General features: G+C 42.0%; 2 protein-coding genes across 8 annotated transcripts; both read right to left on the minus strand.

Moving 5' to 3' along the window:
- Positions 1 to 12,007: 12,007 nt before the first annotated feature.
- On the minus strand, positions 12,008 to 36,459 carry CASP10 (caspase 10). 2 transcript variants are annotated; one of them, XM_060152345.1, is made up of 9 exons: positions 36,113 to 36,459; positions 34,652 to 34,745; positions 28,852 to 28,987; positions 24,914 to 25,023; positions 18,973 to 19,009; positions 17,106 to 17,182; positions 16,165 to 16,273; positions 14,587 to 15,079; positions 12,008 to 12,342 (listed from the first exon to the last, which is right to left on the minus strand). In XM_060152345.1, the coding sequence occupies exons 1-9, from the start codon at positions 36,457 to 36,459 to the stop codon at positions 12,189 to 12,191; spliced, it is 1,557 nt and encodes a 518-aa protein (XP_060008328.1). In that variant the 3' UTR covers positions 12,008 to 12,188. The 2 variants fall into 2 exon arrangements, with proteins under 2 accessions (XP_060008328.1, XP_060008329.1); XM_060152346.1 differs by lacking the exons at positions 24,914 to 25,023; positions 28,852 to 28,987.
- Positions 36,460 to 45,901: 9,442 nt separating this feature from the next.
- CFLAR (CASP8 and FADD like apoptosis regulator) lies at positions 45,902 to 101,449 on the minus strand. 6 transcript variants are annotated; one of them, XR_009541098.1, is made up of 11 exons: positions 100,930 to 101,449; positions 85,678 to 86,089; positions 83,455 to 83,560; positions 81,758 to 81,893; positions 80,813 to 80,898; positions 77,774 to 77,831; positions 74,822 to 74,871; positions 74,059 to 74,140; positions 57,939 to 58,449; positions 55,463 to 55,701; positions 45,902 to 49,534 (listed from the first exon to the last, which is right to left on the minus strand). XR_009541098.1 is itself a non-coding variant. In XM_060152340.1 (11 exons), exons 2-11 carry the CDS (start codon positions 86,037 to 86,039, stop codon positions 49,065 to 49,067), a joined length of 1,512 nt encoding a protein of 503 aa, XP_060008323.1. In that variant the 5' UTR covers positions 86,040 to 86,089; positions 100,930 to 101,449; the 3' UTR covers positions 45,902 to 49,064. The 6 variants fall into 6 exon arrangements, 5 of the variants coding, with proteins under 5 accessions (XP_060008323.1, XP_060008324.1, XP_060008327.1 ...); XM_060152340.1 differs by having other exon boundaries at positions 45,902 to 49,104; positions 55,621 to 55,701; XM_060152341.1 differs by having other exon boundaries at positions 55,621 to 55,701.
- Between the last annotated feature and the right edge of the window lie 25,068 nt (positions 101,450 to 126,517).

A 126,517-nucleotide genomic window follows, 5' to 3' on the forward strand; every position in this document is an offset into this window, starting at 1 on the left:
GCTATGCCATTATATATGCCATATATACCATTTCGTTTACAGAAGCAGGGTCAGTATACCATGCCAGAGTCAATCAATGTATTGCCTCTCAGCTCAAATCTCCTCTTCTTAGTCTGGCGTGGTGACACTGTAGCTACATCGTGTAAAATATCTCTTTTGCCAGCTAGCACACTCTTAGGCTTTGTAGGTAGAGGGCACTGGAGGACCAAGGTGAGCGAGAGCGGAGGGAGAGATTTCTCTTCCTGGCTGGGGCTGCTCCTCCTGGGGCCCGCTGCCGAGAACTGTATCAGCCCCGGTGGGCAGCCCCCTGCTCACCAGCCCCGCTTGCCGACTGCAGACGAGCTCTGGCCCGTGATCCCCCTCGGGAACTTCTCTATCGTCTGTGGGCTCAGCCACATCTTCAACCAGTTCTTTTTTTTTTTTTTTTGCCCCTCAGCATGCAGGATCTTAGTCCCCCTACCAGGGATCAAACCCATGGCCCCTACAGTGGAAGCATGGAGTCTTAACCCCTGGACTGCCAGGGAAGTCCCTTCTTTTACCAGTTCTGATTCCCAAACTTGGGGTCTTGGGGAGAAGTCTTCCAAACTTCTTCCTTCCTTGGGTACTCGTCCTCAGCTCTAGAGATATTTTACCTTGAGCAGTTAACCTTATTTAACTGGTTAATCATTCTTCCAATTAAATTTTCCCTTTCAAATGAAATTACAGATGTGGTTTCCATCTCTGACTGGACTCTAATATATATATATATATATATATATAGTATATATATTCAGTTAGGGGTTATACTACATATTATAGCTTCCTTTCTTTTTGCTTATCAAGATATAATGGGCATCATTCCAGGTCTGTACATAAAATCCTAATTCATTCTTTTAATTCATGCCTAGTACATCATCATATACTTGTAAAATTTACTTAGCTATTCCTCTATGTAAGGAATAGTTTTCATTTTGGGTAGTTTGTGGGTAGTTTCCAATTTGGGCTATTATACAGGGTGCTGTACTGAACATGTGTTTTTTGAACATGACTGTTTCTGGGAAAATTCCTGGAAGAGGAATGAATTGCTCTGTCGTAGAATTGTACAATTAAATTTTTGAAAGATATGGTGAAATTGATTTCCCTAAAAGGCTGCACCAATTTATATTTCCAACACATAAAAGTGCCCATTTCCTTACACCCTTTCCAATCTTTTTTTTTCTTTAACTTTTATTAATCTGAGGGGTAGTATCTCATTGTTTTAGTTCATTTTGTGCAATTACTAGGGAGATAGAACTTTTCATAACTTTATTGTTCATTTTTATTTCTTCTATGAAATACTTGTTCATATGCTTTATTCATTTTGCAGTTGAACTTTTTTTTCATGATAACGATACAGGTGAATTTTTAATAATGAAAAAGAAAATACTGCCAAAATATCTCATTGATAAATCAAATCTGTAGATAGAATTTTAACTTAAACATAAAACTATTATTTTGGCTGTAGCTAGTTTAGAACTTGTGATCATGGAGAAAGATGTTAACAAAAGTATACTTCTGCCTGGTAAATCTTTCTTAACACAACCACATAGATTGGCAGGATTCCAGCCTTTAATCACATGCGGTTGAACTTTTTGTCACTTTCTTTCTGATTCATAGAAATTCCTCCTCAGTTCATTCCTAAAAGTATGTTTAGTTTTACAAATTTTATTAGAGACCTTCATCCTTAGTTACTTAAATAGCAAATATTTTCTCCTCATTTATTGCATGTCTTTTTTTATTGTGGTAAAATATATGTAACATAAAATTTGCCATTTAAACCATTTTTAAATGTACAGTTCAGTGGCATTAAGTACATTAACACTGTTGTGCAACCACGCACTGTCCATCTCCAAACTTTTTCATCTTCCCAAACTTCATTGCCCATCTTTTTTTTTTTTTCCTTTGGAGAAAACTGTTTTTTATTGGAGTATAGCTGCTTTACAATGTTGTATTAGTTTCTGCTGTACAAGGAAGTGAATCAGTTGTATGTATACATATATCCCCTCCCTCTTGGACCTCCCTCCCATCCTGCCCATCTAGGTCATCACAGAGCACCAAGCTGAGCTCTCTGTTCTAGACCACATGTTCCCACTAGCTATCTGTTTTACACATGGTAGTGTATTTATGTCAAATCTAGTCTCCCAATTCATCCCACCCTCCCCCTTCCCCCATGTCCACACTTCTGTTCTCTATATCTGCATCCCTATTCCTGCCCTGGAAATAGGTTCGTCTGTACTATTTTTCTAGATTCCACATACATGTGTTAATATATGATATTTGTTTTTCTCTTTCTGACTTGCTTCACTTTGTATGACAGACTCTAGGGCCATCCATATCTCTACAAATGACCCAATTTCATTCCTTTTTATAGCTGAGTAATATTCCATTGTATATATGTACCACATCTTCTTTATCCATTCATCTGTAGGTGTTCTGTAGGAGTTGTTCCACATGTAGATGTATTTCTGATGTATTTGTGGGGAGGAAGGTGATCTCCGCATCTTACTCTTTCGCCATCTTGAAGCTCCTCCCATTGCCCATCTTTTAATGCAGTCTTCGTGTCTTTGATTATAAGAAGTTTTAGGGCTTCCCTGGTGGCGCAGTTGTTGAGAATCTGCCTGCTAATGCAGGGGACATAGGTTCGAGCCCTGGTCTGGGAGGATCCCACATGCCGCGGAGCAACTAGGCCTGTGTGCCACAACTACTGAGCCTGTGCGTCTAGAGCCGTGCTCCACAACAAGAGAGGCCGCAATAGTGAGAGGCCCATGCACCGAGATGAAGAGTGGCTCCCACCGTATGCTAACACATATATATGGAATGTAAGAAAACAAAACGTCATGAAGAACCTAGGGGTAAGACAGGAATAAAGACACAGACCTACTAGAGAATGGACTTGAGGATATGGGGACGGGGAAGGGTAAGCTGTGACAAAGTGAAGAAAGTGGCATGGACATATATACACTACTAAACGTAAAATAGATAGCTAGTGGGAAGCAGCCACATAGCACAGGGAGATCAGCTTGGTGCTTTGTGACCGCCTGGAGGGGTGGGATAGGGAGGGTGGGAGGGAGGGAGACGCAAGAGGGAAGAGATATGGGAACATATGTATAACTGATTCACTTTGTTATAAAGCAGAAACTAACACACCATTGTAAAGCAATTATACTCCAATAAAGATGTAAAAAAAAAAAAAAAAAGAGTGGCCCCCGCTTGCCACAACTGGAGAAAGCCCTCGCACAGAAACAAAGACCCAACACAGCAAAAATAAATAAATAAAATAAAATTTAAAAAAAGTTTTATATTTTTATGAAGTCAAATGTATCAATCTTTTCATTTATGATTTCTGGCTTTTATGTTTTGCTTAGTGAAACTTTCTCTGATTTTTTATTTCCTATATTTCTTTTAATACCTTTATACTTTTGTGTTAACATTTATATCCTTAGAATTTTTGTGTTTGTGTGCATGGTCTGAGGTAGACATTTAATTTTGTTTCCTTGCAGGAGGAGAGCCAGTTGTCCTAAGACAATTTTTTAAATTTACCCATTCTTTTTTGATTACTTTGTTATTTCACTTTTGCCCCACCCATCCCCCAAAATACATATATATATATATATATATATATATATATATATATATATACCTTTCTTCTCTCCCCAGTCAGATTATAATTTCCTAGAGGGCAGGGACATTTCTTGCATCCATAGGTCTTCTAACTGCCTGATACATGGCAGAGCTTAGTACATGTTGGATGGTGGTGTGGCTGAGAGGGAAGCTGAATGAGAACTAGCCCATTTTAAGTACAGCAAAGCATCAGGTGTCAGAACTCAGAACTAGGAATAAATAAGAGCTGTTTCCCCAATTTTCATGAATGGATGTGTTTGTGGTTTATGTTCATTCTGACTTATCCCTTGGTGCAAAGCACTGCCTTAGGTTGGAGTATAGGAAACAAAGGATAAATAAGATCTGATTTCTGCCCTTACGAAATTTGCAATCCCTATAGGGGGCTACTTAAATCATAAACAGGATGGAATAGTCAGAGTACAAAAAAAAAAAAAGGATACATATACCCCAATGTCCATTGCAGCACTGTTTACAATAGCCAAGACATGGAAGCAACCTAAATGTCCACTGTCAGAGGAATGGATAAAGAAGATGTGGTACATATATACAAGAATATTACTTAGCCATTAAAAAGAATGGAATAACGCCATTTGCAGCAACATGGATGGACTTAGAAATTGTCATACTGAGTGAAGTAAGTCAGACAGAGAAAGAGAAATGTTGTGGAATCCAAAAAGAAATGACACAAACTTATTTACAAAACAGAAACAGACTCACAGACTTAGAGAATGAGCTTATGGTTACCAGGGGGGAAGGGTGGGGGGAGGGATAGTTACGGAGTTTGGGATGGACATGTAAAGACTCCTATATTTAAAATGGATAACCGACAAGGACCTACTGTGTAGCACAGGGAACTCTGCTCAACATTCTGTAACAACCTAAATGGGAAAAGAATTTGAAAAAGAATAGATACATGGATATGTATAACTGAATCACTTTGCTGTATACCTGAAGCCAACACATTGTTAATCAACTATACTCTAATATAAAATAAAAAGTTAAAAAATGTCTTATTTGCCCTTTCAAAGAAAAAAAGATCAGAGCGACCTATATGTTCTGATATAGAACAGCCTCTGAGATATGTTCAATTAGAAAACCAAGGTACAGAAGAGTCTGCTAACATTTGGGAGGCAAGGAAATGAGGGAAGGACACAGACACACGCTTCTATAAGAATAAAACGTCTCAGAAAGAATATTCAAAATATTGGAAACAGTAATTACCTCTGTGGAAGGAACTGGGGGCTTGCGGGACAGGGGTCAGTGTGAAGTTTACTTTTTCCTGTGTATCCTTCTGTAGTGTTTAAATTGTTTACTACTTGTTTGTATCATATTTTTCAAATAAAGAAAATAGGAATTTCTAAAAGATGTTGATGGTGAAAGGAAAGAGATGAGCACATATACACATGTAACAAAAGTAGGAACAATAAGAGAGAGTGTAGAGGGGTGATACGTTGAGAATTCTAAACTCTGTGGTTCCAAAATAGAACAGTGGTGCTTGCGGCAAGGGGTCAGGCTGTCATCTTGCTTCAGGGCACGGTGCCTCTCAGGTACCGTGGACTCCGGACAAGACTATTAAATGCTGCCCTGCCTGTGCACAGAGTGTCTGGTGTCAGAGCCAGGGTGGAGCTGGGAGGGGAGGTTGTTGAGATCTGAGAGCCTGTTCAGTGCCCTCACATGTGTTCTCTTCCAGCCGCGGAATTATTTTCATTGTCCTTCCCAGAAACTGCAACTTCCTACTGAACACGAAGAGCAAAAAGGGGGAAATGGATTTATTTCTCGCAGGGACCTTGGACCTAAGGAGGCAGTGCCGGAGCCTGAGGAGGAGTTGAATCAGCCTAACTCTTCTACCAGACAGCTGTGCTTCCAATTACTGGCAGAATGAATCATGTTTCTTGTAAGTAATAAAACTGCCCGTTTTCATTCTATCTTTAAGCTGGGCGACGTCCATTTCTCACAGGCCTGAAACTGTGGATTATATTGGCTTGTCCTAGACATTTCATGGTGATAACTCGAGTGGAGAGGTCAGACTCCCATCTCCAGGAACTGAGACAGGGTGCAAATTACCTTTTGTAGGCTTCTGTCCCTCAGGGAATATTTTCACAAGGGCAGTGTGGTGAAGACAGGAAGCTCAGGATTGTGGACTTGGAGCTCAACTAAATAGAGTTCAAGTCTGGTCCTTCCCACTTTCTAGCAGTGTGACCTTGTTCATTGCTTAGCATCTATGAGCCTTGATTTTCTTATCTGTAAAATGGGAACACCTCTCTGTCACTCTCACCGAGTCGTCATTTCCAGCCTCAGCACGTGGCTAGACCCAAGGGCTGGAGTTACTAATTTGGCAGCACAAGGAGCCTCTAGCCAAAACCAACTAACTGTCTCCTGGCATGGTGGCCAGAGCTGGGGTGTGAGTGGGGAAGGGCATGAGTGGGGAAAGGGTGGGGGTGGTGAAGAGTCTTTCAAGTGGTGAAATAAGCAGCAATGTAGGGATCAGATGTAGTATTGAGCTTCTTTTTTTTTTAATAAATTTATTTATTTATTTTTGTCTGCGTTCTGTCTTCGTTGCTGCATGCGGGCTTTCTCTAGTTGTGGTGAGCGGGGGCTACTCTTCGTTGTGGTGCGCAGGCTTCTCATTGCGGTGGCTTCGCTTGTTGCGGAGCACAAGCTCTAGGTGCACGGGCTTCAGTAGCTGTGGCATGCAGGCTCAGTAGCTGTGGCTCACAGGCCCTAGAGCACAGGCTCAGTAGTTGTGATGCACGGGCTTAGCTGCTCCACAGCATGTGGGATCTTCCCCGACCAGGGCTCAAACCCATGTCGCCTGCATTGGCAGGCGGATTCTTAACCACGGAAGCCCCATGGGCTTTCTCTAGTTGCGGCAAGTTGGGCGGCTACTCTTTGTTGTGGTGCACGAGCTTCTCATTGTGGTGGCTTCTCTTGTTGCGGAGCACGGGCTCTAGGGAGAGCGGCCTACAGTAGTTGTAGCACACGGGCTCAGTAGTTGTGGCTCGCGGGCTCTAGAGTGCAGGCTCAGTAGTTGTGGCACACGGGCTTAGTTGCTCCGCGGCATGTGGGATCTTCCTGGACTGGGGTTCGAACCCATGTCCCCTGCATTGGCAGGTGGATTCTTAACCACTGTGCCACCAGGGAAGTCCCAAGCAGAACAGTTTATTGGCTATTTGTATTCGTACATGTGATTTATAGGCCTCAGATTTTCCTGTTTCCCAGGCCATGCAAATATTGGACAGACCTGAGGATGGGAAGACAAAATGACGTGGGGTCAAGAGGAACACAGGGGGTGATGTCAGTCCTCCTCACAGATCTCCTCCCACCTTCTGAAATCCCCCTGTGCTCCCCACCCTGCCCCTCCCCACTGCTACCCCCAGCAGCTTGCCAGCTGGGAGGGTCCCCCACCTGGGGCAGCTCTTAGCCAAGGATGGGGTGCTGAGGGAAGAAGAAAGCCTCGCTCCCTGGCCTCTGGTAGAGGGGTTCCAAGGAAGATTTTTTTTTAATTAATTAATTTATTTGTTTTTATTTTTGGCTGTGCTGGGTCGTCCTTGCTGCGCGTGGGCTTTCTCTAGTTGCGGGGAGCGGGGCCTACTATTCATTGCGGTGCACGGGCTTCTCATTGCAGTGGCTTCTCTTGTTGTGGCGCACGGGCTCTAGAGCTCAGGCTCAGTAGTTGTGGCGCACAGGCTTAGTTGCTCTGCGGCATGTGAGATCTTCCCGGACCAGGGCTCGAACCCGTGTCCCCTGCATTGGCAGGCGGATTCTTAACCACTGTGCCACCAGGGAAGCCCCTCCATGGATGATTTTGCTGCAGAGATAGCATTGGTGTGGCCTCAGCCTTGCCTGTCTCCTCCCTTCCCCTGTCCTGCTTCCTACTCCCTGCTGGTTTCTCCCCAGAGCACTCCTGAACAAATCACTGGCACAAGAACCTCCTCTCAGAGTTTGCTTCTGAGCATCTGATGGAAGATAGGCTTTGGAGGGTTTCAGTTTTGTTTTGTTTTCTGTTTTGAAGGAAGGAGAAATTACAGCGTGTTTTGTATGCTCAGGGGGATGACATGGGAGAGAGGGGAAGGATAACAGAGAAGAAAGGAGATAGAGGGAGGGCTGTGCAGGTGACATCTTTGAGTAAGCAGGATGGCATGTTTCCTGCACAAGGCACTGACTCTTCGGAGTAACACGGGCAGCTCACCCACTGTTGATGGGAGAGAAACCAGTGAATGAGGGTTAAGGTGCCTGTGGGTGGGGAGACTTGGTGATGGAAGGTGGAAGTCTCTTCTGATCACTTTGCTTAGAGAAATGAGTGAGACAGACCATCAAATGAAAGTGAGGGGTGTGGAGGATCACAGTGGTCTGAGCAGACAAAAGAAGGTTTAAAATAGTCTGAGAAAGCAAAAGGGTGACAGAACTAGGGAAATGTCACACAATTTCCAGGAAACACTGAACACCTATTTGAGGTTTGTGGTCATCGGCTTCAAGTGAGCCCAGCCTGCAACATTGAGGTTTTACACCAGCCCTAACCAAGAATTCCAGTACAAACGTGGAGGAAGCAGACATATACGATTAACCAGTCTGGATTCTAGGACCGAAGGAAAGGCAAGGGTGTTGAGGGTTGGGGCAAGAGAGTGAGTTTAATGATGACACACGGACTCTAGCTGGGTAAAGAGGGAGTAAGGGAGTGAGGGGGTGATGCTGACATTGGAAAGATGGCAGATAGGGTCAGTGGACTGACTAGAGGCCCCTGTGGCTCTGAAGACAGCTGAAGGGAGGGTCCTAGAGGAAGTGAGATGTAATTGTAGGAGGTGGTTGTCAGAGAGGGGCACACTTGAAGCTGAGACTCGGGTAGAAGTACAGATATTGGTAATGACAAAGCGTACTGGATTCGTGACTGAGCGGACATGGAGGTTGGGCTCACTTAAAGGGGGTGGGGTAGATCAGGGATAAATGCAGAGTGAAATAATGCGAAAGTGTATGCCAAAATAGAATTATAAGCGAATGAACTCTTCTTCTTTGTGTGTTCTTGTATTTCCTAATCTATGCTACATTTAAAAGTGCAATGTAAAGTTCATCACTTTCTGTGGGCACCTGGATGTGAGCACAGAAGTTATGTGGCGGTACTCAAATACGAGGTGGTCATACGGAAGAGAAGGGCACTTGTATTAATTTTTAAAGATTACCCCCACAAGGAATGACAACATTTAAAAATGACAACATTTAAAAATGAAGGGCACTTGTATTAATTTTTAAAGATTACCCCCACAAGGAATGACAACATTTAAAAATGACAACATTTAAAAATGAAGGTGGAGGACTCTCAGACCCTGAAGATAAATCCACAAAAACCTAAGGGCCCAAGAATTTCAGGTTGAGAACTGGACTCTGTCACTCAGAAAGTATCCGACCTGGAAAACTTTGTTAATCCGATATGGCACACAAGTCGTCTATAAAATGAGGTCAACGTCTACTCGGTTCACCTCAGCGGAGACTTGATCACTGATCTTCGGCTGCCACTCAGCCTATTCACTGTTGTGTTAAACTGATCAGTCTGGTCTGATTGGTCAGTAACCACAATGTACTAGTTGCGTATATGTTTAAATTACCTGAGTACTGAGGGAGTAATTATATTGCTAAGGGAAATGCCACGATATCAAACCTGCCCACCACCACGGTGAGTCCCTGAAGCAGATGCCAGTAGGATGCTATAGTGACTAATAGTCCTAATAATGCTATACACCGGTACTATCATTATTAAATAACTAATAGTTGCATAATACTCTATCAAAAGTTTTCATGGGCTTCCCTGGTGGCGCAGTGGTTGGGGGTCCGCCTGCCGATGTAGGAGATACGGGTTCGTGCCCTGGTCCGGGAGGATCCCGCGTGCCGCGGAGCGGCTGGGCCCGGTGAGCCATGGCCGCTGAGCCTGCGCGTCCGGAGCCTGTGCTCTGCAGTGGGAGAGGCCACAACAGTGAGAGGCCCGCGTAACACAAAAAAAAAAAAAAAAAAAAGAAAAAAAAGTTTTCATGTCTTTCATTTTGTTTGGTAGAAGCCAAACTTTTGAGCAATAAAGAGAAAAGAAAAGAAAAAATGAACTACAGCTCTTGTAGATTGAACAAAACTAAGCAAAATATACAGAAAGCTTATTCCATCTGCCATTTCCATCACAAATGTCTGGACAGACAACGGCTGTAGGCACTGCCAAATGGTTGTAATCAGTCACTTCCTTTTGTCTCTGGACTCTACATTCACACACACACACACAAATACAGACAAGGGCCAATTGTGTGTATGCTCCATTTAGGAAAAATAAGCCCAGAACGATTGCACTCCTGCTGTCTGTATAGACCCATGACTCACAGGCGTACATGTCTAGTGATTCCTCACATGCTTGCTGGAGGCCTCTGTAAAGAAAGTTCATGGCAAGTTTCCTGATTCTAGAGTTTAACCCTGCACAAGCACTAAGTTCCAGTGAAACAGAAATATAAAATAGACCACAGGCCCAGGACTGCAACATCAAGCCCCACATATTTCTGACGCAGGAGAATTCATCACCTGTGTTGCCCAGCCGGACTCAGAACCAAGAGCTGGCCTGGTTGTTCCTCAGTCAGAGAATATCAGCGGCTGTTGCTACTGTTGATTTGAAGCTAAAAGTCAGCAGGAATTAGATGCAAAGGAACTCAAACTCTGCTACTTCCATTAAGGTTACTACCAGAATGCTGCTACCATGGGCCTTGTAGGCACCACGCCACAATTAGATTTAAACCTTAATCCTCCCAACAGATAATACTTCTCTGCTTTACAGATAAGGCTCAAAAAACTAGCTTGACTTAGTGTCTCAGAGCAAGGAAATCACAGCATACAACAGAAACCCGAGGCTTCTCTCTCCAGACCCTTTGTGCTTTCCTTTGTACCAAATCATCCTTCAACTAGCAAAGGACTGTTCAATGGCCAAAAGCTGTGTATATCCAATGGGACAAAGACGGTACCCCCCCCCCGCTGTTAGCTTTGACTTGTAAGAACAATGATTTTGGAAGATCATCCTGGCATATATATGAGATTTGTTTCCTTGGTCAATCTACATTCAAATCCATGTAATTACCAGCTACATTATAACAAGGTTCTTATGAATATTTCTCATTGCAAATTTGCCAGACATTAATCTGACTTTCATAAAAATAATTATAAAATCAAGCATCACTGAGTTATTTTTTCTTCATTCTCTGACATCTTTCATGAGCACCTACATATCCAAGAAATGTTCCTAAAGTCCTGTTATGACCCATGACATTCCAGTTCAGTTAAGTGGGAAATAAAATCCTGTAAATGATAGCTGGCTGGACGTTGTAGCAAATCACTCTGTCTCCTTGGGCTTTAGTTTCTTCACCTATAAATGAAGTCATTAACCACAGGACTTTCAATCTCCCTCCTTCCAGGAACTAACATTTAATTCCTTCCAAGAATTAAAAATCCCTCTTGAAATTAAAAAAAAAAAGTTCAGTACATAGGAGTGTTGACAAACTTAATTTTTAAAGTATCAAGGCTTCCATACAGAGCCTCCCCCTCCAGAAGGCATAGCCAGACACTGCCTGGCCAGAGAGAGCAACAAGCCCTGTGAAAATCTTCAGTCCCTGAGGCCGCCTCTCTCTTCATCACTTTGGGTCAGAGGAGCAGAGCATGTTAGAGCTAAGGCAGGGGCTGTTGACTACGGTCAGCTGCCAACCCTGAGGACTCTGACCAAGAGAGATGCTGTGTGCAGGTTTAGTCCTGATTCAAGCCTCACCTGAAGCCACTCTCCACGTTCATGTGTTTTCAGGTGAAAGAAGCAACCAATTTTCTTTTTTGCTTTAGTTAGTGTGAGGTGGGTGTTCTGTCAGCGATGTCTGAAAGGTCGTGACCAACATGGAATTTAATAGAAGGTTGTAAAGTTTGTGCTCCCAGAGCAGCTGAACGTGTCTGTCTTCACGCTGAGCTGTCATCTTCCGAGAGCCAACCCTGTTCCCAGCCCAAGAGAAACATTGCCTGCAGAAACACCTTCCTTACACTAAAGCAGGAAATGGGTGTGGCATAGATCAAATTTTAGGGGAGAACAAGGAGAAGGTCATTGAACCATGATCACGTCATTATCAAGTGTCCAAAACAAGACCATGCAGAGGGGACACAGAATTTTAACCAGGGGTGAGCATATACAGAAGGGAAATCTAAGCGCAGTCAGGGCCACGAACAGTGGTTCTGAGCTAAAAGGAACCTTAAAATACACCAGGTCCCACCTTTTACTTCACAGATGCACAAGCCGAGGCTAATCACCTTTATCTCGGGGTGCACAACTGAATTCAAGACTACAGTCCAAGGCTTCAACAAAGAAAGTTTTCTACCATTTAGACTTATCCAAAAAAAACAAACAGATTTTATTGTGTCAGAAAATAGGGCATGTTCTTCTACTAGAAAGACAGGCGGAGGCCAGCTCACTACCTGTCACTGATTTCTATGACGGGTGGGAGGTTGGAAGCAATGCCCAAAGGGTTCTTTCAAGTTTAAGCGTCGATCAAAACTTTCTACTATAGTAAAAGTTCTTCCTGTGGCACAGGGAATACTACTTTTTTACGTAGTGTGAAAGCAGGCTGAGGCATCTGTTTTTTTGTTCCGTGTCTGTCCGCTTGTCGACTCACATCATCGTTGACAGCAGTGAGAATGGATAAGATATCTTCCCGTCTGCAGGCAGAAAAGAAAATATATTTTCAACCAGGAGATAGAAATCACATACCAGGTCTTAGAAAACAGATTTTAAAATACGTGGCTTCTTCCCAGTCTAGCATGCCAAGATTCTAACTGGAATTTTACCAAATATAAAGAAACATTTTTTCTGAAATTAAAAAAGAAATGCTAAATTATATAAAATTTTTCAATTCTACAGTCAGTATTTAAGAACAACATAATAATAATCACACCTTGAATTTTAATGCACTTAGTCCACAAAGACATTTTGCATATAATTATTTTTCTGTGTTCTTCCTTGAAGCTGGTAGGTAGGTAGGTAGATAGATAGATAGAGAGATTGATAGAATAGGAGGTGATAGAAATACACATAGAGAGAGCCTACTATTAATAACACCCTCTTTATTCTAGGTTTTGGGAGGGATAAAGGGCAAACATGACACAATTCCTGAACTTAAACACTTAGAATACAGACATGAAACATGTACCAAGGATAGCATAGAGACAAACTCCATAATACAAGGCAGAATGTGATCAACACCGCATGAAAAGTAGGTCAAAGTTCCCCTGCAAATTCTGAGGAGAAGACAGTGCCTCTGGCTGGGAGAAGAAGAGAAGACTCCATAGAGGAGGCAGCATTTGATCCAGGGCTTGTGGGCATTTACCAGAATGTTCTGGGGGTGGGCAATACATATCACTGGAAGCAAGGCATAGGCTCTGGAGACAGAACTCAAGTTTGAATCATGCCTTCATGACTGGTTCTCAGCACCTGCATCCTGCATCACACTAGCTGTTCTCTCTGTCCCCAGATCTCCCTGTGGCTGACTCTTCATTCAGTCTTACTTGAAATATCGCCTCTACCAGGAAGCCTTCTTAGGTAGCTCCCTGCTCCACACTCTATATCGTTATCCTGTTTTGCTTTTCATAGCAGGTATTACTTCCCAAAATTATCTCACTAATTCATATGTTCATTTACTTACATTTTTATTATCTGTCTTCCTGTCACTAAACGGTAAGTCCCATGGAGAAGAAATTTTGTCTCTCTTGCTCACAACAATACCCCGAACCCCCAGCTCAGTACCCAGTACAGTAGGCACATAGCAGGCCCTTGATAAATAGTGCATTTTCCCTGATGCCATAGGAATTGGTCTTTGATGGAGAGGTTGGTAAAGAAGAAGGAAAAGCCAAGGTGACTCAAGGCTCCCATCCTGGTTCCCAATCCTGAATTCCCAGAATTGGAACCGTTCCTAGCAATGGGGATTCAGGAGTAGGAACCCCTGGAGAGGGCTAAGAAGATGAATTCAGGACTGTGCATACTGAATGTGAGGCCCAAAGGCAACAGAGGCGTGGGATGTCTAGCAGGCTGTGAGAAATGCATGGGACTGACCCGAAGAATGAGGTTGACTCAACCCAGCACTCACTGGTCCAGCAAATGCTTATCAACCTCAACAATGTATCAGGTACTATGTCGGGTGCCGAGGATATAAGGTTAAGTGAAACATCTCTGCCTTTCAGAAACTCAGAGATGGCAATTTGGGACATGTTTTCATGGAGTTGCCAGTGGCCGCCAGGTATAGCTAAAGCTGCCAAAAGGGGCTATAGAGAGACAGCAAAGGAGAGGGGCTGGGGCAGAACCTTGGTGAATGCCCATTTCCATTGTGCCAGGTAAAGAGCATGTGACAGAGACAGAAGGAAAGTTGTCAGAGCAGTGGCAGGAAACCGCGGGTATTATAATGCCAAAGGCAGCACACGGACATCCAGTAAATGTAAGTGATTGATACTAAATAAAGGAAGAAACGAATAAAAGGCCTCCCTGCCTACACTGATGCTGTTCCCTCTCCCCAGAATGTCTTTCACCCTGATTATTCACCTAACATCTATTTGGCATCTCTAGAAGCTTCCCCTGATCCTCCAAATCTGGGTGAGGTGCTAGTTCTATATGTTCCCATAACACGTATGCTTTACAATGTATATTTACCATAGGGAATGATCTTCCCCATATACGTGTCTGTCTTTCCAGATTGTGTGCAACTTGAGGACAGGGACTGTGTCTTTTGTTAAATTCTGTATCTTCCTTTCCAGTTACGTGCCAGTGCTCAATACAGGTGTGCTGGCTGGATGGATGGATGGATGAATGGACGCATGGATGGAGGCATGGGTGGGTGGATAGATGGATGAACAGGTAGGTGGATAGATGAATGAATGCATAGGTAGGTGAATGGAACAACTCAAAACTCTCACCTTGGGACCAAGTCCTTCAGATGATTATACAGAGATTGGATATACCAGCTACCTTCCTCCACGTGCCGAAAGGACACGTAGCCGGGGACAGTGGCCAGGCCAAGAAGGAAATCCGCCTCAACGGGAACACTGTCTTGAAGGGAAGGGGGCACGTGCTCAGGATTTACTGCATCTGCTTCAATGGATACGGAAGGTTGTATTTCTTCACCTTGACAGGCCTGGATGAAAAAGAGTTTGGGTTTGTGAGCCAGAGCAGGACACTGCTGAGCCGTGAAGTGAGACATGATCTGCCGGATGGGAATGAGGTTCCCATCAGAAGAGTAGACGGCTCCAAATTTCCCATGGGTCAGAACACAGAACACAAAGCAGTCTCCATCAGCATGGCCTGGATGAGTCTGAAAATACTGCAGAACCTGCTCTAGGTGGTCTTTAGTCACATTGACATAAATATGCACGCTGAACCCAAGCCACTGAAACACGCGCCTCAGGCACTCTGTGAAAAAGGAGAGAAAGGGGAAATACTGAAATGGAGGGAAATAAAACAAAACGGATGCTAGTAGTTATAAAAATCTGCATAGCAAACAGGCTGAAGCTTTGGATGTTTTTTCTACTTTCAACAATAAAATTTTACAATTCACCTGACTTTTTATAGTAGCCACAGTGCTATCACAATGATCCTGTGAGTCAGCAGAGGGCAGAATTTTATCCTATTTCACAGATGAGGAAGCTGAGGTCCCAAGAATCTCCCACATGATCACAAACCTGGTTAGTGGTGGAGGCACAACTCTAACCCAGGTTGTCTCATCTGACCCAGGTGCTCTCTCCCAACCAGAGTCGTAAATGGTCAGGGACTCTGGTCACTCTTTAAGCAGGTCAGTGACCCCAGGAGCTATGGTGTGAAAGTCTGTGTTCCCCCTCAACCCCCAAGGTGAAGGTATTAGGAAGTGGAGCCTTTGGGAGGTGCTTAGGTCATCAGGGTGGAACCCATTAAGAAGACCCCAAAGAGCAATCTTGCCCTGGCCGCTGAAAAAGGTTACAGAGAGAAGACGGCCATCTGGGAAGTGGGCTCTCACCGGATACCGAAATGCCAGAGCCTTGATCTTGGACTTCCCAGTCTCCAGAACTGTGAGAAATAAATGTTTGCTGTTTAAAAGGCATCTAATGGTATTAGATGCCATCGGATGGACTAAGACACCAGGAATATACAGGAAGCTTAGAAACATTTCTGATATCATCCTTATATTTACATGGAAGATAAAAACTACAGAAAGAGGGCTTCTCTGGTGGCGCAGTGGTTAAGAGTCTGCCTGCCGATGCAGGGGACACGGGTTCGTGCCCCGGTCCGGGAAGATCCCACATGCCGCGGAGCGGCTGGGCCCGTGAGCCATGGCCGCTGAGCCTGCGTGTCAGGAGCCTGTGCTCCGCAGCGGGAGAGGCCACAACAGTGAGAGGCCCGCGTACCGCAAAAAAAAAAAAAAAAAAACCCAAACGAAAAAAAACTACAGAAAGAAAATGTGAAAATAAAAAGTGATTTTAAGATTTCTAACTTGCATTTCATGCACTTCCAGACTTTCTTACCAGCATCTTTATTGGTCCCTGGTCTTTTTGACAGTGAGGTAAAACTGTGATTATTGACAACAACACAATACCCTCTGTGTTTCCGATCCATCCTGTACACAGCTGTCTCCTTGAAAGAAGAAGAGATAGGAACCACTTATTAGGGAATGCTCATTTTAAGGGTTTAATGTTTCTAACCAACCACTCCGTTTTTCAGTACCAAAGGCAGAGAGTTCTCCAGACCCTGGTCCTGATCTGGAATTAACGATTAATTCCAAGGTAGAATGCCAGGTCCTCATTAAAATTCAAACTTCACCTGTCTTGCCTTCAGAATGTGAATTCGCAGTGTTAAATAATAAAATATGTATTTTTAACTTTGGCAAACCCAGGGTTTATGCAAAAGCATCTTTCTTGTTGGATTAGCAAAGTGAAGAAAGTATAGGTAAGGATCTAACAAGACAACAAAAATATCAAATGGTAATTTGTTTATTAAAATGGTAGGATTCTGGAGTGATCTGATTCCTCCAAAAACTGAGAAATCTCTTTTGTAGAGATCACAGTGTGAATTTTAAAATATGTGCAATTGTTTTTGAAGATTACTGTAAATAGCATTTGATTACAAATTAGCTGAGTTGGCTTCAGCAGGGCCTCTCTGTGGCTACAATGATCTCCTGAAAACATGGTACAGCTTTGATCCAAGCAGAAAAGAAGTGGCTTCAGTCGATGAAAAAGAAATTCCCCTCTCTGCATATTTCAAAGGATATGCATGACTGAAAGGGCGATAACATCACCTCCATAGGCAAAGGTCAACACACTGCTGATTATTACAGAAAAAGGCGAAAAGAACAGAGACAATCACACAGAGACAGGAAGAAGAACCAAGGTAGAAACAAAAATCTGAGCCCACAGAGTCCTTAAGGGCTGGACCCTAGTTGGAGAAGACCTGAGGAAACAGTGCAAACCTTTGTGCTGGTTTCAGAAGTTAGAGTGTCAACAGATGCTCCCAACATCTCCACGGAGACCGGGGTTGCTCTGTCACCTAGAAAGACAAGTACTCAGACTCTTCACATATCTTTCCCCAAACACTTAGATTTCCTTACAGAGGATGGGTTGGAATCAGCTCAAGTGTTTCTGGTTAGAAGTTTGGTTGGGTTGAGTCAACATTTATCTGTCACTGGGTAGAGAGAGGCTGGGCAGACACCAAAAAGAAAGAGCGGGGTGGTGGGGGGCGGGGGGGGGGGGAAGGCCCAGCGACCCAATTTGGGCAGAGCAAAAATCACCACAGCCCTGGGATCAATTTAGTCATGGCTTTGGCATTGGCTGCGGAGTGCACTGCTTTGAAGTGCACCTGCAAACTCTCTGGTTCCTCCGGATAAGAATCCTTCGTGGAGAGAGGAAGCCAAAGATGAGTTGTCAGATGACAGTAAAGGGAAAATGTGACTTGAAGCTTTTCTTCTCCCACACACGCCTGGCAAGTTTTCAGTAGAATCCGGAAGCTCTGCCCTTGTCTGTGAGGCCTGAGTTAGCTATTAACACGGTTAAGGGTCAGTCCTGGGCACTCAGCTCAGGCTGAGTAAGTCCAGGATCCTCCAGACCAGAGAACCTACCAAATGGGACCCCCGCTGCAGTCCTCCCGCGCACCTGTAAATTCTCCCTCCACACGGGAGAAGGTAACTCTCCAGCAAAGACAGGTCTCAACTTTGAAACGGCAGAACTGCAGCACTGAAGGAAACCTGCTTGTTTTTCAGAAGTGAAACCACTGCCTGAGCTCTTGTAGCTGCAAGGGGTTAGAGCCAGGTCCTCAGAGGATGTGCTCTGGAGTCAGACCGCCAGTTTCAAATCCCAGCTGCACTCCATTCTAGCTGCGTGACCTTCAGCAAAGCACCAGACCTCTTGGGTCTCAGTTTCCTCATCATTAAATGGGAATAACAGTGGTACCTATCTCCAGGTGACTGGATTATTAAAGGAGATAAGTCCTAGGAAGGTCTTAGGACAGTGGCTGGCACATGACAAGAGCTCAGTAACAATAATTTGCATCCACATCATATCATGCAGCCTCCCAGATAGGCAGAAAGACAAAAGTCCCTAGGAAAGTGGGGTGTATTGGACTCTGAAGTTTAAATTTCCAGGAAAAAAAGAAATGAGGAATGGACACATCACAGAGAGAACACCAGAACCCTGATTGTTGGTAAGCAGTTTAGCCCAGTGGTTTTTCAAGGTCATGGTTTCTGGGCAAGGATTCAGAGCATTAAACACACTGTTGCCAAGTCCCTCCCTCTGACCGCCTCTTTCCTTCTGAAAAATACAAGCAGCATCTGGAGCCATACTATTCTACAGTCTACATTCTGCAGCTGCTGGCCTGAGGGCTTCTGCCCGCCAAGGGCTCCGTCCCTCCCCACAGAGGGTGACCTCATTCTGAAGGGTGGAGGGAGACCAGCTCTGCATTCCCCAGATGCTGGTAGGCTAGGCTTTCCAAGTAGAAACCACCCAGCCCTCGACATCCGCCCCCATGGAAAAGCCTGGTATAATCCACGCATTCAGTGGCTTGCCCTGAATTAGAACAAGAACTGAATTCTCCACTAACGTGTAAGCCTTCTCCCAAGTCACCCCAAATTGCTTGGTATGTATCAAATATATCTATTACTGGCGTACTGATCCAAGTTATAAAAAGTGTGTTAGAGGGAATTCCCTGCCTGTCCAGTGGTTAGGACTCAGCACTTTCACTGCGGGGGAACCCAGATTCAATCCCTGGTCAGGGAACTAAGATCCTGCAAGCCACGCAGCGTGGCAAAAAAAAAAAAAAAAAAAAAGTGTATTAGAAACACCTACCATTACTCTGTGCATGCTCATCTCGCCAGGACACCTCCTGTTGAGGCAAGAGGAAATTCATGAATTGCAGGAAATTCACACAGTTAGGGTAAGGGCTGAAAATCTAGGCTTGATTCAGAGAAGAAAAAATACCTGATCCCCAGCCATAGAAAAAGTCACTAGCAGGGAACAAGAAAAGAATCAACTTCGTCCTTCCAAACGGGAAGGTTCATAGAGACACAGCGGCAAAAGCATATGACACATACACAAAGATATTTATTCATTGCAACATTATTTGGAATAACTGAAGACTGGAAATAACCCTAATGTTGACCAACAGGGAGTGGTCGAAAGAACAACGGTTCATCACACAGTGTGGCAGAAGGCGGAAGACCATCTCCCCAGGAGATACTGTGACATGAAAGAAGTGATGTGAAGATCGGTATTTAGTGTGCTCCCTCTTTCATAAAAAAGGAGAGATATGAGTGGGTTTTTTCAATAGGATAAAACAAAAAACTAATAAAAATGGTAAACTATGGGGGGAGGAGAAGCAAGGCAGGGATGCAATGCAGACTTCTCTGAGTGTACTCAATAGTTTTTCCTTTTAGTTTTATAAAATTAAATACAAAATTGAAGCACAGTTTAGGGCCCTTGTGTTTTCTGCAGCCACTCCCCATCCACTCCACTCCCACTACCCCCAGCCCTTAGCCTGCAGCTGAAAGCCCCAAAGGGAACATGACCACGACGTTTTGGGGAAGGACTGACTCTGCCACTGGCTGTGTGGTGGGAAGTACCAGGACATCTGTTTGACGTGACAGGCAAGTCACCCCCAAGTCACTGGGGGCGCCTCCCTGGTGGAGCCCACCAGGCTTCTGACTGCAGGAGGGCAAGGCAGACCGGAACTGCACTGCCTGACTCCCAAGCTGCCTGTGAGACACAGAAGTCGTTTCTAAGAGGTGTGGCTCAGCCTTAATCTCTGAAGTGCTGCCGTTCCGGGCTCTGAGGGAACAAAGGCAAAGAAGTTTAGTTTCACTTTCCAGAAGACTTCCTGCCTTTCTTTCTGCAAGACACATTTCCCTTTCTTCTGCACCCTAGAGTCCTCCTCAAGAGCATCCAAGGGCCAGGCAGGCTGTTTTCTGGGTTTGCACAGTTGGTTTTGAAAGCAGCTGAGTGAATTTTCTGGGATTAAGGGCATCACAGATACAGCAGTGGGCTCAGCCCAGGCATCTCCAGGCCCCAGGTTTCTTTGGTTTGTCTCTTCCCTTGTGCTGATAAAATCAGCCAGAAAAAGGACTGGGAATAAGCTTTAGGGTCTGTCTGGCTCTCTTTGTCTGAGAATGTTGCATCCTCTGTTGATACCTCCCAAGTAGCTGTGTCAGAGAGGAATGAATGAATGAATGACCCATTGCCTGGCCACACTTGGTCTTCTTTCCAGTTTTTCCAGAGGGGTCCAGTAAGGCCTTAAAGAACAGCTGTTGTTATGTCTCCTCGTTAGAGGGCATGCATGCCTTTAAGAAAAGGCTAGGACACACTAAGAAATATTGATTTGGTTTTTAAACAAATTAGAGGATGCTGCTTGGAATGCAGTTTCTTTTTGTTTTGTTTTGTTTTACAACCTAACTGTCCATCGACAGATGAATGGACAAAAAAATGGAGTATATATTTGTACAAAGGAATATCATTCAGCCCCAAGAAAGAAGGAAATCCTTTGCCATTTGCAAAAACGTGGATGAACCTGGCAGATGTTAGGCCAAGTGAAATAATCCAGACACAGAAAGAAAAAAATGTATGCTCTCACATGTGGAATCTAAACTAGTTGAACTCACAGGGTAGGATGGGGTTGTCAGAGGTTTGGTGGGGTGGAGGGGTGCAGGTGAAAAAGTGGGGAGATATTGGTCAAAGCGTACAAAGCTTAGGTATACGGGATGAATAAGTTCTGGGGATCTAATGTACAACATGGTGACTGTAGTTAACATAGTGTATTGTATACTTGACACTTGCTAAGAGGGTGGATCTTTTTTTGTTTTTTAACTTCTTTATTGGAGTGAAATACAGTTTTGATAAAAGAAATTTTCACATATTGAGGAAGAGGGAAGTCATCCTGGCTTATCCATGAGTTAACTTGAATTTTATGCTAACTACAACAGCCCGTTTGTGGCCCATCAAGCATACACTGTACATCTGCTTTAATTATTAAAGAAAAGGGTGCACTGACCAGAAGTAAAAAATGCCCATAGTTATAAAGATTAAATGCCTCCCTTCCTGGGACACCAATGCTGGTCCTCCTTTGATGATAAGACCATACCGACTTAGGTGCCAAGGCCATACCGACTTGCTGTGTACGCGCTGATCTCTTTTTGCTTTTGTTTTTGAAACCTTGAAGGAAGGTTTCTCCGACTTTTTTGATGTTCTTTGCTCTGACAAGACATAAAACTGCTGAAAACCATGTTTCTCTGGAACAGTTCCTCAGAGTTATCTGAGAAACTGTCTTCCAGGCTATAGTCCTCAGTTTGGATCAAATAAAACCCTTTTCTATTCCTGTTGTAGACTGTTTATTGATTTGTTGTTGTTGTTGTCAATAGTTTCTTCTCATTAAATGCAATTGTTGGCAGTACTCTTTTATATAAGAAAACCTTTCAGGTACATATGAAACATGAGATAATTTACCAAGTTTTAGTTTATCTGTCACTTCATGGAGAGACTCGTGGCCTAGATAACTTTTAAGACACCTTTCAACGCTGAGAACCTATAAGCATGTGTGTAACGTGAGGTTCTGTCCTCCAAAGCCTCCTGCACTCCCAGCACCACCACGGCTATTCTCCGTCTTCATCTGGCCATGACCAGAATCACCCAACAGCAACAAAACAGCAGCACTTCAGAGGTTAAGGCTGAGCCACACGCCTTAGAAACTACTCAGGTTCTAGGAGGCAAAGGGGAAACTCCTGTGTGTGTGTGTGCGCGCACGTGTGCGTGTGTGCGTGCGCGCGCGTGTGTGTGTGTGCGCGCATGTGTGTTTTCCACTTGCAAATCAGTCTCTGAGCACAAAACCAGGTAAAAATGTGGGCAAGGGACGGAATTAAGCTGAGTAGGCAAAACAACTTTTGAGGGAGAAAAGAGAACTCCTGCTTACAGTAAAATGCTGAGTGGTAACAAATGTGGAGAGAATACTGGAGTTTGAAAATCATTGCTTTTCAATCATGCAAGAATCATCAATGGATGCTCAATCTAAGGTGACATTTTAATTCATTTCAAGGGAAAAAATAGTAACTTCATAAAATTAACTATATAGTGAAGAAATCAGACAACATCTGGACCAAATAATCAAAATGTAAATCATGAATAGGGAGCCAATGAACACCACATGCCTGCAGATGGGATGCCCTGAGAAAGATATGGTGTCATTGATGTAATATTCTGGCCAGAATACACAGCTTGAATCTAATCATGAGGTAACACCACTCACACACACACACGCACACAAACACACACACACACACACACACACGCACACACAAAGAGGAAAATTCTATTTTTTTAATAAAAGGTGGTGGTGGTGGTGACTATATTCTTCAAAAGTGTCCATGTCATAAAACAGGAAGAAAGTTGTGGAGATGAAAAGATTTAAGGAGACTAAAGAGACATGACAACTAAATGCAATATATGATCCTAGACTGAATTATGTACTGGAGGGAAAAAAGCTATAGAACTTGTAAAAGTTATTATTGGGTTAATAGATAAAATTGAAATATGGACCACTGACTTGGTGAAACTTTTATATAATTTAATTTAACTGTACTATAATCTGTAAAACAATATCCTTATTATTATGAAATATACACTGAAGTATTTAGGGGTAAAGAGCCATAATGTATGCAACTTACTCTTAAAAAGTTCAGAAAAAATTATGTGTGTGAGTATACAAATAAAGAGAGAGCACACAAATGATAAAGCAAATGGGACAAAAGAGACAACAGGTAGGTGAATCTGGGCAAACAAATTTTGTATTATTCACATTTTTTTCAACTTTTCTATAAGATTAAACATACTTCCAAATTTTAAAATTATAACTGTAAATATATGACACCATGAAAATAGTAAAGAAGCTATGAAAGAATTTTTTAAGAATTAAAAAATAAACTTCCAGGGTGGGAGGGAGATGCAAGAGGGAGGGTATATGGAGATATATATATACATATAGTTGATTCACTCTGTTGTATAGCAGAAACTAGCACAACATTGTAAAGCAATTATACTCCAATAAAGATGTTTAAAAAATAAATAAAAATAAAAACTTCCAAAACAGCCCAATTAAAAAATGGGCGAAGGACTTGAATAAACATTTCTCCAAAGAAGATATACAAATAGCCAACAAGCACATGAAAAGATCAACATCACTAATCATTAGGGAAATGCAAGTCAAAACTACAATGAAATACCACCTCACAGCCATTAGGTTGGCTACTATCAAAAACCAAGAAAATAACAAATGTTAGCAAGGGTGTAGAGAACCCTTGTGCTTTGTTTGTGAAAATGCAAAATGATGCAGGAAAACAGTATGGTGGTTTCTCAAAAAATGAAATATAGGGAATTCCCTGGCAGTCCAGTGGTTAGGACTCAGCACTTTCACTGCCCAGGCCCAGGTTGAAACCCTGGTCGGGGAACTAAGATCCTTCAAGCTCCGAGGCACTGCCAAAAAAAAAGAAAGAAAGAAAAAAGAAAAGAAATATAGAATGATATATGATCCAGCAATTCCACTTCTGGGTACCCCAAAAGAATTGAAAGCAGAGTCTCAAAGAGATATTTGTACACCCATGTTCATAAGCAGTATTATTCACAATAGGGAAAAGGTAGAAGTTATTCAAGTGTCCATCCATGGATGAATGGATAAACAAGGTGTGGTATATACACACACTGGAATATTACTGAGCCTTAAAAATGAAGAAAAGTCTGACATGGATGAACCTTGAGGACATTATGCTAAGTGAAATAAGCCAGTCACAAAAAGACAAATACTGTATGCTTCCACTTATATGAGGTACCCAGAATGGTCAAATTCATAGACAGGAACTAGAATGGTGTGTGCCAGGGGCTGGTGGGAGGGGGAATGGGGAGTTAGTGTTTAACGGATATAGTTTCAGTTTTCAAGATGAAATGAGTTCTGGAAATTGTTTACACAACAATGTGACTGTACTTAACAATACTAAACTGTACACTTAAAAATGGCTAACATGGTACATTTTATGTTATTTGTATTTTACAACTTTAAAAAAAATTTTTGTATGGTTAAGATGGTCAATTTTATGTTATGTGTATTTTACCACAATTAGAAACCAAAAACAAAAAATTCCAGGGACAACCTAACTTCATTGATGCTGACAGACGTCAGCAAAATAGAACTGCCAAGCAAGATGGGAATAAACATAAATCCCAGGGAAGAATGTCATGTGTCTTCCAAGAATCATGATCATGTTGTGAAGAATGGATTGCAAATTCTCCCAGTGTTTCCCCCTCTACCTACCCTACCTTTGCTGGGTACTACAGGAATCCAGTTCTTGTCCTCTGGGACCCAGTGCAAAGTAAAACTGTGAGGCCCCTTGTTCACACATTATCAAGAATTTCAAAATAATGACAGCTGAGCATTCAAAAAGTATGGGCCCTGTGCGATTGAACAGGCTGTACGCCCATGAAGCCGTCCGTGATCGAATCCCACAGATAAGAACAGAACCATTTCAAAGCAACCCAGTGGTGTACTGGAGTCAGCTCTAAACAGCTAGTGAGAGCCAATCATTAGATTTTCAGAAATTCTGCAATACAGTTAATATCAAGTTGGTAACTTGAAATCAGCCATGGTAGGAGTATTTACAACAAATGCTACAAATCATTCTCTCTCTCTCTCTCTCTCTCTCTCTCATTTGCAGTGAAGCTGGTGGTTACACATTTACCAACACACCAATGAACCTACCGGCAAGGCTCCAAGCAATTGGTTAATGTCCGAGCGGCAAAATAGTTCTTCCTCTCCTTGATGCAATGACTCAGTTTCCTTGGCTACAGGAGGTGCCCCTACCTGGGAGGCTGGGAATAGAATCAGATAGAAAAACAAAACAATCACCTTCTGACTAGTGGCAATCCGAAATAACCCATCATCATAAGAAATTATGTTACAGGGACCTGTAGATTTGTAGTGGCATTTGCTTAAAGAGGCCTACATGTAGATACCGAGAAAAATGTGAATTTATAAATTATTTTTATCATTATATTTTCATTCCTTATATTATGGTATTTTGTTCCTTACTATTTCTATTATTTTTGTAAGTTAATTAGTTCCTTAAAATTACTGTATACTTTACTAAATACCATTTCAGAGCTTATGGTGCTCAGTGTGTCAGGTAACTACCAAATAAAGATTACAAAAACGTTACCTCAAGAAATAAAACCAGAACTCAGACTGTAATAGCAAAAAGAAAATGAAAGAAAGAAGCAAAAGAAGGTAGGAAAAGAAGGAAAGGAAAAGAAAAACCATTTAAAAATGTTGATTAAATACATGTTATATACATAAAATATGTCTCTATGGAACCATTAATAAAAATAAGCTGTATCTGTGTTATATACATGGGAAAATGCCAGATATATTAGGTGGGAAAAAAGCAAGTTATGGAATATGATTAGCATGATCTTAGTTAAATATATATTATAGGTATCTATCTCTCCATACATGCATACACACATGCACTTATCTCTATATAGAAGAAAGCTACAAAAATATACTCCAAACAGGGGTTCTCTCTGGGGAATGGACCAGCAGTGGAAGAAAAAGAAGAGAAAGACTTTACCTCCTACACTCTGTATTGTTGTCATTATTTGAATTTCTATTTAATTTTATTATACATTATTTTTAATAATGAATTTAAAATATTAAAACAAACACCAAGGCTCAGGAAAACTCAGAAAGATATCCAGGTGGTCCTTAAACAGAGCTTGTGTCCTAATCAGATACAGTGGGCTTAGTCTTTCCACTCACCTCACTTACAGAAGCCTAAAATCTGCATACCTACTATCTTTTCAGTCCTTTAGTCCTTCATCCTAAATGGCAGAATTATGCCCAAACTCTCAGAGGACTGTAGAAAGTCAGTATTAAAATACCGAGACCTATGATATAATAATATATATCCATGTGGTCTCTGCCCCTTTTCCTGGCACACAGTTCCTAAAACCTTACACTCTCTTAAGTGATTAAGTGTCTTTTTGTATGCTAATGACATGACTGGTGGTTGAGGACATCCTGATAGCCTCAGGATGGGGGCTGGTTGCCAGGGGACCCAATCAAATGATCAGAGGGTTGGAACTTTCAGCTTTACTCCCAGAACTCTGGAAAGGGGACAGGGGCTAAGGTTAAATTAATTACAGTGGCCAATGATTTAATCAATCATGCCTACGTAACAAAGCCTCCATTAAAAACCCTAACTTAGGGCTTCCCTGGTGGCGCAGTGGTTGGGAGTCCGCCTGCCGAGGCAGGGGACGCGGGTTCGTGCCCCTGTCCGGGAGGACCCCACGTGCCGCGGAGCGGCTGCGCCCGTGAGCCATGGCCGCTGAGTCTGTGTGTTCGGAGTCTGTGTGTTCGGAGCCTGTGCTCCGCAGCGGGAGGGGCCGCAGCGGAGAGAGGCCCGCGTACCGGAAAAAAAAAAAAAAAAAAAAAAAAAACCCTAACTGAGGGACTTCTCTGGCGGTCCAGGGGTTAAAATTCTGCGCTTCCACTGCAGTGGGGGCACGGGTTCCGTGCCTGGTCAGGGAATTGGGATCCCGCTGCCAGGCAGTGTGGCCAAAAAAGAAAAAGAAAAACCCTACCTGAGGGGGTTCAGAGAGCTTCTGGGTTGGTGAACAAGTGGAGGTGTTGGGAGGGTGATCCACCTGGAGGGGGCATGGAACTTCCATGCTCCTTCCCCCACGCCTTGCCCTTTGCATCTCTGAGTTGTATACTTTGTAATAAATCAGTAACCTAGTAAGTAAACTATTTTCCTAAGTTCTTTGAACAGTTCTAGCAAATTATCAAACCTGAGGAAGGGGTCATGGGAACCCCTGGTTTGTAACCAAGTTGAACAGAAGATGTGGGTAATCTGGGGACCCACTACCTGAGATTGGTGGCTGAAGTGGTGGGGGGAGTCTTGGCGGACTGAACCCTTAACCTGTGGGATCTGCGATAACTGATGAGTGTCAGAACTGAATTAAAACACAGGACACCCAGTTGGTGTCTGCAGAGTTGGAGAATTGCTTGGTGTGGAAAAACCCACACCCCTGGGTTCAGAAGTGTTCCAGATGTTGTTGTGAGTATTAGTAAAGGAAAACAAGTTTTTTCTTTCAACATCCAAAAAATGATCATACAGCATGTAGATTATAGAAAAGAAAAATCAAAATTAGAATTCTTCTGACAGGGAACTATATTCAATATCTTGTAATAACCTATAATTGAAAAGAATCTGAAAAGAATGTGCGTGTGTGCGTAACTGAATCACTTTGTTGTACACCTGAAACTAATACAAGATTGTAAATCAAAAAAAAAAAGAATTCTTCTGATGATAAAGCTCCGTCTTCAAGACTCACTGAGGCAAATGTAAACATTTACTGCATAGAAACTAGAGAGCCTTCTCCACAGTCCAAACAGTCAAAATAATCTGGCCACCTGCCCTCTGTTTATTCTGTGTGGAGTACTGCATTACAGAAAAACGATGATGTGATCAGAAAAAAAAAAATCTCAGCGTTCAAAGTTCAAGTGAGGATTTCAAATATACTTTCAATATCAACTCCCTGTTTTTATTTCTCACTTGATGACTTGATGGTTAGAAGAGCTGTTTTTAGTCTTCAGAATTTTTACTTAAAGTATACATTACATTATCCATTGATTTGGTTATTGTTTGAGATTTTATCAAATTAACAACAGTACATTTTGTTCCTCGACTCATTTTGTGTTAATAGAATTCTTAGAGAAAGTTTCCTGTTGCCTAGTTTTGTTTTCAACCAGATAAATTTGCACACTATGTTGAGTCTCTGAACTAAAATATGGGTGTGGCATACAAGCTTCATGAATACGATTCTGAGTGTTTACTTTTAGCTTTTGTTTAATAGTGGAGAAGTGGACTCAATAAACCACAAATATTCAGCATATTGACACACGGTAAGGCAGCCAAGTTTGATTTCTGCCCCATGCAGCTACTTCTGCATAGTACCACAGCAATACTACCTTTACAAGCCTGATTAAAAACAAAGGAGAAAGAAAAAGAAAATTCTTCTCTGATAGTACTTTACGAGAATATGAAAGTTTTCATGACTTTCCTCTCTAACAAACGTATTCATAGCAATGTGTATTGAATGCTTACTCTGTACCAGACATGCATTTTATAGGAATTACCTCATTCAATCCTCAAAAAAATTATGAAGTAGGTACTATGATTAGCCCCACTTTAAAGATGGGAAAAGTGAGACACAGAACAGCTGAGGAAAGGGCCACTGCACCATTAATAAGTGGAGTGCTGGCAATCTGACTCCATGGATCCCACTCCTAATTCCTGTGCCATCCTGCCTCCTTCTTTTTGATGTTATTTCATTCAAAACAATTTCTTTTACAATCACTCCCATGTAAGAATCAGAAGAAGACGTTTGTCTAAAACCACTTTCCCTCATTAGAATATAAGCTCCAAGAAGGTAGAAGATTTGCCCTATACCTTGCTGTAGCTCCAACTTCTAAAACTGTGCCTAGTACAAAGTATGCATTCAATAAACATGTGTTGAATGAACAAATGGGGAGATTTCAAAAGAATATTATCAGAGTGATAAGTAAACATCATACATGGCCAATTGGTTTAAGAATTCCCATGGTCTGATTCAAGCAAGCAAGCATAAGCTAGTTACCTTTCTCTCTTTTATATTTGTCTATCTTTCTCATAAGATTAGGTACAATTTTTTTGCAGAGATCCTCCAGTAATGTCAGATTATCTTCATCTATTTTCTCTTGTTTCTCCAGATATGCCAGGAAACTGAGAGAGGTCTGCAAGAGAATCAATGGAGTCACATTTACTTGCCTACTGATTACCCGCTGCAGTAATAAATTAGGTGGAGAGTCCATGCAGGAAGACTTCGATAGTAGGGGGGAAGAGGCATTATAGAGATTGTAAATCTCTATACAATCTATATTAATACCAGATACCAAACACACATCACTTATTAACTACTCAGAAACAATCCGATGAGCAGATGCTATTATCTCCCCATTTTAAAGATGAAATAACTGAGGCACAGGGAGGTTCAGTAAGTCGTCCAAGGTCACAGAGCCAATAAGTGGCAGAGCTGGTATTTGAGTCCTGGCAGCCTGATGCCAAAGTCTGTCTCATTAACAGATTAGGGCAGCAGCAAAACAGGAGTACCAAAGAAAAGAGAAGAAAATGCTTTGAAAGAGTTTTATATTTGGTATTTTAAAAGAAAAGCAGGGCTTCCCTGGTGGCGCAGTGGTTGGGGGTCCGCCTGCCGATGCAGGGGGCGCGGGTTCGTGCCCCGGTCCGGGAGGATCCCGCGTGCCGCGGAGCGGCTGGGCCCGTGAGCCATGGCCGCTGGGCCTGCGCGTCCGGAGCCTGTGCTCCGCAGCGGGAGAGGCCACAGCAGTGAGAGGCCCGCATACCGCAAAAAAAAAAAAAAAAAAAGAAAAGCATATCTTAAGCACTCCTGGGAAAAACTGAAAATTGGCTAGTATTATTTTAATATTGAATTACGTATGAGGTGGAAGTCACCATAATCTTTTCAGTGATAAGGACTTCTCAACCAATGTATTAACCTGGTTATGAAAATATGTATATGAATAAAATTGTGTGAGAGCCCACAGAAAAGAATAACTAATCAGAGGGACTTCCCTGGAGGTCCAGTGGTTAAGACCCTCATGCTTCCACTGCAGGGGACATGGGTTCAATCCCTGGTCGAGGACCTAAGTAAGATCCCACATGCTGCGCAGAGCGGCCAAAAAATAAATAAATAAAATAACTAATCAGAAAGTGAACAGCTAAACACTTGCTAACTGCATACATAAGCATCAGCAGGATGGAAAAAGGGGGCCGGGGAGTCTCCAGACATGCTGGCCAGTTGAAAAGGGACTGTATGGTCAGGAATATTGAGGAGGAGACCTGAGTACAAACTCTGAGTGAAAGCTAGGCCACAGCTGGAACAGCAGGCTGGTATCAGGCCATGAACGAACACCGAGGGGTTTGGGCAAGTATCCCATGGATGAAGGGGTTCCAGCAGGAATTTTTAAGGAGAACAGTGACATGAACAGGTTTGTTTTTAAATAGAAGTCTTGGGGATAGGTTGGAGGAGGAAGTGGGCTAGAGAGAAAATATCAGCAGGAAAATTAAATGCTCCAGTGAAGAGATCAGCACGGCCTGGTCTAAAGCTAGTGGTGGAAACGCAGAGGAGGCACTGGATTTGGGCGACTTTTCTGAGGTATAATTTGGTGAGTTGGGAGGTCAACTGGAGTGGGTGAAGAAAGGAAGGACAAGTCGAAGATGACTTCAAATGCTGATGCCCCTCGTTTCTGCATGACTCACGGGCTCCACAGAGCAGGTGTCACACGAGCTGCACATGGGAGGTGATAACGTGAATCGCATCTCGAAAGATCACCACTCCTTCACTTCCGACATGCAGAAGGGCCTTCCAAGCAAAGAAAATCAGATAGGGAAAATGAGAAGCTAAAAATCTGGCTGTGAGCAGGCTCGTGGTAGTTTCGGCAAGAATAGTTTCGTGGGAATGAAGGAGGCTGAAGCCATCTTGGAATGCGTTGGAGTGTGACTGAGAGTCGCGTCAGTGGAGAGAGAGCGTGTGTGGACAATTCTTTCGAGAAGTCTGGCAGTAGGACTTCCCTGGTGGCGCAGTGGTTAAGAATCTGCCTGCCAACTCAGGGGACATGGGTTCGAGCCCTGGTCCAGGAAGATCCCACATGCCGTGGAGCAGCTAAGCCCGTGCATCACAACTACTGAGCCTGCACGCCACAGCTACTGAGCCTGTGTGCCACAACTACTGAACCTGCACTCTAGAGCCTGCGAGCCACAACTACTGAGCCCACACGCCTAGAGCCCGTGCTCCGCAACAAGAGAAGCCACTGCAATGAGAAGCCCACGCACTGCAACGAAGAGTAGCCCCTGCTCACCACAACCAGAGAAAGCCCGCACAGCAACGAGGACCCAAGTCAGCCATAAATAAATAAATAAAATAAAGACAAATAAATAAAATTTAAAAAAAAAAGAAGTCTGGCAGTAAAGAGAAAGAAGATAGAGCAGTAACAGAAGGATGAAAAAGGGTTAATGGAAGAGTGTGTGTGTGTGTGTGTGTGTGTGTGTGTGCGCGCGCGCACGCGCGCGAAATGTGTTTTCAAACAAGGTACTCAAAATGCCAATAACCAAGGGAAAGGCCAGAGTTACAAAGTCTTATCTGAGTTCTGTACTAATCTGATCAAAACAGAGATTATAAATTCTCAAGACATTCCAGAGACACATAAGAGAACCAAAAAGGCAAAGAAATGTGTGTGTCCTCACCTGCAGCGCCAGCACACCAACAATCTGCCCAGGAAATAAAGCAGGAGGGAGGAGGGGGTAAAGGAAGATTCAACCAGAGCTGATCAGCTGGGCAAAGGGGTCAGAGGGAATCCCCGAACAAGGTTCTACAGTCGGTTTATGTGCAAATGAGCTCCCGCTGAAGCTCAAAACAGAAACTCCTATCTTGACTGCATCCTACCAGGAGGAAGAAAAAGGGCTAAAGCATGTTTCCAGAAGCAATTTTGGAAACCCATTATACTTTGTACAAAGTGTATTAGATGTTGAGTAAATGACACCCTCCATACACACACACACACACACACACACACACACGAACACCCACAATATAAATGAAGTCTGCACATTAGTTTAAGAACACCACCCTGGCAAATATTAGCAGAAATTCTGAAACTCTCTTGCTCTGCATCTTTGTTAAAAAGATAAGTTTAGGTGTGGTTTCCTTTACAACTAACGTTCTATGTTGATTGCTACATTGAGAACGGATATCCTGACAGTTGTTTGGGTCACTCAGGATGTGTGAAGGCAGCTATGTTTGCTCTAAGTTTGTGAAAGCTATCAAAGAGGAAACCTAGAACACCCTGCAAAGGTCCTTTCTGTTCATCCAGAGAGACCACGTGAATTCACAATTCTTCCTTTTTGGCTGAGAGGAATTCAGGCCCTCCTCCACTGGCTGGTAAAGAATTTATTTCCGTGATAAAGTCTTTTGCAATTGCAATTGCAGGTAATGCAGTCCCATTAAGCCCTGGTATGGAAACACATCTGGGTTGCTTAGAGTTTGTCCTTTACGCACTCGAGAAGGCTGGCCTGATCACAAAGCCCAATAGAGATCAACCTGGATTATCAGGTGTGTAACTCAGCCACAGTTCTGGCGTAAATAGTTAGATCTCCTTCAGAATACAGAGAGATCATTTGGAATCCAAGAAGGAAGTGCAGTTTTCATGCATTTGTCCAGGACATTCCACAGTTTTATGCCACAGCTAAACACAGTAACTTCTTATTTACTGTTGTACGGAGTGAGAAAAGCATAAAATCATTTGGCTACTTGGGCACGGGCCTTTGATGATTTAAAAGCTAATTTAGCAGGAGGGAGAAATGTTTGGAATGATCCTGAACAATGAAAATGTTTCTGAAGCCACAGATGCCTTTAAGAAGAGGTCTAGGACCTGTGGAAAGGCCCAGAGGAAGAAATACATTCCCCAGCTTTTCTTAGTGGGAAATCATGGCTCTGTGTTGAGCATATCAAATGCCCCTCTCATCCTCCACCACACTGTGGGGAGTAAGGACTTCTGTGCATGACAATAGGTGTAACAATAGAAAGGGGTCTCTTTATTTATAAACCCAGAGACTAGAAAAATTATGAGAAGATGCCCAAAGCTGGGAGATAATTTTATCCGAATATGCTGGAGGGTTTTTCAAACTACAAGAATCTCTTCTGATGTTGAGAAATTCTACATGTAAAGCAAAATGCTGTCATTTGCGTATATAACCACTTTGCACCAACATAAACTCGAGATTGCATCATCCCACTCATTCATGCTTTCATTCGGAGCACCATTATGTAATTCTGCAATGTTTTGGGGCTATAATGATAAGTAAGACTCAGTCCCCATTCCCAAGGATCCCACAACCAATCCTTAGGATAAAGGAGCCTGGAGAGAGAACCAATGGAAAGACGCAAGAGGCTAAAATCCCTGGGGGCTCTGAAAAGGAGAAAAAAAGGACTCAAAGATTGCAACCAAAACAGAGAATTAACCTGCAGGTTAATTAACCTACAGGTCTGACACCAGGAAATATGTTTAATGAATTGTTAAACATGGTCCTCATAAGACCTACCACATGTAAAACAGCTTCCTACTCCTCAGTGATTTTTCTTTCAAAAAGAATTTATTTGGGGTTTCCCTGGTGGCGCAGTGGTTGGGAGTCCGCCTGCCAATGCGGGGGGCACGGGTTCGTGCCCCGGATCCCGGAGGATCCCACATGCCGCGGAGCGGCTGGGCCCGTGAGCCATGGCCGCTGGGCCTGCGCGTCCGGAGCCTGTGCTCCGTGGCGGGAGAGGCCACAGCGGTGAGAGACCCACGTACCGAAAAAAAAAAAGAATTTATTTGTCAATCAAATCAGTTAGTCTAGGGAGAATGTGATATGGGAGGGCTACACGTGTAAGCTCTTCGCGCTGGTGATGTGCTCATCTGTAAGTTGGACGGGGGATCCATGGCCGTTCACCTAGTTCTACATTTATAACTTCCATACATGTTACATGTCTTTTTTGGTGTTATCAAACATTATATAACTTAATAAAGATAGCTGTCGAATAACAAAATTAATGTTATAGGGTCAAATTCGAAAATTGGCCCCTTCCCAAATTAACTAACTTGCTTGTCACAAGCTGTTATGAGAATCAAAAGAAAAAATATAAAGTTTTGAGGCCTGGAAGAGAGATGTGCAGCTACTTTCCTGCCCTTAATTGTGACCAATCTAGCAAGAATATCAGCCGACAGCATTATGTTAATATTAAAAACATTACTATTAGTTCCAAGCACTTGCATAGCCCTTCAGAAAGCACATCCTCAAACATTTGTCTCAGTTGATTTTCACAAAACTCTACATGGGAGACACTGCAACGTCCACTGAAAAGGACACGGCTCCCTCAGAAACCTCAACTAATGGATGTGAGGAACAACTAATTCCCATTCTGCCATTAGCTACCACCTCCTCATTTCTCTGTGGTGCCCTGCACATCTCTGTATCATAAAACACAGTGGATGTCAATAGCACTCGTTTACTGCATGGTTACTATGTGCAAAATACAGGCCCCAGCTAATAGTTGATGTATATTATTTCATCTAATCCTCTTAACAGTCCTGGAAGGAAGTAGTATAATTGTCTATAATATGACACATTAGAAAATGGAGGCTCAGAAACATTCAATCACTTGCCCCACATCCAGGAGTTAGTCTAGGACTAGACTCCAGGCCCATTAAAAGTCAATGTTGCTAACCCTTGTCTGATATTGTCTCCTGCAAAAAAAAATGAGCCCTCCTGAAATCCCTTTCTAGCATCTTCCCAAACACTGATTAAGGCAATGTTCACAAAGACCCCATCCTATAGGGCCCACTCACCATCTGGACTTTCGGAACCGACTCCCTCAGAAGGAAGATCATGCTCTTTAAGTTCTCTGAGCTGATGTCTTCTGACAGTTCATAGAGCAGGTTTCTAAGACATACACCCAAGAGACAAATTAAAGTTTCGCACTTGCAGAGGATGGGCAGGAAATTGAGTGCTTTTATCGTACGTTATCTCTCGTTTGAATGACCACAACCCTGTGAGTAGACAACTATTAATCCCATAGATTTAAAAACAAAAACTTTGAGCTTCAAAGTGACCTATTAAACGACAGCAACACAGTAAGCAGTAGGAGCAGGCCTTCTGATTCCAAGTCCAGTGCTGTTTCAAATTCCACTAAGAAGGCATGAAACAAAATGTCGGCATGCCTGCCTTCCTCCAGACTCCATTCTAGAAATCAGGCTTACTTTATGGGCCCTCATCAGGGAGGACTCAATGCCAGTGAGTATAAAGTTCACTGTTGAAAAGGAGTTCACTGTTGAAAAAGAAAGGAAACTATCCCGAATTCTGGAGAGCCATACAGTCGACAATTAGAATAACTGAATATGGGGACTTCCCTGGCGGTCCAGTGGTTGGGCGCGGGTTCAATCCCTGGTTGGGGAACTAAGATCCCACATGCCATGCGGCACAAGCAAAAAAAAAAACAGAAAAGAAAAACTGAATACTTCATTCACAGGTTAATAGCTCTGCATGCCTGAGACCATTCCTCAGCTGTCTAACCAGCAGAGTGGAAATAATGATCTCCAGAATTCCCTCACTGACCCAAGGGCAGCTCAGGTTGTAGGAACCAGTTCAAGTGTTAAGGCCTGAAGGATTCTAACCGTCCAGGCTGTAAAATAGTATTACGAAGGCTCCACTTCGTGAGGCTGTTTGATGTAGATACTATGTTAGTGGACCGTTTAAAACAGCGTTGCTTAAGGTCTGATGCCTTTATGCTACCTCTTTGGGCAAAATACCTATATTTTACCTGTCTGGGTTTCACCCCAAAACTGGACAAACTGGACATGGCATAAATGATGTCCCTCCCTACCCCAAAGGCACATCTCCTTTTTTATTTTGCTCACTTGGGTCCAAGTATTCACTTCTCTCTTCTCAAATGGCTAGGTATAGGCTGACACACCAGTGACTCACTGGAGGCAGGAGGCTGAGAGCGTGGAGGCTGGCAATGAGGAAGGCGCTGGCCTGCTGCACACGGAGCTGGGCCTCCTTCCTCAGTGAGAAGCAAAACAAAGGGAAGCCACCCCCAGGCACAGGACTAGGTTTTGAAACTTTGCTGACCTCCCAGCCCCCATTCTCATTAGCACCTGAAGTTAAGAAATCTCCTGCTTTAGAATCACCATACCAGCCAAGAAGGTAGATGGGGGGAGGGGGGCGGTAAAGAAAAACAACCTTAAAAATTAATTCATCATGAATCGCAGCCTCTTTTCAAAGCCCAATGGCCCTGCCGTGTCGATCACCTGAACAGAGAGACCTTCCGGCGGAAAGGCAGGCAGTTCTCCACCTGCTCCTTGGTGTAGTGGAGGTGCCGAAGGAGGACCTTCTGCTTGATGGTGTAGAGGAGCTCCGCTAGGAAGAAGGGGTCTTCCTCACTCAGCCGTTCCTCTGCCAACAGGTACTCAAAGATATCCAAGGCTGAGCCGCACTTCTCCAGGTTCTTGGGGGCGATGGAGTCTCGGCAGAGGAACTTCAGGCGCTCCACGTCTTGATCCCCCAGGTACGAATCAATAGTCAGAAGTGTCCCTCGAAAGTTCCCTTGACAGTTATCATCTAAAGTGGAATTCAGACTTTGGCCTTGCGATGTCATGGCCAGCCTGAAAGAGATACGGATATGGGGGCCACAGCTTAGAGAGTGAGGACAACAGGGCACCCCATCTTCCCAGGCCCTCCTCCAGTTCCAGCCTCCTCTGTTCCAGGCCTTAGACTTTTCTAGAAATGCTGAAAAATGAAATTCACTGCGAGGTCACTTCAAAAACCTATAGCCCAGAAAACGTGACCCCAACACCGGCATGTTAACCTTTTAGGAGGTCTGAAGAGAGCTTTTATTGAAACTCAATTGACCCCGAGTTCCCCCAAATCAAAATGCCCCCATTGGGAGCTAGTCAAGAGGGAGGACGACACAGCACAATTTCTCCCGCCTGGAGCTCTTAAATCATTCCCACCAAATGGCAGAAGTAACACTTTTACATTTTAGAAATAAAGTAATGGGGGGGTACATTTCTGAAGTATCTACCAACCTAAGGACAACAAGGTAACATTGCTAACCATACCAGGGCAGGCCTTTCTTTATCTCACAGAAAGAAAAGTCCCAATCCCAGACCCCAGAAAGAGTGGTTTCAGACGACATTTGCTCAAATCAACGTAGGAACTGACAAATTACCGAAGTCAGTATTTCCACACTAAATGTATTTCCACACTAAATTTCATTCTAATCAGAGGAGCAATGAATCGATAATATTTTTTCAATGTAATTATTCATTCTTTAAGGACTTGAGGTATATATTCACTATGCAACACTGAGCTATTTAGAAACAAGAAACTACTTTCTAAGGGAAGGCGAACATACCAACAACAAAAAAATAACAAAGAGTGGTTATATATAAGTGGTATAATTACAGATACCATAAATTTTATTCTGGGCTCCTGTCTGAGTTTCTCAAATTTTATGCAATGAACGTATAGTACTTTTATAGTTAGAAAAAGAAGAAAAATGTCATCTTTAATGTGAGTATCTATTGGGTCTTGCCTTCTAGTAGCTCTGTGATACTAGAAACAGTATGACTGGATTCCTGGAGATATCTTATTCCAACATCGTACATTTGTCTTGCAGTTTCCTGAAAATTCTGATCTCTAGCTCTGGCAAGTCTGCCAGACTTTGTCTCTATTTATGGGCTAGCATATTTCTACCAGGAAAGGGCTGTGTGGGAGTTTTCCTTGATCTAACCTTTCTTTTTCCATGTTAGACCTAGTAAATCCAGGCGAAACAGTGCCATTGCTGACAGTGTGAGATTGTGCAAGTATCCAGGAAGTAAAGCAAGGGGAAAAAAAGGCTGGTGCCTGAGTCCCCAGCAGAGAAAAGGTGTTAATTACATACCTTCAGATCAAATTCCACTGATCCTCTGGAGGTAAAAAGTTCTCAGAAAAATTTCCTGAAAACAGAGCTTTAAAGAAATTAGAATCCTCTTCGTGCTCCAAGTCCAAGTTCCAAGAAATCTCCCGTTTGCGCGGTAAGAGAACTCAAATTGCCTTGGCCTAGCAAATGAAAACTCGGTCAGCCGATTTGGGAAACTTATGCTAATTGATGATGTCATCATTGACTCACTCGCCTTGCCTCCTCCCCTTTCCTGGGGTTAGGTCAATGCTGACAAACAGCGTCTGCTAAAGGCAGATGCCTAACCTTCCCACTGTAGAGCTCAGGACTCCCACGTAAAGCCGAGGGCTAACAGAGGAACTCCTGGAAGGCACTAAGTGCTCTAGGGTTTCCCTGGGGTCACTCCCCTCGTAAGTTAAAAAAGGAAGTGTCGATTTTTCCTAACCATCTCCTTCCCCAAACACACTAACCTTTAAAATAAAACTCAAAATGTTCCTGAAATATTAGTCAGCCATCTTAACTCTTTCTCAAGTAAGTACATGTGCAAATAAACAATTAAAAAATCTAAGGCAAAAAAAAAAAAAGGAGGGGGCTGGGCTCTAAGCCCATTTGGAAGTATTTGCAAGGAACTGAGTTAACAGTAGGCAAAACTGGTGAAGTCTCTGCCCTTCCAGCACATTCAGTCCAGCAGGAAAAAGACTTCAAAGACATTATTTCACATAATAAAAACAATACCTAACACTTGTATCCCAACTACCATGTGCCAGGTACTATTTACTCATTTAATCATCCCAACAACTCTCTAAAAAAATACTATTACTATGACCCCTCTTTTAAGACGTGAAAATTAAAACACAAAAGGTTAAGTAATTTGCCCAAGATCACACAGGGAGCTGGTGGGAGAGCCAAGATTTAAACCAATAAGTTTAGCTTTAAGCCACTACACTATAATTCAGCTAATTCAAATGCACAGAGCTGAAAGAAGTACAGAATCTTATAAAGATATTTTATCTCTGAAAAAAAAAGATTTATGGGGGACTTCACTGGTGACTCACGCTCCCAGTGCAGGGGGCCCAGGTTAGATCCCTGGTCAGGGAACTAGATCCCACATGCATGCTGCAACTAAGAGTTGCTAAGGAGCCTGCCTGCTGCAACTGAGACCTGGCACAGCCAAATACATACATACATATATAAATTTGGTCATGGAAAATATTATTTCTAAAAAAAAGATTTATGATGCCTTATTAGCAAACGTATTACAGTGCCATTTCCATATCCTAGGCATGAAATTCTGTGTTTAAGAAAGACAAGCCCAGGGCTTCCCTGGTGGCGCAGTGGTTGAGAGTCCGCCTGCCGATGTAGGGGACACGGGTTCGTGCCCCGGTCCGGGAAGATCCCACATGCTGCAGAGCGGCTGGGCCAGTGAGCCATGGCCGCTGAGCCTGCGCGTCCAGAGCCTGTGCTCCGCAACGGGAGAGGCCACAAGAGTGAGAGGCCCGCGTACAGCAAAAAAAAAAAAAAGACAAGCCTGAGTGGTGATGGTTGCACAACAATGTGACTATATTAATGCCACTGAATTGTACACCTGAAAATGGTTAAAATAGTAAATTTTATGTTATGTATATTTTACCACAAATTTTTTTTAAAAAAGATAACGATAAGACAGAGAAGCTCTAAGTGTTGGTCTTCTATTCATTTCTTCAATTATACATATTTCACTCCCTGGACCATCTGGGAAGCCAATTTGATGAAACTATCGCTTCTCACCTTGTTCATAAAATATATTAACTTTTTCAACTTTTGTTCAATAATATTAAATATTTAGCAAGTTCTTCCTATGTGTAAAGCATGAACTCTCTAAGGTCAGTGTTATTATCCATATTCAATAGATGAGGAAATCAAAGTTCAGAGAGGAAAAGTATTTTGCCATCATCCCAACCCTAGGAAGAGTTGGGAGTTCAGGACTGACACCTAGGTCTCTCTAATTCCAAATCCTATGCTCCTGATCTCAAGGCTACTACTGCCACTAACTCCATATGAGGTAATGTAATTTCTGTAACTATTGGGCAGGGTGAGGCTGCAGTGGGGCTCACCTAAGCGCCACAGGAGCCCCACAGAGCAAGGCAGGAATCCAGATGGTGATGCCTTGGAGGTATCTGAGCTAAGCCTGAAAGGCAGAAGTAGAATAGAGACACCTGAAGTCAAACTTGAACTTTTATCCTAGGACTCCCAGTACTCAAGGGAAACGCTTGAATCAAGTTAAAGGGGGGAGATCGTGTGCTATGTTATTTGCATTCGGCATTTCATACTTCCCATTCAGAACACAATTACTGAGGGCATGCTGATGGTGAGTTGATAGTAGTGGAAAGAATAAACATGTCTTACAGCCTCTTTCCTGATTGGTTGCAGTCAACTTGGTCCATATGAAGAGCCAATCAAAACCTACCACGGCCCTGGTGACAAAGGGGAAATACCAGATGGTTCCTATTTAGTTCAGCCTTGGGAGGGGGCGGTGGTGTCAGTAATTGGCTTTCCTTTACATCCAGGGTCTGGTCCAAGTTCCCCCCCACCAAAGTAAAAACTCGTGAACTAAAGAATGGACACAGTGATGGGGAAGATAGATGTAGGAGCTGGAAAAAACCCTGGTGCCCTGAAACTTTCATTCCAACTCCTGTTCCTATGGTAGCAGGTTCTTTTGATTAGCTATCCCATCCCCAACTTCTAGGACTCCCTCCCTTCCTCACTCCATACTTTTATTCACACACTTCAGACCTTCTCAGAACTGGTCTTACTCTAGGTATATGGGAGCATGATGAAGCTAAGTTCTAAAGGAGAATGTTTTTTGTGGTAAGGATCCCAGCAGAGGTCTCCAAATGGTGCACTGGCAGGAGACTATAGCTAGATGAGTAAAATGTGACCCATTTTGTATTCGTTATACTACAGACTGATCTATTTTAAGACATTTTTTGGCCTTGCTGCACGGCATGTGGGATTTAGTTCCCCGACCAGGGATCGAACCCATGCCCCCTGAAGTGGAAGTGCAGAGTCTCAACCACTGGACCACCAGTCCCCAGACTGATCTATTTTAACGTGTCTCTTTCCTTAATAAAAAAGCAGTTTAAAAAAAAAAAAGAGGTGAGAAACTTCCAATATTTAATGTAGAAAGGCTGGAAAATAGGGAAACACACAGAGTCATTTATAACCTATACTGTTAAATTTTTATCAAGTCAATATGTTGTACACCTTAAACTTATACAATGTTGTATATATGTCAATTATATCTTAATTTTTTTAATTTTAGTGTATATCCTTTCACTTTTCTCTGTGTAATTATTTTTCAAAAATTGGAATAAGCTGTACAGTTTGCTTTTTTCACTTAACAACACATATACCTTTTTTTTCATATCATTAAATAGTCTTTGACAACATGATGCTTAGTGGTTAGATGATATTCTCTTCCCTGGATATACCATATTTATTTAACTAATTTATAGTTATTGGACATTTAACTCATTTCCAATTTTTTACTATTGTGAACAGTGCTGCATTGAAGATTCTTACAAATAGATCTCTGAACGTATTTATAATGATTTCCTTAGGATGAAACCCAATGTAGAATTAGCAAGCTAATCTTTAAATTCACCCTTCCCCATTCTGTGAACCCCAAAGGCCTTGCATCGCACTTTCTTATCCGTTGGGTTTGAAGCAAGAAGCCAGGGAATTCGGGGGTGACAAAACCTCAAAGTTCCACAAGATGGTGATATTTCCTAAAAGAGTCCAACAGACTAGCACTAGATTGGTTAGGGAACTAGGCGGATGTGGCTAAAGGGGTAAAAGAGTTTTAATGCTGCAAAAAGAAAAAGGAAAGAATCAAAAGAGGCTGAAAGGTCTTCCATTTAGAGGAGAGTTTGTCGTTTAAAAGAAGAAAAATAGAGAGAAAGCTGCTTTGACCTTTGATTCACTAATTTTTCGAAAAGGCAGCACAAGACAGCCATGTTTATAAAAATTTACAGGGCTTCCCTGGTGGCGCAGTGGTTGAGCGTCCGCCTGCCGACTCAGGGGACCCGGGTTCGTGCCCCGGTCCGCGAAGATCCCACTTGCCGCGGAGCGGCTGGGCCCGTGAGTCATGGCCGCTGAGCCTGCGCGTCCGGAGCCTGTGCTCCGCAACGGGAGAGGCTACAACAGTGAGAGGCCCGCGTACCGCAAAAAAAAAAAAAAAAAAAATTTACAATGAGGCAAGTGACATAAAATGTCCCTGATATCAATGAGTGCAAAAAGAGTCCAGTTAGATGGCAGTATTCCCCAAATTGGTCTTCATATTCAGTGAAATCACTGTCAAAATCCTCACTGCCCTTTTTTTAAAAAAAAATGTTATTTATTTATTTTTCTGGCTGTGCCCCACGGCATGTGGGATCTTAGTTCCCTGACCACCGATTGAACCTTCGCCCACTGCAGTGGAAGCACAGAGTCTTAATCACTGGACCACCAGGGAAGTCCCCTCACTGCCCTTTTTACAGAAATTGACAAGCTGATCCTAAAAGTCATGGACATGTAAGGGACTTGGGAGAGGCAAAATAATCTTGAGAAAGAAAACCAAAGTTGGAACACTCACACTCCCCAATTTTAAAACTTACTACAAAGTACAATAATCAAGACAATGTAGTACTGCCATAAGGATAGACAGTTCCGTGGAATAGAATTGAGAGTCCAGAAATAAACCCTCACATTCACGGTCAGTTGATTTTCAACAAGGATGACAAACAATTCAATGGGGGAAAAATAGTCTTTTCAACAAATGGTGCAGGATATCCATTAGCAAAAGAATGAGGTTGAACCCATAATTCATACCATATACAAAAAATTACTCAAATTTGATCAAAGACTGAAATGTAAGAGTTAAAAATCATAAAATCTTATAAGAAAATATAAGTGTAACTCTTCATAACCTTGGATTAGGCAATGGTTTCTTACATATGATGCCAAAAGCATAAGCAACAAAGAAGAAAACAGATCAATTGGACTTTATCAAAATATAAAGTTTTGTGCTGGAAAGGATACTATACAAAAAATGAAAAGACAACCCATAGAATAGGTGACAAATTTTGCAGATCTTTATCTGATAAGAGACTAGTATCCAGGATATATAAACATACTTACAATTCAACAACAGAAAGACAATTTTTAAAGATTTTTTTTTTGATGTGGACTGTCCTTAAAGTCTTTATTGAATTTGTTACAATATTGCTTCTGTTTTATGTTTTGGGGTTTTTTTTTTTTTTTTTTTTTTTGGCTATGAGGCATGTGGGATCTTATCTCACCGACCAGGGATTAAACCCGCACCCGCTGCATTGGAAGGCGAAGTCTTAACCACTGAACTGCCAGGGAAGTCCCAAAAGACAATTTTTAAATGGGAAAGTACTGAATAGATGTTTCTTCAAAAACAATGTAAAAATGGCCAATACACACATGAAAAGATGCTCAATATCATTAGTCAGTAGGAAAATACAAATCATAACCACAATGAGATACTAATTCATCCCCACTAGGATGTTTATAATAAAAAAGACAAAAAATAACAAGTGTTGGAGAGGGTGTAGAGAAATTGGAACCCTCATACCCTGCTGGTGGGAATGTAAAGTGGTATAGCCACTGTGAAAAACAGTTTGGCAGTCCTCAAAAAGGTAAACATAGAGTTACCAGCAATTCAATTCTGACTTTATGACCCAACAATTCCACTTTTACTTCTATACCCAAGAGAATTGAAAACATATATCCACACAGAAACTTATACATGAATACTCATAGCAGCTTCGTTCATAATAGACAAAAAGTAGAAGCCATCTAAATGTCCATCAAATGATGGATACACAAAATATGGTATAACCATACAATGAAATATTATTCAGGCATAAAACAAAATGAAGTACTTACATATTCTACAACATAGATGAACCTTGAAAACATTATGCTAAATGAAAGAAGTCAGAAGGCCGTGTATTGCATGATCTGTTTATATGAAATATCCAGAGTAGGAAAATGTGTAGAAACAGAAAGTGGTAATCCAGGGGCTAGGAGGCAGGGAGGAATATGGAATGATGGCTAATAGGTACAGGATTTCTTTTTTTATTATTATTTATTTATTTAGGCTGCACGGGGTCTTAGTTGCGGCACACGGGATCTTCGTTGTGGCACGCGGGATCTTTTAGTTGCGGCATGTGGGCTCATTGTTGCGGCATGCCGGCTTCTAAGTTGCGGCATGTGATCTCTTAGTCACGGCACGCATGCAGGATCTTGTTCCCCGACCAGGGTTCGAACCCGGGCTCTCTGCATTGGGAGCGTGGAATCTTACCCATGGACCACCAGGGAAGTCCTAGAATTTCTTTTGTAGGTAGATGAAAATGTTCTGAAATTAGGTCATGGTGATGACTGCACAACTGTGAATACATTAAAAACCAAAGAATTGTACACTTTAAAAGGATGAAGTTTTATGAAATGTGAATTATAGTTCAATAAGAAAAAAAAAGGAAGATCTAGGATATGTCACAAACAACTTTCTGATGGTTAGTTTCACGTGTCAACTTGATTAAGCTAAAGGATGCCCAGAGATCAAGTGAACCTTATTTTGGGGTGCGTCTGTAAGGATGTTTTTTAGAAGAGATTAGCATTTGAATCAGTAGACTAAGTAAAGAAGATCTGTCCTCACCAAAGTGGGTGGGCATCACATCCAAGCCACTGAGGTCTGAATAGAACAAAAAAGGAGGAGAAAGGGTGAATTTTCTCTCTCTCTCTTCTTGAGCTGGGACATCCTCTTCTGCTCTCAGACTTTGGAGTTCCTGGTTCTCTGGGCCTTTGGACTCCAGGACTTCCACCAGCAACACCCCACTCCCCCATCCTGTCCCTCATCCCAACCTCCAGCCACAATCTTATTGTGTATGCATTGGAGAATCTTGAAGGCTTCTAAGGAGGAAAATGATAAAGATATGTTGAGAAAGATTCTTTGGGTTGCTGTGTATGACATGATCATAGGATCATAGGCTGGGGGCAATATCAGTGAGAAAGCTGTCGTCATAGTTCAGTGGAGGAGTAATGAGCGCGCAGAGGAAGTGTAATGATGGGGATAGATGGAAAAGACCTTGTAGTTGCAGAACTAACCTGATTTAGAGTTAGCCAGATGTAGAAACACAGGAGAGGGGAGACCAGGATGAAACTGATGTTGGGGTGATGCTGTTACCTAAAACTGGAGACGCAGGTAAAAGAGCAGATTGGGAATGGAGGTTTTTTTTTTATGTTTGCCATATACTGAGTTTGAGGTACCAGAGGGAAAATCAAGTGGAAAAGTCTACCAGGAGGTTGAGGGTGAGATTTGAACTTGAAGAGTCTGGGCTTGAACATCCCTCTTGTTATTGGCATAGAAGCAGTAATTGAAGCTACAAGGTTGTCAAAAGAAAAATATATAAAGAGAAAACAATAGAGTGATCCTTGGGGATATCCATATTTAAGGATGAGGAGGAGAAAGATACCAGGAAGACTTGGCCAGGAAGTCCTTGATAGAACTTCATAGTGGAACACCCTGGAGAAGTAAGAAAACTATGACGCCAGGGTCCAAGGACCACTGGTTTGGTAACTATGGTTCATGTGACCCATGGATCTTGTAGATTTGGTAAAATGATTAAGGTGAAATCCAGATGGCAGGGAAGTATGGAGTAAATGGGAAAGGTGAAATGGAGAGGGTGTAGACTAGCCTAAAATTCACATAAGACAGTGGCTTGAAAGAGAGGGACTTTATTTGAAGGGGGAAGCAGAGCTTGTTTTCAGACTGAAGGCTCAAAGAGAGAGGAAGAGATTAAAGATACAAGAGACTTGAAATAATGCTCAGTCTTGGAATAGGACTGACCTATGCCAACAGAGGGACTAAGAATCCGACGTGAGGGACTAAGAATCAGACTTCTGGGGCAGGAAGTCCTTACCAAATAAAGAAGAAAAGATGTTTCTTATATCATCATTCAAACAGTGAAAACCTGGGAATGACTTATCATACAGAGACATATAGGTATAGGCATGACCACATAAATGAAAAGAGAGAAAACAGTGTTAAAATATTATGCTATTTATGTTTAAAATGAACATATTGTGTTTATATATATTAAAAGAGAATGAACATTTTTAACAATAAGTAATTTTTATTTTACATTTTAAAGTTACAATAATATGTGCTCTGTATAAAATGAAACGAAGAATACAGATGTGTTTATTCAAAATCACTGACTTTCCAGGCTTCCCTGGTGGCGCAGTGGTTGAGAGTCCGCCTGCCAATGCAGGGGACACGGGTTCGTGCACCGGTCCGGGAAGATCCCACATGCCGCGGAGCGGCTGGGCCGGTGAGCCGTGGCCGCTGAGCCTGTGCGTCCGGAGCCTGTGCTCCGCAACGGGAGAGGCCACAACGGTGAGAGGCCCGCGTACCACAAAAAAAAAAAAAAAAAAAAAAAAAAAAAAGAATAAAAAATATATGATATCGCTACATAGCTACTAAAATAGCTGAAATACAAACCACTAACACCACCAAATGTTGGCAAGGATGTGGAGCAAAGGAACTCTACAAAATGGTGCAGCCGCTCAGGAATACACGCTTTCAGTTTTTTCCAAAGTTACACACACATAGGCTTACCATACAATATAGAAATTGCTCTCCTAGGTATTCACTCAAATGAGTTTAACACTTACATCTACACAAAAATCAGCACACAGGGCTTCCCTGGTGGCGCAGTGGTTGAGAGTCCGCCTGCCAATGCAGGGGACGCGGGTTCGTGCCCCGGTCTGGGAAGATCCCACATGCTGCGGAGCGGCTGGGCCCGTGAGCCATGGCCACTGAGTCTGTGCGTCCGGAGCCTGTGCTCCACAACGGGAGAGGCCACAACAGTGAGAGGCCCACGTACAGCGCAAAAAAAAAAAAAAAAATCAGCACACAAATGTGTTTATAACTGCTTTATTCAAAATGCCAAAACTTGGAAACCACCAAGATGGCCTTCAGTAGGTGAATGAACAATCTCTGGTATATCTATGTAATGAAGTATTATTCAGCAATAAAAAGGAATGAGTTATCAAGATATGAAAAGACATGGAGGAATTTTTTAAAATTAACTTATTTTATTTATTTATTTTTGGCTGTATTGGGTCTTCATTGCTGCGCACAGACCTCCTCTAGTTGCAGTGAGCGGGGGCTACTCTTCGTTGCGGTGGCTTCTCTTGCTGCAGAGCACGGGCTCTAGGCACGTGGGCTTCAGTAGTTGTGGCTCACGGGCTTAGTTGCTCCACGGCATGTGAGATCTTCCTGGACCAGGGCTCGAACCCGTGTCCCCTGCATTGGCAGGTGGATTCTTAACCACTGTGCCACCAGGGAAACCCGACATGGAGGAATTTTAAACACATATCACTAAGTGAAAGAAGTCAGTCTGAAAAGGCTATAGAATGTATGGCATTCCGGAAAAGGCAAAACTATAGAGAAAATAAAAAGATCTGCAGTTTCCAGCGGCTTAGGGAGAGAGAAGGATGAATATGAGGAGCACAAAGGATTTTTAGGGCAGTGAAACTATTCTGTATGATACAGTAATGGTGCATACATGACATTATGCAGTTGTCAAAACCAGGAACTATACAACATGGAATGAGCCCTAATGTAAACCCTAGTAGACTTTCATTTAATACTAATGTATCAATATTGTTCATCAACTGTAAAAATGTACTGCAATAATGCAAGGTGTTAATAGGAGGAGAATTGTGGGGCATGGGGGACTATATGGAAACTCTGTACTTTCTGCACAAATTTTCTGCAAACCTAGTTACTCTTAAACATAATGTTTATTAAAAAGAAAAAAGGTTGGGGAGAAATGTTTGTGGAGCAATTAATAAATTATCTTAATCTTCTCTTTTTTTCCCTTTTTTAAAAACTGAGGTGAAATCCACATAAAATGTACTATTTTAAAGTGTACAATTCAGTGGCTTTTAGTACATTTACAATGTTGTGCAACCATTACGTCTATCTAGTTCCAAAACATTTCAGGAACCTCAAAGGAGACCTTGTCCCCCTTAAGCAGTCTCTCCCCAATCCCCTCTCACCCCAGTCCCTGGCAACCACCAATCTGCTATTTGTCTCTATAGATTTACCTATTCTGGACATTTCATATAAATACTGTCATACAATATGTGACCTTTTGTGTCTGACTTCTTTCACTTAGCATAGCGTTTTTGAGGTTCATCTGCATTGTAGCCTATATCAGTACTTCATTCCTTCTTATAGATAAATAACTTTCCATTGTACGGATATACCATATTTAGTTTATCCATTCATCTGATGGACATTTGAGTTGTTTCCACTTTTTGTCTGCTGTGCCTACGGCTATGAGCATGTATATAGGACTACTTGTTCACCTGTAATCTACCTTTTAGGTGACCCTTGTGGGGAGTTGGATTAATCTGTGATACTCAGTGTATACCAGCCGATATTGCAGCGGCATTTATTGAAAAGAATTTGTATTTCTTGAATGTTTGCTTATTAAGTGTGTGATAGAGCCTAAGTGGAAAAGCCTGGACCCATGGGTCTTGCAGCTTTGGTATGGCACAAGAAGGAGAAGCAGAGGAAGTGTTGCTTGGAATAGAGAGGGCAGGTTCTTGAAAAATCAGTCATTACGTTTAATGACCTTGACTGAATCCTACATTTCCATCTCTGGGGCTACTGTAGGCAAGGAAGGGTCTGGCTGGGAAACAAGAAATTGTGGATTTACAAGCAGTGAGTCCTTTGGAGTCATTATCTGTGGCGATCCTAAACATATGTGCAGAGTTACTGTTTCTTCTTTTATTGTTGTTGTTGGTTTTTTTTAAATATTTATTTATTTTTGGCTGTGTTGGGTCTTCATTGCTGTGCGTGGGCTTTCTCTAGTTGCAGTGCATGGGCTGCTCATTGCGGTGGCTTCTCCTGTGTGAAGCACGGACTCTAGGTGCCCGGGCTTCAGTAGTTGTGGCTCGCAAGCTGTAGAGCGCAGGCTCAGTAGTTGTGGTGCACAGGCTCAGTTGCTCTGCGGTATGTGGGATCTTCCCAGACTGGGGCTCGAACCTGTGTCCCCTGCCTTGGCAGGTGGATTCTTAACCACTGCACCACCAGGGAAGTGCTACTGTTTTTTCTTTATATTCAGTTTTGTGTATGTATCTTTCAAACTCTTATTCACTGTAAACCAGGTCCAAAAGCTGGTCTACACTGATGATTCAGTCAGAACTTTTCCTTGTGGATTACATCTCTTATGAGGACAGTGTCCAAATCCTACTATGTCTTAATAAAGCGTCTCCATCTCTCCAACAGAAACCACAAAACTATAAAAGGAAATAAATGAGAGCATCATACATACTAAAAACTTAGGTCAGCTCAGGTGTTAACATTACATTTTTTAACAATACATACATACATTTTTAAACAATAATTAAAAAATTAAAATGATCGCCTAGGCAAATATTTATTTTAAACTTACAACATGCATAAACATAAAAAAACACTTTAATCAAATAACAATGTACCAGTCAGACTAGGTTAGGTCAAAAGAAATATAAACCCCACATTTTTTTCTCTCACATAAATGTCCAGATGTAGGTAATCTAGGGTTGGTATGGTGACTCTGCTTCTTAATGTCTTCACCCAACAAGGCTCCTTCCTGTTCACCACTTGGTCATCCCTACAGTGTGGCTCTTATCCTCACAATTCAAGATGGCAGCTAGAGCTCCAGCCATCACATATGCAGTCTAGTCACTAAGACAGAAAAAGGGACAAAGGGGTGAAGGGCAAAAAACAGTTGCCTTTTAAGAAAAATTCTCAGCAATTGCCAAACAATACCACTGCTTACATATTATTTTCCAGGACTAGACACATGACCACATCTTGCTACAAGTTAAGGCTTGGACAGCTAGACTGTATTCTGTGAGGCTGTGTGCCCAGTTTCAAATTAAGACTTCTATTACTAGAGAAAAAGAGAATGGATATTTGGGACAGTGAGTAGGGTCTGCCACACAGACAAATTGACAAGGCTGACCTCAAATTGTGACCTCTTGGTGGCATAAGTAACATGCTTAATCCTGAAAACTTGCTCCTAGAATATGGGAGAAGAGATTCCCATTTCAAACACTGCAGACAGAAAAAGCTGTCAAGTGACCCCTACCATGGCCTATTCATGGAAGAGGATGGAAGGCGTTGGGGACTGGAATGGAACTGGGGTTGACGAGACAGTCCTCCTAACCAGTGGCCCAGAAAAGCAGCCCTGAGACCATGGGTCCTGCTACTGAAAAGAAGGGCTAGAGATGAGACAAAGAAGTGAAGGCAGAACTATAGGAAAGAGTAATCTCTTCAGCACCAAAGAAACAGCTAGTCAAAAGCTGATAGAGGGACTTCCCTGGTGGTCCCGTGGTTAAGATTCCACGCTCCCAATGCAGGGGACCTGGATTTGATCCCTGGTCAGGGAACTAGATCCTGCATGCATGCCACAGCTAAAAATCCCTCATGCCGCAACTAAGACCTGGCACAGCCAAATAAATAAATAAATAAATAGATGTTTTTTAAAAAAAGTTGGAGGAATTACCTAGACGTTACTTTAGAAACCAGTATGCTTAAATATACAGAGATAGAAAAGAGGATTTGGAACACAGAAAGAAAAGATACCAGCCATAGTTCTGTCATCCATATTTTGGAATATTTCTTTCCGGCCTTTTGTTTTCCTGTGAGACATATTTTTTGGGTCTTTTTGTTTGTTTTTGGCCACACCACACGGCATGTGGGATCTTCCCCAACCAGGGATCGAACCCATGTCCCCTGCATTGTAAGCGCACAGACTTAACCAATGGACCTCCGGGGAAGTCCTGTTTTGCTTTAAACGTACTTAGCTATAAAAATAAAGGCTCTGTTTATGGCTTGAGTTTCTATCCTAGGCTGGGGTGACCAAGGACAAGCTACTTAGCATCCCTTTGCTCACTTTCCTCATCTATAAAATGGGAAGAAATAATAATGAGGACAATAATACCTACCGCAAAGAGCTGTTTTGAGGATTAAATGAGATAATTCATGTAATGAGCTAAGAACAGCTTATGTAAGCCTTTATTATTTGTATATATAAGTTTAGCGGTTACATAAAATTCCCACCAGTGGACGTTTTATCATAACCATGCTCCTGTTACTAAACACTTGACGAATTTTCAGTTGGGGGCTATTATAAAGTTTTAAATATTTTAATACATTTATCTCTTTTATATTTAGGGCTATTACTTAAAGCAGTATCTTCAGAGTCTTCATATAGATTTTAGAACATTTCATTTAAGCTGGGTTGTGGGTATGTATTCATTATATTGTTGCCTAATATAATTCTCCTTTAGCATGCCTTAAATATTTCACTTAAAAACTATACTCAGGGGGCTTCCCTGGTGGCGCAGTGGTTGAGAGTCCGCCTGCCGATGCAGGGGGCACGGGTTCGTGCCCCGGTCCGGGAGGGTCCCACATGCCGCGGAGTGGCTGGGCCTGTGAGCCATGGCCGCTGGGCCTGTGCGTCCGGAGCCTGCGCTCCACAGCGGGAGAGGCCACAACAGTGAGAGGCCCGCATACCGGAAAAAAAAAAAAAAAAAAAAAAACTATACTCAGTGAAAAAGAATAAGGCATTTAGTAATCAAATTGCTCATATACACAAAAATATCAAAGAAGTAGTTGTAGACTCCACTATGAAAGTGAGAAAAATAACTCACAAAATAACTTACATGAGAGCTGACTAAAAGACAGAGATGGGGGTCTTTACAGCTCTTCACATGCCAAACCACAGGCACCTCCCGGCTTATCACTCACCATTGCTCACATTCTCTCTGCTCCAGATAAAAGTTACACTCGTGGTTTTTAAAACATGCCTTACATTTCCCTTATCTGACCCTTCGTTTGCTTTGTTTCTTCTCCTGCAATGCATTCTCTTCTCCACCTCAACCTGCCAAAATCCTACCAATTTTCAAGGTTTGATTCAACCTTTTCAAAATAACTCCTCCACAGTGTGCTATAATAATAACAGCTATGTTCGCATGGCATCACCAATGCAGTCATAAAAACTCTCATTGGGTATGACCATAAAGCCTCTCTCATTTCATCCTCAGAACAATTCTGCGAAGTAGGCAAGGGAAGGCAAGGCTTTATTCCTCCCATCTTGTTGGCCTGCTCCTGGAATCAAAGTCCCTCTTTACTCCACCCCATACCCCTTGCCAGTGAGCAAAACACACAAGCAAACCCTTAGCACTCTTTTTCCTTGGCACCTGCGGGTTGACTGATGAATGGTATTAATAAAAATAATGTAATCTAAAGACAGAAAAGTGACAAAAGTAAACAGCACAATATAATTTAATAAATATATATTTTTTGTTTTTGTGTGTTTGTTTTGTTTTGGGTTTTTTTTGGGGGGGTGCATGTGGGATCTTAGTTCTCTGACCAGGGACCAGAGATTGAACCTGAACCCCCTGTGGTGGAAGCGCGGAGTCTTAACTACTGGACCGCCAGGGAAGTCCCAATAAATAATCGCTTTTTAAAAGAGGAGGAAAGAAAAGATGGTGATTTAACAGGCTCTGTATTTTCACCGTGTCCATCAGATGGGATACGGAAAGCTATGTCGCCATGCTGCCTCTCTGCGGGGGGGGGGGGGCGGGGAAGGGTGGGGCTGGAAAGGTAGGGTAATGACTCTCACAAACAGCTGAGAGAGGAGTATGATGCCTTCCCTGGAATGCACGCTACACATCTTCCAAAGTTTGTTCTAATTTCTGGAGGACACCAGATCGTAAGGCTGGTTGTTAACATTCTAGACCTGGCACTACCAATGATTTTCTCTGAGATTTGGGAACAGCTCACTTAAAAGCTGGGTGCCTCAGTTTCTTCAATCATAAAATGGAGGTTCTCATTCTTTTTGGCATACGTTATGGTTAACTACTCCCCAGGGAAGCTCCATGCCCCATTTTTCCCTAAGAGAACCCCAGCTTTTGGAGACCATGTGCCCAAGGGAGCTGAAGCCACTGAACCCCAGTCCCAGGGGACTGAGTCTGGGCTGGTATAAACCAACCATGGTAATCCCATTCCCTCTGCCAATGGTTGGTTTAAGGAAGAATATATCATGTGATTCTAGCCAATGAGAAGCAAGGGAAGGGAACTCTTGGGGAGGAGAGCTTCTGGGAGATTTTTCCTTTGATCTTAAGAAGCCACACAGGAAGAGATGTTTTCTCTTGTGTGTTTGGGTATGATACTTGGACCTGTGGCCCTCTTGTGACCTTTAGATGACAAATTTGAAAATAAAAGCCCAAACCCTGAGACTACTGAGAAGAAAGGTGGAAAGCATCAAACCCTTGAGGACATTGTTGAGCCAATGAATTAACCAAGCCAGCAACTACCCCCCTACCTCTGAACCTGTTGCTTAATAAGAGTAAACAAATTTTTTAAAAACTTTTTGTTTTAAGTTAGGTCTTCTGTTACTTGCGTCTAAAACATTTTGATATGATTGCGTTTTTCAAATCCTTTTTTTTCCCCATTTTACTGAGAAATAATTGATATACATCACTGTATGAGTTTAAGGTATACAAGGCGATGATTACATATATTGTGAAATGATTACCACAATAGGGTCAGCTAACATTCACTGTCTCATATGTATACACTAAAAAGAAAAGAAAAAAGGAAAAAAATGTTTTCTCCTTGTAATGAGAACCCTTAGGACTTACTCTCTTAACAAATTCCCTATGTGTCACAAGGCAGTGTTACCTCTAGTCATCATGTTGTACATTATACCCCTAGTACTTATTTATCTTACAACTGGAAGTTTGTCCCCTTTTCTTTTTGTAAATTTTTAATTTATTTTTAATTATTGGAATGAACATCATTTGATGTGAATTTTCGAGAGATTATAGCTGTCAGGTGTCATTATATTACTTATTGAAAACCTAATGTCACAATATGCCATATCCTAAACTTTAATTCTTCACCGTCAATCACACTTACACACTAAACCTGCTTGCATTCCATCCATCACACCCGTCTTGTAGGTCTTATTATTGTATATCACATAGCTGACTGTCTTTTGTTCTCTCTCATTCCATTTCTAAAGCCTTTCTTCCATCTCTGGTTTACCTCTACCATATTCTCTATCAATTTCACAGGTTATAGCTCATGGGATTACAGACTGTAGCTGCTCCTAAACCCTCTCTAACTAAAACTCTCATATTCATCATGTTCAGTTTTTGTAAAACATAGCTTAGGTGTGGGAGAAATCAGGGCCTACATCAAGAATCTGGTATTTCAGCCTCACATTGGACAATGCACTGCAGGTGCTTACCCGTGCTTAGAGAGACTTTTTTTTTTCTTTTTTTTGGAAGTTTGTGCCTTTTGACCACCTTCCTCCAATTACTCCCTTCCCCCACCTCGGGTAACCACTGCCTGATCTCTTTTTCTATGAGTTTGGCTTGTTTTGTTTATGTTTTTGTTTTGTAGATTCCACATATAAATGAGAGCATATAATGCTTGGTATTTGTCTTTTATTTCACTTAGCATAATGACTTCAAGGTCCCTCTTATTTTTATATTTAATGCAAATATAAGTTATCTTAATAATATATAAAAATATATAAAACTAAAAAGTAATATAAATAAATACTATGCTTCTGTTTTATGTTTTCAGTTTTTTGTGAGTCAAAGAAGATAAATGACATTTTTCAAGAGGGGTGGTGATTCCATTCCCAAGGTAAAAGAACAGGTGCAATTCCCATCCATGATAGGAAACAGAATATGGAAAATGCCTGTCACCCGGTCAGGATGGGACAGAGAAGGATGCAAAAGCTGCCAGGTCATTAAGATCCCTCACAAACAGTTTCCCTCTCTAATACTTAACACAGGGTTCTGGTTCACGAGTCCAGGCATATACATTGTTCCTGCTGGTGACCCCAGCAATGTGAAATTCAAAGACACCCTCAGGAGTCCCACATTCATTAATACAAGGATAGAAAATTACCTTTAAAGTAGAAATAAGTGTATGAAGTGTCTGAAAACTGTTCCTTTCATACTTTTCAGCCTTTGTTGAGTGATCATGTGAAAACACATATAAACATACCCACACAGATACATACCACTTAAAACCAACTTAAAAATATATAAATAAGTTTTCTTTTAACATCAAGTGATTTTTTTTGGCCGTGCCTCAGCATGTGGGATCTTAGTTCCCCAATCAGGGATTGAACTCATTCCCCCTGCAGTGGAAGCACAGAGTCTTAACCACTGGCCCACCCGGTAAGTCCCTTTAAATAATATTTTAAACAATAATATTCTTTTAGGTCATGCTTTCAAATCCAAGGAGGAAAGGTATACTGATTACTGTAGAATGCCATGTGAGTCCTAGACAGAGAAGCAACCTCAGATCAGAAAGCCACTGTTTTAAATTGAATGTTTGTGTCCACCCCCAGATTTATAGGTTGAAATCCTGTCCCCCAATATGATAGTATTAGATGGTGGGCCTTTGGGAGGTGATTAGTTCATGACAGGGCAGCCCCTATGAATAAGATCAGTGCCCTTATAAGAAGAGACACAAGACAGCCTGCTTTCTCTCTGTTCTCTTTGCCATGTGAAGATACAACAAGAGGGTCATCTGCCAACCTGGAGGCGGGTTCTCACCAGACACCTGATCTATAAGCACCTTGATCTTGGACTTCCCAGTCTCTAGAACTGTGAGAAATAAATGTTTGTCTTTCTGGCTAGCGATGGAGACTGCAAAGCTAAGAAGGGTCTTTGGCTTTTCATTTGCAAGAGAGGATGAGTTTCTTTCTCAGAGTGTGCTGCAGCCAGACACAATACCTCTCCTTAGCAGACACTCTGCTGTTCCAATCATACACCTTGCTGTTGAGTTCAATGTGGAGTTCCAGGAGTGAGTGTTTTCTGGAGGGAATGAGAAAGGCAAAAATTAATTCCACGCAAATATCAATGAGGAGACAGATTAGCATTAGGTTGAAAGCAGCTAACAGATATGAAAGTGCTTTAAAGTTGTTCCTTTCTAAATATTCTACAAGCTGCTTAGCAAGTGATCCAAACAGGTTTGCAGCACTCTGACCCAATGACCACAGTCCCCACCCACAGGGGCAACTGAGTTTTAGTCTGGGTACACACCAGCCAGATGATAACCCATCTGGATCATCCATGCAAATGCAGGATGGATGTAAAAGGCCAATAATACCGTTGGCCCGTGGCGTATGTACCTTGGAAGGCTGAGTTGCCCCTGCTCTAGCCCTCCCTTTTTGCTCTGCCATCCCTGAGGAGGCTAGGGGTCCCAGGCCCTGAGATTTATTCCTGGGGTCCCCCAAGCTACAACAGATGCCTTTCACAGGTGACTCAGAGAAATTCTAAATTGTGATTAGGGGGCAACAGAAAAGGGACTGCTAATCTTACATTTGAGGTACAGTAAGGCTTCCCTCATCCCAGAAGGACACCAGGTCACCAACGTTTCCCTTAGAAAAGTATCCTTGCCAATAAACATCAAAAATGTCTAAGTTACAAAGACTTGCAGACCTGTATAGCTAGGTACCATTTTTCACCTATCAACCTCAAGACTTGGGGAAATAAACGAGCACACGGTATCAGTGAGAATTCAGGGATGCAGACTCTCTCATAAAAGCTGATCTATGGGAATTCCCTGGGGTCCAGTGGTTAGGACTCGGCGCTCTCACTCCCAGGGGCCCGGGCTCAATCCTTGGTCTGGGAACTGAAGTCCTGCAAGCTGCGTGGCGTGGTCAAAAACAAAAAGCTGGTCTAACTGTCCTAGAGGACAACCTGACAAGATGCATCAGAGGCTTTAAAAATGCTTGTCGGGCTTCCCCGGTGGCGCAATGGTTGAGAGTCTGCCTGCCGATGCAGGGGACATGGGTTCGTGCCCTGGTCCGGGAAGATCCCACGTGCCGCAGAGCGGCTAGGCCCGTGAGCCATGGCCGCTGGGCCTGTGCATCCAGAGCCTGTGCTCCGCAAAGGGAGAGGCCACAACAGTGAGAGGCCCGTGTACCGCAAAAAAAAAAAAAAAAAAAAAAAATGCTTGTCATTCAACACAGTAATTCCACTTCTGGGAATTTTCCCTTCAAGAAAACAATTAAGAATAAGCACAAATACTGAGCTACAAAGACGTTGAACACTTTCTTTTTTGTGAAAGTAAAACATTGCCCAACAACTAAAGACTGGCCAAGTAAATTATGCTATAGCCATATTAGGGACTGCTCTGTAGACATTAAAATGATACTATAGGGACTTCCCTGGTGGCTCAGTGGTTAAGAATCTGCCTGCCAATGCAGGGCACATGAGTTCGAGCCCTGGTCCGGGAAGATCCCACATGCCGTGGAGCAACAAAGCCCGTGCACCACAACTACTGCGCCTGCACTCTAGAGCCCGTGAGCCACAACTACTGAGCCCGCGTGCCACAACTACTGAAGCCCGCATGCCTAGAGCCGGTACTCCGCAACAAGAGAAACCTGCACAATGAGTAGCCCCCGCTCGTTGCAACTAGAGAAAAAGCCTGCACGCGGCAACGAAGACCCAACTCAGCCAAAAATAAATAAATAATTAAATAAATTTTTAAGCAAATAAATAAAATAAAATGATGCCATAAAAATGTGATTCCTGACATGTAAAAATATACTGTTGCACAAACTAAAAGCAGGTTATAAAGTAACAGTAGATTATGATTTCATTTTGGCTTAAAGAACATCTTTATATATGATTGTATCAGTATCCAAAAATGATCTGGGAGGCAACACACCAAGATCTGGTTAACAGATTAGTTCTACTAAGTAGGATTATAACTGCTTGTTATGTTCTGCTTTCAGCATCTATATCTCATGATCTATGTTCAGTAAGGAGTATGTATTGTTTTTGTAATAAGAAAAAAAAGACATTTCTTAATTTTGAAGGAAAATATCCAAACCACAAGCTGACTACTATATGACCTTCTGAAGTACAAAGCATTCATAAACTGTGCAGAGTCTATTATCATACTCCTCAGGCAACCCCAACAAGGAATGAAAAATCCCTCCCCCTGAAGAAAAGGGCATCAAATATGGCACAGTGGCACTTCCATCCTGGTAGCAGAAAATAAACAACTGGGGCCAGGATCCACCACAGCTTGGGTGGCTCACCTTTCTTTCCCCAGCTTCTGGGAGAGGCACTTCAGGTACAGTGACGGTGAAGGGGAGGACCGCTCTAGCAGGGACACGTCCGCTTTGCACAGGCTCCAGAAGAAGTCAGCTTCTCGGTGAATCACGCAGGCCCCGGGCTGCCTGGCCTTGGATTCTGCACTTTTCACTGATGGCCTATCCACCTCCAGGAAGCTGCTGTCCTCTAGCTGGCTCTCTGACGTCACATAGTTCTGAATAAAAAAGACCTTTGGCTTCCCTGAGAGAGAGGGGCATGCATCTGCCATGAACATCCTTCTGATATGATCTAAAGGGACCCCTGAGTGAGTCTGATCCACGCCAAACACGCTCTGGGAGCCCCCTCGGCTCACCAGGATACACACGAAGCTGTCGTAGTCTTGGTGTTGGGGCATGTGCGCAACTTGGCCAAGAATGTGCATTATATTTTCCACAGTGAGATGTAAGAAACGCTTGACTTCATAGCCCAGGGCAGTGAAGGTTTCCTCAAGAATGTCTGGAAAAAACAAACAAACATGAAAAACAACACAGGAGGGACTTCCCGGGTGGCGCAGTGGTTAAGAATCCACCTGCCAATGCAGGGGACACGGGTTCGCGCCCTGGTCCGGGACGATCCCACATGCTGCGGAGCAACTAAGCCCGTGCGCCACAACTACTGAGCCCGTGCTCTAGGGCCTGTGAGCCACAACTACTGAAGCCCATGTGCCTAGAGCCCGTGCTCCGCAACAAGAGAAGCCACCGCAATGAGAAGCCCGCGCGCCACAACAAAGAGTGGCCCCTGCTCGCCGCAACTACAGAAATCATGTGCGCAGCAAAGAAGACCCAGCACGGCCAAAAATTAACAAAAAAAAACACAGGAGTAAGAAAAGCTCAAGAAACACTGGGTAGCAATCCTAAACATGGTCTAATTACTTGTCTGTTTCTGCTTTTGTGTCATAGTTTGAGGCTTTAAAGGACCTAAGAACAGGGCAGGAGGGATAGAATCAGCCTAAAACATGAAATGTGTGACTTTCATGTCCCAGGTTCCCAGTTATGGTCTGTCCCCTGTTATACCACTTCCCCTGCCTGAGGCCACCACCGCATCTGGCCACGGGCAGAGACTGAGTCCATCTCTAGTCTAAACGAACCAAGAGAGGAAATACTTTTTCCTTTTAGCCAAAACAAAGTTGGGGATTGTTCAAAGGGCTCTTTCTTACAATAACTCACAAGTTCATAGGAATGGGTGCATTTGCAGCATGGAGATCTAAACCTAGATCCAATGGCCGCAGAAAGGGTGACCCAGGTCATGAGTTCCCTCACCTCCACCTGCTGTGAGCTGATCCGGAGGCCCCTGGATTTAAGCTGGGACCATTCCCAGACTCCCCAGCTCCTCTCATGACCTACTTCCCAGTGTAGCCTTTGACTGAGCAAGGGAGGGCCCTTGGCCAAGACGCCCTACAGCAGCGGTCCCCAACCTTTTTGGCACCAGGGAACGGTTTCGTGGAAGACACTTTTTCCACAGACTGGGGGTGGGGTGGGGTGAAGTTTCGGGACGATTCAAGCGCTTTACATTTATTGTGTACTTTATTTCTGTTATTATTACATTGTAATATATAATGAAATAATTCTACAACTCACCATAATGCAGAATCAGTGGGAGCCCTGAGCTTGTTTTCCTGCAACTAGATGGTCCCATCTGGGGGTGACGGGAGACAGTGACACCCAAAGTGTGTTTTTTTGTTTTGGTTTGGTTTTTTTGCAGTACGCGGGCCTCTCACTGTTGTGGCCTCTCCCGTTGCGGAGCACAGGCTCCGAACGCGCAGGCTCAGTGGCCATGGCTCACAGGCCCAGCCGCCCTGCGGCATGTGGGATCTTCCCAGATCAGGGCACGAACCCGTGTCCCCTGCATCGGCAGGCGGACTCTCAACCACTGCGCCACCAGGGAAGCCCGGAAGAGTGTTGTTTATGTCCAGTCTACTCCATGATCTCATTTTGGTTGCTGTCACTGCAGAAAACCCTGCTTCACAAAGATAGGATGTTGGAAATGAAAGCAGGCTTTTCCATGCTTTTGTGGCAATCTCAGGATATTCCACCTTGACTTTAATCCAGAATGTATGGAGGTCTGAAGTTGTCTCAAACATACTTTTAAGGCCACCATCATTTGCGATCTCAAGCAATTGATCCTCTTCTAGCGCAGACAAAGTCGATTCACCCAGCTTATTCACAAATGGGTTGCAGATCCATTCCTTCCCAGTTTGGGAGTCTTTTGTGGTTGGGAAGTAATGCTCAAACTCTTTTGAAAGCTGAGAGAGGTGATCATGCATCAGCTGGGAGAAAGAAGGCCCCAGTTCAGTCTCTTTCAAAATCTCTGCTAATGTTTGAAACATGTCAAAAATCCCAATGTTCACTCGTCACCCCCATAATTCCAGTTTGGCTTTGAATGCAGTCACTTTATCTGCCAACTTGAACACAGCTGTCGTTCTCCCCTGAAGTGACAGACTGAGTTCGGTGAGCAGGTTGAATATGTCACACAAGTAAGCAAGTTTTGCAACCCATTCTGTGTCACTGAAATTTGCTGCCAGTGGTGACTGTTTTTCTACAAGAAATCCCTGGAGCAGCTCTCATAACTCAAAAACTCTGGCCGGTGATCTACCTTTAGAAGCCATGTCACTTCTGTGTATAAGAGAAGACGTGTGTGCTCTGGGTCCATCTCCTCACAGAGGGGCACGAACCGATGTGAGTTAAGGGCATGCACTTTAATGTCGTTGATAATTTTAACCATGTCCTGCAAAGCATTGTTAAGTTCAGGTACCATTTTTCGGCTAGCCGGCATTTTGCTCTGTGGATGACACAGTGCGTAGACACACATTCAGAAGTGACCTCTTTGACCCGTAGTGAAACCAGAAAGCCGTCCAGTCATGGCAGCCGCTCCATCTGTGCATATACCAACACAAAATGCCCAATTCAGTTTTCCTGATATGTAATCATTCAAAGACTTGAATAGTTCTGCAGCTGTGGTGTTGGTTGGCAACAAAAGTGCTCATAATATATCCTCATGCACATCCTCCTGAAAAATATATTGCACAAAAACAAGCATTGTTGCCTTGTTGTCAACATCGATAGACTCGTCAACCTGGATTGAGTACCACGGTGACTCATTAATCCTCTCTAACAACCGTGCCTCAATATCTTCTGCTATTTCATCAATTCGTCTAGTTACGGTGCTAGCCGAAAGAAGAACACGTGCCACCTTTTGAACTGCAGCCACTCCTGAAAGCTCATGACACATGTCCTTAGCAGTAGGCAGGATCAACTCTTCACCAATAGTAAAGGACTTCTTAGCTTTAGCAATGCAGTTAGCCACTAAGAATGATGCTCTCAATGCAGACACATTTGATGAAGTGGTAGCCTTCAATGATTGTCTCTGTTCTTCGTGTTCACGTTTTTTTCTTTTGAAAAACTCCAAAGGCTTGTGGGGTTCTTTTTATATATAAATTTATTTCTTTATTTATTTTTGGCTGCGTTGGGTCTTCGTTGCTACGAACGGGCTTTCTCTAGTTGCAGCGAGAGGCGGCTACTCTTCATTTCGGTGCGCGGGCTTCTCTTGTTGCAGAGCAGGGGCTCTAGGCACGCGGGCTCAGTAGTTGTGGCTCGCAGGCTCTAGAGCGCAGGCTCAGTAGTTGTGGGCTTAGTTGCTCCGCGGCATGTGGGATCTTCCCAGGCCAGGGCTCGAACCCGTGTCCCCTGCATTGGCAGGTGTGTTCTTAACCACTGCACCACCAGGGAAGTCCCCAAAGGCTTGTCTTTTGACGCAGGGTGCTTGGTCTCCATGTAGCGAAGCAGTTTTGAAGGTTTCATGGCTCCGTTGGATAGCCAGTCGCCACAAATTATACAAAGCAGGTTTGGAGAATGTGAATCACCTGTTGCAATGAACCCATAATTTAAGTAGGACTCTTGGTATTTCCTTTAAAATGAAGCTTTCTTTTTGTTGGCAGTCTTAGAGTCTTCTGCTGTCTCATCATTGGGTCTTTCCCTCTTTTTTAAAAAAATTAATTAATTTATTTATTTTTGGCTGCGTTGGGTCTTCGTTTCTGTGCTAGGGCTTTATCTAGGTGCGGCAAGCGGGGGCCACTCTTCATCGCGGTGCGCGGGCCTCTCATTGTCGCAGCCCCTCTTGTTGCAGAGCACAGGCTCCAGACGCGCAGGCTTAGTAGTTGTGGCTCATGGGCCCAGCTGCTCCACGGCATGTGGGATCTTCCCGGACCAGGGCTCAAACCTGTGTCCCCTGCATTGGCAGGCAGATTCTCAACCACTGCGCCACCAGGGAAGCCCTTCCTCTTTTCAAAGAAGCTCTCCAGCACTGTTTGTTTTTTACCTATTTTGGCTAGGGTTAGCTTGAGGGCTTACCAAAACTGTGACTGAGACAAGTGCGCAGTACGGGAAAGAGGTGTGGACGGAAACGGTAAATAAAATAATGGGTGGGCCACGCATGGACTAAAGTAAGTGTTGGATTCTGACTTAAAGCCTGCCACCAGATGCAGCTTAACTGTCACTTGCCCCTCACTGATAGGGTTTTGATATGAGTCTGCGAGCAATTGACTTATTATGGTCACTGTGCAGTCAAACCCCTCTGCTAATGATAATCAGTATTTGCAGCCGCTCCCCAGCGCTAGCATCACCGCCTCAGCTCCGCCTCAGATCATCAGGCATTAGATTCTCATAAGGAGCGCGCAACCTAGATCCCTCACATGCGCAGTTCACAGTAGGGCTCACGCTCCTATGAAAATCTAATGCCGTCACTGATCTGACAGGAGGCGGAGCTCAGGCAATAATGCGAGTGATGGGGAGTGGCTGTAAATACAGATGAAGCTTCGCTTGCTCACCCGTCACTCACCTCCTGCTGTGTGGCCCCGGACCGGTACCAGTCAGTGGTTGGAGGGTTGGGGACCCCTGCCCTACAGGGCCCCCAGAGATTCTTCTCCTAGTTTCCAGGAATCCTGGGTTGACTTTGCCTCGAGAAGCAGTGTAAAGCAGTGGAAAAAGCAGACAAGCCTGCCTTCTAACACTGACCTCACCACACCTACAGGCTGCATTGCTTTAAGGAAGTGGGTCTCCCTAGCTTTAAGTGGAAGTGAAGATACCCACCCCATGAGGATGCTATGAAGATTAAGTGAGATAATACAAATAAAGCTCCTGGTGCTCAATAAAAATATTCCTTGTTCTCTTTTTAAAAATCTTTTTGTTCATCTTCTAGAAGTTTCTATGGCCTTGGAACCCTAGAAATCCTTCCCATCTACTTTGTTCCCATCTGCTCAGTTTGCCTTCATTGGAGAAGTAGGTACCGAATTGTTTCATCTTTCTAATAGCAAAGAGAGACATCTTTCTCTTCCTCATTCAAAAAGTCCACATCCTATTGAGCTACCCATTAAGTTTCTACTCCTTTTCTGAGGGATGCCTCCAGTTCTTAGTCCATTTTCAGAGCAGAAAAACCATTCTGTCCTAAGCCCAGAGGCTAAACAAGAATCTCCTAATTCAGGCTGTCATCCAAACTATTAGCCACTTCTCTGGATTTGCTTCCCTGTCTCATGACTATGTACCCACTTCTGTTCCTCCCCTGGGGTATGACCTTCCAGAAGTCTACGACTGCATTCACCCCAAACCAAACAACATGGTAGTAATCAGAGTACCTATAACTTCCACCAAGGAACAGAGGGGTCCTATCTCATACCAGTTTAGGCATCACACAAAGGGGTCAAGGGGAGATAAATAACTGAAGGTACATATAACAGTTTACTACAAATTCTCAATTCTCGACACTAAATGGGAACAATATGAAGTATGGATAGACAAATAATTCAGAGACTCACAGCTTCAACCAATAGTTTCAACTGTCTTGTCTTGCCAACTTTACCGACCACTAGTAAACTATAAAAGTAAAAGTAAGCAATCACAATTTCTCTTCTGGCTTCTCAGCAGGAAACAGGAAAAAGATTAAAAGTTGGAAAAGAAACACAGCCTTGGGTTAACAAAAATCTGGAATCCAAGCAGCCACTGGACAAATAAGAGCTGGCTTGTGTGCTCTTAATTTAATTCACCTAGCCTATGAGCAGTATCTGGACACAATCACATAGAGTCTTGTAGAACATTCCACTCAGGAGACCCACATCCTGCCAGATATGGCGGTTTTAAATAAGTCCATGATTCTTTGACACTCCTCCCTTAAAAAGATAGAGTGTAATTCCCCTCCCCTTGAATGTGGACCAACTTGGTAACTCATTTCTAATGAATGGAATGTGGCAGAAGAGATACAACGTGACTTCCAAAGCCAGGTCACTGTGGAACAACTCACTCTGGGGGAAGCCAGTTGCCATGTCTTGAGAACACTCAATACAGGTCCCCAATGCCATGTGGAGAGGCCTCCATGGAGAAGAACTTAGGCCTCGCACCAACCAGCCACGTGACTGAGTACCTGAGAAGCCCCTCCAAAGCCAATCAAGCCTTCAGATGACCCCAGCTGACATCTGACCACAATCTCCCAAGAGGCTCAGGGCCAGAACAACCTGGCTAAGCCATTCCTAAATTCCAGACCCACAGAAACTGTGAGAGATATAAATAAATTAATACTGTTGTTTTAAGCTACTAAATTTTGGAGTGATTTGTACACATTATCAGATAAATATTTCACCAGGTAAGTCAACAAAAGGGAATGATAATAACCATTCCCTAAGAATGTAGTTAGGCTACTTACTTTTCTCCTTCTGCCTGGCCCGTAGGTAAGGGTGAAAAAATGAATTTGTATATATATATATATATATATATGTCACGTCATAATGAAGAGATATAAAGAAGGTGCCAACCTCCTTAAAACCCTGTGATAAGTAAGTATTATCAGGAAATGACAGCTGCTGAAAACCTATTAAATACCTCACTTGTCCACATAGGATCTCAGAGTGGTAGAAAAGGCTTGGCAGCACCGCCCACTAGGCATGGCTTCTGAGGGTGTAGGCAAGGCTTCAGTACCCAGTTCTGTGCTCAGGATGAAACAAAGCGCTGTACCATGTGAGAGAACCTGGATTAGGACTCCAATGCCATCCCCACTGCTTTAGTCCAAACTCTCCCTTTCAGGAGTCACACTCTCCAGTCATGGAGCATTCTCTCCTCTAGGGGGCAGAAGCAAACAGAGAAACACCAGACGCAAAGCTCTGTTGTTTACTTGTTATCTCAGACTGGCTTGCTCCCCTCAAAAGCCTCTTTTCACTGATAGATTTAGTCCCTTATCAAAGTCCTTGAAAGAAAGCCACAGTCTCCCTTTCCATCCTGATATGCAGAGGTCTGGACAGAACACATGCTGTCCTGTGCCTTAATCTCTTTTCTTTATCTGGCCTCCCCACAGGTTCTGGCTGGAGCAGCAGCTGGGCTGCCACAAGGCAGTCAGCAGGCAGCTGCGTGATACGGGTGAAAGAGGAACAGTCTTGGAATCACAAGATCTGAGTTTCAGTCCTGGCTCTTCCACCCACTTACTGGTCTGAACCTTGCCTGGTTCTGAAAAAAAACGAACTGGTCCTGAAAAAAAACTAACTTATATTAGTAGAAGAGCTAAGAAGGAGATGGGAATCTGAGGTCTAGGGCAGGAAGTCCTTACCTAATAGAACAGAAGGAAAAGGGCTAAAAGCTGGAGGGGAATCCAAAAGCTATACAGGTCCCCAAGGCCAATCAGAGCACCAAATCTGGATGGGCCTCAGACCAAGAGGGAGCATCCCTTAAATATCCCTGTGGCAACAGTCACTCGATGGACACAGCCTGAAGTCATCACAGCTGGCATTTCCCAATAACAGCACATCTTTCCTCTATCAGTTGGTGAGGACTGATGCTAGCTGTTGTTCTCTCGGGCCAGCAAGAACACAGATATAGCCCAGTCTAATTTATAGGATCAAGGGGGTTGTGACAGTGTGACTTTGAACAAAGTACATCTGTAGTTTATTCATATATAAAATGGATCAATACCAATGCCTATACCGTGTCCTCCAGAAGGTGGCGGAGAGGACCCATTGAGATTTCTGTCAAGATGCTTTGCAAACTGTGAGTGCTTATTCAAATATATTAGTTTTAAAGAATATAGAGGCAGCCACTGCACCACAAATCATGGAGCCTGCCTGCGATGCATCTCTTGCATGGAATATACCTCCTCAGAAACCAGAGGGAGGTCTCTACAGTCTAAACTAAAACGGACTCAGAGCAGCCAGATTCTATGTCCCATGTATCAACAGTAACTTCCTCGTCCTTACTTGCAAATAGGGGAAGAAAAACATGGGTGTTGAGTTTGGAAAATAAAGCTTCAACCAACTGCATTAGTCCCACTTCTCCTTCTACCCACCCTGGAAACCCCACTCCTGACCCAGCCCTATCTCTCTAAAATTCAGCTGTTCCTTTATTAACTTCCTGAAATGATGAGGGATTTCTTCTGGCCTTGAAATTAGTACAGGGCTGTTAGTGAAGGGCTAGGATCAGCATTACCCACCCGTTTGGGGACTACTGAGATGAAATCCAAAGAACTAAATAAAATGTCATGATCTCATTCATTTAGAATGTGTTTTGACCGAAAATGAGCTCACATTTATCTTGACACTATCTAAAAAAAAGGATTCATTAAATAAATGTACAGAATAAATAAGAAGGAGGGGACGCTTCATCAGTCTATTTATGATCACTTATTGAGTACCTTTAATAAGCCCAGCTCAAGTTACTATAAGGCGCATGAATGGAACACAAGTGGGCAGGATATTCTTAGTGGAAAGGGGAGTTTTGAGGTCAAATGTGAATGAGAAATGCAAGGTTGACAAGACTTAACCAGGTTTCGTTACAGGAACACTGATCGGAAACTTTAAGGCCAATATGCACTGCAAATCTCCTAAAGAGGAACAAATTCTTTTTTTTTTTTTTTTTTAGCGGTACGCGGGCCTCTCACTGTTGTGGCCTTTCCCGTTGCGGAGCACAGGCTCCGGAGGTGCAGGCTCAGCGGCCACGGCTCACGGGCCCAACCGCTCCGCGGCATGTGAGATCCTCCCGGACCGGGACACGAACACGTGTCCCCTGCATCGGCAGGCGGACTCTCAACCACTGCGCCACCAGGGAAGCCCAACAAATTATTTCTTAAACTCACTTGACCCCAAAACTCATGTTTTACAAAGTTCCTCTTCCTGTGTTACAGAAACACTGTGATGAGGCAATACAGATGAAGTAGACAATGTAGTTCCTGTTCTTCAAGGAGCCCATAATCTTGCTAGAGAAGCAAAGTGTATAAATGTGCACAAAACAATGACTGACATGTCACATAGAACAGTAGGATTTTAGGTAAAATAGGAAATCAGAGTAGGGAAGATCAGTGTGGTCTAAGACACCTGGAGAGAAGATTATGGGAAAGGTGCAATTCAGCTGCGGCTCCAAAAAAACAGGGCAAAGGAAAGGCCCCCAAGTGGAAGGATGATGGTGAATATAGACAGAATAAAGAGTGAGGGAGGAAGCGGGGTTGTGGGGAGTGGGGCTTGTATAAATCTGACTTTCCACTTGTTCAGGGACACCAACAATCAGGGGTGTTACTGGACAATCCATATACACTCAAAATTATAAACTACTTTATAAATGTCTTTTTTTTTTTTAAGCACAAATGATCACTAGTAATTCCTTCTGGACTAGCTTTTCTTAGGAGAAAACAATATCAATAATAAACATGTCAAGAGAGGCTTCTGTGGTCCCTCAGGTGGCCTAAAAGTCCTCTGCTTTTCCACATACCCACCACTCCTATCCACAATTCCAAGGCCCCAAAAGCTCTGAAAAACTTAGGTTCTTTTCCCTGACTCATTTTGTGGCAAAACCTTTCCTGAACTGATGAGAAGCTATTTATAGCCTTTATTCCACTTAGTGTAAATATCCATTCCTTTTGCTGTAGAAATAGTCACATATTTGATTATGGGGTCCTGCCCTAGACCCCACTGGAATGTTCTATAAATTACGGTATGTGGGCCATGTCATCTTTCTCAACTCTTAAAACTTTAAAATTTTGAAATGCAAGGGTCTCCAATAAGGGATCGTGGACCTGTGATTCTTTCTACCCTAGCTTTATGCTGTCTGTGAAAAAAGGGTTTGCTATGTAGCACTGATTTAAAGGGAAATTTCATGAGTGATGCTAGGTTTCCAACTGAATGGCTGCTTAATCTCAGAGGATAAGAATGCCCAGAAAAAAAAGCAGACCACCACAGACTTCCTGGTCTTTTGCCCACAGGGAAGCTATTGTTAATAGTCTGCTAATCCCACAGGAGTTAAGAGGGGAGACCCCACTTCCTTGGCACTCAAGCTGGCAGGCAGCAGTAGCCGCTCCATGGGAACAAAGCCTCCATCTACCATCTCATGCGTCACTTACCACGTGTCTTCAAAGCTCAGGAGCAGAGGCCACAGTGGCTGCTCCGATCCCCCTTGCTGAGATATGTTTACATCTATCAGCGCAAGAAAATGCTACTGATTTGGGTTGTTGCCCATTCCACTAAGGGAAAATGAGGAGAGGAGGCTGGGTAATCCCAACGAGCAGCCAAGCTCCCATCAACACCAGTGCAAAGCTCTCTACGATCAACTCCGGGCTTTCAGGACTACTGCTGCTCTGTTAGAAGAGGAAGGTTACTTATGCAAGATTTCCCAGGGAAACATGCAGCATCTGCTAGAAGCATCTAAGCCTTAGCCTGGTTAAAAGTATAGAAAAATCTTCGAGCTTTTCAGAATGAGCAGGGAGAAGAGAGGAATAAACACGTCCTCTTAAAATCTGCAAACACCAGCTTTCATTCAGCAGCCTAAAAACCAGCCAGAGCCCTAGGTCAAGGTCCAGAGTCCAAGTGTCTGTGATGTGAGGCTTTCGCTTCTCGGCTCCAAACAAGAGCAAAAGTCCAGTGCTATGTCAGGGCACCTCAAAGCAGGGCCTCACACAGGTCTAGCTTTGCTAGGTCTCTGACACAGGTGATGCAACACTGAGGACACCAAGCACAAAGTCACTGAACTAATTAGCCTCAAAACCTTAAGTCTCCATGTCTGCTCCAAGAAGAGGTTACTGACTTCTCCAAGGATTCTTCTCAAGAATGAGCCACCAAACAATAACCTTATAACCTTATCTTTGTTCACAATGTGTCTCTGAGGCCAGACTCTACTTCATGGCCTCCATACCTGCTTCACAAGGGCCAAGCATGGTGGGGTGTTTTTGTTTTTGTTTTTAATTTGAATAATTAATGTGTCCAAACTTTAATATGAACTTATTTCTTTTTGCTTCAGTACTCTACCAAACTTATCTTTTACTGCAGTAACATGATTTGGTGTATCAACTATACCATTCACTGCTTTTTATATTTAAATGATTTTTTTAACATCTTTATTGGAGTATAATTGCTTTACAGTGGTGTGTTAGTTTCTGCTGTATAACAAAGTGAATCAGCTAAACGTATACATATATCCCTATATCCCCTCCCTCTTGTGTCTCCCTCCTACCCTCCCTATCCTACCCCTCTAGGTGGTCTCAGAGCACCAAGCTGATCTCCCTGTGCTATGCGGCTGCTTCCCACTAGCTATCTGTTTTACATTTGGTAGGGTATATATGTCAATGCTATTCTCTCACTTAGTCCCAGCTTACCCTTCCCCCTCCCTACGTCCTCAAGTCCATTCTCTACGTCTGCGTCTTTATTCCTGTCCTGCCCCTAGGTTCTTCAGAACCATGTATTTTTTTTTTTTTAGATTCCATATATATGTGTTAGCATACAGTATTTGTTTTTCTTAGTTCCCCAACCAGGGATCAAACCCACAACCCCTGCATTGGAAGGCGGATTCTTTACCACTGGGCAACCAGGGAAGTCCCAAGCATGGTGTTCTGCAACAGCAGGGGTGCAATAAACATTTATGGGGTAAAGGAAGTATAAATCTATAAAGGTTTGGGGAAATTACATATTCTGGATAAAAGTCTGATTTTTTTTTTTTGAGGACAGGAAAAGATAGGTATAAGAGAGTCTTCCAAATTCTACAGGTACAAAGGAATGGTTTTAGAAACACACCAAGACCAGTAGAGCTTACTCCTTCATTCATTCACCCAACAAATATTTACTGAGCTCCCACGTACCAGGCATGGTTCCAGGTTCTGGAGACACATAGGAAAAGCTCCCCACCCGCATGGAACTTACAGCAAAGTAGCTGAAAGCAGAGGCTTTGCAGTCAAGCTTTCAAATCCCAGCTCTATTACTTAACTAGAGAAGTTAGAAAGGGAGTTTATTGTGCTCTACTTGCTCACCTTGAAAATGGGGATAATAGTACCTATCTTGCAGTAATATTTATGAAAATTAAGTGAGAATCCCTGTAAAGGAATTAGCAAAGCACCTGACACATAGTATATTTTTAATAAATTTTACACCCTGGGACTTCCCTGGTGGCGCAATGGTTAAGAATCTGCCTGTCAATGGAAGGGACATGGGTTTGATCCCTGGTCCGGGAAGATCCCACATGCTGTGGAGCAACTAAACCCATGCGCCACAACTACTGAGCCTGCACTCTACAGCCCGAGAGCTACAACTACTGAACCCGAGCACCACAACTACTGAAGACGGCGTGCCCTAGAGTCCGTGCTCCACAACAAGAGAAGCCACCACAATGAGAAGCCCACATGCCACAATGAAGAGTAGCCCGCACTCACCACAACTAGAGAAAGCCCGCACGCAGCAACGAAGACCCAACACAGCAAAAAAAAAAAAAAATTTACACCCTGATCACTACCACCCTCAAGTTAGTCTTACCATATTACTGTTAGTTTCTTTCTTTATTTCTTTCTTTCTTTTTAATGGGTTTGAGAGAGTTAGATCCTTAGGAAGAGAGAACAATTAGTGGGCTGGTGAAGTGAACCTGGGCAAGAAGCTGTGAAGAGGAAGAGAATTTGAGACAGTTTTAAAAAAAGGTGGTGAAGGGGGTGGTATTTACCAGCAATCCCACTCAGGAGAATTGAAAATATATGTCCACACAAAAACTTGTATTAGTCAGGGTTCTCCAGAGAAAAGAACCAATAAGATAATACAGTGATATGTATAAGAGATTTATTACAAGAAGTGAGAGCCCTCATTTCTAGTAATAATGTTTATTGCCAGACTCCTGCACTCCTCCCAAATGTTCAGCGTTAACCAAGTGAGAAAGTTAACTAGGGAAGAGACAAAGGAAACCCCACAGGATCATCTAGACGAACTGGTGTCTAGACGAATTGTCTAGACGAATCATCTAGACAATCATCTAGATGTGGCCTCAGGCCCAGTTATTTGTATTGTTCCCAGAGGCAGGGAGAGCTTGAGTCAAGGAAGCAGATGTACAAATGCACCTCAGGCCAATACCTGTTCTTACCTCATCAAAGATGCCGCTGCTCCAGCTCCTAGAGATTCTGATTCTACTCTCCTTTCCATTTTTCTCTCGCATCAGGCCTTGTCACTCTCTGCGCTCCCTCCCCCTGGCGTTTGTGTTCAGATTCTCTTTCTCTGTCATGCCCGCTCATACCATGACTAGTAGTAGTCTCCCCAGCTATCCACCTGCGTATGTCCCCAGAAGTTACCCCCTCTTGGGGTTACCCCTTCTATTCCAGTTAGCCCCAGGCTATGGGGACCTGCCCCACTCCCCCATGAGCCCAGAGCAGGCCTCAGGACTCCAGTTCTCTGGTCCCTCACTTGTCTGGGTCAGGCTCCATGTACCAAGCACAAAGCCATGGCAAGTTCTAGCTCAGTGGTTTGCAACTAAAATTAAACAAACAAAATGGACAAATAACATTAACTGGCATTTAGTACGTGCTTACAGTGTGTGTGTCAGGCACTGCCCAAAGTTCTTTACAGGTGGGACTCATTCATTCCTCCCAACCTCCCTATGAGGTGGGTCCTGTTATTAACGCATTTTACAGATGAAAAACTGAGCTACAGAGAGGCTAGAAAAACTGCCACAGGTAACGAGCTAGGCCATGGCAAAGCCATGATTCATACCCACACAGTCGTATTCCAGGGCTCAACTCTGATCTCAATCCTATAATACAGAAAAATACAAATATACACTCAGTCCCTGCCTAAAAGAGGCCCCTAACTCAGTAAGGGAAGCAGACAGTGGATTATAGCCACAAATTCACAACAAGTCATGGCTTTATCTTTGTGATTCTCCTCATACAACAGCTACACATCCTGCACCAAGTCCAGTGGGGAACTTCCTGCTAACGCATGAAGCAGAACTGATTACAACCAAAAGAGGAGGACAATTACACAATCTCTTTTAAAGCAGGAAGTTACTCACTGAGAAAATATTTTCTCATTCTTATGTGAATACTAATGGCTAAAACAGAAAGAACACATCTTGTACATCAACTACACCTCAATTTAAGAAAAATAAAATTAAATAAATAAATAAAGGACACATCTATAGCTCAGGAGATAGCATTTCTCACATCCAACCAAATATAGGGCATGAGAAAGTGAGATCATACCTTAAATCCTGGGAAATTCAGCCTAATATTTGCTAATTTGATCTTCTGTTGGATTCTCCTCCCATAAAACTCACCATGGTACCATTCTTTTTTTTTTTTGCGTTACACAGGCCTCTCACTGTTGCGGCCTCTTTCGTTGCGGAGCACAGGCTCCGGACGCGCAAGCTCAGCAGCCATGGCTCACGGGCCCAGCCGCTCCGTGGCATGTGGAATCTTCGCGGACCGGCGCACGAACCCGTGTCCCCTGCATCGGCAGGCGGACTCTCAACCACTGCGCCACCAGGGAAGCCCCCCACGGTAACATTCTAAGTGAGCCTAGAAGACAGTTCTGACTCATTCTAAGAGAATATTGAGAAGCTGGACAACTGTGGAAATAGAACGAGCAATCCTTTCAAGGAAGAGATAAGGATTTCCCTGGTGGCACAGCGGTTGAGAATCCGCCTGCCAGTGCCGGGGGGCACGGGTTCAAGCCCTGGCCCGGATGGATTCCACATGCCGCAGAGCAATTGGGCCCATGATCCATAGCTACTGAGCCTGCGCTCTAGAGCCCGCGAGCCACAACTACTGAAGCCTGTGCTCCTAGAGCCCGTGCTCCTCAACAAGAGAAGTCACCGCCATGAGAAGCCCACGCACCGCAACCAAGAGTAGCCCCCGCTCGCCGCAATTAGAGAAAGCCCGCGTGCAGCAACGAAAACCCAACGCAGCCAAAAATAAATAAATTTATTTAAAATAAATTAATTTTTTGAAAAGAAAGAGATAAATAATTAAACTGAATGTTATTGTACTTATCTAGGCTCTTCTCCTTCTTTGTGATGCATCATCAGTGACTAATTCAGTTCGAATCAGACATCCAAAAACTGAGCAAAAGAATCGATTCAGATCCAAAGTTGACACACAGGGAGTACACACTCAGGCCAATAACCAAAGTCCAGGGTGACAGAACTGAGGAACACATTGCCTCTAAGTGAACACAAAGTTAGCCTATTTTTAATGTTCCCCAGAAAAGCTTTCAGAGTCTATCTAGGTGAAATGATGGGGTATCTGATAATACTGAAGCCAGAAAACGTTCCATTTTAAACCCCCCTTTGGATCCCAGGACCCCTCCCTGCCACAGCATCCAGCCTGGAAAGACAAGACTGAAGCTCACCAGCTTTCACAAAGTTTGCCTTTGTGCCAGAGACAACGCTATGTGTGCCCCCAACCTCCTTTCATTTTCTTCCTGACACACAACTTGTCTGCTGTGGTTGGATGGGGCACATGAGTTCTAACCAAAGGAATGAGGGTGGAAATGATGCCTATCGCTTTCAGGCCCGTCCCTAAAGTCTCTTGTGAGATCTTCCACTCGCTTCCTTCCTCCACCAGCCAGATAGAGAGGATCCTGAGGAAAACTCAAAGCCCTCAGATGATGACGCCACTCATGAGCACATGGAACAAAGCTCTACAGTACCACCCGCACCAGACTGCAACATGAGTGAGAAACTACCCTTCATGTGTGAAACCACATGCTGGCATCGGTTTGTTACAGCCGCTAGTGTGGCTCGCTCGATGGATACAGCTTGTGTGTGCCGTGATCTCACTGTGATCTCACTGTGGGAGCATCACACCTACCTGTGTCATTGCCAATGCAATCAATTATCAGGCATATTCCCAGGGGCTTGCTCTGCATATTGTATCTCTCTTCCAGTACGTGCTGGAAAGGAAAGCAGGGATTGTTAAAGACCCTGAACATTGTTCTTTTCCTCAAGGTTCCACCCATATGATCTTTTCTTTTGGATTTCCTTAAATTTCCTTTTGGCAGGTGACTCACTCAATAGACACAGGCTGAAGTCATCACAGCTGACATTTCCCTTCAATATCAACACGCTATTTCAGTTTCTATTTAATTTTAATAAAAATTGCAGTCTCTTTACGCATGTCTTAGCTTTGTGGGATAAAGATAATTTAAAACACAGAGAAAAGATGGGTCATATGTTTCCACAGTAACCTGAGATTGTACAAGTGATATCTTTCCAGACCAATACAAAAGGAGGCCTTTCTATTATGGAGAAGAGGTATCAGCGTAGAAAAAGTCAGAACAAGTCAAGGTTCAGTGTCACTGCTTACTTATATATTCAGCAATCACTCAGCTGAGAAGAGAAATGCCACTTTGGAATTTTCCTGCAAAGTTCACTAATGCAATCCATTTCAACATCCTTCTCTTTGCTACATCCAAGGTTCCCCCTTAGAACAGAAGAGTTTTCAGAATAGCACACCCTCAGCATCCTATTGTTACAAAGAATTCTTAATGGACAGATATTTTTAAAGCCATCAGTGTTCTCCACAGATACTGTGCTTACAATACAATACCAAATCAGATCATTTAATTCTGTACCTGAGGTAAAAATGCTTCTGATTCCTGAATGGATGTCTTCACTGGTTCTCCTGGGGGATGAGAGAGAAATCATTTACAAAGCTGAAGGAGAACTAGCCCTAATCCTAGTTCCTGCGGGCTGCGTTTCTTTATGTCACACCATTTTTCTTTCCCTATTTTCTTCCCCCTACTGTCTTTCTTTCCCCAGCTATACTCAGCCCCAAGCTTCTAACCTCACACTGAAAAACCTAACTGATAAGAAAACACAAGTCCCCATGCTAAACAGGGGTTATGTAGAAAAACTGCTTAAACAGAAGTAAAAGAAGGCTCTCCCTTGCCCTTCTCCAGGTAAGGACCCAGTGACCCGTGAGGTTTTAACCTGATAGGGAGAATTTAATAAACTAACCACCCACCAATATCAATAGCTTTACTGCATGTGCTGAAATTGTGCACAGTGCCTCAAGGGAACAACCTTAGAGACACAGAGAAGGGAAAGCTTTTGTGGGTTTGCCACTTATAGAACAGATGGCCATGTTTTCTTAGTCCAGTGATATTGGGAGATCACAAAATAAAACGTCAATGGTAAGATAGGGGACAGTGGGCTTAGCAAATATAGATGAACCTAGAGCAAACTCTGTAGATAAAAAATGACTTTACTAGTCCCAGGGAGGTGGAGAAACCACCAGTTTTGAAGCCATAAAGGGCTGGCTGAAACCCTAGCACCATCACTAACAAGTCCTGTGATCTTGGGCAAGTTTCTGAAGTCTCAGGGTGTGTTGGGTTTTGTTTTGCCTTGTTTTGTTTTTTAATCTCTGAGATGAGCATCTAATTTATGACTGCTGCAAAAATGAGAAATAATGTCTAAAGACAGGAAAAGAAAATGCCAATATTTGGTAAGGTTTGGGGGAAATGAATACTTTCAAATGGTAATGCTGTATAAGTTGAAAACATCTTTTTTTTTTTTTTCTTTCTTTTTGAGGTACGCAGGACTCTCACTGCTGTGGCCTCTCCCATTGCAGAGCACAGGCTCCGCACGCGCAGGCTCCGCGGCCATGGCTCATGGGTCTAGCCGCTCCACAGCATGTGGGATCTTCCCGGACCGGGGCACGAACCCATGTCCCCTGCATCAGCAGGCGGACTCTCAACCACTGTGCCACCAGGGAAGCCCTGAAACAGTCTTTTTAAAGGACAATTAGCAATACCCTTTAAACCAACATTCTGCTTCTAGAAGTTTATCCTAAGGAAATAATAGAGCACGTGTGCAAAAATGTCAAGGAGATGTACTGAAGGACTGTTTGTAATGGCCCTAAGCTAGAAAGAAACTAGAAGTCTACCAACATGAAATTGGTTAAATAAACTATGATACATACAGTGGAATACTATGCAATGTTAAAAAGGATATGAGAAATCTTTATGTATTTGATAAGAAAAGATATGCAGGATGTATTAAGTGAAAAACAGATTACTGAATAATGTGAATAATATGGAGCCAACGTACTTAAAAATTTTACATGTGTTTGTGTGCGTACGCCTACATATACTTACTAGAGGTACACAGATCAAATATTAACAGTGGCTATGTCTGATACTCAGAATTAAGAGGAAATTTCACTTTATCTTTTTGTATTTTAGCAATCATGGCTTAACAGAATTTAAAAAACACACAAAATAATATATGTAATATGTCCATCTCAGTTCAGGGCACTTAGCCCTTACTAAAAGTGCTTAATAAACTGTAGTTATTATCATCATCATCCAATTGAAATCTATTTGGAAGTCCAAAATAATATGAATACTTGGTTTGATTATTTTAAACTTCTATTAGATTAAGGTCAAGTTATCAGGATGCTTTTCTCTTTTACTAGCAAATGAACCACATCCGGGCCAAAGCAGGCAACTAGCTCTCCTAAGGACCTGCAGGGCTGTTGGGAGCCTCACTTACCTCACCTGTTTAATTACCATCAAGGGTAAACCTGTCATCAGGGAACCCAATGGAAAAAACACTGATTATTTTAAATTCCTATCCAAATCTACCAGGTCTCCCATTTTAAACAGCTAATTCTCACCACCTCACCAGTGTTTTAAGAAACATACTGTCACCTCAGAAATTAATTTGCTCCTCAACAGCTTTTGCTGGAGAGCTGACCTTTCCATAGGAAAGGCTGGGCATGAGCTGCTCCATCTGGCTGAGCTGGGCAGAATGCTTGCAGGTGCACACAGACAGCATGTCGGCTGAGTCATGAGGTGTTGCCATATAGAGGAGGTTTCCATCAGGCCGCTGCCCTGCTCTCTACCTTCAGGATCGCCCCTGCACACAAATTCCAAGCTCCTCAGGGAAGACTGAGTCCTCCTTATGTGTCTATGCAGCCCCACCTCCGGGAGTTCTTAAGTACTACAGTAAAAGACTGAGCCTCAGCCCTCACTTCAAGGAGGACGCAAGACAAGCAAAAAATACACTTCTTGAAAATGATGGGATCAAGTACTGATGTTTTAAGAGCGATGAGAGAGATCTTAAATCCCTTAAATCTTATGGTTGAAATGACTAGGTGTTTTTTTTTTCTTCCTTTCTTTGTAGGGGTGGGGAATGTCATCTGTACAGTATCTAGATTTATTAAATGGGCTATAAAACAAGATCCTAGTAACCTTTCTTCTTCCTGCTGCTAGATATTTGGTTTAACATGGCTCATTACCATGGCTAGATTAATGTTTAACATGGCCTGGTTATAGTTCTATTTCAGGTATAAATGTTATATCTCTTAAAAAATATAGTCAGGATGATGAAGCTGATGAAGTAAGAGGTGTTTAAATTCAAATAAGCTAATTTGATGGATAACTAGAAATGCCAATGAACACATTTTATTTTGAGAACTTAAAATATGTAGATAAAAGAAAGGCAACTCTAAAAATGCAACATTCTGTACTTGAATTATCAATCAGTTATAAAGAATGACTATAAAGAAAAGCTGGTCTTACTCTGAATGTCAGGTTGTCCCGTCATGAGTCTGCGTTCTTTACTCCTCCCATTCTGGAACTTCAAATATAAAAAACAAGGTCACACTCCCTGTTCACTTTTCAGAGACATTATATTACACCTCTTTAAATATCTCGATAGGATTCTTACCCAGGAAAAAATAAAAATATCACATTCATTGTTAAATTATCTAAAGAAGGCTAGCAAGAGCCATTAACTCCATAAATCCATATTCTATAGCCAAAGTAGCAATTCAAAGTGAAAATACAATGAATGTGTAAATATGCTCAACTAGCATTTAGAACATGGTATAGGAGAGTTGCTACAATAGCTCCAAGTTAGAACAAGCTGTTGGAACATGCAGGTGACATTCAACCTGGTCTTTAACACAGAGGCAAGGTACAGTATGGTTAAGAGTGGGAGTGGGATTCTGCCACTTACTAGCTATGTAACTTTGAGCAAGTTCTTTAACTATATGTCTGTTTCTTTATCTTCAAAATGAGGATAATAATAGTACTTACCTGATAATTTTTTTGAAGATGAAATGTACACAAAGCACTCAGCACAGTGCCTTTTAAGCACACGGAAGTGCTGAATAAATGTCCAGTTATTCTTTTTCTATAATGCCTAGCTACACAAAAGCCACATGTGGGAGTGGTTCTTGAAAATTAGCTACCCTTTCTGAGGGCCAGAATGGGATGAATCAGAGAATGAAAGATTGAACAGACCCTTTCTCTTCTCAGATGACAGGTCCTGTGTAAGGTACACATAGCATACACTGTCAACCATCTGATACGCTCAGCTTTCAAGTGACAGTTCTCCTCTGAAGCTATCCTAGCCAAAAGAAAGAAGTACACTATTTATTAAGCTGTGTCTGTAGCTAAGTCTGTGCATCTAAATGAAAGAAAAACATATAAGTTGCTTTTATCACTAATAACCAATGACTTAGCCAGAGGATAATGATATTAGATAGAATTTGGAACACCACATAGGTGTGCGTTCACTTTTACATACTATTAAAGAGACATAACATGAAATCAAAGCTAGATTTATTGCAGATAAATAGAAAAAGCGTTATATTACAGAGTCACAACTTTTTTTTTTTTGGCTGCACAGCGCGGCTTGAGGGATCTTAGTTCCCCAACCAGGGATCAAATCCGTGCCCTCTGCAGTGGAAGCACGGAGTCCTAACCACTGGACCGCCAAGGAATTCCCACAACTTCTTTATTCTATAGTATGTTGGTATCATGTGTTATTTAATGCCACCGTAATTTTTAAAGCACTTTTGCAGCCTTGTATGAGTTAACATCCAGGTATTCAGTTCCCAAATCTTGTGAGGAATTCACCGAATCCATATGCCACAGTGCCTGCTAACTAAATGAATGAATGATCAGGGTCACAGATTAATATAGCAAATTTAAAGAAAAATTTACACACAGAGCATGTGGGTTCCTAATAGGCTACATGGACAGTGAATACAATTACTTGCATTAACAAAATAGAAAGACAATAACAAAAATATGGCAGGCTTTTAACTAAGAATGACAGTATAATTTATGTTAGATAGACAATAGCAGAGAAAGCCCAGAAAATCTGGATCTGAATCCTAAATCAGTTTTCTCTCATGATTTGGTATCATAGAGATTCAGAAGGACAAAAAAAAGCATATTTAATTCTTGAAAAACATGACAGATGCATCTAAGCTATGACTTGATACCATGTAGTTTATTAAATACACCATGGTGTAGAGAAAGGAGTATGGACTGGCCCAGATCTGGCGGTAGGTAGCAGTGGGCAGTCACTTAATGTTCCTTAGGGCTGAATGTCCTTATTTATTTAATGAGGGTGTTGGACAGTATAATGCTTACCATCCATCTGAGCTCTGAAATTCTATTGCTTAGTGGTATCTCTTACAGATTATATTCTCCACAAAACTATTTTTATTACAGGTATAGTCAATATGTTCATCACACACTTTTATGAAAGTGCTGATGATTTAATCACAGATTATAAACTGTGGTCTAAGTCCTGACTACAAATTCCACATATCCTTATATGGAATTAGGATGAGGATGAGATTACACTAAGGTTAACTTCTCAAGATAAAAGATTAACCAAAGCACAATTCTGATGATAACCTTGCACCACTGACTAACACAACAACCAGAAGTGACTACATATTATTTATGGTCACAAATCAATCACTCAGTAACATCACCCAATAACAAAAACACGTTTGTTGAAATCATTAAAATAAGCTCAATGAAAAGCAAATGCACAGAGAGGTAAATACAAGGTTATTTATTTTGAAGTATTGTTTCATAACAAAAGATTGGGGATAATCTAAAAGTCCACATATACAAGAAAAGGCTAAACATATTGATACATCTAGAAAGTGAAACTATGTTCCATCATTAAAAACAATGATTAAATAAAGGCAGTCCCGTATGATTCATACGAAACAATTTCTAAGAATTCTCAGATCAGGAAGTGGACATAGTGTATTAGCATTTGTACAGAAGAAAAAAATACAAATTAAATATGATATGTGTATAGACTATCTTTGGATAGAAGAAAATGGTTAACAATAGCTGCCTCTGGGGAAAGGAACTGGGGTAAGAGGAAATATGCTTTAAAAATTCTTTTAGCACATTTTGAATTCTTTGTCCATGGGCATGTCCTACCTATTTTTACTTAAGAAGTTAGATTTTCAAAGGGACAAGTGAACAATGAAAAAAATGTTTGTATATGTAGATACACACACAGGAAAACAAAAAGACTAGAAGGGAATAACTGTTAACATGGAGGTGATTTATTTTCTTCCCTTTATATATATTTCTCTGTATTTTCCAAATTATTTCAATGAACACATGTTAGCTTTGAAATTATAAGAATTTATACATATTTTAAAACAAATGCACATTTCTGTCACAATTTTTTTCAGATATTAAACAAAGTACATGCTGGGAGAATATGTACATTTTTATCAAAGTTCTTAAATTGTTTCATGCTGGGATTCCACACATTTGCTCCAGACTCACCCTTAGGTTATATGAAGGATCCTTAACACTCAAGTTTGGCAGAGATGCCTGGAGAGCATTTACATAATTTGTTTCCACTCCTTGAGCTGCAAGCAGAAGACAGGCTCTGAATTAAGATTTACAAATTATCATCAAATGAATCTTCAACAGTGGCTCAGTTCATGGTCAATCATGATCTTTCAAAATACCCTAAACTTTCCAGCCCCCTTACTGAATTCAAAATATCAGATCAGATGACTCTTCTATCAACGTCATTAAGAACAGACTAAAAATTCTACTCCTGTTCTTGATCTTGAATCAGCCATTGGGGGAGTGGGGGCAGGGCTGTGTGTAGATCACTGAGTATCAGCCATGCCCTGTGGTGGTAGTAGACTGCTAGCAGAGCCCACGCTGAGTGTGAGTCTAATAGACAACGGGTAGGGGTGCCATGAGAGAGAAGGCCAGGGTGAGCTGGTCCCCTTTATGGGAGGAGGGGTTCTCAGCAGAAAAGATGCCCTTTTGCATGAGGAGGTTTTGTGCAACTGGAGACATATGCAGGGCAGTTATAGGACCCCAGCGATAGGATATCATCCCAAGTCAGGCCAAACTCTGGAGCAAGGCAGCAGGGCTCAGCATAGACTCAAAAGCCCTGAGTGCCCACAGCGCCACCAGCCAGTACAGAAAGTGCGGGTGCAGACTCTTTCCTGAAGACCAAAATGTTAAGAACTGCTTGGCGGCATTTTGCAGAGGGCCAAGACTGTGTGGTCAGGGGTGCTGGGTGATGAAGTTAGCAGATGGGGGGATATGGAGGATATAAACGGTTCTGATCTCTAGCCACAGGCTGGTGGGAGCTGTGGACCTTCGGGTTCTGTTCCATCCACTCGTCCAACACATGGGTCTCTACCAATGAAACCCACTGTGCACAGATACTTCCTTAGGCCACAGAGAGGCCAAAATGCTGCTTACCAGACTGCTTGTATTTCTGGATTTTTGTCTTCAGGTCTATTCTGTGGATGTTCCTTAGGCATTTTTCTAATAAATCCAAGTGATCTGGAGCAACCAGGTTTAGCTTCTCCAATTCAATCACAAGATCCAAGAAACTCTAAGAAAACAAGAAACAAATGTCAGTAGGGCTGACTATTAGGCCTCATATGCAAACCTCAGGTTGTGTAATTTATTAGAGCAAGAAAATGTGACCAGAGGAGCCCTTTCAGTGACCTTCAGTGATCCTAAACCAGACCTCTCTGTTTTATAGTCCCTCCAAAGCCATGAGCAAATTACACTCCTGGAATTTACTCAGAAAAGAGGTAAGTCTTTGGGGGGCCAACCTGTACCTAGGTTGGGGATAGATACATGGGCCATTTGTGTCATGAAGGATTGAGAGAGCAGGCCTGAAAATAAAATCCTCCCAAGTTCAGTCTCTTCCCAAAAGCCAGGCTGGTGTTATACTGAAAAACTCTGAGGGCTTTACTGAAAAAAGGAAGTGAGAAGGTAGCTGGGGAAACGTTTTTACTAGAAAAATTCTAATGATACAGTTTTGAAGTCCCTAAAATATTTTAATCAATGCTGGAAATTCCAACTCATTCTGACACAGCAGACATGAGGTGGTGAAATTACACGGTTAGGGTATTTTGCTACTCATTCACCCTGGACCATAGGGATTGTGAAAGAACTATATTTCAGAAATAGGCACTGCTTTTGGTGTTATGTCCTTTCTGTTTAACATTTGGTTACTAATGTGCTATCTTTATTTTTAAATTAATAATGCTAATTAAATCTACATAAATGATTGGGAAATAAGTTGATTAGGGGACACCATAAAAGGAGTTGTATTTTTTCATTTTCCTTCCGATTTTGCATTTGATGGTGGGGGCATACAGTCACCCTATATTTCCAAATTTCAGAAATGAAACAACAATCATTAAGGAACATGAGGAAATTCTTAAGCAATGATTTACCAGAGTCCTCAGAAGCAGGTCCTTGGTGGACATACTGTCACATACTAGAGACCCAAGCTTTCCCTGGCCTGTCCATAGGTCAGAGGTACCATATAAGGCCAGCTGGAATTTATATACTTTTCCAGCAATCATAGCATCCCTAAGATCTTCACCCCTACCTCATTTCAACCCCAAATCTGTACTTTTGCCATTCCCTGGATACATCAGTCTCAAGGACCTACCCCTGCCCAGCTACCCTGCAGCCTAATGACTCCACACTGACCCTGAGCTCGCTGAGGAGAAATAGATGACAGTCAGAGAGCAAGATGGGAGTGGACCGGCATTTCCTCCTGTTTCTACTCAGCATGAGCAGAAGGGACTCCCTAACCCTCCCAGATGATCTGTCAAACCAAGGAGAGAAACTGATGTATAAGCCAGGCCTATGAATTTTACACAAATAAAGGATAAAATACAAAGATGAAAGAAACACCCAGGGCCACACCAGCCGATATCACTCTATTGCCTCTCAATATATGAACCAATTTTCTTCCTATCAATGTTACTATGAAAAATAAAACCCATACTCTTCTCCCTTCCCACCTTCACCCCCGACTTGGTCCTCCCTGCTTAAGTACCTGTTTCCCTCTCGTCACACCATAGAGAGCACCCCTCCAACTTCCGATAGGCTCTTGGGAACATGAATGAAGAAAAAGAAAGAAAACTCACCTTATCCTTGGCTATCTTGCCTCGGCCCATATAATCTCTCATGAGGAATATTAATGAGGACACATCCGATTTATCCAAACCCTCACCAATTTCCATCAACAGCACCCTGTAAACCAGATAAGTTTCTTCAGTAAATTCAGAGATCAGTCCTACTGAGAACACCAAGAGCCTAGGCCTCCTCTATGCCAATAATTGGTTAAAAGATTAATTCTTGCCCCCATCTGAATGCGCCCCCAAGAAAACAGAAAGCTTAGATCACCCCAGGAGGAGATCTTAAGGGAAGTCAAAAACCAAATTTATCCTTTCCCCAGTTTTCAATAGGAGATGGTACCTCTTTTTACAACTGCTATGAAAAGAAAAAGAGAATAAAAACTTCCCCAAAGAATCCCCTAACTCCCCCAGAAGTAATAATGAAATAAATGAAGAACCTAAATGACTAAGACGCAAGATGTAAATAGAATTCAAAGTGATCTTGTCTTCTCTGTTTAACAAACCCCCAGTGATACGGATGCTGTTAAGCCAGGGACAGTACTTTGAGTCACAAGATTGTGAAGCCAAGTAACACCTGGGCTATTGGCCCACGCCCGAACTCGAAGGTTAAAAGGCATCTAGATCCCGGGGATTGTGACTGTAAATATCTCTGTCCAGAAAGCCCCTTCTGACTTAGCCACCTCTGTTCCAGTTGGAGTTACCATCATGCTTTATCAGGGCTCCCAGGGACACCTCACGATTGTCATCATTACCTTGACATTGCCGTCGTTACTTAGAAGCCTGTTTTCCCAATTAGACTCTAATATTCTTGAGGATGGAAGAGTCTTCATTCCTTTTGCTTTAGGGCTTACCAAATGCCTGGCATAAGTCAACCCACAATAAAGCCCACTCAACAGAAGAATCAATGAATCTAGCACTCCCGGGCCTCTCTACTCAGAGGCCCAAAGGAACCACCTCCATTCACCACAGCAAGGAAACAAGAGATGGAGAGAGTCCCCTGACTTAGTCACAAAAACCCAGTCAGTGCCTGCCGAAAAGTTTTAAGAAGATTATGACATCATGATGGTTGGAGAGGTGGAAGATGATCAAGAATAACAGCAACAACAATAAATACTAAACCCTTATATTTGTAGAGTGCTGCCCAGTTTTAAAAAGTACTTCACATAATTTAAAATAATAATAATTTTTAAAAAGTACTTCACATACTAAATGATCGCAATCGATCCTCACAAACACACTTGTGAAATCAGATATTATTATTTTTAGCTTCACAAGTAGAAAAACGAAGTAGAAAAACTGATGTCAGTGGCTGGCTCAGCCTACGTGGCTTGTAACTGACAGTTCTGAGGCTTCAAACAGGACTTTAGACCTCAAATCTCATATATGTTCCAAAGGCCACACTGCTTGCAACTCTCTTTAATATAGTTTTTAATCATGTACGTCCCCTCCAAATATATATTATCAATATAACTAAAGGCTGGTGGTCTGGAGAAAAAGGAATCACTGATTTAAGGTTACAAATTATCTTTCTTTCCCCAGAAACGCAGCCTTTCGGCTGGTTTCTGTGCTCCTCTGAACCTCCAAGAGAATATTATGTGAACAGGAGGAACAACTCAAAGCCTGTCTGAACTAGAGGGGACTCCAGTGGCCGTTCCTCTCCTGAACTGAAGGGGGTCTAGAGATGGTTAATTGAAGAAACGTTCAATCTGGGCTCCCCAGAGTCTCCGGGAGCAGGGACCTCACAGAAAGCAAGCCCACCCCACTAGTTTCCTCAGCAGGGGAAAGACCGGAGGGGGTTCAGGAAGGATCACAGAGCTCTACAAAGGTCAGGAAGATTGCTGTCAGGCTTGTTATTTCCTTTCTCAGTAACCGGAAATTACCAGGCTCTGACATCACAGGCTAGCAAAGAACACAGCAGATCTCACACTCAGAGAGGCCTGCAAGAGTACTAGCTCTTAGTCACTCCTCTCTCTCTCATTCTACCCATCAGGCAAACACACACCATCCAACCCTTCCACTTTCATTCTGATCTTCTACCCAGTTACTTTAAGCAGACATGTCCTAAGAATTCAGAGTTCAGAGGAATGAAGTAACATCGATGTGGCAAGAGGATCAGTGGGTAGAGAAAGTAATGAGGCTGCTTTTCTTACTGTCCTCATTTCTGTGATTCTGAAGTCTAGACCTCCTCCCTCCCTCCCACCAGTCCAGCCTCAGGAGGGCCTGATGAATTACCTATAGTCCGAAATAAGATGTGGGTGCCTGCGCAGGAGGGCCTCCGCTGTCGGTCTGTCCATCTTCAAGACCCTCTTGAGCAAGTCAAACCGCCTTACTCTGTAGAGCAGCTCAGCCAAGCTCACAAAAGACAGCTTTCCTCTCTCTCTTAAAACATCCAGAAGGTCCCTGACATTAAGTGGAACCACATCTGCAGCAACGTCTCGGCACAGAAAAAGCAGCAGCTCCTTCTCATCTTCATCAAGTGCTTCTTCCACCTGATGGATAACCTCAGCAGACATCCTGTACAGTGTCATTCCAAGGAACAGCGGTAAGAAAAGTCTAGTCCAGTCAACAGAAGGCCATGAAGCTACCGATTGCATTTCTGATGGTTTTCTTCATTTCTTTCAGAATCCTTTCCAATGGAGGAGTTCTGTGGTTAAAAGGGAGTTTTTTTAAATCCTTCTATCAAAGTAACTTTTGCCTAAAACTCTAGGTATAGGCTCTTCCTTTCTTGATGGTCTCTCTAAACTAGCAGATTAAATTCATATTGTTAAGTCTACAGAAAGCGATCCTCTCAGTAGACAAAGAGACTGACCCCAAATTCAAGACTGACAAAGAAGATAACCTACATTTTAAAGGAAATGAGACCAGAGACAAATTATTTCCCAAAAAACCCATGTGCTTTATCAGAACTTATCAGAATGTGAAGTGTGGTAAGGGGGAAATCACTGCTAGGGAATTAATGATGAAGTGGCAAATGACTGACCTTGGTGGGGGCAGAGGAAAAGCCCAATGACTAAGCTGCTTTCTGGATGACAGAAACTGAGGTCACAGGGGTTAACTCCTTTTCGGTGACCTCCCAGTAGGCTTGAACAAATACAAATCTTAGCAGAGGAGCCCCTCTGCAAGGTGTCAAAAATGATGGGAGAAAACAGGTTTCTGTCCCTACCCCATCCCTTTTTTCCAGTTGTTCTACTTTGAAACCCTTCATTCACACCTGCTGCCATCCTCCCAAAACCCAGGCCCTTTACACAGCATCATCATGAATGCTCATAGGACCTGCCACCATAGCTGAACTTAGGCCTTGTCAAGTTTTGATCACCTCTTTGGACCTTGAGCCCCTTGGAAGAGTCAGAAGTCTGCTCTCACAACACACTGCTGGACAGCAATTATCACTAGAGTTCCTGATGGTATCAGTGGAAGGAAGGAGGTTGAGCAGATCTGCAGAAAGCTCTGGGAATTGGGTGGGAACGGTGGGGAGTTCATGCCATGGGTCTATTCTTAACTTCTTGCATTGGAACTCAACCTATTTTCTTTCAAAATTTAAGTTGCAAATGGGGGTCACTGTCTACTCTAAAGTTTCATAGCTATATTTTATGTTAAATAAGCTCTTATGTTCTAGGAGAGTACCCTATCTGTTTCTATCAGACAGCATTTCAGGTTAAAAGCTAATCTTAGCAAAAGATAACTGGAAAACAACCTAACTGTAAGTTGCTAACTGTTGCTACGTTTTTGTGTACAAGCATATTTATGTATTTATATATCAGGATTTACTCAAAGGAACACTGAATCTATTTTATATATTTATATACAATCTCAGTTCACAAAAGATGAGGCATCTTACAATAAAAACATGTAAGTAGAAAAAAATTTATATGAGAACAAGGGGGAAAAATATTAGGTAGAAAGTCAAAATGAGATGGAGGGATAAAGAATACAATGCAAATATGCAGGCCAGAAAGACCTAAACAGATTTTAGTAGACCTTGAATTTGTCCCGAGCTTCCTGGCAGTCAAAGCAGAAAGGGATATAGGGGATGTTAAACAGCTCTTGCTGTCAAAAATAAGAAAAATTGGGCTTCCCTTGTGGCGCAGTGGTTGAGAGTCCGCCTGCCAAGGCAGGGGACACGGGTTCCTGCCCCGGTCCGGGAGAATCCCACATGCCGTGGAGCGGCTGGGCCCGTGAGCCATGGCCGCTGAGCCTGCGCGTCCGGAGCCTGTGCTCCGCAACGGGAGAGACCACAACAGTGAGAGGCCCGCGTACCGCAAAAAAAAAAAAAAAAAAAAGAAGAAAAAGAAAAATTCAAAGATTCTTAGAGGAAGCATAATTTCCCTAGAGTCCCAGAGTTCCCCATCAATGAAAATATTAGTGAGTACTTTAATGTCTGAAATTAACAAAATTACATTTATTTTAAATTTTGGTTTTAAAAAATTTTAAATATTTGACTTTAAAATAAATCCATGCCGCGGAGTGGCTGGGAGAGGCCACAACAGTGAGAGCCAAATATATCATCTGCTCAGTTCATTTCCTCCAGCCATTACACCCAAGGCTGCCTTCTGCCAGTCACGCACAATCAGCAAGAGAACAGGCATGCTGTCTTCCCTCTGTACTAACAAAGGTATAGTTTGGCAGTAAAATCCAAATTACTCGGTGGTAGCATCTGGCATAGTCAAAGAAAATATCAAAAGGAAAACTACAGATCCTGTGCTGACCCAGGCCAGCCAGATGCAGCAAAATACCAGTGCTTATATGTTGGGGTGGTGTTGGGGACAGTTAATTGGGACTAGAGGTGATAGGCACTTGAGAGAGGGGAGCATGAAAGGAAGAAGTAGGGCTACAGTCCAAAAAATCACTACTTTGTTGGGGTTTCTTTTAAGCCCAAACCAAGAAATTAACATAAAAATTACTCTCAGACTAAGGAAGGTCTTTTTTTTTTTTGAATACAAATTTTTTTGAGGCGCTTTTAACAATTCAGACACCATAAATAGCAAAAAATAAATATTGCAAAAACAATACAAAAAGATTTAAAATATATAATTTACATATAACCATCATGTAAGTGTATGTCTTCGTTACATACATTTTATTCATAATTTTGTTTATAGCTTTATTTTATTATCTGTTATGGCTCCAGTAATATAAGTTATATCCTTTATAAAAGCCTTGCAATATTTTTACTAGAAGTCAAGCCCATAAGGTCTTGAGAGGCAAACTCCAAACCACCCTATAAGGTCAACTTCCCAACCCAGGGGATATGAAACATCTATTCTGCTGGAGGTGAGCTCATGATTAAAAATCACCATGCATAAACATAAAAATCACCACGACAGTAGACAAAACAAAACTCACATCCTAGGAACCTACACCTGAAAGAGTTTAAAATAAGCATCTTAAAAGTTTCAAGGGACTTCCCTGGTGGCACAGTGGTTAAGAATACGCCTGCCAATACAGGGGACATGGGTTCAATTCCTGGTCCGGGAAGATCCCACATGCCGCGGAGCAACTGAGCCCATGGGCCACAACAACTGAGCCTGCGCTCTAGAGCCTGTGAGCCACAACTACTGAGCCCGTGTGCCACAACTACTGAAGCCCACACACCTAGAGCCCATGCTCCCAACAAGAGAAATCACCGCAATGAGAAGCCCGTGCACCACAACGAAGAGTAGCCCCTGCTTGCCGCAGCTAGAGAAAGCCCACGTGCAGCAACAAAGACCCAATGCCGCCAAAAAAAATAAATTAAAAAAAAATTTCAAGAAGATAAGGGCAATTTCTGAAATGTGACAGGCCAAATCAATGGTTCTTAATCAGGGGCAATTTTGCCCCTCAGGGGACATTTGACAATTTTGGGTTAAATCTGAGATATTTTTGGTCATCATAACCAGGTGGTGCTACTGGCATCTAGAGAATAGAAGCTAGGGATGCTGCTGAACATTACACAATGCATATTCCCCTCAACAAAGAATTATCCAACCCTAAATGGCAATAGTGCCAAAATTGAGAAACGCTGCATGAGACAATCTGAAAAAGAAAAATGCCTATAATACACACTGAAATGCTAAATAAAACATAAAAAACACTTGCTCAAATATATAGTTGAGCATTTAAGAAAGTAAGTAAACTTGTAGGAGGGCAAAAAGAAAAAACAACTCAAAACCACAGTGCTGGTTCTTTAAGATTTGCCATATACAACAGCATTAAAACATGTAGGAATTATTCTAACAAAGATATGCAAGACATTAACAGGAAAAAAACTATAAAATATTATTGGAAAGGCATTAATAAAGATCTAGATAAATGGAGAGCTTTACCTTGCTCATGAATAGGGAGATTCGATATAATAAAGACATGAGTTCTCTAAAAACGATGCTCTATGGATTAAAAGCAAGGAACTTATGAGGCAGCAATCTATACACAGTTCAATAGTAATTATGAGAAAAAGAGAAAAGTCCACTGCAAATATTATACTTAATGGTGACATGTTAGAAGCATTCCTTTAAAAATGAGGCTCAAGACAAGTATATGTATGATCATCCCTTTTATTCAACATTGTACTAGAGGACAGAGCTTAGCACTAAAATAAGAAAAAAAGGTTAGTTAGAGTATAAGCATCGGAACCAAAGAAGCAACTATCATTCTTCACATGCAATAAGATTTTCTACTTGGATAGGAAACCCAAGTATACCAACAGACAAAATGTTAGAATTCATAAGAGGTTAAGGTTTTGAGATATATGATTAATAAATAAAAGTCAATTATATCTCTGTACATTAGCAAAAAACAGGAAGAAAATGTATATTTCAAAGAAAAAATGATACTATTTACAACAGCAACAAAACCTGTAAGGTATGCAGAATAAATCTAACAAAAGATACATGAGACATTAAAGAAGAAATTATAAAACTTTATTGAAGACTTCAGTTAAGACAGATAATTGAAGAAATGTACAATAATCATGGACAGAAGACTCAGTATCATCAAGATATCAATTCTCAAATGAATTTATAAATTTAAGCCCAATCAAAAATCCAAATCCAAAAAGTTTTGCCATGGATTGTGGCAAGCTAATTTTGAACTGACATGAAGGAGAAAGGCCAAGAATAACCAGTATAAATTTTAAGAACAACCAGTTGGAGGAAGTTGCCTTAGCAGATATCAAGATTTAATACAAATGTATAGCAATATGACAAGGAATAGATAATAAAACAACTAATACACAGATGAGAGCTCAGGAATTAATCCACACACAGATGTCTAGGGTGGTCCTGTAAATCAACAGGGAAAGGACATTAATGTCCAGAAATAGTGCTGAAACAACTGGGTATCCATACATATAGAGAGGATAAACTGGGATCCTTTCCTCACACCATTTACAAGTCAGTTCCACATGTACTAAAGTCCTGGACATAAAATCTCTAGAAGAGATTCTCCAAGAATATTATTATAACCTACAATTACAAAAATGAATTTGTAAGACATAAAAAGCATACATCCTTTTAAAAATGAAAAAAAGATAAAGAGCAGGCTCAGAAGACAAACGCGTCATATTTAATTAACAAAGAACTAGTATCCACAATGTAGAAAGCATTTCTGCAAATCAAGAAGCGTAAGACAAGCAACTCAAGGGAAGAATAGGCAATAGGCAGTTCCCAGAAAAAAAGAAAGCTCCAAACAGCCATAAACCATATGAAAAGATATTCAAACCAAAACAGTATTCAGAGAAATGCAAATTTAAACTACAGTGAGATATTATTTCACATTGGCCAAATGCTATTATCTGTTACCAAATGTCAGAGAAAATACAGTGAAATATGAAACCTTTTACATTGCTGGAGGAATTATAAACTGACATAGCCACTTTGAAGAATAATTTGGCAATACCTGGTAAAGATGAAAGCACTCATTACTCCATGACATGAAAATTTGATTCCTAAGTGAATATCCTTTTAAAACTCTTACACAGATATACCAAGACATGTACATAATGTTCCAAGCAGCAATAGATGGTATAGCAAAATAATGGAAACCACTTAAAAGTCTACCAAGAAGAGACTGAATAAAATGTCACAGTCCTTTGACGAAACACTATACAGCCCTGAAAATGAAAAACCATGAATGAATCTCACAAACAAACAAAAAACCAAACAACAAAACAAATATTTTTGCTAAGGCAAAAAGTTGCTAAAGCATGCATACCATATAATTAATTTACATTAAGGTCCTAAATGTTAATAATAACACCATATATTGTTTAGGGATATATGTGTGTGTGTGTGTGTGTGTGTGTGTGTGTGTGTGTGTATACTGAAAACATTAAAAGGGATTAACAGAATGTGACTAGATAAAAATACAAAGGGGAAATGACTGAATTTGTAACATTTTACTTCATAAACTCGGCAACAGGTCTATAGATAGTAAAATAAATATACCTCTGACCATATTTTCTGACCACAGTACAATAAAATTAGAAAACGATAATTAGCCAAAAGGAAACCCTGTAAGTTTTTGAACTGAAAAAGGCACTTCTCTCTCTCTCTTCTGCACTCAGTATTTACAGTCCAGTTAACAAGTACTACATAAAAAAAAAACAACCAGAGTATGCCATATAGAAACTATCTCACAGCATTCAAAATGCTTTTAGAGCTTTTTTGATGTATATATAGACAATCCTTAGAACAAGAAAGCCTAGAGGCATCCCAAAGTTATCATCAAAAAGAACAAGTCAGATTTTACTTAACATGGTTCAAAAGATAGGGTAGAAGGAGTGGGGAGGGGGAGGGCAGGTAGAATAAGTTCTTTAGAGTTTGGTGAAAGGATAGTGCCCACCACTTACCAGCCCCATTCTACCTGAACTTCCTAGTTCAGCACCACACACCTCCTCTGAAGTCAAGGGCTTCACCTCACTCAGGGACAAAGAAGCTGTCCAAGCCCAATTCTTTCTCTTTCCTGCTTTCAAACACCCAGTCCTCCAGATTGACCGCTATTTCTGTTAGTGTCCTTTCACTCCCACTGTCTTTCCTAACTGGGGGAAACCGGCAGCTGTATGTGTTTAGAATGTTTAAGGAATTCCCCTGTTCTTGTACCCCCTCACTGGCAAACTGTAATTTAATGACTGTCTCTCCTTTTCCACCCCCACAGAATTTCCACAATGGTACAAACTGTCCCCCACCTTCACAGCCAGAGCAGCTCCAGTTTCATTTCTCTAGCAGTTGCCAGTGATCACTGAAAACACCAAACAAAGCAGATGTAAGTCACCAGGGTTCATTTCCACTGGCTAATGGAAAGGGTGTCAGGTGCTAGAAGCAGAAACCACTTCAGTTATTTTGAGTAGAAATACATTGAAATAGGCGCTTACAAAACTGCTGTAAGGGCTGGAGAAATGGGCCCTTGAGTGGGCTTCTGAGAAAGACTCCCAGGGCTCCCAGAAAGATCTTGTCTCAGCCAAGGCAGCGAGGAAGCAGGAGGCCATCATTGGTAGCACAGAGCTCAAGAACACCTCGGGCAGTGACCCCGAGATCAGAGGGCCAACTGCCACCCCATCTGCCTTCACTCCTCCAAAGCGGGTGACTGGACTTCATAATGCTGCTGCCCAAATCCCCACATCACCACCACCATGCTTGCCAGCAGAGAATTGAACAAAAGCAGCCAGCTATTGGCCTCTACCCCACTTGTTTACAAATCTTGCCCAAATGCACATTAATTCACATCCTGGTTGTAAAGGAGTCTGGGAAAGGCAGTTTGTAGTTTGCTACCCTCTAGACGGAAGTGGGAGTGGGTCCTGGGCACCAACTGACCTTAGCCACCAGAGAAGGATATTCCATGAGAATATTTTTATCCTCTTTGTGGTTAGATCTTCTGCACAGACCCCAGTGCCTGACTCCTAGTAAGCACTCAATGAGTATTTGAATGAACGAATAAATGGAGTTCTGTAAGTCGCTACCAGGTGACGGCCTCACTTCCTTTGCTCCCCAGATGGGACCTAGAGCATGTGCTACAAACCCTCTTCCGGCCAGCACCTCAATTCTTTTTTGCCCTTTTGCCGCCTGACTGCCAGCTCTGCAACACCTTGGTGTGCCAGAACTTTCCAGTTTGAGCACTGAAAGTCCCACGTTCCAGGAAACTCCTCAGTCCCGGGCAAACTGGGATGATCACCTCCACATCCCATCCTCAGATGGTGAGCCTCCACCACTCATACCTCTAGAGGAGAAGTCGTGCTGAACGCAGGGGAAAGATCACCCCGCACGCTTGTAGTCTTCAACCTCAGCTGGCCCCTTACTGCTGCTCGGCATGCTATTCCAGGACGGCGGTCAGCTCCTTTCAACACCCTCTCACAGCTTTCTTCCATCCTAACACCACGCACTGGGGCCACTTTTCATCGATGAGCTTGCCACTAATCAAGAGTGAGCTCCGGGGGCTTCCCTGGTGGCGCAGTGGTTGAGAGTCCGCCTGCCGATGCAGGGGACGCGGGTTCGTGCCCCGGTCCGGGAAGATCCCACATGCCGCGGAGTGGCTGGGCCCGTGAGCCAGGGCCGCTGAGCCTGCGCGTCCGGAGCCTGTGCTCCGCGGCGGGAGAGGCCGCAACAGTGAGAGGCCGGCATACCGGGGGGGGCGGGGGGGGGGGGGAAGAGTGAGCTTCGGCAGCCCGCTACCTTCCCCTGCTGTTCCTCATCCTCCAGGGCCATCCACTTCCCCTGTGCCCTCCTGTCTCCATAAGCCCCTGCGCTTACCCTTTCATCAACCTCTCTCCACCTTCAGGGACTCCTCCCCCTCAGCTTGTAAACATGTTCAGTCTCTTCCATCTTAAAAATAAAGAAAACAAAAAACCCCTTCAGCCTGAGATCCCCTAGACCAACCAGCCTTTCACTCTTTCTTTCATGTGAAGCTAGGATTTCAGAAAGGCAGACTGTAATGTGTACTTCAACTCCTTCAACTTCTCAGTTCCCTCCTCAATATGGCTTCACCTGCATCCTCCCTGCCCCACATCCTTTACACAATGACACTCAGTGCCATATTGGAACATGAGGCAAAGGAAGAATCAGTAATGCGGATACTGTCTTTATTTAAAATTCTGATATTTTGTTCATCATGGATCTTTTGCATTCATGTCAATTTTTTCAAAATTTTGCATTAAAATATTATTTATCTTGATTTTCCCACCCCCTTAAATGTTGTGCCTGAGGTGAGTGCCTAACTCTCCTCACCCTTGTGTCCTCACCTGACAGTGTTCTTCTAGAGGCCTTGGTGACCTCCTAGTGGCCACATCCAAGGTCACATGGAAGTCTTCTTTTACCCAAGCATTCTGACCTGTTCCTTGAAACTCTTCTCCCTTAGCTGATCTCACACCACTATATTCTACACGGTCCCCCTCTAACCTTCCCTGACTCCTCAGCACCCTTTCTGCACCTGCTTCTTTTTTTTTAATAAATTTATTTATTTATTTATTTTTGGCTGCGTTGGGTCTTTGTTGCTGTACGCAGGCTTTCTCTAGTTGTGGTGAGCAGGGGCTACTCTTTGTTGCAGTATGCGGGCTTCTCATTGCTGTGGCTTCTCTTGTTGCGGAGCACAGGCTCTAGGCACACAGGCTTCAGTAGTTGTGGCTCGCGGGCTCTAGAGCACAGGCTCAGTAGTTGTGGCTCACGAGCTTAGTTGCTCCGCAGCATGTGGGATCTTCCTGGACCAGGGCTCAAACCCATGTCCCCTGCATTGGCAGGCAGATTCTTACCACTGCGCCACCCGGGAAGCCCTGCACCTGCTTCTTAAATGAGGGTGTGCCCTAGCATCCACCTCTCACCCTGGCCTTTCTGTTCCCTCTGCCTATGGCCTCACCCTCTCCAAACAGATCTTATCAGAATGAACTTCCGGAAGCTCTTGCTTGAACCAAATCACTTTCCTAAATTCAGACCTTTCAGTGATTCCTCATCTCCCATTGCAGTTTCCGAGTTTCTTTGTATTCAAGGCCCCTCCTGGTCTAGCATCTGCATTCATCTCTCATTAACACACACCTTGCACTTTCGGATTCAAACAAACCTCAACAAGGAGTTCTTTCCCGCGCCTCTGCACATTTGCCTGGATTACTCACTTCCACTTACCTGCCTGGCAAAACCGTACTCGGTTTTTAGGGCCAGCTGAAGTGTCTCCTAAGCATAAAGCTTTCCTGGGAAGAACTCATCCAGACTTGGTTAGTAGCTTCTTTGTTCCACCACCATATTGTGTACCTAGCTCCGTGGCACCCAGCATAGCTCCGATAGGTGACAGTAAAATGTGGTTAAATCAGGCTTTTCAGCCTTTCTCACAGAATGTCAACTTTGCCTCCAACCATCTGGTATTGAAAACACATAACGTTCCCAGTAGATAGCTGCCAGCATGACTGGTTCCCATCATACTTAAACCTATCCAAGGATAGACATACTTAATATTCCATTCTTTGTACTGCTCTGGTCATGGCATGCCTGAAAGCAAGGTCATGTTCACTGAGTCACAGCCTGCAAGCAAATGTAATTTCCCAGCAACGTTACAAAACTGAGCCGCAGTGGGGAGAAGCCTGCCTTGCCAGCTGCAGAAACCAGCATGTAAACCTGGAGCGTTCAGGTGTCCGGAAATCCCCACTGAGATATGAAGTTGATGGCCCTGAGGGAGTCACCCAGAAGTTTCTAAAAAGATAAAGGAGAAGGGGTTACATGATCCTGGGCAAAAAGAATGTGACCACCTCACAGGAGTTCAGTGCATCCCTGAACATAACTGGACCCACCTTCCTCCTCCTCCATCCGTGTACGGAACCTGTGGGTGTGGGCTCTGTGTGTAGCCATTCGAGCAGCTGAAATAATGAACCCACCTTTACTACATCTGTGGGCATTTTAACCCTAAGATAGTGTACAAAGTGCCACTTTGTGCCCTTTTCCCCCAATATTTAAAATGAGGTATTTAGTAATAGATCATCATGTAGGTTCTGATTTCTGCAATGCTGCAGAAACATAGTCTAGAAGACCAGGTACTGAGGCTGAAGCGTAAACACATTCCAATTTGAGATTTAATGTGTAGTTTTTAATTTAATATTTTTCTGTTTTTTAAATTTAATATTTAATAATTTTAATGCACACTTTTAGCTACTGATACATAATATATCAACAGCTAAAAGTATGCATTAAAAAATTATTTGGCTTCCCAAGCACTGCATTTCAATTATAGCAAATTGCCCACAAACTATAGATGATTCCAATTATAAAATGGCATAAAGTTCTTTGATGAGGCTCAGCCCCATGACTCTCAGGGAAACTTCCACAAATTTCAGCATAACATTACCTCAAATAACGTCCCTGTTTCGTAACAGCTGCATACGGGCTGCAGAAAATGAAGGAATGAAAGAACCCCAGAAGGAGAAAAGATCAAGATTGAAAGGAGATCATGAATCATCTAGATGGATACAGAAACACGAGCAGAGTCACTAGAGAAATCCATTTCATGCAGTGGCCCACTCCTCCTGAATCAAAGTTATTTTCACTAAGGCAAACTTCTCATACAGAGCCCAAGCACCTCAGAGTACCTCCCCTCCTCTGCCCAATCTAATTCAAGACACTTATCTCAGTGTTCCCTGGACAGTGTTTTTCTGTCCCAACATCTTTGCTCAAACACTTGCCTCCAGTTGGAAAGCCCTTTCCCTCTTTTCAGTCTCTGCCTATTGAAATTCTATACCATCTTTCAAGGCATCTCTTCCTAAAGTTGTCTTGATTCCTAAATCAGGTCATCTCCTCCTGCTTCATATCACTGATTTTACTTTCTTCTTGAGTACTATCATATATGGTAAGCTCCCACTCATCTGCACTAGGCTGTGGTGGGTGCTGATCACGATCACCAAGCTCACCCTGCTAGGCCTTGAACAGACTGGTCATCATTACAGAGCTCCAGCAAGCCTGTACTTGTGTAATGCCTACTCATCCTTTCATAATCTACAATGAATATGGAGCTGGTGATGGAGTAAGAACCGTACTTGGAACCTGATTGTTAGATCCAGGAGACAAAGCTCGTGAAAGGAAGTTTTTGCAAATCTAGGGGGGTAACAATGCTGTTGCTTAAGACCTGGGTGACGCACCATGCAGGGCTTCCTGGGAGCAGACAGGACCTCATCATGAACAGACAGAATACAATGTCTCCAGCCAAGCTCACCAGACATCCCCTGGCCTTTTAGCAAAAGGTACATCTTCCCAGTACATGTGGCTAAAAATGTATCCTTTGCACTTATCACAAGTTCTAAAACTCTAAGATTTATGGGTGAGAGTTTTCATTTTGCCAAACCTCCAGGCCAGTCCTCTGTGTGTAGTATGGACTCAAAAGTGCCTAAAATTTAAAGTAGTTTTTCCTCAAGTAGGACAGTTCTCTGACATCCCCATGATTACTGATAGCATCATACAAAATAAGAAAAATAAAAGAGAGCAAACTACATATTTAAAAAAAATACTTAGACTGTATTTAAGTGCATAAATGTCTGGAAAAGACAATAAACTGCAACTTTTGGTTATCTTAGGGAATGGACCCCTGCAGGCTTTCTCTATTTACTTTGCATGTATTTTAACCCAGATAATTATAATACAATTTGACTGAAAATTTTTTAAGAGAAAAAAATATTACAATACAGAGTGTTAAATGCAATCCTATGGTAAGTGCAAAGATAGCCCTTGAGTATAGGAAAGTATAGAGGAAGGGAATCCTTACTTCCTCTATGGAGGGTTGTGAAGTCTTTCTTGAGGAGGTGGCAGTAGCCGAATATAAAGGAGAAATAGGTCATTTCAATCATAGTGTTTCTTACATAACTGATTTACTCTGTAACCCGTTACCACTTTCCCAACCTGCCCCAACCGGCCTCCTCTCATTCTAGACTGTTGATTCTAGACCCTTTTCTAGGCTGCCTCGAATCCAAGTTAACTTTGCAGGTAATTTTGCTGGGTCTCCCCAACCACTCCGTGATTTTTTTCTCTGTGGGGAAAAAAAAAACAAGTTCAGATCCATCTCTATGTTCCCACCACCCAGAACTCTGCCTGGCCTTGAAGAGTGCAATATATATTTATACTGAATTATACTGAATTAAAGGAAAGGAGGCATTTCAGTCCATAAACACGAGTTTAATTAGCCTTTGGCGTCCTGTAAGGAAGAAATAACCAAAAAGAATTCATTCCTGAGATTGTAAAAAGCGAAAGACACTCCTGGCGACTTGGAGTGCTGTGGGTGAGTCCCAAGGAGGCTCAAGGAAGGGCTGAAAACGGGAGACTCAAGCCTTTTTTGCCGGGATCAGGGGACAGTGCCCCGACGCCCCCAGAGCTGAGGGCGACGCCAGCAGGGGGCGCAGGTCGGGAGAAAGGGTTCTCTGTCCATTCACCCCCGGGCAGCCGCCTGCTCTTCCCAATGGCTTCCGCCGGGAACCTCGCCCACCCTTGCCGGACACGATCGTACTTATGTATTATTTATGTTAAAAGTATTATAAACCTATTACAGTACAGTACTATATACCCAATTGTGTTAGTTGGGTACCTAAGCTAATGCTGGACTTAACCAACGTGCTCCGGTTTGTATGTGGGGGACTTACTTGTACTCCAGACAGCACCAGGAACTGGAGGAGAGCATCGCAGGCGCCAAGAGGCGGCTTCCAAGCCAGGCATAAAGCCTCTGTGCGCTTCCTCCCAGCAGCCCGCCAGGAACGCACAGCCCAAACAAAACTTCCTGCTCCAGAACCCTCCGCCCCTACACCTTAAAAACTCCACAGGAACACACGGGTGTCCCTCCAGAAAGTAAACTCTCCCTTGTGTGGGCAAAGAGCCCACCTGGCATTGCGGGGAATTACTTGCGTCAGGTCAGGAACCAGCGGGCGTGGCCGCTGCGCTCCGCCACCCCACTAAGAACCGGGTTGGGACCCGCCTGCCCCCCGGGATCAAACCTACTTCCATTTCAGCTGCCAATCGGCCCTCGGCCACCGCTCAAAAAAAACTGCCGCCGACTACCCTCCCGACACTCCAGTCGCGCAAGATTCCCAGCGGGCAGGGAGCAAGGGGCACCCAGCCCCTGCGGCCCTGCAGGTGGATTCACCTTCGAGAGCGGGTGCCAGGTAGTAATACTGTTAAATGAAGTGTAAATGTCAGTTACAAACAAATGTAAAACAAGAAGTCGTTAGGAAAAGCCATTTTAATCAGGACGTCCAACCCAGAAGCTGTAAGTAAAATAAGTATTAATATTAAAAATGCAACTTCTGTAGGGCAGACACATTTAAAAGTCCCCTCCAGGGCTTCCCTGGTGGCGCAGTGGTTGAGAGTCCGCCTGCCGATGGACACGGTTCGTGCCCCGGTCCGCAAAGGTCCCACATGCCACGGAGCGGCTGGGCCCGTGAGCCATGGCCGCTGAGCCTGCGCGTCCGGAGCCTGTGCTCCGCAAAGGGAGAGGCCACAAGAGTGAGAGGCCCGCGTACCGCCAAAAAAAAAAAAAAAAAAAAAAAGTCCCTTCCAAACCCGAATCTCTCTCTCTTTTTTTTTTTTAAATTTTGGAGTTGGCCCAAGTTTTTAGCCTCTCCCCATGAAACTTTTTAACGATCATTTAGGGGAACCACCGGAGGGAAATTACCAAAAATTCAGTTTCTCTTATCTGAAATCTCTTATCTGAAGCAGGCCAAGCCTGCCAGAGACCGGTCTGGTCTTAGTTTTAGATTATCATGGTCTGTCGGTGTCCAACAGGTTCCCTACTGGCACAACCTCTCGTTTCGTAAATAAATTTCAAATGTCAACAAATGAAAATATTCGAGAGCTTTAGAGTCCTTGAACTTACTTCCTGTTACCTGAACCAAAATTTTGTTCTTAATTTCAATGGTCTTTCTTCTATTGCATTCCACTGTTAATATTTTAAAAGAATATGCCCTGACCAGACATTCCCCAGACGCTTTGAAGGGGAAAAGGGTGGCAGCGGGAAGGAGAGAGAGTAAAAAAATTCTTGCCTCTCCTGTTGCTTCCGCCAAGACACACTACTGCACAAAATGTCCTAGTTCTCAACTTTGCCAAAGGAAGGCTGCCAGATCTTTTGAGCAGGTCACCCCCGGAACTGGGCAACCCTCAGGATGTTCTTAGGCAGGTCCCCGGTGTCCTTAGGCAGGACACCGGGGACTTGCCATAAAGCCCACGGCCCGTTTTCTAGTGCTTCAGTTTGGGGCGAGAGTCACTGGGTCTGGGCGATCCGCCGCTCCGACCGCACCGGAATCCCGGAAGACTCAAGCGCCCCTTCAGAGAATCGGGGCAGGGGCGCTCCGGCCCGCCTGGTGCCCGCGGGGCAAATCGGAGATAAGAGATCGGCGGGGCTGAGTCACCTGCCAGAAGTCCCACCCCTCCCCTGGCCCCTGCCAGGCACCCCCTGCCCAGGCCGAGTGCAAGGAAGCGCCAATCCGGGAACGCGAGAGGATACGGGGCCTGGCGTCCGGCGGGGAGCTGGGGAGGGTGGGGAGCTGCGGGGTCCCGCGCGGGCACGTACCGTCCTGCCCGCGGCTAGGCTCTCCTTTGGCTGCGACCCGTCAAGAATTCACTCCCCAGATACCTGAAAATCGCAGGCAAGATGGAGGCAAAGAAACCGAAAGCCTGAAAGCGGATGTGCCTTTGCTGGCCAGTCCCGCATGCGCTCGCCTTGCTCACCTTGGTCTTCTCTCGTATCGTACAAAAGCTTTAACCCTCTAAAAGGTTGACGGTCTGACATTCACTGTGTTAGACCCAGAGACCCTTCCCCACTCACCAGCCCTTTGAATTGAAACACTGCCGTGCTGTTCAACAACCCGCCTGCCTGCTGTTTCCTGTTTACACCCCATCTGACTAGGCTTGCTGTGAACTCTGGGTGTTTGCCTAAATACGCAGATCTACTTGTCACTATGGACAGAACAAACTGTGGACGCCAAGTTCTATGTGCCCAAGAGCACAGTGAGGCCAAACAAACGGAAACCTTGGAGTTTGGAGCAGAGAAAGGTTTTTGGTGAGGCCGTGCAAGAAGAGGAGGTGGCCCGTGCCCTAAAAAGCCTGGTTCGGCAAAACACTTTTAAAAGCCAAATAGGGGGTGGAGGTGTCGCGGGATACGTGATCAGCTCTTGCACAATTCTCTGATTGGCTGATGGTGAGGTAGTGGGGTGGTGTCACAGAGGTGAACATGATCAGTCTTTAGGCTTCAGGAGGCCTGGGGCTCTGTGCTCATGGTCGTCAGTTAACATCTTCCGTTTGTTGAAGTGGGGGGGGGTTGCATCTGCAAAACAACTCAGGAAATGTGCGTCAAATACTATTATCTAGGTCCTTTCAGAGAGGAGCTACAGCAGAGGACATGGCGGGGGAGGCCTGTCCCACGGGAAGGCCCCCATGGGGTCCTGCTCTTTACTGCACTTCTAGTGTTTGTTACGGATGCCTTGGAAAATAATAAAGAGCATATGTAAAAGCGCTTTATGCTTCATTCCTCATAACGACTTTCTTGTGATTTTTTTAAAGTTTCTAAACTTTTCTTAAATATATTTAAACTTACAGGAAAGTTGCAAAAATAATACCAAGAAAAATTCACCACCGCATGACAGCATGAGGAGCTCTGCTGACCCACTCCCTAATGAAACTGATGAAAATCGTTTTAAGACAAGCAAAAACAACCATTTAGAGCCTTGGAAATATTCCTAAAAGAGCAAATAAATATCTATTCAAGAAAATCTAGGAAAAATTGGTAAGAAAGGCGAGAGTCTGTGGTATTTCAACCAAGCCCTCTTCCTCTCTTTGCCCTCCCAACTGCAAGGCGGAGTCCCCACTCTGTCTTTAAACCGGGAGCACTGGGCCTCCTCTTCCCAGGCTCCCAGTGGGAGGGGCAGATGTCAACAATTCTCACCCTGCCTGGCCCTGGCTACCTGATACTGAGCCTAAGTCCTGTATAAATGTGGTTGAGAGATGGAGGATTCTTTCTTCCATCCAGCCCCACTCATGCACCAGAGGCTCTACCTTGGGCTGGAGCGCTGAGAATACTGGGGTCCTAATCACCCTTACCTCAGCTGCTGTAGTAGTAGTTCAAGCCAGAAGAAGAAAGCCAAGAAAACCTCGGGCTGCTACGCATCCTCACCTAGAATTCAGCCTCTAGAACAGGGATGTGAGTCTGAGAGAAGCTTGCCATTGTTCCACCTCCTGCTCCAAAGCCCAGACTCAGAGATTGTGCCCGCCCCCGCCCCCCGCCGTGTTTTATGGATCGGTCCATAAAACAGATAGCTCTTAATCTCTTCCCATAGAAACTGACTTCATTTGCAACAGAGCATGGAGAAATAACAAGCCAAAGGGTGCTCTCAAAAACCTGGAGGTTGTGGTGATAGGCAATTGGGAGGAGATTCAAGATATGAGCTAAATTGTAAACTGGCTAGTTTGCAGGAAAGAATCAAAGATAAAGACAGCTGAGGGAAGCCCTCCTGGGGTAAGACAAATATTAGACACTGACCTCATAAACTTTTGCTTCAAAGGGGCCAGATTTTGATTAGATTTATTTGTAGAACAATATATGTACAAGCAAATAACAATAAGGAGGTTGGGGTGGGTGGAGAGGGTGGAGGGGGTGGGGAGTGGGGAGGAAACAAGTACCCAGAGTTGCTACAATACATTATCTAAAATGTCCAGTTTCCAACAAAAAATTATGAGGCATGCAAACAAACAGGAAAGTATGACCCATACATTGGAAAAATAGCAGGCAACAGAAACTGCTTTACAAGCAACAGGATGTTAGATTTATCAGAAAAAAAAATGCAAAGTATTATAGCTATTATAAACATGTTCACAGAACTAAAGAAAAACATGGTTAGAGTATGATGACAATGTCATACCAAATAGAACATATCAATAGATATTCAGCCCCCTAGAACAGGGATGTGACTCAGAAACCATAAAAATGATCTAAATAGAAACTCTGGAGTTGAAAAGTACAATAACTGAAATAAGTTCATTAGGGGCTTAACAGGAGACTTGAACTGGCAGAAGAAAGAATAAGCTGACTTGAAGGTAGATGGATAGGGATTATGCAAGCCAAAGAACAGAGAAGAATGTAAAGAGCCTCAGAGAAATGTGGGACATCACTAAGCACACGAACATGTGCATAATAGGAGTGCTAGAAGGAGAGGAGAGTGAAGAAGGAGCAGAAAAAATCCAAAGAAATAATGGCTGAAAACTTTCCAAATTTATTGAAAAACTATAACTTACATATCCAGGAAGCTCAACAAATTCCAAATAAGATAAATAAATGCAAGAGATCTACAGACACAATAGAGAAAAAATGCTGAAAGTCAAAGAGAGGAAGAAATCTTGAAAGCAGCAAAAGAAAAATGACTCATTACTTACAAATAAATGCCAGTAAGATTAATAACTGACTTCTCAGGAAAAGCAAGAGAAACCAGAAGGCAATGAGATAACATATTCAAAGTGCTCCATCCAAGAAACAATCTTATCAAAGTAAGTTGGTGAAATAAGGTGAAATTTTCCCAAATAAACAAAAACTGAGTGAATTTGTGCTAGCAGACCTGCCTCACAAGAAATACTAAAGGATGTTCCTCAGGTTGAAAGCAAATAACCCCAGACAGTAATTCAAATTCATACGAAAAAAAAGAAAAGAACATCAGAAAAGGCAGTTATAGACTGGGATTGACACATATACATTATTGGTACTATATATAAAATAGACAACTGATGGGAACATACTGTACAGCACAGGGAACTCTACCTAATGCACTATGGTAACCTAAACGGGAGGGAAGTCCAAAAGGGAGGGGATATCTGTATGTGTATGGCTGATTCATTTTGTTGTTCAGTGGAGGCTAACACAACATTGTAAAGCAACCATACTCCAATAAAAATTAATTTAAAAAAAGAAAAGGCAGTTATATAATTATGAGACAGTATAAATGAACATTTTTCCTACTCAACTGATTTTAAAAGCAATTGTATAAAATAATATAATGGATTCTTGTGCCTATAACATATAGAAATTAATATATGTGTACTGGTAAAAGGAGAGCAAACTAAACCTAAAGCAGCCAGAAGGAAGAAAATAATAAAGATTAAGGTGGAAGGGGCTTCCCTGGTGGCGCAGTGGTTAAGAATCCGCCTGCCAATGCAGGGGACATGAGTTCGAGCCCTGGTCCGGGAAGATCCCACATGCTGCGGAGCAACTAAGCCTGTGCGCCACAACTTGAGCCTTCGCTCTAGAGCCCACGAGCCACAAATACTGAGCCCACGTGCTACAACTACTGAAGCCCCCGCGCCTGGAGCCTGTGCTCTGCAGCAAGAGAAGCCACCAGGATGAGAAGCCAGCACACTGCACAAAGAGTAGTCCCCACTCACTGCAACTAGAGAAAACCCACTCACAGCAACAGAAGACCCAGTGCAGCCAAAAATAAATAAATAAAATTTTTTAAAGGATTAAAGTGGAAATTAATAAAATATAGAATAGAAAAACAATAGAGAAAATCAATTAAACCAAAAGCTGATTTCTTGAAAAGGTGAACAAAATTGCAAACCTTTTGCTACATTGACCAAGAGAAAAAGAAGACTCAAATTACTAGAATCAGAAATGAAAGAGAGAGAATGAACGAATTGGGAGATTGGGACTGACATATATACACTAATATGTATAAAATAGGTAACTAATAAGAACCTGCTGTATAAATAAATAAATAAATATAATTTTAAAAATAAATTATATATTTAAAAAAAGAAGAAAAAGAAAGCGGGTACATTACTACTGACCCTACAGAAATAAAAAGGACTTTAAAGGAACAGTATGAATAATTGTACTACAACAAATTAGATAACCTAGATGGACAAATACCTAGAAAGACACAAACTATCAAAACTGACTCAAGAAGAAATAGACAATTTGAGTACACCTATACAAAGTGAAAAAATTTAAAAATCTATCCACAAAGAAAAGCCCAGGCCCAGACAGCTTCATTTGTAAATTCTACCAAACTTTTACGGAAGAATATTCTTCACAAACTCTCAAAAAACAGAAGAGGAGTGTGTTAGTTTGCTAGGGTTGCCATAACAAAATACCACAGACTAGGTGACTTAAACAACAGAAATTTATTTCTCACCATTCTGGAGGCTAGAAGTTCAAAGTCAAGACATCAGTAAATTTGGTTTCTCAAAATTTCTTCTGAGGCCTCTACCCTGGACTTTAGATAGCAGTCTTCTTGCTGTGTCCTCACATGGTCTTTCCTCCGTATGCACACATCCTTAGTGTCCTTCTATGTGTTCTCTTCTGATAAGGACACCAGTCATATTGGATTAGGGCCGACCCTAATAGCCTCATTTTAACTTTGCCTCTTTAAAGACCTTATCTATGACTACAGTAACATTGTGAGGTACTAGGAGTTAGGACTTTAACATATGAACTGGGGGTAGGGGTAGAGGGGTAGGACACAAGTCAGCCCATAACAAGAAAGGAACACTCCCCAACTCATCAGGCCATTATTACTATGATACCAAAACCAGACAAAGATGTCACAGGCAAAGCAATATCTTGTGCATGACCAATATCTTGTGCATGTGGATGCAAAAGCCAATATCTTGTGCATGTGGATGCAAAAGCCCTCAACAAAATACTAGCAAACTGAATCCAGCAACATGTAAAAATAATTATCCACCATAACCAAGTGGGATTTATCCCAGGAGTGCAAGATTGGTTTAACTTCTGAAAATCAATTAATGTAATACATTATATCAATAGAATAAAAAATAGAATTCACATGATCATTGCAATAGACACAGAAAAAGCATCTGACAAATTCCAGCATGGTTTCATGATAAAAACACTCAACAAACTAGGGACAGAAAGGGACTCCACAACTTTAGAAAGGGCATCTTAACTTAGGAATAAGTTTAACATAAGAAGTATAAAGTAGTGTGGTACTGGCACAAGGATAGATATATAGATCAATGAAACAGAATTAAGAGCCCAGAAATAAACCCATATATGTATGGTCAACTGATTTTAGACGAGAGTACTGAGATTATCCAATGGGGGGAAATAGTCTTTTCAACAAATGGTGCTAGGACAAATGGATTTCCACATACCAAAGAATAAAGTTGGACCACTACTTCATACCATATATAAAAATCAATTTGAGATGAATCGAAGACCTAAATGTAAGAGCTACAACTATAACATTCTTAGAAGAAAATATAGGAGTAAAACTTAATGATATTGGATTTGGCAAAGGATTCTTGGATATGACCCCCAAAGCCTCAGCAACAAGGGAAAAAATAGACAAATTTGACTTCCTCAAAATCAAAACCTTTTGTGCTTCAAATGACACAATCAAGAAAATGAAAATACAACCTACAGAATGGGAGAAAATATTTGCAAACCCTGTATCAATAAGGGACTTGTATCCAGAATATACAAAGAACTCTTACAACTCAATAATAAAGAGACAAATAAAAGAATTTTTAAATGGACAAAGGATCTGAATAGATATTTCTCCAAGGAAAATATATAAATAGCCAATAAGCACATGAAAAGATGTTCAACATCATTAGTCATCAAGGAAATGCAAATCAAAACCACAATGAGATACCATTTAGTGCTCACTGGGATGGCTAGAATCAAAAAGTCAGATAATAACAAATGTTGGTAAGGATGTGGAGAAATTGGAACCCTCATATACTGCTAGTGGGGATGTGAAATGGAGCAATCACTTTGGAAAACAGCCAGGCAGTTCCACAAATGATTAAACATAGAGTTACTATATGAACCAGCAATTTTACTCCTAGGTATAAACTCAAAAGAAATGAACATATGTCCATGCAAATACTTATACACAAATGCTTATCGTAGTATTATAGCCAAGAAGAACCCAAATGTCCATCAACTAATGGATATTTAAACAAAACATGTTATATTCATACAATGAAATATAATTCAGTCATGAAAAAGAATAAAGTACTGATACATGGCATAATATGGATGAACCTTGAAAAATCCTGCTAATTGTGTGTGTGTGTGTGTGTGTGTGTGTGTGTACAGTTTATATAAACTCTTACAATTAAAAAGAGAAATGCTTATTATGGAGGCTGTGGAAAAGATATATAAATAGACAGTTCCCAGAAGAGGAAGTATAAATGGCTAAAATACATTTGAGATAACCACTCCTGCCTCCCCTCTATCCCCCCATAGATACCCCCACAGCTTGTTTGGGCTCTAGTACTGCACACCAGACAGCCACTCTGCTTGGATGACTATTCTGCTCTGCCCCACATAGTGGGGCTTTAAGGCTGGATTATCAGGAAGGAAGAGGGGAAGAAAAGAAGGAACAGAATTTATTTTTTTAACCATGAATGAATGCTGAACTTAATAAAGTGCTTTTCCTGCATCTAGTTAGCCTTTCTCCAGAGGCAACCTTTCACTTCTTTTAGATGATTATTTTATTTGTGTTTCTAAATAACATGCTTACATTGTTACTTCTCGATTTTTTTAGGTTTTGGTATTTCCTATTGACTTCGTATTATACAAGATGAGACTATAGCTTTCTTTTTCCATAAACTCCACTCAATGTTCCCTCCAACCTTTCTAATATCACCATGTTCCCAAGATAGTTATATTCTGATTTTGATTAGGTCAATTTTAGTACTTACGCTATTATATTAATTTTTTTCGCTATTATAATCATACAAATGATAGTCACAGCAAAGTCAGGTAAGAACCTATGATTACTTTTCCTTCCCTGCATTTCTTTTAGTTTCCCCTGGAGTTAATAATTGTCTTGTTTTGTTTTGTTTTCTAAGTAATTCAACCTTAGACTCTTTGTCACTTATCCAAACCTTGCTTCAATTTATTGACACATAAGGTATATAATTAATGTCAGTTTCCTGGAGAAGTGACTTCCAAAGCTGTTGGATATGCTCTAGTCTGTGCTGTTACCCTCTACACAGAGTACCCAGCTGTCATCCTGGGATCTCCCTTAACCATCAGCCTGGAAATTCCTTGTATCTCCTTTTTATGTGTATCTTCTGTGTCATGGACTCCATGTCTTTCTCTTTCTTGGTTTGTTCCCTCATTATTCTTCAGCAGCATCCCACCGTAGTCTCCTGAAAATGGGTGAGAATCTACAGTCTGTAAATGTCTTTATTATCTTCATTCTGGGCATAGACATTCTAAACTGGGAATATGTTTTTTTCAGAATGAGGAAAACATTTCTCCCATTGTCTTCTATCAGTTTTGCTATTGAATCGTCCAAAGACATTTTCATTCCTATTTTTATATGTGAACTTTTCCCCCACTCCCCTCTCTGGAAGTGTGATCGTTAATTTTGTGTGTCAATTTCACTGGGCTAAGGGAAGCCCAGATAGCTGGCAAAACATTATTTCTGGGTGTGTTTGTGAGAATGTTTCTAAAAGAGATAAGCATTTGAATTGGTAGATTCAGTAAAGAATGAGTGGTGGGCATCATCCAATCTTTTGAGGACCTGAATAGAACAAAAAGGCGGAGGAAGTATGAGTTCTATCTCTTCCTTAGCTGGGATGTCCACCTTCTCCTGCCCTCAAACATTGGTGTTCCCAGTTCTTGGGCCTTCAGACTTGGACTGGGACTTACACCACCGGCTTTCCTGGGCCTCTAGCTTGCGGATCGTGGGACGAAGATTCCATAACCAATGAGCCGATCCTTCATAATAAATCTCTTTCTTTAAATCTCTTTATACCCTATTGGTTCTATTTCTCTGGAGAACCCCGACTAAAATAAGAAGTGTGTAGCATCTTCTCACTGTTCTTAGTATTCTGAAATTTCACAGTATATGCTGTACATCCACAATTTGCATTCACTGTGCTGGGCACTCAGTCTTCAATCTGGAAATACATCCTTCAGTTCTAGAAGACTTTAAGCATTTAGCTGGTGATTTGTCCTACCCATTTTTCTCTGTTTCTTTTCCCTTTCCCTCTTTCTTCTCTGTTTCTTTTCCCTTTCCTTTCTTTCTTTCTTTCTTCCTTCCTTCCTTCCTTCCTTCCTTCCTTCCTTCCTTCCTTCCTTCCTTCCTTCCTTCCTTCTTTCTTTCTTTCTTTCTTTCTTTCTTTCTTTCTTTCTTTCTTTCTTTCTTTCTTTCTTTCTTTCTTTCTTTCTTTCTTTCTTTCTTTCTTTCTTTCTTGATATTGTCCCTCCTTAACTTGCTCTGTATTTTTTGTTCTATTTTCTCCTTTCTTCTTTGTTTTTTACCTCTACTTTTTGGGACACTTCTATTTTCTAACCCTTCTATTGAGGTTTTCTTTTCTTTTTTTAATCCCAGAGTTAAGAATTATAATGAAGTTAGGGCTCCTTGAATTTTTAAAAACTGTGAAATATAAAAGAATTCAGAAAAGTGTATGAAACAAATACACACATTAATAAAGAATTATAAATCAAACATCCATGTAACCACCACCCAAGGCACAAAACAGAAACATCTCAGAGGTCCCCTGTGTGTCCCTCCCTGATCATAACCCACTTCCTCCCCCTAGAGGTACCACTATCCCAACTTTGGAGATAATGATTTTCTTGACTTTATAAGTTTTACCACTTACATATGCATCTCTAAACAGTATAGCTTAGTTTTGACTATTTTTGCACTCTATATGAATGAAAATAAACCATATTCTTTTGTGCCTTCCTTTTTATGCTCAACATTATGTTCATTGAGATTTATTGTGCTGTATGTCTGTATAGTTAATTGATATTCATTGCTGTATACTACAAAATTCTTAGAAGAAAATATTTGAAATTTTGGGGTAGGCAGAGGTTTCTTAGACAGGACATAAAGAAGCACAAATCATGAAAGAAAACATTTACAAATTGGTATCCATCAAAAATCTGTTCTTCAAAAGACCCTCATGAAAAAAATAAAAATAGGACTTCCCTGGTGGTCCAGTATTTACGACTCTGTTCTTCCACTGCAGAGGGTGGGTTCCGTCCCTTGTTGGGAAACTACGATCCCTCATGCTGCTCAGTGCAGCCAAAAAATAAAAAGAAATAAAAATTTAAAAATAAAAAATAAAATTCTTGTCCATAAAAAAAAAGACCCTCATTAAGAAAATGAAAAGGCAAACCATAGACTAGGGGAATATATTTTCAATATATATCTCTCAAAGGACATAAAGCTTGAATATATGAAGAATTCTTACTCTGAATAATAAAACAAATGACCCATTTTTAAAATGGGCAAAAGAGGGGACTTCTCTGGTCGTCCAATGGGTAAGACTCCACGCTCCCAATGCAGGGGGCCCAGGTTCTATCCCTCATTGGGGAACTAGACCCCACATGCATGCTGCAACTAAGAAGCCCATATGCCACAACTAAACATGCTGAACGAAGATCCTGCTTAGTTGTGTGCTGCAACTAAGACCTGGCGCAGCCAATAAATAAATAAATAAATATTTTTAAATAATAAAATAAAATAAATGGGCAAAAGATTTGAGCAGACACCTCATAAAATAGGATACACAATGGCTAATAAGTACATGAAAATCTATTCATTATCATTAGTTATCAGGGAAATAAAAATTAAAAGCCTAGAGTAATGGCGAAAATCAAAACAGCTGACAATACAAAGAATCAGTGAGAATGTGAAATAACAACTCTAATACATTGCTGGCAGAAATGTAACATAATACAACTTGGAAACCAGTTTGGCTATTTGCTATAAAGTACACTTAGCATATAACCAAGCAAAAGCATTCTTAAGTCCTTACTCAAGAGAAATAAAAGCATATATCTATACAAAGACTTGCATATGAATGTTTATAGCAGCTTTGCTAATAATGACCCAAAACTGGGAATAACTTAAATATTCATCAACAAGCAAATGGATAAGGACTTCCCTGGTGGTGCAGTGATTAAGACTCCTCACTCCCAATGCAGGGGGCCTGGGTTCAATCCCTGGTCAGGGTACTAGATCCCACATGCATGCTGCAACTAAGAGTTTGTATGCCACAACTAAGGAGCCTGCCTGCACAGCTAAGACTGGGCGTAACCAAATAAATAAATAAATATTAAAAAAAACAACAACAGGCAAATGGATAAACTATGTTAAATATATTCATATAATGGAATAGTAGTCAGCAGTAAAAAGGAAGAAACAACTGATCCATGCAACAACATGGATAATTATGCCCAACGTACGTGCTAAAGTATTTAAGGAAATTGTGCTGATGTCTTTAAAATACATCAAAAATAAGATGGATTGACAGACAAATGGAAAAATGGATGTGTTAAAGCAAGTGTTGTAGGATGGTATAATCTAGTGGTAGATATATGTAACTGTAGACATATGTCACTGTAAAATTCTCGCAGCTTTGCTTTGTGACTGATGAATTTATAACAAAAGGTTTGTGCAGAAAACACTGTGTGAGTGAAAGAATCCAGGTACACAAAAAGTATACACTGTATGGTTTATTTTTAAAAAGAAAATTTTAGAACAGACAAAACAAATCTATAGTGACAGAAAGTTCATCAGTGGTTGCCTGGGAGAAGTGTTGATTGTAAAAAGTCATAAGGAAATTTTGGAGTAATGGAAATATTCTGTAGATTGATTGTACGATAGTTACATGGGAATATATATTTGTCAAAAGTCACTGAACTGTATGCTTAAAACATATTTATTTATATAAATTACACTTTGATAAATTTGACTTTTTTTTTTTTTTTTTTTTTTTTTGCCACATGGTACAGCTTGCGGGGATCTTAGTTCCCCGAGCAGGGATCAAACCTGGGCCCTCAGCAGGGAAAGCACAGAGTCCTAACCACTGGACCACCAGAGAATCCTGATAAAGTTGATTTTAAAACAAAAAGACAAGGACTTCCCTGGCAGTCCGGTGGTAAAGAATCTGCCTTAGAATATCAGGGATGCGGGTTTGATCCCTGGTCAGGGAACTAAGATCCCACATGCCGTGGGGCAACTAAGCCACGCCCCCCAACTAGAGAGCCTGCATGAGCAGACTACAGAACCCAGGAGCCCTAGAGAAGAGAAAACCCATAAGCCACAACTAGAGAGAAGCCCATGCACCACAACTAAGACCCGACAGAGCCAAAAATAAATAAATAATAAATAAATCTTTAAAAAAAGACAAATGTTAAATAAATAAGTAAATAAAACAGGCCAAAGTGAATTGGAAGCACTGAGCTCCTAAGTGGGTCTAATCCATTCTGAGCGTCTCAGTGGATGATATGGCTGAGCTATGTCCTTGGGGAACCCCCATTGCCAGTATTTTCAAAGTTTTCCTTTTCAGTTTGTCAGATTTAGCAGAGATGACTCTTCTAATCTCCTGCCTGCAGAGGTAAGGCCTGGTTGCGAGAGCTTCTGGAGTGGAGTGAGAGAAGATTGATGAGGTAATCCAATAGGCATACCTCATCTTAGTTGGATACTCTTGACACGTCCCTCTTATTGAAACCCTTACTTCCCTTGCTTCTAGGATCCAGCTCTCTCCAGATTTATCTCCCACTTCTCTGATCTTTCCTTTTCAGTCTCTTTACAGACTTCCTTTCCTTTGTTTGCCCCTTAAATATTTGTTCTGTCTTTGACTCTCTTCTTTTTGTCAACCAGGATTTAATTATCTTTGTTTAAATGATCATGCATCCCTCTACTGTGTTTTTCTAGTTTCCACGTACATCTGATTTCCTCCATGGTCTGTTGGAGTTCTATCTGTCATCTGCCTTTGTGAAGCACTAAAGAAATGTGTGAGTGCAGAATGTGACAGAGAGAGGTCAGAGGAGAGAAAAATCATCAGAGCCCAAAGGCCACCAGCTGGTTCAGCAATGTCCCAGGCTTGGAGGAAGATGCTGACACAGATGGAGGCCAAGCCTAGGTACAGATGTATTACTTCTCTGTTATCCTGCTGCTGTTCCTTACTTGTGATGAGCTATTTCTGTGCTGTTGCTCCACAGCAAGGAGCCCTCTCCCAACACAAAATAAATGCTTGGGCACCCTGGTTTTCCCTTCTTGATGACTGAACATTTTACAATAAAATGTTAAAACATTGGGCTAAGTGCAAGAAGTCAGACACCAAAGAATACATACTGTTTCAATACCTAAAATGAAGTGTAGCTCAGGGCACAGACTCCAGGGGAGAATCTGTCATGCACATATGCCCTCCTGGGGCCTACAAGGAGACATTGACAAGGAGAGCCATCGTTTGAAAGTAGGAATGCAGGGGCTTCCCTGGTAGCGCAATGGTTAAGAATCCGCTTGCCAATGCAGGCGACGCGGGTTCAAGCCCTGGCCTGGGAGGATCCCACGTGCCACGGAGCAACTAAGTCCCAGCGCCACAGCTACTGAGCCTGCGCTCTAGAGCTCGCGAGCCACAGCTACTGAAGCTTGTGCACCTAGAGCCCGTGCTCCGCAACAAGAGAAGCCACCGCAATGAGAAGCCCGCACACCACAACGAAGAGCAGCACCTGCTCGCCGCAACTAGAGAAAGCCCATGCACAGCAACGAAGACCCAACGCAGCTAAAAATAAAAACAAACAAACAAATAAATAAATTTATTTTTTAAAAAAAGAAAGTAGGCATGCAGTAAGTGGTAGCTATTATTTTATCCTAGACCTATTAACATGCTTTTTATGTACATCAACTCATATAATTCTGTGGTATGGACCATTGAGTCCACTTTACTAATGGGGAAACTTAGGCTTAGAGAGGCTAAATAATTAGGTAATGAGTTTAAAGTCATACAGGTAATAATTGGCAGAGCTAGGGTTCACAAGCAGGGAGTCTAACTCTCAAGCCCAGGCTGTAGGAGAGATCTATTGCCTGCTGTTAACCAAAGAGATGGCCATGTTGGGAATGCAGGTACCACCTACTCCCACCTCATACAGAGATACCACTACCACCGATCTTTTTATTGTCTCCATTGTCTTTTCTAGGATGTCACACAGTTAGAATCATATAGTATGTAGCCTTTTCAGATTGGCTTCTTTCATTTAGTAATTTACATCTAATGTTCTTCCATGTCTTTTCATGACTTAATAGATCATTTCTTTTTAGCACTGAATAATATTCCATTATCTGCTTGTACCACAGTTTATCCATTCGCCTATTGAAGGACATCTTGGCTGCTTCCAAGTTTGGGCAATTATGAAAACTGCTATAAACATCTATGTACAGGTTTTTGTATGGGCATAGTTTTCAACTGCTTTGGGTAACTACCAAGGAGCACAATTGCTGGATGGTATGGCAAGAGTATGTTGAATTTTTTAAGAACCCCCTAAACTGTCTTTCAAAGTATCAGTACCATTTTGCATTTTCACCAGCAATGTATGAAAATTCCTCTTGCTCCACATCCTTACCAGCATTTGGTGTTGTCAGTGTCCCAGATTTTGGCCATTCTAATAGGTATGTAGTGGTATCGTATTATTGTTTCAATTTGCATTTTCCCCAACATATGATGTGGAGCAGGTTTTCTTTTTTCTTCTTTTTTAAAAAGTCTTTTCCATTATGGTTTATTACAGGATATTGAATATAGTTCCCTGTGCTATATAGTAGGACTTTATTGTTTATCTATTTTTTTTAATAAATTTATGTATTTATTTATTTTATTTTTGGCTGCATTGGGTCTTTGTTGCTGTGCGCGGGCTTTCTCTAGTGCAGCGAGCAGGGGCTACTCTTCGTTGCGGTGTGTGGGCTTCTCATTGCGGTGGCTTCTATTGTTGCAGAGCACTGGCTCTAGGTGCTCGGGCTTCTGTATTTGTGGCACTTGGGCTCAGTAGTAGTAGCTCGTGGGCTCTGGAGCACAGGCTCAGTAGTTATGGTGCACGGCAGTAGCTGCTCCACGGCATGTGGGATCCTCCCGGACCAGGGATGGAACCCGTGTCCCCTGCATTGGCAGGTGGATTCTTAAACACTGCATCACCAAGGAAGTCCCTGTTTATCTATTTTGTATATAGTAGTTTGTATCTGCTAATCCCAAACTCCTAATTTATCCTCCCTCACCCCTTTCCCCGCTTGGTAACCATAAGTTTGTTTTCTATGTCCGTGAATCTGTTTTTGTTTTGTAAATAAGTTCATTTGTATCACATTTTAGATTCCACATATTAGTGATATCATATAATATTTGTCATTCTCTTTCTGACTTACATCACTTAGTGTGATAATCTCTAGGTCCATCCATGTTGCTGTAAATGGCATTATCTCATTCTTTTTTATTATTCCATTGTATATATTGGAGCATCTTTTCATATGCTTATTTTCCATCTGTATGTCTTCTTTGGTGAGATGTCTGCTAAGATCTTTGGCCCTTTTTATGGGAATTCTCTGGCGGTCAGTGGTTAGGACTTGGTGCTTTCATGTTTTCACTGCAGTAGCCCGAGCTCAGTCCCTGGCTGGGGAATTAATATCTTGCAAACTGCATGACCAAAATAAATTAAGTATTTTTTTAAAAAAGATCTTTGGCCCTTTTTAAAATCAGATTGTTTCCTTGTTGTTAGGTTTTAAGATTTCTTTTTATATTTTGAATAATAGTTCTTTATCATATGTGTCTTTTGCAAATATTTTCTCCCAGTCTGTGACTTCTTTTCTTATTCTCTTAATATTGTCTTTTATAGAGCAGAAGTCTTTAAATGTTAATGAAGTCCAGCTTATCAATTATTTCTTTCATAGATGTGCCTTTAGTGTTGTATCTAAAAAGTGACTGCCAAATCCAAGGTCACTTAGGTTTTCTCTGATGTTATCTTCCAGGAGTTTTATGGTTTTACTTTTTATATTTAAGTCTGTGATCCTTTGAGTTAATTTTTGTGAAAGATGTAAGGTCTGTATCTGTATTAATTTTTGGCATGTGTATGTCCAACTCTTCCAGCAGCACCTGTTAAAGAGACTATTTTTTGCTCCATTGTATTATCTTTGTCCCTTTGTCAAAGATTAGTTGACGGGCTTGCCTGGTGGTGCAGTGGTTGAGAGTCCGCCTGCCGATGCAGGGGACACGGGTTCGTGCCCCGGTCCGGGAAGATCCCACATGCCGCGGAACGGCTGGGCCCGTGAGCCCTGGCCGCTGAGCCTGCGCGTCCGGAGCCTGTGCTCCGCAACAGGAGAGGCCACAACAGTGAGAGGCCCGCGTACCACAAAAAAAAAAAAAAAAAAAAAAAAGATTAGTTGACTATATTTATGGAGGTCTGTTTCTGGGATCTCTATTCCATTCCATTGATCTATTTGTCTACTCTTTTGCAATACCACACTGTCTTCATTACTGGAGCTTTATAGTAAGTCTTGAAGTCAGGTAGCATCAGTCCCCCAGCTTTGTTCTTCTGCAGTATTATGTTGAGTATTCTGGGTCTTTTGCCTCTCCAATGAAATTTAGAATCAGTTTGCTGATATTCATAAAATAATTTTCTGGCATTTTGGTTGGGAATCCACTGAATCTATAGATCAAGTTGGGATTGGTTTAGTTCTGGAGAGGACCTATACCTATTGGGGAGTAGGAGTTATTTTGGAGATTAAAAGATAATAAATAAGTTAATTAAAATCAGCTACAGGCAAAGGGGAGATTTTAGCATAGACTGTGTGTTAGATAGTACTGTGTATTTATTTTAAATTTCTTGGGTGTAATAGTGGTAATTTTATTATGTAGGAGAATGTCCTTGTTCACAGGAGATAAATACTGAAGTATTTAGAGGTAAAGTATCATGGTGCCTGCAAGTTACTTTCAAATGGCTTAGCAAGGTTTGTGTGTGTGTGTGTGTGTGTGTGTGTGTGTGTATGTCTGTCTCAAGAAAAATGAAACAAAGTGGCTAAATATTATCAATTGGTGACTCTAGGTGAAAGATATATGTGTATTCTTTAAACCTTTCTGATTTACATATTTGAAATGTTTGAAAATAAAACACTGGAAAAATATCTATTTGTGATCCTGATATCCTACCAATTGTATTCAAAATGCAATACAAAATTTTTCACACACATTATTTTGTTTTAAAATGTTGTATTGACTTTGGGGAGGATACAAGTATAAACATTTCCTATATAAATGTTAGTCAAAAACACTGTATAAAGGAAAATATATTCTTTGAAGTTTGGGTATTAAAAGCAAGATGTATTCTACTAGGAACACATGAACTAAGGAGGTGCTTTGCAGGGTGTAACTATATATATGTTTCTTTCCTTGTTTATCTTTCTTGACTAACCTTTAAGATCCATGAGCTAGGGATCATTACATTTTTGTTTCTCATTGACCATCCAGCATTTAACACACTGCTTGGTGCACAGTAGGTCCCTGTATTAGTAGGATAACACTCACTGCTTTAACAAAGTAACCCCAAAATAGCCATAGCTTAACACAATGGAAGTTTATTTTGTCATCACCTAGCTGATCAATACAGGTGTTTCTGGCAGGCAGCTTCCCTCCATGCAGTGATTTCAGGGACTGAGACTCCTTTCATGTTTTGGCCTCACCATTCCAAGGGTACTTGTTATCCTCAGCATTCAGTCAGCAGAAGGGGAAAGAGTGTGAAGAAACATATCTGCTTCTTAACATCCTTGCCCTAAAAATGACACACCTCATTTCCACTCACATTTCATTGGTGAAAACTAGACATATGGCCACTGAGAAAGCAAGGGGTGTGTGTGTGGGGGTGTGTGTGTGTCTGGAAAACCATAGTCCCTGGCCTGGCAGCCACTTCCCAAGGACAATCCTGTAAGATAGAAAGGCGGCAGATTGTAGTGGAAAGCTAGCCATCTCTATCAGTGTTTAAATATTTGCTGAATGAATGGATAAAATTTCTAGGTCTGCTGTATTCTTTGCAAATGTAATGCCATGTAAATCTCAGGATGTGGAGGAGCTCAGATGCAGTCCATGCAACCACTGGTGGTTCTGTTGACTTCATAAGTTCTCGGGCAAAATGTAGTAACAAGGCCTGGAGTACCCTCCTGCCTGAGACAACTAAAAAACCAGATGGACAAAATGTAAAAAACAATAATTTTCAGACATTGGACATCAAGCAGTGCAGGACAGTGATCCTCCAGAGAGGTAAGCCCTATGATTACCCTAGCATGCTGCCTAGAAAGAGTTTCCAGGTCATGACACAGGGAGAGGGAACTCAAGCAGAGCCTGGCAGTCTCTTTAAATTGAGGAGACAGAGTCCAGGGAGCCACAGTGGCTAAAGTTCACAGGGTGAAGTTTCAGAGGTCAGAGACCTGCACAGAGAGACTGCTCTAGGGAATTTCTGAGAGTCTCCCTCAAGTTTTCAGCTGAATACTAATCAGTGCATACAAGGAAGGAAACCATACAAGTCTGGAGAAGAACTACCTGAAAGGAGCAAAGGAAACAATTCTCGAAGCTCATGCAAGGACAAGAATAGTTCAAGTTCATACCAGACAGAATGGAAAATCTTATAATTCATGGTTCTGAGTAGTAGAGGAAAAATAGCCCTAGACTAAAGGCAACTCTAATCCTACATAACAAAGTTGAAGAGCAAGCCTCAAAAAAATTTAACTGTTTATAAATAATTTAACTGCATTTCTAGAACAAATCTCAAAAATATTTACAGGAATACAAAAATATCCAGCCCCAACAAGGTAAAGTTCCCAATGTCTGGCATTTAATCAGAAAATTACAAAAATGCAAGGAACCAGGAAAATACAATCTATAATGAAGACAACAATCAATTACTAGAATTAGACTCAGAAATACCACAGATCATAGAAGTAGTAGACAGGGATACTAAAACAGATACTATTCCATATGTTCAAGAAGACAGAGGAAAAATTGAGCATGTTAAGTCAATATATGAAAGATTAAAAGACCCACATTAAAGTCCTAGATGCAAACTACAATGTCTGAGGTGAAAAATATATTGCATGAAGTTAGCAGCAGATGACATACTCAAGAAGAAAAGATTAGTGAATCTGAAGGCATAACAATAGAAACTATCTAAAATGAAACACACAGATAAAAAAAAAAAAACAGTGTCAGGGAAGCTGTAATATAACTTTAAGCAACCTAACATACATGTAACTGGAGTCTCTGAAAAAAGGGTGTGGGAGACAGAAAAAAATACTTGAAGAAAAAATGACTGAAAACTTCAAATTAGATAAAAACTATAATCCATAGATCAAAGAAACTCAATGAAACCCAAGTACAAGAAAGATGGATAAAATAATACCAAATAACACGATAAATTGCTTTAAACCATTGATATGAAATGACTGACCGATCAATCTGTCCCATAACTTTCCATTTGGACTGGAACTGACCGAACTACAGACACAGTATTGCTGGAACTTTGCCAGAATATGAAGTTTAGTGTCTGCTCCATTCCAGACTCTTTAAATGAATCAGATCAGCCCTAAAATGTGAGATCCAGCCTCAGGCAATATCAGCTGTCACCAGCTTTCATTCAGATGGCCTGTCATTTACTGTCCAGAATTGTCCCATTTATATTCTTTCCCTGCCTGGCTTGACAATCCCCTTGAATTTTAATTTATGCACACATTCTTTGTAATTGCACAATCCATTTGGACAGGATTTTCTGCCTCTTGCTTTCAGCACGCTTTTCAGACCTGACTTGGTAAATGCCCTCTACCCCAGTCCTCAGGAGCTATACTAGATAGGCCACCCGCCATTCCCACCAGTTTTCCTGTGAAAAATTTCCAGGAAATTTTAAGGGAATGGGTCTTAAAAGTTCTCATCACAAGGAAAAAAAAGTGTAACTATGTGAGATGATGGATGTTAACTAACCTTATTCTGGTAATCATTTTGTAATATATACATATACCAAATCATTACGTTGTACACCTAAAACAAATGCAATGTTATATGTCAATTATATCTCAATAAAACTATTTACAGAATTAATTTAAACTTTCTAACCATCTGACCAAACTCTAAGCAGGCAATGTTGGGATCCACCTGGGTGCTGTGAAAGTTTCATCAAGTTGAAAGTTGAGAATTTCAGTAGCATTTGCCATATAAATTTGGAACCTGAATTGAAATATATCCTCACATCAAATATGCCTTATGAGAAATAACTATTCTTGCTGCCTCAGTCACAATTGAGCAATAACTGCTAATGCTATTGGCACAAATACTAACTCTACAGCAGGGCACTTTTGTATAAATAAAGTTGAAGAAAGTATTTTTGGACATCTTTTATATTGCTGAAAAAATTAATTTTTGGAAGTGCTGACTTCTATAGTTGTCATTAAAAAGTTAGCCTTCTACACACATGGATTTCTAATCATATTGCTCTTTGTTAAAAACACGTGAACATCCTTCTGCTGTATAAACAATGCTTACATGTCTATGTAGTCATATGTGGCTTATGTGCTCAACCCTAAAATAAACCAGAATGGGTGGTGCAGCTCTAGTGGTCCCAAAGGAGGATAAAACCAAAGAAGTTCTGGAACACAACTTTATTTTTATTTTGGTGAACATCTGGACCATCTGGACCTACAATGGGATGACAGGGGAGTAGTGAGAAGAAAAAGATGAAAATACCTAGTCTTAGTCTCAAGGAGTTAATCTAGAGGCAAGATAAGAGTCATGCAAAGTAGAATGAGATAAATTGTAAATTGAGTATAAGCATTGTGCTGAGGGCTTGAAGAAATGGGACTTATTACATTTGTGGCAGGAATTAGGTTCCAGTAAGTAAGACAGGGAGTGAAAAGGAATGTGGGACATCAGAGAAAACAGCCTGGGGCTTCAAACAGTTGTTAGATGTTGAGCTTTGGAATGCTTGTGGCATTGCAGCTAAATCTTTGTGGTTCACGGCTTAGCAAACAGATGTCTCAGTGTCTCCTGTGGCCTATGGTGACCATAGGACCTTGAGCACAGACAAGAATGCTTCCTATTAATCTACATGACCAGGTCAGCCCCACTCTATGACTGACATACTCAGGCCACCTCTCACGTAGCCCAGACTGCCACGTAAACCCACTACATATCTGCAAATGTGGGCCACTTTGTTATTTTAGCTTTTGTAACTCTTTGGAATTATACATTTTATTATGGTTTTTATTATTACTTAGCAAGAATAATCAATTGACTTTGAAGGATAATGGAAAGAAGGAAGAAATGATGTAATATATGAAGCAAGCATGGTAAATGTTTAAGTAGATTAAAAAAGAGAGAGGAGATGAATGCATAAATTGGGTGAAATTCTCTAGTTTGATCAAGATGAAGATTTCTGACATATTATGAAACTTTCAAAATCTGATGGTTAAAAGCTTTTGATAAAATTCAACACCAATTTATGATAAAAACTCTCCAGAAATTAGGCATAGAGGCAACCTACCTCAACATAATAAAGGTCATATATGACAAACCCACAGCAAACATCATTCTCAATGGTGAAAAACTGAAAGTATTTCCTCTAAGATCAGGAACAAGACAAGGATGTCCACTCTCGCCACTATTATTCAACATAGTTTTGGAAGTCCTAGCCACAGCAATCAGAGAAGGAAAAGAAATAAAAGGAATAAAAATTGGAAAAGAAGAAGTAAAATTGTCACTGTTGGGACTTCCCTGGTGGCACAGTGGTTAAGAATCTGCCTGCCAATGCAGGAGACATGGGTTTGATCCCTGGTCTGGGAAGATCCCACATGCTGTGGAGCAACTAAACCTGTGCTCCACAACTACTGAGCCTGAGCTCTAGAGCCCGTGAGCCACAATTACTGAGCCTGCGTGCCACAACTACTGAAGCCCATGTGCCTAGAGCCCATGCTCCTCAACAGGAGAAGCCACGACAATGAGAAGCCTGTGCACCACAATGAAGAGTAGCCCCCACTCGCTACAACTAGAGCAAGCCCGCATGCAGCAATGAAGACCCAACACAGCCAAAAAAACACAAAAAACAAAACTTACTTTCCTAATCTTTAAAAAAAACCCAAATTGTCACTGTTTGCAGGTGACATGATACTATACATAGAAAATCCTAAAAATGCCACCAGAAAACTACTAGAGCTAATCAATGAGTTTGGTAAAACTGCAGGATACAAAATTAATGTGCAGAAATCTTTTGCATTCCTATACACTAACAATGAAATATCAGAAAGAAAAATTAAGGAAACAATCCCATTTACCATCGCAACAACAAAAAAATAATATGCCTAGGAATAAACCTACCTAAGGAGGCAAAAGACCTGTACTCAGAAAACTATAAAAAACTGATGAAAGAATCAAAGATGACACAAACAGATGCACAGATATACCATGTTCTTGGATTGGAAGAATCAGTATTGTGAAAATGACTTTACTACCCAAAGCAATCTACAGATTCAATGGAATCCCTATCAAATTGCCAGTGGCATTTTTCACAGAATTAGAACACAAAATTTTACAATTTATATGGAAACACAAAAGACCCCAAATAGATAAAACAATCTTGAGAAAGAAAAACAGAGCTGGAGGAATCAGGCTCCCTGACTTCAGACTATACTACAAAGCTACAGTAATCAAGTCAGTATGGTACTGGCACAAAAACAGACATATAGATCAATGGAACAGGATAGAAAGCCCAGAGATAAACCCATGCACCTATGGTCACCTAATCTATGACAAAGGAGGCAAGGATATACAATGGAGAAAAGACAGTCTCTTCAATAAGTGGTGCTGGGAAAACTGGACAGCTATATATAAAAGAAGGAAATTAGAACACTCCCTAACACCATACACAAAAATAAACTCAAAATGGATTCAAGACCTAAATGTAAGACCAGACACTATAAAACTCTTAGAGGAAAACATAGGAAGAACACTCTTTGACATAAATCACAGCAAGATCTTTTTTGATCCATCTCCTAGAGTAATGAAAGTAAAAACAAAAATAAACAAATAGGACCTAATGAAACTTAAAAGCTTTTGCACAGCAAAGAAAACTGTAAATAAGACAAAAAGACAACTCTCAGAATGGGAGAAAATATTTGCAAATGAAGAAACTGACAAGGGATTAATCTCCAAAATACACAAACAGCTCATGCAGCTCAATATCAAAAAATAAATAAATAACCCAATCAAAAAATGGGCAGAAGACCTAAATAGACATTTCTCCAAAGAAGACGTACAGATGGCCAAGAAGCACAAGAAAAGCTGCTCAATATCACTAATTATTAGAGAAATGCAAATCAAAACTACAATGAGGTATCACCTCACACCAGTTAGAATGGGCATCATCAGAAAATCTACAAACAACAAATGCTGGAGAGGGTGTGAAGAAAAGGGAACCCTCTTGCACTGTTGGTGGGAATGTAAATTGATACAGCCACTATGGAGAACAGTATGGAGGTTCCTTAAAACCTAAAAATAGAACTACCATATGACCTAGCAATCCCACTACTGGGCATATGCCCTGAGAAAACCATAATTCAAAAAGAGTCATGTACCACAATGCTTATTGCAGCTCTATTTACAATAGCTAGAACATGGAAGCAGCCTAAGTGTCCATCGACAGATGAATGGATAAAGAAGATGTGGCACATATATACAAAGGAATATTACTCAGCCATAAAAAGGAATGAAATCAGGCCATTTGTAGTGAGGTGGATGGACCTAGAGTCTGTCATACAGAGTGAAGTAAGTCAGAAAGAGAAAAACAAATATATATTGACGCATATATGTGGAATCTAGGAAAATTGGTACAGATGAACCTATTTGCAGGGCAGGAATAGAGACACAGATGTAGAGAATGGATGTGTGGACACAGAGGGGGGAGGGGGGAAGGGGAATTGGGATGAATTGGGAGATTGGGACTGACATATATACACTACCATGTATAAAACAGATGGCTTGTGGGAACCTGCTGTATAGCCCAGGGAGCTCAGCTTGGTGCTATGTGGGTGGCAGAGAGGTCCAAGAAGGAGGGGATATATGCATACATATAACTGATTCACTTTGTTGTACAGGAGAAACTAACACAACATTATAAAGCAACCATACCACAATTTTTAAAAATGTGATGGTTATGTTTTTATTTCCTCAGTTACTCTTTTATTTCCTTTTTAAAGGATTGATTTTAGGTGGTTAGGCAAAAGAGGAATTTAAAGTCCTCATAAGAACTGATTTAAAAAATTTTAAGTAAGTAAAATTACTTTAAACATGTTCAATTCTGTTCGGCAAATATTTATTGAGGTTTCCTTTTCACAAAGCACTGTGAAAGGAAAGTAGTGTAATTGTGTATAACTAGTTTAAATGAGAATTATACTCATTATAAGAATTGTGATAAAGTCTTTGTTAAAAAACAGAAGTAATGAATAGATGTTTTTTCAGAGAAGTCATACAGATGGCCCACAGGTTCATGAAAAGATACTCAACATCACTAATCATCAGGGGAACGAAAATCAGACAATGAGATATCACCTCACACGTGTTAGAATGGCTATTATCAAAAACAAACAAACAAAAAACCAAGAAATAACAAGTGTTGCCAAGGATGGAGAGAAAATGGAACCCTCTTACACATATGGTAGGAATGTAAATTGGTGCAGCCACTATGGAAAACAGTGTGGAGGTTCCTCAGAAATTTTTAAATAGAAATACTCTATCATCTAGCAATTCTACTTCTGGGTATTTATCCGAAGAAAACAAAAACATTAACTTGAAAAGATACCTGCACCCCCATGTTCATTGCAGCATTATTTGCAAAAGCCAAGATATAGAAATAATATGTGTCCATTGACAGATGAATAAATAAAGAAAATGTGGTATGTATATGTACAACGGAACATTATTCAGTCATAAAAAAAGAATGAAATCTTGCCATTTGTGAAATAGAAATGGATCTTGAGGGTTTTATGCTAAGTGAAATAAGTCACACAGAGAAAGACAAATACCATGTGATCTCACTTACATGTGCAATTCAAAAAGGAAAAAAAAAGAAAAACAAACCAGCCAAGCTCATAGATACATAGAAGAGATTGGTGGTTGCCAGAGGCAAAGGGTGGGGGGATGGGGGAAAATGGGTGAAGGGGGTCAAAGGTACAAACTTCCAGTTATCAAATAAATAAGTCATGGGGATGTGGTGTACAGCATGGTGACTAGAGTTAGTAATACTGTATGGTATATCTGAAAGCTGCTAAGAGAGTAAATTTTTAAATATTTATTTATTTATTTAATTTATTTAGTTGCACTGGGTCTTAGTTGCAGCAGGCAGGCTCCTTAGTTGCAGTTCGCCAGCCCCTTAATTGTGGCATGTGAATTTTTAGTTGCGGCATGCATGTGGGATCTAGTTGCCTGACCAGGGATCAAACGCAGGCTCCTGCACTGGGAGCGCAGAGTCTTAACCACTGCACCACCAGGGAAGTCCACAAGAGAGTAAATCTTAAACGTTCTCATCATAAGAAAAAAAATTCTGTGTCTATGTATGATGATGGATATGAACTAGACATTGTGGTGATCACTTCACAATATATACAAATATCAAATCATTGTGTTGTACACCTGAAACTAATGTAATGTTGTATGTTAACTATGCCTCCATTTTAAAAACCAGAATTGAGTCCAAATTAAACATTTGTTGAACATTTATCATGTGTAAGGCACTGTGTAGGAGATAAAAGAATAAACAAGGTAAGATTTTCAAGAATTTAAACATGCTAGAGAATAAAGCAAGTATAAAAATAACTGAGTTACAAGGTAAGGCAAGATATATTTTACTAGGAGGGTACAAAGTTCTGAGCAGTTTATGGGAGGGAAAGGTCATTATCAAGAATCAAGACTCACTGACAAACTGCAATATCAGATTTATAGTCTTAGGAAAAAAAAAAGTTTGGTTGGCAAAATACTGCATGTGGACAAAATGTCTCTCGTGCCTGCCAGGTAGAGAATAGACCCACTATTAGTAATGATAATCCTGCACCTGTATGTAAGTACCAAGAGGAGAGAAATTTGTCTGTTTTGTTCATTGATGTATACTTTGTGCCATAAAGATCCCTGGTACCTAGGAGGTGCTTGCTAAATATTTAAGTTAATGAATAAAATTCGAAGAAAAGGAGCTGAGATGTCTTTTTTCTAGTTGTAACTCCCTGAAGCTTCTTGACTTGGACTTTGGAAGAAGGTTGGGCAGGCATGCCTTATTTGCATGCAGGGGTTATGTTCCTTGTAATCTTGAGAAAACAAAACAAAAAATGACCAAT

This window comes from Lagenorhynchus albirostris, chromosome 6 (genome assembly GCF_949774975.1).
Source record: "Lagenorhynchus albirostris chromosome 6, mLagAlb1.1, whole genome shotgun sequence".
In the NCBI taxonomy this organism is placed as follows: Eukaryota; Metazoa; Chordata; class Mammalia; order Artiodactyla; family Delphinidae; genus Lagenorhynchus; species Lagenorhynchus albirostris.

What these genes read in the sequence shown, in the direction of transcription:
- CASP10 (XM_060152345.1), bottom strand. Translation starts at nt 36,459, where the DNA reads ATGACATCGCAAGGCCAAAGTCTGAATTCCACTTTAGATGATAACTGT. An exon ending in CGGAAGGTCTCTCTGTTCAG is followed by an intron (nt 34,746 to 36,112) that starts GTGATCGACACG and finishes TGTATGTCTTAG; the next exon opens with AAACCTGCTCTATGAACTGT. An exon ending in CGGTTCCGAAAGTCCAGATG is followed by an intron (nt 28,988 to 34,651) that starts GTGAGTGGGCCC and finishes ATTCTCTTGCAG; the next exon opens with ACCTCTCTCAGTTTCCTGGC.
- CFLAR (XM_060152340.1), bottom strand. Translation starts at nt 86,039, where the DNA reads ATGCAATCGGTAGCTTCATGGCCTTCTGTTGACTGGACTAGACTTTTC. An exon ending in GCAAGATAGCCAAGGATAAG is followed by an intron (nt 81,894 to 83,454) that starts GTGAGTTTTCTT and finishes TTGTTTTCTTAG; the next exon opens with AGTTTCTTGGATCTTGTGAT. An exon ending in CAGAAGCATTTTTACCTCAG is followed by an intron (nt 74,141 to 74,821) that starts GTACAGAATTAA and finishes TTTCCTTTCCAG; the next exon opens with CACGTACTGGAAGAGAGATA.